The sequence below is a fragment of the Ursus maritimus genome, unplaced genomic scaffold (assembly GCF_017311325.1).
Source record: "Ursus maritimus isolate PB19 unplaced genomic scaffold, ASM1731132v1 scaffold_2, whole genome shotgun sequence".
In the NCBI taxonomy this organism is placed as follows: domain Eukaryota; kingdom Metazoa; phylum Chordata; class Mammalia; order Carnivora; family Ursidae; genus Ursus; species Ursus maritimus.
Window position 1 is genome coordinate 87924973 of NW_024424452.1, and position 144179 is coordinate 88069151.

At 44.1% G+C, this 144179-nt stretch overlaps 1 protein-coding gene across 1 annotated transcript; it reads right to left on the reverse strand.

Annotated features, from left to right (window-relative positions):
* Positions 1–13350: 13350 nt before the first annotated feature.
* On the reverse strand, positions 13351–78989 carry LOC121104018 (voltage-dependent R-type calcium channel subunit alpha-1E-like). The gene is made up of 3 exons (XM_040636315.1): positions 78706–78989; positions 77727–77866; positions 13351–13667 (listed from the first exon to the last, which is right to left on the reverse strand). The coding sequence occupies exons 1-3, from the start codon at positions 78796–78798 to the stop codon at positions 13451–13453; spliced, it is 450 nt and encodes a 149-aa protein (XP_040492249.1). The 5' UTR covers positions 78799–78989; the 3' UTR covers positions 13351–13450.
* Between the last annotated feature and the right edge of the window lie 65190 nt (positions 78990–144179).

Here is a 144179-nt window from a genome sequence, read left to right on the forward strand (position 1 = left end):
CTTCTTGTCTTGCTCTACGTCCTAAGAACGTGGTTTGGCTTTCTTCCTGCTGCGGACATGCAGGTTATCAGTTCCTTCCTTTGGCTATCTTTGGGAGTAGCTCTAAATCTTGTGAAGATAACATCTTTTGCACCCTCTTTGAGGACACCCCTTAGGTCCATGAGGTTTTTTAATACTGCCAGACGTATTTACTGTTTGCTGAAACCCGATTAGATATTTGAAAGGAATTAATAACCCTATGATCAGAAATTTTGCAAAATTAGAAGCTGATACTCAGAGCCTGCCTAATAGCAGTATTTTTTAGGCCCTCTCCCCTAAACTAATTGTATGTAGAGGGAAAGAAAAACATTCCAACATAGGCGAGTGGGTGTGTCAGTCCTTTCATAAGCAACTAATCGCATCTATTCATCTCAAAAGGCTTGTAGATATTATAAAAATTCTGGCCTCAGGGAACAAAAGTCCTTGGTGCATTCCTTCCCTATACCTTTGAGGTGCAAATGTCCTTCCTACCTGGTCTTCTTCAAGAACTCTTATCTAGGCCATCTCTTTGAAATGCAAACTTCAGGGAGGAAATTCTTACCAAAAAAAGAACAGAAAGGGGAAAGGTTATTTTAAAATTTAGCCAAATAAAAATCTTAAGTGTGTTCTCCACAAATATTAATAAAAAGCATTAGCCACCTGAGCAAGTAATCTTAAATTATTCCACCTGCCAGAAAGGTATTTTGGATCCAACCTCTTTTATAACTACTTGATTCATGGCTAATATTTTTATTTTATTTATTTATTTTTAAAGATTTTATTTATTTATTCGACAGAGATAGAGACAGCCAGCGAGAGAGGGAACACAAGCAGGGGGAGTGGGAGAGGAAGAAGCAGGCTCATAGCAGAGGAGCCTGATGTGGGGCTCGATCCCAGAACGCCAGGATCACACCCTGAGCCGAAGGCAGACGCTCAACCCCTGTGCCGCCCAGGCGCCCCCATGGCTAATATCTTTAAATGGAAGGCATAAGGTTTTTTTGTGTCTATGTGTATCTACATATATGTGTTGCACATGTATGATAATGTTCTATCTCTGGATATTGGTGTTTGACTTGGTATTACCAAAATCAATTTGTAAAAGAACTCTATTTAATTGGCCTAAAGATAATTAAGTGCTTTATGAATCATGTATTCATAAAATTCTTAGAATTATAATGAAAACTAACCCAAATGCCTTTCAGGTTCCCATGATCTCAGATAATCTTTAGTAATCAAACATTAGTTTATTAGTTTAATTAAAATAGACATTATCTTTAAAAAGTTATCAAAATTAAAAATAATGCCGACATACAACTTTTATTCTACCTGGGTTAACTAGTCAAACATATTCATACTGTCTCTGTTACAAAGCTCGTCACAAGAAAAAAATAACTTCGTATTGATGAAGGAATAGAAGGCTGGCTGAAGACAAAGCAGAAGCTGACACCCTGCAAACCGCCCCCCCCCCCATGTATGCAACATTCCTAGGCACTCCTGGCTGCCCTAAAACTAAGGAAAGGACCTGCAGCTCATTGATAGGGACACAGTGATAGTGTAAACAGCCTTGGCTTGACAATAGCGGGGCCTCCAATATCCTGTGAGTCTTCTTTGACATATGAAGGTATCTGCAGCTCATTGATAAGGGCACAGTGATAGTGTGGACAGCCTTGGCTTGACGATGGTGGGGCCTCCAGTGTCCTGCGAGTCTTCTTTGACATATGAAAGTGCTTTCTCAGCCTCCCTTTCTCCTCACCTCCCCCAACCCCATGGTATATAATCAGCCACCTCTCACAACCCAGGGCAGCAGCTTTCTGCCCACGGATCCTGTCCCCATGCTTTAATAAACCACCAATTTTGCACCAAAGACACCTCAAGAATTCTTTCTTGGTCGTCGGCTCCGGACTCCACCCCACTGAACCTCACCTATATTCTACGACTTCATCAGTAGGATGAAATTTTCTAAGTGCTCTAAACATGATTGCTGAGAACAAGTGAATTAAATAGATGTAAGTGGGGTAAAAAGTCTTAAGATGTTCTTAATAGTTTCTCCAAATCTTTTGGGTAACCTGAAACCTTAAGGTTTTGCCAAGTTAAATTAAATGATGGATACTCAGTATATATCTGGATCATTACAAATAAGATAAAATACTGAAACATTAATTACTGAATATAAGTTTATTCACTTTGGCTTCCTTTTACAGAGGAACTAAAGATATTTGGGTCTGTTAGTTTTGTGCTATGCTGAAAAATTTACTATGAGAAAGTGTGTGTTTCTAGAAATTATAAAAAGTCTGCCAAACCACAGAATGCTAGTGTAGGAGACAGCTCATAATTGTTTATTCTTACTAAAAGGTAAGATTTTTGAGGGTTAAAAATTCTAACATATGTAATTAAAGTCACTAAGGTTTGTAGAATAGGAATCTTTGGAAAGGAATTTTATGCATGGTCAGGACTTGCTAAGATTGGAATGAATTTAATTAAGTGAATGTGTTTTAATATCAAAAGTAAGCTGGTGCGAAATTAGAATTTGGTTTTCTCTCTGTTAAAAGAACAAAGTTTTATTGGACTATTGGTCTGCTCTTGATAAAACACTGTGAAAAGTTTTCTTTACTTTTTAAGTAATCTGCCTGAACAGCAAAGATTTTGTGTCTTACCAAAACAATTTGCCATGCTTCATGTTATCTTTATAACATGTCAGGTCATTGATTACTTAAAGAAAATTGAGTGTTCTCTATTTAAAAAGCTAAGTTCTTTTTTTAAACTTTCTGTATTTGCCTATGAAGTCTCTAATTGTCACTATTGTTAAATATATAACTAAGTATTGTTTCACAATGACTTATAATCTAACTTGACTCTTTTAAAACCTTTGATATTTTTTACAAACTTCCCAAATTAAACCCTAAATAAAGCCTTTTTGCCTGAGAACTATTTTTGAGATTTTTCAGAGGGTCCCTGGAACATCTCAAAAGACTGATTTCTTTCCTTATGAAAAGTGAGATGTTACACTAATTAGGCTTATTGGATATGTTAAATTACATAGGGCATTGTCAAATAAGAAGTAATACTAAGTCTTGGGGTGCCTGGGTGACTCAGTCGGTTAAGTGTCTGCCTTCGGCTCAGATTGTGATCCCAGGGTCCTGGGATTGAGCCCCCACATTAGGCTCCCTGCTGAGTGGGAAGCCTGCTTCTCCCTCTCCCGTTCCCCCTGCTTGTGCTCTCTCCCTTTGTCAAATAAATAAATAAAATCTTTAAAAAAAAAAAAAAAAGTAATACTAAGTCTTTATGTTGTATTTGTATAGGAAAATCTTATTAATGTTCTAGAAATTGAATGAAATTCCTAGAAATCTGATACGTCCTGATATATAATGCTATCAGTCATAATTTTATAATGCTATGTGTCACAGAAATAACCAAATTTCTTTGTCAATTCCATTATGACAAACTCTTATCAGATCTTTAACAATGAGCACTGCTTAAGTCTTTTGTCATTTACAGGCAATTATTGTTTTACTCAGATGCTTTTGCAAAAATGTTCCACAAAGTGTTTCATCTTCAAGGAGATTCATAGGAAGGACTTTGGCAAGCAAAGGTTCTGAAAACTTTAAGATAATAAAACTGAACTGGGTAAGACTTTCCAAGACTAATGAAAAAACTGGATTCAAGCAGAACAAGTATTAACTACATGGGACTGAATAAACCAAGGGGGATAATTACAATGCTTTATGACTTTTTGTTTGAAACATTGCTGGTTCTTTAATGTTTTGTTTTTCTAGATATAAGAAACCTTTTCTTAAGCTATCCATGACTTATAGCAGTTTGGTAAAGTACATCTTTGTAAACAAAGATGAAACATTTACTTTTTCTCCCTACCAAATTCTTCCAGAAATCAGAAACTCTTTAGTATTCTTTCCATGGCGATAGAATTAGTTATGTGCAAAAGCTTAACAAGAATCCATTCTCCCTGTAATAGAGCACAATGGAAACATTGGCAGTATTACCAAAGCTTTGACTGGAATATCATATTTGAGAAAAATGTGTATAGACTCAGGTATGACCAGAAGTTTAAGTAACTACTTGGAAAGATTATCCTGATATCTTTATAAGGTTCCTGGCAGCCTTACCAAGTAAGGAAGGAAGGTCACTGCCTAGTAGACCCAGAAACATCAAGATATTTTGAGGGACCTTGAGAAGAGAGGAATTCAGCCAGATTATAGGTATTACAGGCAAAATCTACGGCAAGCCCTTGCCTTAGCTTCCTGGCCTCAAAGAATTTTAAGAGTTCCGCCTGGGATTCCCTAAGAAAAGTTCCAGCAAAGCCGTCTTTAAAAAGAACTTACGTAGTCAATCACTATTTTTGCTGCATTTATGTAAATAATCAGGCCATGTTTAATGCAAATAAGTGAGTATTATTATGATTATCTTGGTTAAAAGAATGAGACTGATTGTAGAGAGAAAAATTATGTTTGCACCTTTGTAGGTATTAATTTCTAGTCCTGTTAATTGTCTTTGAGGCTTTGTTCTATACCTATAAACTGGACTGGATCCTGAATTGTTCCAGTTTCCTCAAATATCTGGCTACAGCTCTCCAAACTAATGTTTCCAATTAGTTCCTTTTTGATTCAGAATCACTAAGAACAGAGACTGCCCTTGCATGTTCTTGGAAGGCATTATATCAGGTCCTCCTCACCACCCAAACTTCAGAGATTTGAATTTTAGGTATATATTTCACAACTAAAGAAGGCTCCACTCAACATAGGGTCCCATACACCAGCTGGAGACCTCAAAATCAAATTGACGAGGAAGAAAAGTAGCTGATATTGAAGTAGACTGCTTCCACCCAAGATGCTGGATCAAGGCTTCATATTTTAATTAAGCATAAAATTCTTCTTTTCTTTCTTTCCTTTGCTCTGGCATTGGTCTGGAAAGATAATGCCATCATCTGTATCTCCCAGGCCATTGCTAAGACCTTTCAGACTGCTAGATTTGTCATAAAAAACTCTGATCTGTCCATTAACAGTGCCTCCTTAGTGGGGGTGATTTGTGCCCCAACAGAATTTGTCTTTATCTATAGCGGTTATCATTCTTGGGCCTATGAATCTCCAAATGGCTGGCATATAACTGAGGAACACCTCTTAAGCTAACTGCACCCCTACCTTTTCACAAATAGATTGTGCTACTTCATTGGTCAATTCCCCTGAATATACAACATTGAGTTAGAAAAGATCTACCAGGAAGTGTTTCATGATTCAGGATTTGCTTCCTTTGTCAGTTTTCTACTTCCCTGGTCAGGAGTGAATACAAATGAGGCTCTGATCCAGAAACTCTCCTTAACTCTTGAAAGCATTGCAGAATCTTATGGTAAAACAATAGCTACCCAACAAAGGTCTTTAGACTCTCTGGCCAAAGTTCTTCTTGATAATAGGACAGGCCTCAATTGTCTTAGCTGAGCAAGTAGCCAGCACCACCTGCTGTACCTGAATTAACACTTCCAGGAAAGTTGAAACTCAGCTACATAAGGTCACCGAATTGGCTTAAGAAAGTGACTCCAAAAACAGGGTCTTTGATTTATTGGATTTTGATTGGTTTGGGTCTTGGGGACCATGGCTCTGAAATATACTCTAGATACTGGGAATTATCCTACTTCTAATAATAATAGTAGTAGTCTCCCTGGCACACTATATTCTCTCAAAAGCTTTAAATGCATGTTCACAGCCACTAATCACCAACCAAATAATCTCCCTAAGACTCGAATGCCAGAAAAGAAGTGAAGAAAATGACTGACTAAAAAATTGTGGGCTTGAAGTTTTGACCTGTGAATACTAGAGATTCAGAAACAAACAAATGAACAAACAAAAAAACACCCTATCATGACCTGTGAGTATCACACAGAGGATCAATAAAAGCTGTAAGAACTTCAGAGCAGTAGCTGCAAGAGGCACTAATGCCTTAAATTTTGATCACATCTTTCGGTTAAGCTGAGATTCTGATAAAAAAGGGGAAATTGTTTTTTTAAAAAAAAAAAAGAAGAAGAAGAAAAGAAAGAAAGAAACAACAGGCCTCAAATAGAGTCACTTGTGCTGACCCCACATCAGGAAACAAGACTTAACATCTAATTGTAGTTTCAGCGTCTCCCAGGAAGGTAACCTTTAACCAGTACATCGGGAATTACCTGATCAGCATTAGTGAAGTAATCTTCCTGAAAGAGCCCTGCCTTTCACCCAGAGGAAGGTGACCTTGCCTGAAACAATCCACTCTTTGTTAGAAACTTCCTTTTTCCACTCCTGTCTGCCTATAAAAGCCTTCCATTTTGTACAGCTCCTGGGAGCTCCTTTCTTTTGCTAGATGGGATACTGCCCAATTCATGAATCACTGAAAAAGCCAACTTGATCTTCAGATTTACTCAGTTGAATTTTATTTTTTTAACATTGGGCATAACACACTTGAGCAAAATCTTAAAGCAAAAAGTGAATAACTGTCAACTATTTAACAAATATTGACTATATGCATCTGAGAGAAGGCAACTTAAAACAGAGCCACAGGCACTGGTACAGACCAAAGAACCGAGAAGTGAGGAAGACTCAGAAAGCATCCAGACTACAAGCTGCCTCACACAAAAAGCCAGTAAAGTCTGTAAACATCTCTTCCTCCACAGTAGCACAGAACATCCTTGTCAACCAGCTGTGTCTGTACCAGGAGAGAGGGCACCCCTCTGAGAAACTTGCACACCCGCATGACTTTATTAATACCCAGGGAGAAGAGAAATGGCTCAAGCCTCAGAAATACAGATGAAAAATGATGGACTTTAAGAGCAAAGGTTTGAGTAACTGCAGACAGAGACTGGGAACCTCTGCAAGCTGCATGTGAGTCCTGATAACAGGAACAGCAGATAACCCCAAACCGGAATAACAGGGAAATACGACAGACCCAAAGCAGGAGGAGCCAGTTCTCAGAGACATAGGCAGTCCAGGTGACCAGGGCTGGAAGTTAATACGGGAGCCAGGATAACTAACATCTGTGATCACAGGCAGAATGTAGCGGACTGAAGGGACACCTGCCCAGGGTAGGAGAAATAATATGAATTAAACTAGCAAGAATAGGGGAGGATTTGCAAGTTGAGGAGACCTTCAGAGAGACAGTCAAAACAGGAAGAAGCAGCCAGCAGAACTGTAGACTGCTTTGCATTCTTTCTACCACAAGAGGGAGGGAAGCCAAGAATACAGTTGGAGTTTGACCAAGCAGAACTGAAATTTGGGTAGAGACTAAATTGAGCAAGCATGACTGCAGGTCGCCCCCACAAGGAGAACCCCCTCCCTGCCCCTTACAATAATGCATTCTAATGAGAAAAGCCACGTGCAAATAAAGTTAAAAGTAACCCAGAGCATGTTACACTCAGTTGATGAATTGTTGAACTCTACACCTGAAACTAATGATGTACTATTTGTTGGCTAATTGAATTTAAATTTAAAAAAAGGAAAAAGTAACCCATAGCAGAGCAAACAAAGTCATAGGAGGAATTCAGGGAGCATCTGCATAGCAGAAAAGGGATGCAAACAGGAGGGAAGCATTTAAATTGCATAGAGAAAGGTTAAAACCAAGGCCACATGCTTGAGAGAGCTTCTGTGTACTGTGTAAACCTGAAGGTTCTCCTCCCGGTTCGAGCACAACTGGCGCCAGTATATCCTACATACTTGTTGCCACCAGCAAACAGAAAACGCACTGGACTGAGAAATGGGAGCTCTCCCATCCCTTGTGGCCAGGGTGAGGAAATACAGCAGCTGGGTGGATTGAGCCTTCCCAGGAGACTCGGTAGGAAGGGAAACCGACAGTTATATTTGCATCTTATTGGGACGGTGGTGATAATGGCAGAGTGAGAGATTTTCTATATGCAGAAACATCCACATATGTGTACTTGAATTTATGATACTGAATGTATTAGTTATTAATGGTTAATTGCATGGTGTGCAACCAGTTCTAATATATATGTAAAATTTTGTCATTACCAAGTCCTGACTTAAAAGAAAAAGAAGAAAAATACTCAGGAATTGTTGAATTGGCTATAAGAATCCTCAATTTCTCAGCCATTACCTTTCTTAGGCATCTCTCATCTCACACTTTCAATGGGTATAGCAACAGTGAAAGGAATGATACATGAATTAGCCTGTACTGTATACATTATTTTCCTCTCTCCCTGACCCCCTCTTCCTTTCCAAAGCTGAATGGCTGAAGTTGGGTAATTGAAAGCATTTATGATGTAACCCCACCATATATTGCAAGCCTTATCCCCAGCAGTATAAAGAATCGGCCTGTCTGAACCTGCTCTTCCAGAAACAGACAACCCTAACTCCAGGACGTGCATCCAGCTTCTGTAACAGAGTCTGCCTGGGTCATGCTTCACGCCCCAGTTCCCTGCACAGCTGAAGCCCAGCCCTGGCTGGCTCTTTCTTCCTAGGGAGCCACACTTTGTCCTTGTTCCACCGGCTGGAAAATGAGCATCTTTTTCATCCAACTTCTCCTATATCAAGGTGTAGTTATCCACCTATAACTATCACCTCTACCTGTGGATTCCTGGCTCCCTGCCCCTAGATCCAATGTTGTGTAAAGTGACATCATTTCAAAGCAGACAGAAGTTCATTCTTTCCCATGAGCAGCCAGCTACATTTTAGAAACCAGCCCTACAGCTCAACTAATTCCCTCAACCCTAGATTCAGCCATGACAGTAGCAGGAGGCCTTCAGTAAACTGAAGTTCGATAGCAACAGACTACAAGTCAGAGAGAGTATGAGTTTGTGGCCTTGGGGGCCCATGCAATGAAAGGTTTCAGAGGATCAGCAGCTTGACCTCTTCTCCTCCCTGCTTCCTCACTGGAGCAAAAGTAGAGAAGAGGGCAAGATCACTGTCTCTGTGTGAGCTCTATACCTAGGTCAGATAGATAACTGGAGAGAAATAGAAATTTAAAAAGAGCACTGTGAGCGCAAGCGCCTTTTTCCCTCCATGTTTCCCTAGTACCTAGCTGAGTGTGTGGCCTATAGCAGATGCTCACTTAATATTTGTTGAATGAATGAACGAACACAGAAACTAATGCAAATGCTGGGTGATTTTTCAGCTGCGTTCCTACTTGTCTCAGCACCATCAGAGCCCTGGCTCAGGAGGACCAACAGATCACGTCTGTATGTTCAAATGCAACACTTCTCCTTTCAGGCTTTCAATGCATTTATCACATCACTTAGGTGAGTCTACACATAAAATTGCAATACATCACTCCCAGGCCCCACAAATGACACCAGCCACTGGGGGACCAGTGCTATAATTTCCAGAGACGCCTGGCTAATGTGAGTGACACGGCCTCAAGACATTTCAAATAAGGAGCAACTACACTCATCAATCTTGCCTCCCTCCCCTCCTTCCTGCTATCCCCCCACAACCGGTGAGAATCTCAGAATGTCCTCAAGGTGTTTCTAGGTCACAAGTAACCCTTGGGCTTGCTGCGCGTAAACTGGTCCTTGGGATTTCTTCATTGCCCTTTAGAGATTTAGCACAGGAGCCTGTGGCTCTTTTCCACAAAGCTCAAGCCTGACTCGCTCACCCGTAGGGAAATGAATCCAGATTAGTAATGGACAATTACTGAACACCTACTTGTGCCAGCCTTACACAAATCCTGGCTCTTCGGGCATTACAGTCTGGTTGAGTCTCTCCTGAGACACAGCATTTCCTTTCCCTCCAGTGTCGATTATATCCAGAGCTCCTTCTGGAGAGTGCTTTGTGTAAGCTACCCCATGCCCCACGCATTAAGTTTTCTACAGATAGAACCAGATTTAAAGGAAACAGAGGGCACCTTAGGGTAAAGGCAGTCTGTGAAAGCAAAGATAAGAGGCACAATCATTCCAAAGTATCTGCTTCAGGGTGGGCTGTTTAGACTCACAGGAGAGTGCAGACCTTTCTAAGCACCTACACAAAGGCAACCTACACAAACTGCTTTGCCCACTCAGGTTCCCTCTGCATCAAAGCACACACCTCCCCGACCCCTGTCATTTTAGAACTTGGACTCTGCCGATGCCTTTCCGCAGCTTGTTAAAATCAGACTCTGGGAGGCAGAAGATCCTTCAGTGGTCAGCCTGTCTAACTTGTGTCGCCATAGCGGAATCCCCTAACATCCCTGACAGGCAGCCAGACAGCCTTGGCTCGTGCACCAACTCAAAACCTTCCAAATGTGCCTGATCATATGAACCACCGGAAGCACCTGTAAAAAGTATATAGCCCACGAACTATTCAAAGCTACACAAAATCAAAACCTGCACAGAAGGGGCCTGTGAACCCGAATTTTAACAAGCATCCCTAGTGAGTCCTACAATTAAGCATGTTTCTTTTGTGCATGTAATGCAGTGGGGTTCTTGACAGTAGCTGCGTATTAGAATCAGCTAGGAAGCTTTAAAAAAATCAATGACAGGCCTTTACCTTTAGCTATTCCTACTTAATTTGTCTGGAGTGGAGCCCAGGAGGTGTAAATTTTTAAAGCTACTAGCTGATTCTAATCTGCAGCCACAGTTGAGAATAACCGTAATATCTTCCCAACCCAATGGTAAGCTCTTTGAAGCCAGCAACCAAGGAATCTCTTCCTTTTAATACTCCTTACTGAACCCCACCACCGTGTTGAACCTGCCATAAGACATACTCTTATCACTACGAAGTTGATCTCATTTAATGAGCTTTGTTCACCCATCCAATGGGATCCAATTTCCTAACTCTGCTAAAAAAGCTGTGAGCCTCCACTCAGCAAGAGGCCAGATGATAGGAGGATATGAAGTGCTACGACTTCTCACATTTGAATCTGCCCCCCGCAACACACACACACACACACACACACACACACACACACACAGCCCCCCCTTGTCCGAGTTTAACCAGCCCAAACAATGCCAGAAGGCTCATTCCAGGGTTCTTCCCTCTTGCTCCAGGCCCCTGCCAGCTCTACTCACATTGTACAGCACGGTGGTCCACCCTTCCATGGTGATGCATTGGAAGACGGTCAGCACAGCAAAAAGGATGTTATCAAACTGGGTGATCCCATCATTGGGGCCAATCCAGTCCCGGCATTCATAACCAGCTGGGCAGCCCTGCACACCACATGGGTGAGGGGGGTCAAATCCTTCCAGAATACCTGCAGACACATTTGGAGGGCAGGGAATAAACCACATGGTGTTTAGCATGAGCTGGAAAGAACTCCAGGAAGCCACAAACACTCAATTCTATTTCCCACATAACGGTGTGTCCTTCTTTCTCTCTGGATTCCTCCCACCTCTGGCCTCTCCTCATCTCACGGCTCATATACCACATGTTCATCCCAGTGTTTCCCAATCTTTTCTGAATATGGAGCCTCTCCTCCACATGGCCTTCATTTCCTGCAGGCCACATTCTCTACCCTCTCCTGAGTTCCACAAGAAATGACAGACTGGATCACACAGAACAATCTGAGGTGAAGGCAGAATCTTACTGAGTTTCTAAGTTCAGACTGTAGTATAGACCCTGAGTTCTTCCTGAGTTTCCTGGGGGTAATTATAAACTACAGTCCCTTCACAGTGGGTCTCAACTCCTTATTCTTCTGGCCTAAATTCCTAGTCTTGAATAAGACAATCAATCAATCAATCAATAAAACTCCAAGGTAGAAGGTGTCCTTTGAAGATTCTTTTTAAAAAACATAAACATTATACTAAATTGGACTTCTTCAACCTCTACCCAACCCCCTTTCCTGCTAGGGTATTCTATTCAACTTGAAAAGAACAAATAAGATACAAAGAGATAAGAATCTGGGGTCTGTGAACAACACAAATCTCCCAAGCGCCCCTGGCAAGCCAAGCTCAGAGCTTCCTCATCTCTTCTATACTGTCTGTGGGACGTAGCAGAGAAGGAGGAAGGTCATGAGATGGATCATGGAGGGAAAATGTCTGCACATATCTAGAGAGACCCAAATCTGACTCTGGACTCCTGGATCTCCCTGGCCTGTGGGCCCAAGAGGACACTGTACAGAGTATTTCTTCAGACAGGTGGTTTTTGACATGCATTCTGACAACCTTCTACCATGGGACAGGGGATCTGAGACCTCCTGTTTGAAATCCTGATTGCAAACGTAAGAGGTCATTTGCTTTGCAATATCAGTAGCCAATGGGGATCTTTAGTCTAGGCTGCTTGTGCCTCAAAAAGCTAAGCAGAAGTTTCTGATTCTAATTCTTGGGTTGGAACAGAATATTCTCTTCCAACCAGTCTCCCAGTGACCTGAAATTACTCCAATGACTAGAGGGGAGAGGAAGGGAAGAAGTAGAAGGCAAGAACAATGACCCTACCTGAATTGTTCGTGAAACACGCGCGGTGCAACTTCCCACTGTAGAACTCCAAGCCAATGATAGCAAACATCAGGATGGCAAAGAAGAGCAGAAGGCCAATTTGCAGAAGAGGCACCATGGCCTTCATGATGGACTTCAACACAATCTGCAGGCCTAGAAGGAAAGAAAGACAAATTGAGCCTCCCTGAGCACCATTTGATACAGCAGGCTCCCTTTACCTTCTCCTAAGAGGAGAAGGACAAGTCCTTGAGGGAAAAGAACCACTGGTCCTGAGATGATGAAGACAATTTGCAAAGAGACAACCAGAACAGTCAAGTCAAAGACTACCATCACTCCTACTCCTGGAATCAATCTCATGCTCCTTCTCATAATTCTCTGATCATTTACATGCCTATTACTTCTCCCTTCTTTGTTTCACCCATGTTGCCTTCTGCTTATCTTTTACAAACTTATTACAATGTGCTTCTTTCCTAAATGAAATTAAGCCTGGCCCTGTTAGGCTCTAAGTCCTATGAGAGCAAGGACAAAGTTTACCCCCCCCCCACTACTCTGAGAACTGGCTTCTCCTCCACAGTGGTGGAATCACAATTAGTACAATCACTATTCATAAAATACATATACCTTGACCCAGAAATTGTAATTCTAGGATTCTAGCCTAAGAAAATAAGCAGAGATTTGAATAAGACTTAAGTAAAAAGATGTATGTGGTGGCCCTATTTCTAGTTGGAAAAAAATGAAAATAATCTAATGTCCAGCAACGTAGAAATAAATAAATAAGTCATCCTGTATATGATAGGTTATAATATCAGACTTTTTGAATCATATTTTTGAAGAATTTTTAATGTCAGGAAAATCAAATGCTTCTATGACAGGATCCAAAAGTATACACACAGTATGATCAAATTATATTAAAATGCACAGGAAAAAATGCATAAAAATATAGGATAATGAGTGCTTTTCCTTTTCATTTTATAACTTTTTTTTTTTTACTTTGCAAATATTCTACAAGGATTTTCACTATCTTTAAAATCTGGGGGGAAAAAATTGCTAGATTTTAAAGTAAAATGTTATGCCAGATTTCTGCCTCCCCACTCTTTATTACCACTGGAGAAATCGTTTCTTGTTTATCCCAAATTCCTTTGGCCCCAGACCCAGTGGGGACACATGAGTAAAGCTACAGCAGAGGAGAAAGAAGAAACACAAGTGCTCACTAGGTATCCCTGACACGAGCTTCAGGGGCCTCAGGACGCGCACAGCCCGGAGGGTCCTCAGGTCCACGTGTGTGTTGAAGTGGGTTCCTGCCGTGGCCAGGATGCTGCAGATAGAGACACAGAAGGTCAAGGTTACCACCGTCTGGCTTTCTTGCCCTGTTCCACGGGGGAAGACAGGCTGAAGAAGGATCAGCCTGGAGAGCACACAGAGCTGATGCCAGCTGCATGTGGGCGCACCTGAGCTTGGGTGAATCATTGGTGGTTCTGCCTGGAATTATATTTAGCCACATCTGGGTTTTACTTTGCAAAGAAGGAAAACTTCTCATCACACCAGAATCCTAGTTCCAAATCATGAGTAGAAGACCAGCTCCCTAGCATCTGTCCCATTCCTGCCTCCAAACCTTGTCCCCTACTCTCCTCTCTATTCCTCACCAACCTCCAAACTACCAAGACCCCTGGATTTTGTATTTCAGAATTTTCTTCAATTCCCCTGTCTCCTAACTCCTTCGGGGAATTTCTCTGGATCAGCTGCAGTAAAGGAGTAACTCGTTCTTCTCCACCTTGGCACTTACGAGTTTTTACCAAACAAATCAATCACACTGATACTTATAAATTAGGGAATAACTTCACTGGTCCTCATACAGCACTTTTATAATTGATCCAAATCATTGTATAACTCAGATTTGGTTTCTTTGCTTCCATTTTTCCACTTCCACAGCCAGATACACACACACACACACACACACACACACACACCCCAAATCCATAACAATCCTATTAGATTGTATACACCAAGTACCTTGTCTTGAGGAGACAATTTATTTCATATAATCCCATGACATTGCAGGTACTGTGGACAGTCAATGACACTTAAGTATTAATGAAAGACACAGCAGATGACCAAGAGCCAGCAGAACTGGGTTTCAGTCATGACTCCAGCACTTGAGAACTGGGTGATTTGAGGCAAGTTACACACTCCAGCAGCCTCACTACCCTCATCTACAAAATGGGGGGAGTACCAGGACCTTGCTACAAAAATAAAATGACATGGTACTGAATATTAAGAGTGTTCTAGAAGTTATAATGTACAAACTAGATATTACGTCCAACACAAATATTAATAGTACTGTCTAATTTTAGTCTTCTTTCTGTGGAATAGTACTTGTCCTCCCTCATAACCTCTCCATGACAGTTTCAGCTATCTGGAGCCACTGGCGAATGAGTCATTAAAAAAACCGAGTTTTCTATATAGTCAAAGGGTGGCGGGAATAGTTTATGTCATTTAATTATTTTGGAGGAAACATTTCCTTCAATACTTGAAATAGAACTTGAATGAAAGGTCTGTGCTGTATACCTCTAAAAGAAGATATAGGATCAATAGGTACAAATTACACAGATCTGGGACATGAGAATCACAAGGAGTGCTGGCCAAGAATCAAGTGGACTGTTTCATGACGTCAGTCCACTCCCCAACATTAAACATACTCAGCCACAGACTGTAGGACTATCTATTAGGAAGCTGAAAGTGTTCCAACATGAGTTGAAGGTTATCTAATTAACTAGTAGAGATTTCTCTCAACTTTAAGGCTCTATAATTCTATGTTAACCCAACCTCAAAATAAGAACCAGAAAGAAACAAGATGGTTCTCAGGTCTCCTCTACCTCTCCTGACCCAAATTTCCACACTGTCTCTGAAAAGGAGGGATATTGTCGACAAGGGTCTCTAATGCTGGTTTTGATTCTATCTGCCAAAACCAAAGAGAGAAATTAAGGAGGGGAGTGGTATCATTTCCAATAAGTAAGGAAAACCTGACAAGAAAACAGAGCAAGGAGAAATGTGGAAAATAGGACTGAAAAATAAAACAGACATAGAAACAAATAAAGGAGAGCAGAGAAAGAGAAACCTGAAGGATAGTGTAGTGACAGAGAACCAGAACCCTAGGAAGATGGGGTCGCTGGTCTGATGGATCTGCTAACAGGGGAAGAAGCACTGTACTCAGAGTCTTCCGAGGCGTGGTGCCCACGGGAGATGCCTCTCCCTCCGGTTCGCGCTGTCTCAAACACACACGGTGGGGAGAATCTGCCCTGTTCAGAAACCAGAATTCTGTTTCCTAGGATACCCAGATACACACGAGATGCTCTTTCAAGTCATAAGAAAGAGCTATTGAAAAGGAAATTTTCCTTCCCAATCCTGAGTTGAAGGAGGGATATTTCAGAACATGGAGGTAGGGGCCAAAAGACAAAATTAAAAGGCAAGAAGGCACAAGTGTAGAGAGAAAGAAAAATGGTTGCGAGGAAAGAGAATGAGAGGACAGGGTAGCGAATGGTGAAAGGAAACACGGAGGTGAAAACAGGAAAGAAATAAGAAGAAATAAGAGCCGGTGGAGAAGCAAATGTGAGAGAATTAAGAATTCTTATGTGGGAAAGAGAACAAAAGTGAAGCTAATTTGAAGGAGAGATGCAAAAATATGGCACTTGTGGCCAGGGCCTCGCATAGCGAGCCACAAGACACACCCATGCTCTTTTCACCAGCATGTCCCCCAAGTTATCCAAGCAGCCCCAAACTTCAGCCAGGACCATGCCACCTGGGGCCCCACGGTCCCCTAGCCTTCAGAACTTTCTTTTCCTTCACCCCATGTAGAATAGCTCATGCACATTGGCCACTGGCTGCTCCCTAGTGTTCACATCATGTTTGAGGGCAGGAGGTCCCACCCACTTGCTAGAAGCAGGGGCAGCGGAATTCTTCAGGGGGGAGGATAATTGAGGGAAAGAGCCCCCATAAAATTCTGTGCCACTGCCATCCTGCCCTCCCCACATCTTAGAGGAACTCTCTGTTTTCTCTGGTTTCTCCTCTGTCTCTCCCACAAGATCCAGAACACCTCAAGCGGAGACACTGTCTTCCCCAACTCTACATCCCCCACACTTAGCCCAGGCTCTGGCAAGTAAAAAGTGCTCGATAAATGCTTGATGCATCAAACTGCACTGATTAAAGTAGTCAATGTGTTGAAGCAGAAACCAAATGGGCAGAAACATCACAGAAACTCTAGAATTTACCAATGGAAAGGGCAGGTGGCACAGCCGGGATGCTACTCAAACCCACGCCTTTTGGAGCGCATGGGAGCATACTAGAAATCTGTCTTCAAACATTTTAGAATCTAATGAAGAGCTTCCAATATTGTTCAGAACTCCTGCTCTCAAGCAGATCCCATAGGACAGGATCTGCTCTGTCTTCAGCAGGACAGTTAGAGAAAGGGAGGGAAGGAAGAAGACTCAAAATGTGAAGACTTGCCCTTTAGCAAAGCCTCAGCGCTGAAGTCTGTACAGCTTGGCAAAACTCTGGGCCTCACACAGAGCAGACCTGACGCAGGAGGCTCAAGGCAAGTGCACAGCAGGAGAAGGCCCAGGCCCTCAGTCTAGCAGAAGCAGAGAGACAGAGAAATGAAAGAATTATACTTCACGATGAGGAGTGGTCCTAACAGGGATGCTTACGATGCGCTCCAAGAATGGGAAACGCTGCAGGATCACCTACAGGGCTTACTATCTGTTAGCATTTTCACCTAAGTTATTTCATTAAATCCTTAAACATATCCTGATATCACGACTGTTTCCGTTTCATAGGAGAGGAAATCGGGACTTAGAAACAATTAAATTGCTAATACATGGCAAGAGCAGGCATTAAAGTCCTTCCTCTTCTGGTTTCGAAGTGCAGCCTTTCCCCGCTCTGCCAGCACGCCATGCCACGTCTTTTTCAGCACCGCACAGCTCCACTGGTCCTCAGTCCAGTGTGCTGCTAAAAATACCAAGGTCACAGTGTTTAGTCTCCCAACAAGCCAGTGAGCTTGGTTCCCTTGATCCTCAAGCCACAAATCACTAAGTCCCACAGACTTGCCACTGACAGCTCTCTGGACCAGCAGGTCAGAGGCTCCTTGCACCTGAGGTGACGGCTGCTGTAATATCTACACACACACACACACACACACACACACGAAGAGACACGCGTGCCACAAGATCAGAGTGAGGCCACTGTGCAAAATTCCAATTCTGAGTTAATAAAAGCCTGAGTTCTGCGTCATCCCGTGCCGCATACACGTGAGCTCTTCAGAAACAGGGGCTGTGTTTTCTAGTTCTTTTGTCCCCAAGAGCACAGGGCCTGGGTGGGGAGCTCTGGACACAGAGGGGTGCTTAATTACTACTTGACCCCCAAAGCAGAGGATAGACACAAACCTCTGAGCACCACCAGCAGAGACAGAGGGGTCGGTGCACTGTAAATGTTCAAAACCTGCTTCCTGTTGGCTGTCATGGCTCAGCCCTATCTCTAATGCCTCTGCCCTGAGCTGTCAAGCAGGTAAGAAGAGCCTAGAAGCTGATATGATCCTGAGGCTGTGGTGTGACCATCATGGCAGTGGCAGGAGATGGAAAGGATGCTCTGAGCCATCATAACCAAATGGTCTCTCCCCAAGTCAATCACCCAAAGAATTCTCCCACCAGAAGAATTCCTTCTGACCTTGGGGTTCTGTCTTAGCCTCTTTGTCAACCCAAGTCTAACAGTCTCTTTTCACACTTCCATGGCTAAAAATTCCCTAAAGCATTATGTAAATATTACACCAAAAAATTATCTGTTGCTAATCTGCAATTCAAATTTAACTGGGCATTCTGTATTTTTATTTGCTAAATCTGGCAACTCTATTCAAGGGATGACCAGGTAAATAGCTTCCCTCCCAGTTGTTGCCCTAGCCCTAAGCAGATGTGTAAGTTCTCTTTTGAAGAAGAGACACAAACCAGGGGGTCTCCTGCCCTTAGGCCCAGGAGTCCCTCCTGAACTTCAAAAGTACCTCTTTACTTCTGCCCATATAAATCCCAAGGGAGAAGCTCATTAGCATTTGAAAGGCAAGTTATTCATTAGCACATGTGTAAAAAGGCTGGTTAATAGGAGCAAAGGGTGTTAGGTGTTTAACCAGCCCATTTCATAGGAGACCAAGACAAGACAGGGAGGGACCTAATTCAAGTTGGATTTGAGCCAGGATATCATGTCCATGGGCAATCCACCAAATTGAGGTGCTGTGCCCACTCAGAAGTTTGATTTCAAAGGTGGCTGGTTCCTTCTTCTCTTCTACTATTTTACCTCCAACAAGGCACCAAAGTCTAACATTTCCTTCCTTCAACACATCTCTTGGATTCACCTCTTATTCTCCAGCTTCCTTCTTGCCTGGAATGCCCACCCCCTTGCCTTCTCTCCCTGACTGAATAATATGATCCAGACTTCAGAGCCAGATGGCATCCTACCTCCTCCGTGGAAAAGATCTACAGTCAAAAGAGACTTGAACTAGGATTATGAGGAAGTGGTAAAGCACATACTCTCCCATCATACTGGCTGGTTTCAAATGCCAGTTCCCTCACTCACACTAGCTATCTGGCCTTACGCAATTGCCTCCCTGAGCTACAGTGTTCTTATCTGTAAAATGGGGACAATGTCTTCCTAAGAGGGTCGATGTGAGGGTTTAAACAGATAAGACACTTATAAACTTCTGCACATAGTGCTGACTTGAAAAGATATCAAGAGCTCACAAAATTAAAGGGATATTGGAAGACCAGGCTGGAAAAACAGGAAAGTAGGAATCTTGGTGTGGTAGGCTGAATAATAGATTCAAAGAGATCCAGATCCTAATCCTTGGAACCTGTGAATGTTACCTGATATGGCAAAATTGACTTCGCAGATGTGATTAAGGATCTTGAGATGGGGAGATTTTTCTGGATTATCTGCGTGGGCCCTGAATGCAATCACAAGTGTCTCATAAGAGGGAGGCTCAGGAAGATTTGGCTAGAAAGAAGGCAATGTGATGACTGAAGCAAGGTGCTGTGCTGCTGGCTTTGAAGATGGAGGAAAGAGGCAAGGAATACAGCTCTAGAAGTGGGGAAAAAGCAAAGAAATGCCTTTCCTGTCCTAAAGCCTCAGGTGAGAGCACAGACCTGCTGATAGCCGATGTAGCACAGGGAAACTAATTTTTGGTATTTTGACCTCTAGAACCGTAAGAGAAGAAATTTGCTTTAAGCCACCAAGTTTGTAGAAATTTGTTACAGCAGGAATAGGAAACGAATACACTTGGCAAAGGTCAGAGATTCCAGGAAATGTGATTCTTAGGCCACTATAGCTATCACTAGATGTATCATCACTAACTGTACTAACATCGTAGGATTGATAGCTTAAAAGTCATGGTGGAAAAAGCATGCGGTGGAACTCAAGTCACATGTCCCCTTACACTTCATCTGGCTGCACTGGGACAGTCCTCTAGCACTTCCAAAGTGGACAAGATGCCCACCAAGTGCACACACAGTAAAAGAGTCTGCCAAATGGGAGATTGGAGGCCACTGGGGAAATTGGACATGGAATAGCTAAAAACACAACAATGTCTACTAAGCCTGACTCCTAGAAAGTACTTAGGAAATAGGTATCATGGAGGAAGTTGAGAAAGAACATTTCTGGGTTTTTGTTTGTTTTAGTCTCTAAACTAAAGGGATCAGACAGAGGGACTTCTCAGATCCCTCCTGGCTCTAAGACTCTGAGCCAAAACCTGTCCAAACGGTGCTACACTTCTCCAGCTCACGCCATTCTCCCCTTTCTCTGAACATCTTGAAAGCTGCACAACATTTACCACCTGAATGAATACCGTTCTTATGTCTCAGAACTGAAGTCCGACTGTTAATGATAATTAGCTGGATCCTCATAACTTAGTTCAAAGCCAGCTCCTCATGGCAGAAAGTGCCTTTCACATTTCCATCGATGGTCCCTTCCCTAACAATATGCAACAGTAATGCCCAAGAAATACCCTTGACTCAGGGATAAAGGGGTGTTAATAGATCCCCACTGGGGCAGATCTGATGACTTGTCCATGGAGCTGTGAATGAGCCCATCGGCACCTATATAATTAGATATTCAAACTGAAGGGGATTTAACCACATGTGCAAATAATGATGATCTCTCAAAAATCTACTAAATTACACCTAACGTTTGGCTCTCCATTTCTTTTAAATAAATTACTGAAAGCATAATTTGATTTGGGAATCAATTTCTAGAGATTTTACTTCATTTTATCAGAAACAAAAACAGTCCCTGTATATTAAATTGTTCAATGGAGACAAGCTCCCCTCAAAATTCAATTTGACCAAAATACATCTGAGGGAAAAGGATGAGGCTGAGAGAGGGAAAACAGGTGTTAGGTCTGGCCCAGTACCCAGTCTTTGCAAGCTCCCCCTCTTCCTTCCCAGACCCTATGTTAGGGCCCTTTGATCCCATTCAGGCTTAGTGCAATCCCAGAACCCAGAACCCATCTACGATGTGCTGATAATTAATGAATGTATGCTATGCCGTAGGCACTGGCATTACAAGGAGAATGAGATGGTGGCTGTCCTCATGAAATTTCATGAAAAAGACATTACACAGATCACAATTATAGTAAGTAGAAGGTCAGGAAAGGAAGGCTTTTCTATGGAAATGGCATATGAGCTCAAAGTAGGCCAGAGAAAACAACGTGGGAAGAGCATCCCAGATGCAGGAAAAGGCATGCATAGAAGGGACAGAGGCAGAAAGGAGACTGATATACTTGAACAATTCAAACAAGGTCTGGTGTGTCTGGAACTTAGTGAAATCCAGAGAAGTATAGAAAGCAGAGAGGCTGGAGAGTGTGGAAAATATCAAATAAAGAAAACTTCACAGGCTATGTTACAGATTGGACCAAGCCTGGCAGTGCTCAAAATCCAGGGTTACGCTTGGTAATGGGACATCAGGTTACCCACACTGCTATTGTGAGCTCCAAAGAAGTTCCCTGATTGAGAACCATTGGTCTCTTATCTCCTCCCTAAGCCCCAGTCCCAGCTGCTTTAAATATATGTCTACCTTGGTCACTATACCTAAATTGGTGCCGACTTCTATTCCTACAGGCCTGTCCTGGGACAGCTGCTGCCACCTGTCACCTCCACAGTAATCTTTCCTGATAACAGAAATATCCCATAGTCATGCCAACCAGGAAGGTTGGGTCCCTCTCCAGCCCAGAGACTGAATCTAGATTATCCCAAGCAAATCATCTATTGTCCTATTCTGAATAGTGAGTGGTTTAGGAATGAACAGCTCATAGAACTCAGGCCTTTGAGTTTAAAGGAAAATATGCTGTGTTGCTTCAATTCACACATGTTCTTAGAAGAAAAGTAAAAGCATATAAAGCAATGATTTTCAAACTGTTTTTGAACATAGCCTGCAGTACAAAATATATTTTACATCACAAGCCAGGATGAATATACGTACGTACGTATGTATGTATATGTGTATGTGTGTGTGTGTGTGTGTAAAAATACATAGTGCCTCATAAAATAATACTCTATGTGTGATATATTTTCTCTTCAATTCTTCCTTGCTATCTTTTGTTTCACACTGGTCGCAACCAATTAAGTTGATGTCATGACTCTCTAATGGGGATGACCTACAGTTTGAAAAACCCAGACGTAGAGACTAGCTACTACACATGCTCATTCTAAGAAGACTGTTCTAAAGAGGACAAGACAGACCAACATGAACTGCTGCTTTAATAGCACCATGTGGTTTCTTGGTGTTTTCCCAAAATGATGAAATGGTTTGCCTTGAAAAATTTTACTGTGTTTTTCTAAGAACTGCTGACATGGCAGTCTAGGAGACCCCCGTTCCCTCCTCTGTTACCAGAAATAGCAACAGCATCTTGCTGCCTTTCAGAATGGGTAGTCTTATAGAAAGACCACTATCTTCAAAACTGTCACAAGGCAGCTATTTCTGGGGTTTGGTTGGTTGGTTAGTTGGCTGGCTGTTATTTATTTATTTAGGCTTGGGTCCAAGTTGATTTATGACCAAAGTGGAGCACGGACTTTCTTCTAAGCTTCTGCTTAGCAAGAAGCCATAATATTTCTTGGGAGAATGAGGACGGTAGGGTCAAATTGTCCCTTTCCAAAAGAGAAGGTCTGTGCCATTTCCAGAAGGGACAAGTGGTTCTGTATTTAACAAAGATAAGGCTACCCGTTCTGGAATTTAAAATGGGGCTCCTAATTAAATTTCATAAGAATCTCTGTGGCTATGAAGTGGTCCCAAAATATGCTTTTTGATGAGCAGAAAAATCATGGCCTAAAAATCCTCTCTTTCCTTTCCCACCAAAAGAAATTTCAACAACCAAACCATGTCACGCCAAGGAGAGGAGTTTGTATTAACATTTGAGACCAGATAATTCTTTGTCTTAGGGAGCTGTTCTGTGCATTGTAGGATGTTTAAGGGCATCCCCCACCTCTACCCACTAGGTGCCAGTAGCAACACCTCCTTCAATCCCCACCCCCCACCGCCCTGCTTGTGACAACCAAAAATGTTTCTAGACATTGTGATGTGTCCTCTTGGGGGAGGGAGGACACACACCCCTGGCTGGGAACCACTACTGATGGAGAACCTCTCAGATAGTGATTCCTTCAAACTGAGCAGGAGCCTGATTAAAGGCAATGCTTGTGTTTCACTACTAGTCCTCATCCACTCTGGGAGAAGCACACACAGCCCTTCTCAGGCAGACATGAAGATGTTGCCAGGGTGACCCTCAGCCACAAGTCATAATTTTGACGAAAATGCACTGATGCCAGCATTGATAAAAATGTCCTCTGCCTTCTTCTTTAAACATCTCCTAGTGGCTACATGAAGCTTAACCCCAGTGGTCTACAAAGGAAGCTTTAATCCAAAAGTTTCCCCAAATCATGCAAGGTAAAGAACACAGTAATGTACAAAGGAAGGTTTTATTTACTTTACCTCAGTGTAATGGAGACAAAGGTCAAGGGTCCTACCAATGGTCCTGGGTTTCTTCCTTGTTTTATAAGAAAGCCCCTGATGATTCACTCAGGCACAGCAAGGAGAAATGCCAAGCAATGGGTAGAAACTCTATGAGGGTCATTCAGCTCCAGGTGATGATGATGATGAAGAAAAAAATGCCTCGTTGTTTCCCACTTTACATAACCCCGTCCCATAAAGATATCATTATTCTCCATTTCGTCAGTTTGAGAATTAAGGCTCAGAGAGAGAAACTGGCTAGCCCAAGATCATGGAGATAGTAAATGGTCAAACTGAGACCCAAACCCTGAAATTTCAATTCCAAATTTGGAGTGATTTCAGTAGCTACAAAAGATAATGTCTAATAGCTAGAAATATATCCCAAAGGCACATACGTTCAACAAATGTCTTCTCTAGGACAACCACAGAGCCGCCTCTCTGCAGAGCCTTATGGTGTCCTGTGATTGCAGGATCATATGAATGTTACCGAAACTGTACTTCAGAGAGCTGACAAAGACAGAGAATTGCTGGAGAGGGAAATCCCACATTATAAGAACTTGCTAACATAAATACATGTTCTTTCAGTTGTTTTTCTAGTAGTGGTGAGGGATTTCTGTTGATCTACCACCCACACACTTTCTCTTACCAGGTCTCCCTTAGGTCCAGGGACAAGCACTTGTGAGATGGCTAGCCTGGGATCGAGCAGAAGCCAGCCGAGCAACAGAATGCAGGTAATTATCCACGTAGGGGCCAAGACCCTAATGCTGGCCTCATGAGAAGGCTGCACTAGTGACCTCTAATATCACATTACAGAGACCAGCTGTATAATCCCCCACTGCCCACATACAGTGGCCTCTTATTGTTTGTACAGCTAGGACCTCCACTTCCTCCAACAACACTGCTCTACCTTACTGTTCTTTTCAAAAACTGCAATGCTCTTACATGCCATTGCTCACCAGTTAAGTTTCTCCGCAGGGATGTTTGGACTTAGGACCAGAGTTTGGTTGCTCTCTCCTGAAGCAGCTAAAAGCCTAAAATGAAAGGCTTCAGGAGCTGTCATTGTTCTCACAGAAAAAAGCCAGCTGTAAGAGCGACAAATAAAGCTGACCCTGGAGGTAAGAGGAATGAAAAAAGGAAGGAATTCCTCTGGAGCTGGCACACTGATCCTGCGGTTCCTGAGGCCCAACTACTTCCTGACATTTCTGCAACTTGGTGGTTCCACGAGACACATCTTCCTTGAAAAGCCCTTCTTGCTTAAATGACTCCAAGTTTGATATCTATCACTCACAATGACCCATTTATCTATTCTGTCCAGATAATACCATCTAGATAAGAAACCAAAGTGAAAGTTGATATAACTGGCCTGGCCAGACAAGAGCTAAGTAAGATACATGAAAAACAAGGAAAAACTCAGAACCATGCCTCTGGCATGGAGCCAATACACCAATTAGAGAATGTGCAAGCTTTTTTCTTGATGTCACCTTAGCAAGTGGCTTAATTCCTAAGATACTGAAACACTGATCCATCTTCAGCTTCAGAAAGACTGAAAAATTATATGTATTCCAGATCCTGGAGAGAACCAGAGTCCTCTTGTCAAGACGTCAAATGTGGATGAGTGCAGGTTTAACACTAGATGGTGGGTTGACTGAAGGGATACTTCAAAGTAGGAGGAAAAGAAAAACCTAAGTAATAAAACTCTACATTCTCATAGTGTATTGGGGTAGAAGACTTTTTCTTCTTTTCTTCTTCTTTTTTTTTTTTTTTGGATGTCTGAGGAATATCTAATTAAAAGAATCTGAGTTTATAAAACCTTTCAAATCAATGCCTCCTTCAGAAAAATCATGGAGCCATAAATTTTAGAGAAAACATATTTGTCCATTGTTCCACTTTCCTAGTTCAGCTTACAATGCCTACGAGATTGATTTGCGTGACAGGCATATGCCATCTGTCTTCTAGGATGACAACTATTAAAAAAAAAAAAACAGATAATTTCCCATACTTGCAGAGCAGACAAACCTACAATTACAGTGCATGATGAAGAGGCAGCCATAAAGTTGTTATAAAATATCAACTGTCTGTAGAGGCCCCAAATGAACTAGAGCTACTTGTCAGAGAAAACAAAGTTCTTTTTACTTTTTATAATCATTAAACCAAAATTCCTTCTAGTACTTCTGAGTCATATCATATCCCATACCGCCTATTTGGAATACAATAAAATACTAGCAATTTTAATAATTAAAAAGAATTGTGCCTATATACAGGAACTCTTTAATTGTTACCCAAATCTATTTGATAGAGATATGTAAGAACAAAGTAAGTGGTTTTAATTGTACTTTTATTGTGAATAAATAAAATGCTGAATTGTTGGAAGAATCAAGAGGTTACTCTCCCAGCATAAGAACTAAAAGGCATGGCCATTTTCTCAGAAAGGAATTTAAAAGAGCACCTTTTTTCTATTTATAAGGAACAATGGAGTGTGTTTATTAATAATGGAGTCTAGACCAAGGGACTGCTGCCCCCTGTAGAAGTGCTGGCACCCAGGGTCCAAGTTTAACTCAATGGCAATGATCTTTCTTTTCAGCTCTGAAGTTATTTTTACCTTGCCAGCTATGCAAATTAGCTCATGGTCTTGGAGCATGAAAGAAACCAGGCTGAGACCAGGTTAATATTTTATGAAAAAATGAAAATACTCTAAACCCCTGATCCTGGCACTAATCTTCACATACTCTATAACTTCCCTGTATAGATATTGCCATGGCAAATTTCTGTGCCAATCTAGAGCAAAAAAGGCAAGCTATAAGCAAATCACAAAAGAAGAAACATAGACTATTTAGGGATTATATGAAAAAGTTCCACATCATTATAGTCAAAGAAATTCAAAATAAACACAATAGCCTGTTCCACTGTCAAGCTGCCACCACTCGAAAGAAAGCATATTGGTACTTTGCAAAGCCATTGGACGTTTCATATATAAGGTCATTGAAGATGTTCACTCTCTTTGATACAGTAGGTTTAGGAAATTATTTTAAGTCCATACTCCAAAATTAGGGCAAAGTTTTACATACAATGTTGTTCAATGAAGGATTTTTTTATGATAGTAAAAAAATTTTAAACCACCCACAACTGAATAGGAAAACAAACAACCCAATTTAAAACATGAACAAAAGATGTGAACAGACACTTCACCAAAGAGAGATGTGGACGACAAATAAGCACCATTATTAATCACTAAGGAAATGCAAATTAAAATTACGATAGTTATCACTACACACCTACCAGAAAGCTAAAACAGAAATGGAACTAAACAATAAAAGCCTGACCATACCATATGCTGGTAAGAATGTGGAGCAACTGGAACGCTCATGTATCGCTAGTGGGAATACAAAACAGTACAACCATTTTGGAAAACAGCTTTGCAGCAGCTACTTAGAGCTAAACATACACCTGCTATATTACCCACCCATGAACAGTTATTTATCACAGGTAGATTCATAATTGCCCCAAACTGGGAACAATCTGAGTATCCCTCAAATGGTAAATAAACAAGTTGTGATACACCCATCCAACTGCTAGGCAGCAACAAAAAGAAATGAACTATTGATCCATGCAACAACATAGGTGGCTCTCAAAGGTACTATGTTACATGCAAGAAGCCAGAATCAAAAGACTACATCCAATCTGATTCCATGTATATGATATTCTGCAAAAGGCAAAACTGTAAGGATAAAACAGATCAGCAACTTAAAAAAGAAAACCTGGGGAGTGGGAGAGGAGACTGGATAGAAAGGGACCTGAGGGAACTTTGAGAATGAAAGAAATATTCTTGTCTTGATTATGGTGGTGGTTGGCCAGCTGTATACATTTGTCGGGGTCCTTAGTGTTTTTTTTCTCACTGTGGTAAAATATACATAAAATTTACCACCATAACCATTTTTAAGCATACAGTTCAGTGGCATTAAGTACATTCCCCCTGTTGTGCAACCACCACCACCACCCATCCCTGTAACTTTTTTCATCTTGTAAAAGTGAAACTCTGTACCCATTAAATACTAACTCCCTAATCCCTCCTTCCCCCAGCCCCTGGTAAGCACCAATCTATTTTCTGTCTCTGTGAATTTAACTATTCTAGGTAACTTATATAAGTGAAATCACGATATTTGTCTCTTATGACTGGCTTATTTCATTCAGTATAATGTCTTCAAGGTTCACCCATGTTGTAGCATGTGTTAGGATTTCCTCCCCTTTTAGGGATGAATAATACTGCATTGTACATATATGCCATGTTTTGTTTATCCGTTCATCCACCAATGGACACTTGGAGTGCTTCTACCTTTTGGCTACCATGAATAATGCTGCTATAAACACTGGCGTACAAATATCTGTCTGAGTTCCTGCTTTCAGTTATTTGGGGTATATATACAGAAGTGTCATTGTTGATAATATGTTTATTCTATGTTTAATTTTTTGAGGAACCGCCATACCATTTTCCACAAAGAGTTTTAGTGTTTTAACCAGAGGGAAATGGGTTGAGTATAGTGCAATCAATGAAATACTATATAGCCTTTAAAATGTTATTCCTACATTAGTTTTAATAACATGGAAAAAGTCATCATATAGTTTGAAGGGGAAAAATATAATTTAAAGGGAAATTATTTTATGTACAACTAAATTCAACAATATGAAATGTGTAAAAGAAGACAAAAGCCTGGAAGGAAAAATACCCAAAGGGTAACAGTGATCATCTTTAGGTGGTAGAATTACAGATTATCTGTATTTTCTTTATATTCTTCTGTACTTTTCAAATTCCCTTGAATTAGAATGAATTCCTTCTATAAACAGAAAAACACAACTATAAGAAGAGAGTGAGAGAGAGAGAGAGAGAGAGAGAGGGTTGATTGGAATATCTCCCTAATCTAAAGGCAGCACTACAGAGAGCAACTCCTCTGCTTTTCACAAAACCACTCTTCATGGCCCTGTCCAGGAGGGCCACCGAACTGGATGGTGAGTTTTACATTCATATTAAGAACCAAAGACATGTTTTGATTGATGAACTTCAAATATGACTAAAATTCAACAAATGTAGAAAAAAATTTCCAATAATTATTAGATCCTTTCTTAAAACAAGCAAAACCTTCTAATACCAATGTGGACTGGACAGAGGTAAGGTTCCTCATGTTGCAGACCAACCTTCATCTGATGCCCTCCCTGCACCCCACGTCCTTAGGCGCTCTGTGCTCTGAGCCCCTCTCTCTTGTTTCCTCAATTCCTTACTCTCTACCTATTGACATAACGTTTTCCCGGATGTGTGAGGTGTCCCTCTTCACCATCTTCATGCCGCTGTCCAGCTGCTGAAGCTGGTGTGCACTTGTAACTAACTTCACCTCCTCAGCCCACCATCATCTGGCTTCTGCCTGTTGCCACTCTAACCCTAACCCTAACCCACTCCACAGAAATTACTTCCACTAAAGGTCATCAATGACCATCAGGTCCCCAAATCCACCATGCATTTGTTGGTATTTGTGTTGTAGTATTTTATAATTCTGCAGTATTTGGTTTCCTTGTTTTGAAACTCCTCCCTTTCATTCTGAGTTACTATTCTTCCCTCTGGCCACTCCTCTTCCTCTACCCTCCTTTAAAAACAAGGTTTCCTACAGTTTCATACTTGCACCCTTCCCCTTTCCCTTTTTTCCAATGCACAAATTCTCCCTAAGGGGCCTCCCTGAAACCAAGCTTCCAACTATCACTTGAATGCAAATGACTCCGCAGCCTTTATCTCTAGGGCAGACCTCCTCCTTGCAATATCCAGTACCCTGTTGAGCATTTCCACTCTGTGGTCCAAGTGCCTCCCCACAGGGCTTCTGGCCCGCATGAACCTTCTACTGTGTATTCTTCACACAGCAGAATGAACTCTCAAAAGTGTAAGTCAGGTCAACTTGTTTAAAATGCTCTAGCTTCTCATCACACTTATAACAACATCCCAAACCTTTCCCACAAACAAGGTCTTGCATGATCTGGGTCCAGCCTCCCCCTTTCACCTCATCTTCCTCACCATCTTCACTGCTCTCTGTCATCCAGCCATACAGTCTCCTCTCTGTTTCTTGAACATTGTAGATTTATTTCTGTTTTCTGGGCTTTGCTGGTCCTTTGGTTTGTAACTCTGTCTTACCTCTTCACATGACTGTTTTCTTCTCATCACTCAGGTTTCAACTCAAACATCACCTCTTCTTTCTCCAGAGATTTTTATAGCAACTCCTGTGGCTTCATCTCGTTAATATCTCTGTCCCTCTATCTCCACTACCAGCATCCTCATCATGTTTCACATGACTGCCTACTGGTTTCTCTCTGACTTCCTATTCCCTTCTTCCACAATCTTATCTCCAGACCATTACTAGAATGATCTTTCTAAAATTCAGGCCTGATATGTAGTAGCATCCTGGGTCAAATCCTCTAATACCTCCATGTGGACTTTAGAATCATGCCATGATCTAGCCTAGCCTCTCACCACAGTGCCCCCGGACAGCCCTGCAATCACCTAGAGTTTCCTACAGGTGCCAGGATCTCACACATCACATCCGTGCTTCTGTACGTACTTTACCTTAAGTATAGCCTGCTCCTCCAAAACACTCCCCTCCAAGCACTCGTCAGTGTGAGTTCCTTTAGGAAGCCTTTCCAAATCAGCCTTCCCCCAACATTCTATCTTATAATTCATTTTTCTTATCTGTCTCTCCTACTAGGCTCAATTCTCTGTATTCCATTGCTGTATTTCCAGTACAATATAGAAGAAGGTCTGTCCTAGTCCATGCTATAACAAAATGCTACAGACTGCGTGGCTAACAAAACAAATTTATTTTCTGCCATTCTGGAGGCTGGGAAGTCTAAGATCAAGGTGCCAACAGATTGGTGTCTGGTGAGAACCTGATTTCTGGTTCACAGACAACCAACTTCCCACTGTGTCTGCACATGGACAAAAGAGTGAGGGAACTCTCTGGGGCCTCTTCTTATAGGGCATTAATCCCATGAACTAATCACATCCCAATGGCTCACCTCTAAACTTCATCACACTGGGGATTAGGTTTCAACATATGAGTTCTTGGTGGGTTGGGGGGGGGCACATGAACTATGACAAGTTGTCTATGACAAAGTACTTGGCACATAGTAAGTAGTCAATAGATGGATGTTGCAGGACAGAGTGACTAGATAAACCTCAAACTGGAAATGATCTTAGAAAACACTGAGCCCAAGCTCCACACATCTATATAGTGCTCCTGGGCCAGTCCAGCACCTGTGTTGTCCCTTACAGGGATGGGTAGCTCCCATTCTTCCAAGGCAGCCCATCCCTGACCTCAAAGTTATACAAAGTAACCCCCTCTTAACATAGCTGGAAGATGAACTTTTACACGTTCAAAGATAAGCATCATATGGCCCTGGAATTATTCTCTTCCCCAGGCTCACATCCTTATTTCTTCTCCCATCTCCCTGTAATGTTTCTTTAAGCCCAACCCTAGCTATTCTGGACAATTTTATCTGGAACCACTCCTGCCTGCCTCTTCAAAGGTAGCACCCATTTCAAAAATGAGGACTGAGTTTAAAAGCGGGACCAGTGTGAATCTTGTCTGGGAACCCTAAACTCTGCTAACAGCAGGTCCAGACAGCATCATCCCTTTCAGAAGCCATTCTGTTTTCTTAACGTACTATGAATCCTTTCCTCACAAAAGGCTGCTAAGCCAGCTCTGCTTCCTCCTCTCTTGAATATGGGGAGCCATGGATGGTTCTGGACCAGGAGGACAACAGGAGGAAGACAATGCTTTAGAAGGTTGTCCAGTGATGGCTGACAGAGGGGCCAGAAGGAGGGGCACTGCTGGGGAGAAGGCTCTGCCACAGCACTGTTGCGAGGCTCTGAACTTGGGGCGGTGACCGGGATGAAAAGGAAGTCCACTATCCCTGTCTTCTCAGAATACTCAGCATGCGGACAGGAAGTGCGTGCTCCCCGTGGTTGTCAGCAGCAGGACTATTAAAATGTCTGAATCTGTCAAAAAGAATCAAGGCAGCCACTATATGGCAAAGGGTGGCCGCAGTAGGGTTAGAGTTGCTGGTGTAATTTTCCAGAGGGGAAAACGAAGGCTAGACAGACTATTCGGGCAGTGCTCTGGAGCCTCTCAAGCAGTGCCCTCCACGGATCCCACCACATCTGCTATTTGCTGCTCTCAGAGCCTCGTAACTAGGGTACCCAGGATGGCACTAATGGAAAAGTTGTGCTGCGGGCCCACAGGCCGGGCCTTCCACAAGGCAGCAACTGGGCACAGCGAGGAGAGCTGAGGGAACAGCCACACCACCCTGAGCAGATTCCCAAACACTCTGCCAGCCCTCACCAATGCCTGTTCTCCCAGAGCCAAGGAGGGGTGCACCCAGCACCCCGTTTTTGCCTCAGGAGGCTGCGTGCCTGCTCATCTCACCAGTTCTCACATATTTGAAAGAAATGGGTGGGGCGCTAACCATTCTGTGGGAACCATGAGAAGAGTCATGAACTAGCAGATTCTCTGGTTTTCCACCTCTCTGTGGCAGTGGCCGTGGGGCCACACACACTGGCCTCTGCTCAGGGAATTAGGGACCTGCGCCCCACAGAACGGGAAGCTTTAGCATTTCATTATTTCAATAGGACCACAGTGCATCCTCGCGCCCCCTCAAATTCTTCCCACCGGCTCCAAAATGTGGCCTGAGGCCATGCACCTGTTATTGCAGTGGGAAGGGGTGCACTTAAAGGACCAGTGCCCACAGGGCTTCTCTGGGGCTGAGCTGTCCAGCGGTGATAAGCCAGCTTATTCCAACTTCTCCCCTCCACCACCCACATGTGCCCCTCTGTCCCTCCCTGCAGTTCAGACCTACTGTGATCATGAAGAGAGCCTGAACTTTTGCTTTGTATTTATCTTCTTGCTTTAGAGGTGGCTACTATGGGGACATGAAGAGACAAGAGCATCTCTCAAGGGTATTGTGAAATGAAAATGTATGAGAATTCACTCTCCTGGGATCAGCAGTATTTAGTGCAAACCTGCAGGAAGGTATACGGCACCCCTTCCATCCCAGAGGAGTGCCCTGCTGCAAGACCAGTAAGAAGATGCCTGCATGACTCTAGTATAGAACCAGATTTGAAGCAGACAGCCCATCCTCCATCCTTACTTCTGCAGCGTACTTCACTGCTGACAGCAGCTGGACAACCAAGCATACCTGCCTCACTCCAAAATCATTTGCTAGTCTAGGCCCACGTTTCCAACAACCTCAGAACATTTCCACTCTTTCTGACAGGGTCTAAGAAATAAAGATCGGTAGAGACCTTCTGGTGAACTTCTTTCTGCGCTTCCTCTTCACAAAGCTGAAGGGCTGCATGTTGCTTAGACTGGCAGCAGCCATGGTTCCCACAGAAAAGAACTCTCCCCTCACGTATTCATCCCTTCATTCTTACAAGCCCATATGCTTACGTTTCACATGCATGAGGTACCAGACCATGTGAGGAGCTAGCATGTAATGGCAAGGTAGTCATGGTCCTGCCCTCTTAGAGTTTATAATGCAGAGGACCAAGACTAAGGACAGAATAGAGCAGCTCCTGATTCTGCTGGTCCCACGACATCATGGAGGTCCCTGATCATTCTTTTGTGCCTTAGTTTTCCCAACGAGAAAATGAGGCTGCGGGTGCCAGCAGGGTAAAAAGCTGGTTGTTTCTATGTGCAGCCATCCCTACCACAGTAACACCAGAAGAAGGGCCGGGGGAACCAGATTATCCTGTGGACACTGGGGGAGGGTGTAAGGAAAAATAAGAAAATGAACATCAGCGCATATGGCGCCCTTCCTCCAGGATCAATGTGGCTTGCTTCTCTGAGAACTTCTGCTGTTTAGTGGCGGAAAGGGAAGCTTTTTTCTGGACAAAAGAATTCTAAAAAGATACCCTCTTCTTCCTTGAGTCTACAACCCCATTTCTTCCACTTCAAGCACAAATCAGTGGGGAAAGGGCTGGTGGGTATCTTTCTATGCCCGGTGACCAATGTTCAGCCATATACTTCTATGTGTCTTATAAATATATAAAATAATTTTTAAAAGACAAAGTCTGTTAAGAGAAAAGTGAAAAACAAATAGGAGATAACATAAGAGGGTCTCCCTAACCATTTTAAATAATAACAATGGTTCAAATACTATGTCTGAAACTTGAAAACTTGAGAAGTGCTTTTACATAAATATTCTCCCACAAGAGCATCTCAACATCCCTAGAAATATGCTTTGCAGGAATTATTGCCCATTTAAAAAATGAGAAGACCAAAACTCAAGAAGGTTGAGTGATTTGCTGTTAGTCCCATAGATAAAAAGCTATAGTAGAACTGGACTTGAACCCAGTCTCCAGCTCCCAAGTTCAATGTTCCTTTAGACTCAGCACTGAAAACAAAACAAAATAAAACACCCAAATTGAGAGAACTTGTGAGAAACTGAGGATAAAATCAAGGGCCTTAGCCGGTGATGGGTATTAAGGAGGGCGCATATTGCATGGAGCACTGGGTGTTATACGCAAATAATGAATCATGGAACATTACATCAAAAACTAAGGATGTCCTGTATGGTGACTAACATAACATAATAAAAAATTATTATAAAAACAAAATCAAGGGCCTTAGAAACCCAAAGTAACCTAAACCCAAACAAATATCTTAATTAAAAAAAAAATCTAGAATAATAACCAGTGAGCTCATTGTCAATCCCAGAAGAATTCTGCAATACCTGGCTAGTTTGTGAGCAATTTTGAGAAAGCAAGTTGGTCAAACACTGACTGGGAAAGCTTAGCTCAGTGCCTGGCACAGGGGAGGGCTCCGTAAATGTGACGACTGTTACTATCACTATTATCACTGTTTCTTATTATCTGGAATTGGCAAGAGATTGCTTGGAACAAACCCATCCAAGCTAACCTTGTTTCTTTTTTTTTTAATAGGGTTATTGGAAGAACAGATCAGGCCAATGCTGAAGATTTTGTGTTGCTGTGTTTCAGCAGCCCTTGACAAAATCTCTTACATTTTCAGAATGGTGGAGAGTACCACTGGATCAGAGTTGTTGACATTTGAAAAATCTTGCTCAAATTATACTGATCAGTGAATAAAAGATGGAATTCAAATACTGAGCTTGCTATCTAGAGCCTGTGAGAGCTTGGGCAACTTACCTAACCTCTCTGTGGTTTCACTTCCTCCTCGTTAATAATAATAATAGTAGTAGTAACCATCTCAAAAGGCCAGTGATTAGACAGATTAGACAGATACACCAAAATGTTAGCTGTGAATGTAATTATGTTCTTTAGGGAGGTTCCTAGAGGTATGCCACTGAGTTTTATCACCATTTCTGTCCATTTCAACATATTTATCAACAGCTTAAATGAAAACAGCAAAAATGTAGAGAACGAAGGGGCAGTGACAACTGTATACAAAAGATGTGAGACTGACAATCACAAGTTTCCTATCGGCCAACGGTGTGATGAAGGAGATAAGCCATAAGCTCAGACTGTGTTCGCAGATGTGTGGTATCATCCAAAAGTACTCTCCATAACTCTGACCATTGGAGTACTATGTTCAGTTCTAGGTGTCATATTTTAAGAACCGCAGTGAGAAATTTGGGGAATGGGGTGAGCACAGTGGGTTTTGAGGTGATGTCAGGTGAGAAATAGTTGACAATGATACTACTGTTTTGTTTGGCAGCAAGTGGTTCTCATTTGCAGGAAGATTTACACTGCTTTTCTTCTGGCATAACTTAAGCCAGTAGATCGAATTAGAAGGGGCCAGATTTTGCAAAGAAAGACCAAAAGACAGACAGGGAGGGAGGGAAGGAAGAAAACCTAGGAGCTATCCAACAACAGAATGGTGGGCCTTGCCCAGTAGTGAGCTCTCCAGCATAGGAAGAGTCCAAGCAGGGGCATGGTGACCAGTTGCCAGGAATATTGTTGAAGAGATTGATGAACTAGATGATCTTAAAGGCCATTTTCAATTCTCAGAGGCTATGATCCCCACCCCCTGCCCTGCTCAGAACTTTCTTCCACATACCCTCTTCCCCCATCAAGGTCACTGTGGAGCTCCCAATCCCATGAACACCTGCCAAAATTTGGCCTGTGAGATGCATATTCAACAGTGAAGGATTCAGCTGGACAAACTGGCTGGCCTGTCTGAAGATTTCAACACTGCAGCAAGTGACCCTCTGGAATCCCAAATGAATTGCCGAGAGAGCATCAGCAGCCTTGGCTCCAAGCAGCCTGCATTGGGGACCTCAGCCACACAGGCCAAATGCTGCATCACCAGCTCCCCCCAACCGCCCACCATCACCATAGCAACCACTGGGGCTGACTACCTCGCAAGGCATTTCAATTCAGGCAGAGGGAGGCCCAGATTTTCCTGCAATTTCCCAAAGTAGTGAGCCCTAAGGGGATGCAGGTAGGAGGACTGGAGAGGGAGATTTCCTCCTCTCCTTCCCCAACAGGCTGCCCTGAGGCCACCTCGAGACATAGCCTGTCATCCATGAATCCATAGCTTGACCTTCATATTCTCTTACCCTAACCAAAAAAACCAACAAAAAATAAAACAAAACAAAACAAAACAACAACAACAACAAAAAACAAACCAAACCAAAACAAAACAAAAAGAAAAAAACAGGAGAGAGAGCTGCTGGGGAATTTCGTTATTTTTAGAAGCAAAATCACTTAGCAACCTAAACGTCCCATCCTTCCCCACCCCTCCAAAAGCCCGGAGAAATAAATACAGTATTAAGGACTCCAGTGTCTGGCTCTGATACAGTGTGAGGATATAATAATAATAATACTTTCTATTTACGTAGAAATAAAGCTTGCCTTCCAAGGAGCCCAGACAGTCTTGCTAAAATTGAGGAGCTCATCCTTCACACCCAGCCCCCTTCCCTCTCACTGCAAACTGCAGGAGTTCTCTGCTCTTTGACAAAAGCTTAGAAGCAGAACAGATTTTTATGTATGGAATCGAAGACCCCAAGCAATAATAATTCCACCCCATAGGGGCAGGGCCCCTGTATATCCCTGCCCGCCATAAAGAAAAAGCACTCATTTACAGCAAGGGAGCAGGAAAAAGTCAGAGTTTCTCAAACAAATGCCAGCAGTGGGCTCCTTCCTCAGATTTGACTCTGTTAACCACTCCCTTCTTCTAGAAACTCTTCCTTCATTTCCCTGCTAATGGTCTCCATCAATCTGCCTCCCCATCCCTTCCTGGTACACCTCAGGCTCCCTCTCAGGTTCCCCTGGAGTCTACCTTTGGCCTCCTCTCTCTCTGCCTTCCCCTCCCCTGGGGCGATCTGGCCCATGTCTTTGGTCTCAACTGCCAACCACACACTGATGAACCACAGATGTCCACACAGACCCCTGTCCTGAGCTCCACACCCAGGGGTCCAGAAAGCACACCCAACCCAACAAAGACAAACACCCTCACCCCTCCAGACTACTCCTCATCCAGTGTGTTATCTCTGAGGGAAGGGATTCCTTCCACCAAACCTGGGTTCATCTTTGATTTTTTGTTCCCTCTTCCTCAAATACAAATTTAAAGATCTCAATATTCTATCTGTCAACTTCAGTCTGGTCTCACTGACACAATCCAGGTTCATACCTTTGTTTTTCCTCTAGACAGTAAAGCATGTAAAGGACAGCCTCTTAACTGGTCCTTGGGACTCCAGTCTGACCCCTTCCTCATCATCACCACCGCACACATGCGCCACGAGAATTCCCAGACTCTGAAGGCTGGAAGGCCCGCCCATCCAGGGATTCTACCACTCTCTTGCATTAAACCCTTTAATGACCCTGTATTGCCTTCATAATAAAATCTGAACATGTTATCCTGGTACACAAGACCCCACCGTGCCTGCCTGGCTTCTCAGCTGCCTTTGGAATCACCCTCCCTCATGCTCCTGACGTTCTAAGCCCTGCACACTGCACACGTGCCATTCTCCAGAGCGGCACGTCCACTCTCACCTCTGTGCCTCTGCCTGTGTTCCCTCTCTGTGGCTTTATTCCCCAGTCCCACTATTGAGGAACCCCTTCTGAATAAGGCTCCACTCCAGCAACAGCTCCTCTGCACGGTTTCTTTCCCCGACTCCTCCCACCAGACCTGGATGCTTCCTCCTTCACGCTCCCTGAGAACGCTGGACTTTCCTTTCGTACAGCCCCATCACCCTTATTGCCATAGTTGGATTCTAGTCCAATTGCCCAAGACAGTCTGAATCCTGTAGGAAGGGTTTATTGCGTGCTAAGCACTTACAATCATCAAAAAGTGCTCCAGTTCCCAGAGCCCCACACTGTCCCACCACCCTCCTCGGAGGGCATCCCAGATGGTCAGCATCCCTTATACAGCGTGACCCTTGAATTAGCACATCATTTCCATGGGAGTGAGGTCAAGAGAACACATGTATTACCACTATCTTTTATCTGGATCCAGTATTTCTACCAATAGAAATTAAGACATTAGTTAATAAATAAAAGTATCCACTCCCCCCCACCAGAAAACACATATCCAGCTTCATGGGGCTCCACTTGTCAAAGCTCCTCAGCAAGTATGTTGGGACCCCCAAAGGCAACTGCCCTCCTCCATCCTTCTCCTTTGGACAGATTCACTCCCCAGAAGTTTTCAAAAAGTTCTAAAATTGAGGCAATATAATTCGAAGGGAAAGAGATCAATGAATCTGGAAGCAGCCTGGAGGCAAACTGTTATATCTCACCTCCCTACACCTGACAATTTGTGACATGACCATGGCCTTCTATTATTCTCTTACTCATTCCTCTTTTTAGAGAAGGGAATCATGCTGAATTAATAGCAAATACTGCTGGCCCCTCTCTTTTCATCCCTTCTTCCCCACTTCTCTCTCTAGCCCCTCAATCATCCCCCGCACTCCTCTCCTAATCCATTCACTTCTGTCCCTTTCTTACTGCCCTTAAACTATGGCCTGACTGTCCAGTCATGTGACATTTCTACTAACCACCTGATGGAGCTATGGGGGTTAAGGAAACCAAAACCAGGCAACCAGGCCAGTGGCTCGGAAGTCCCCACTCCTCCTGCTAGTCCTGACCCCACACCTTCACTGGCCGGTGACTTTAGGCTGGCTTTCCTTCTTTGGACCTCCATTTCTTTATGCGCAAAATGAGGTCACACTTTCCATCTCTCAGAGTTGGAATCAATGAAGAATGACTCTTTTGTCTGTCTAGCTTTTCCTTTCTGTGTCCCCCAGACATACCTTTCCTTCCCAGACCATATCAGTTGAGGTGCTTGGAAAATGCTGCCTGTGTCAGGTTACCTGGGAACTTGCTTTATTCTCTGTGCCATGGAGTAAACAATAAAAATGTCATCTCTTCATTATCTGGGCTGATAAAGGGAGGAAGAGACCTAGCCAACTAACCATAATGGATAAAACCAAAGTAATTTATCGTATATTTGACTTTGAGAGGCAGTTAGAGACATACTCAGAGACATACAACTATCTCTGCCCATCTGGAAAGCATCCCAAACCCTCCCAGCCTGGCCCTCATCCCAGCCTGGGGTTTGGCCACAGTGTGGAAAGAGGCCCTGGGCTGTGCAAATAGACCACATGTGGATATGATGGTGTTGACTATGTCATTACTCATAATATTCAATTTAACAACCATGTATGCAGCGCAACCATGTGCAAAAAACTGTGGCCAAAGAAATCTATAGGCCATGCAGAGAAAGACTTCTTATTGTCCCTGGAAACTCAGAATCCAGAAAGACACAGGGGTTTGTTCCTAATTATCCACATGATCTGAGCAACAAGCAAGGTGCTAATAAAGTGCTATGAGAAGAGAGAGGAGGAGAGGTGTCTAATTCCAACCAGGTGGTTCTGAGAAGTCTCAGAGCCAACACCAGTGTGGGTAGGCAGGTCCCCATCACAGCGAATAGTTTAAATATGAGCCTTGCCTGGAATTGTCCTTGAAACCCAGTGTATCAACAAATAGATGGTGAGTTCTATTCTCTGCCTGCAACTGTGGGAGATCCTTTGGGCTACAAAGGATATTTAAGACAGTTTTGTCTTCTGTGCATAAAGTAATTAGTGAACAAGGCAGTGTTATATACTGATATAAAGGGGCTCAATGTGTGGAACTGACAATAAGAATGAGATCAGGCTATAATAAGACGCTAATTGCATGGCAAAGGCAATGAATAAGAAATCCTCCACAAATATTGTTATTTACTTCCACTGCATCTCCGTTGCTGCTGATGGCAATGTCCCAGCTAGCTGTGGGCGAGAACACTTCCTCTACAGCTCCAAGTAGCATATAATGAAAGCAGCGCTGGGCTGGGGCTGAGGGGCCTGGTCCAGGAATCACCTGGTATGGACTCACAGGCAGGTTACTGTCTCTGTTGAGGCCTCTAGAGGACCCAAGGATCTCTGAGATCCCTTCCAATTCAAATGTGGTTCCGAATGCAGAAGAACCAGCTGACTTCATGGTGCGAGGCTTTAGAGGGGGACAAAGGATGGACAGGAGGAGGAAGGAGGGATGACAGAAGGGACTCCAGATGAGGGCGGACCCTGAGCAGGGATGGGAAAGTCAGAATGGAGGCATGTTTAAGAGAACAGAGCCAAGCTGCTGGAAGGGTGGAGACAGCATCACCAACTGAGAAAGGCTTCAGAGACCATGCAGAAGAGGCCAGACCTGAGGCAACAGGAAATAGGCAGCCATTCTAGGTTCCCACTAAGGGTCATGCCTTGCTGCAGAAGGGGCATTAAGGAGATATGACAGTCAACAGACTGAAACTGGGGAGGAAATGAAGGCCAGAAGCCAACCAATGAGCCATTAAATCATCTCTATTACGAGGTGATGAGGACGCAGGCTGGTGGCTGGGAGGAGGACGTTGAAGGGACGCACTAAGGGCTTATTCTAAAAGGACAGACATGACTTGGAAAACACAGATGTGAAAAATGTACAAAAGTCATGAGACCAGCACTTATCTCATCACTTCCAAGCCCAGGCTAACTCCCGGCTCCAAATCCCCAGAGGCTGAAATAGCCCAACGCCAACATCTCCTGCTCTTCGAGATGGGCAGCTGCCATAAAGAGGCAAAAGAGTAATTGATGAGTGTGCACTGGCCCCACAGACTCTTCTCTATGGAGAAGGGGGCCTATTTAACATTGTGCCTCTGACAGCAGCAAGCACAGTGCTTGACACAGAATGGACGGTCAGCAGTTGTCTTCATTGAGAGCTCTCCTACACCAAACCTTAAATAATCCCTCGTGTAACTTTAGAAACCTTAAGAGGCATCACACATAGAAGAGGGAGGTCGGGGAAAGGAAAGGGGACAATGTGAGATATAAAACAGAGGGCACAGCATCAGCAGGGCTCTTGTGGAGAGACCAAGGGCAGCAGGAAGTGGTGGTGGGGGAGTTGGAAGAGGCAAGGCCTTGCAGCAACAACAGGGTCATAGATCAGCAGGCTAACAAACGCCCTACCGTAGCGTCATCACCTCCACAAGGCAGACGGAGGGCTCTGCCTGCTCTCAGATGGGAGGGCAGAGGTTCAGGGAAAGAAGCAGCTGGCAAGGGCCCGAGTCTCAGTATGCAGGCCAGGGCGCTCTCGGCCAGGCCTCCCCCCTCCTCAGGGATGGCACATGCTGGCCGGCTTCCCAACTGGCCTGAGACTGCTTCAGAACTTGATGGCTTGCTATACCTCTGCCTTCCAGCCAAGCTTTGCGTCTGCTGGCTGTGAACTCTCCAGTTACCAAAGTGTCCAGGCCAGCCTGCTGCCTCCCCGCCACCTGCACGGGCTTTCCGGCTAGCCCAGAGCTCTGAAGCCTCTTCCAGCCCTCCCCCTGCTCCCCAAGGTGACTGTGTGGGGTTCAGAGCCCCACCCCCGACAAGGCAGCCACCCTGGAGTAGCATTTGGTCACCTCATCTGCACATCACGGCATGGCCACGTCAAAGGCGACCAAGGAAAGACTATACCTAAGGAAAACAGTCAAGAAAGAGATTGGACTGGAGGTGGGAAGGGGGGGGGTCCCTGTGAGAGCCTTTGACCAAGAAATAAAAACTTCTCTCTCCTAGAGATGGGGAGAAAGGCAGGGGTCTTAAAACACATGAGGGAAAAGGGAGGAAAGTGTGACAACCATGATGACCTGTAAATGGAATCCTCCTGAACTCCAGCAACAAACTGCTCCTGGGACCAACAAGGCAGGCTGTGGTTTCCTGGTTCCTCCTCCCTTTCCTGTTCTGTCAGGAGAAATTCTATCCTCAGGCTTCTAGAGTTCCTGCGTCCTGCCCTGATGGAGGCTGTCTGGAGCCAGGAGTAGTCACAAGGGTGCCCACCATGCAGAAAGCAGAGGTGGGACGAGAGGTGTGGGGCCAGGCCCACCAGAGGGCTTTCCAGCTGAGAGCCACCATCACCTACAGCCCTACCGGAAACACAGAGCCCAAGGTGAGAGTCCCGAAAAGGGCCCTAAAACCTAAAATCCCAAAGATGATAAAATACTATATTTCTTAGGAGACAGTTTGGAAATTCAGAAAATAAAACATAAGACACAATGTACAACACAGTTGTACACAGTCCCGTATTTATTGGGGGTTTAACATTTTCTGATATTTGCTTCAAATCATATTTAAAAGCTATGGACATGCCAAGTACAGCTAAGACTCCACCCCAACCTGTTTTCTCCCGTCCTTCTCAGAGCAATCACTGTCTTGGAATGGTTTGTATGGGCTGTATACAGATTTAGGTACTTTCCCAATAGAGCTGGGTGTTCTCCAGCTCAAATGTTTTCCACAGAGTCCACGAAACACGTGCATCAGAGTTATCTGGGCGCTTGCTTCGCATGCAGATTCCTGACCCTCTTGGAGTAAGGCCAAAATTCCGCTTTTTAAATAAGAACTCCAAATGTTTTTAACGCACACTAAAGCTTCAAGAGCCACTGTTCTTGCTTAGGACTTAAAAGCCTCTTTTTTCTGAGAGAGAGAGACCTCACAAGCAAGTGGGGGCAGGGGTAGGGGAGGGCAGAGGGAGAGGAAGAGAGAGAGAGAGACTCTTAAGCAGGCTCCACGCCCAGCACAGAGCCCAACGTGGGGCTCCATCTCAGGACCCTGAGATCATGACCTGAGCTGAAATCAAGAGTTGATGCTTAACTGACTGAGCCCCCCCAGACGCCCCAGGACTTTAAGTTCTCTTAGAATGCAAAACAAACAACAAAGACCAAAACGAACCAACTAACCCTGGGAAGGGTTACCCTTTTGACTGCTGTCATTTACTGCTCCATGTAAATGACAGATCAGAGGTAGGTTTTGTACTCTGTCCAGTGACCACACTGTCCAGGGTCAGCCTGCTGCTTCCCCATAACTTCCACAGCTCACTAAGAGCCACCATAAAACAACAATAAACCTCTATGATCTCCAGAGAGGGACACAAGGAGAGAACAGAGCTAAAAGGTCCCCCATATCTAAGTGTCCTGTTCGCATCAGCCCACTACTGCCACCGTGCGTAGCACATCTCCGGTACCTGATGGTTTGTAACAGAGTAACAATGGATGTTGTAATTGGATATTTGTATTTTTGTTGCTTTCTTAATTTAGAAGCTAATCATGTTCTTTTTTATAGCCGTTTTATTAAGTCTGTTTACAACCACAAAATTCTCCTGTTTAAAGTGGTTTTCTCCCATGGGGCTCCTGGGTGGCTCAGCTGGTTGAACATCTGACTTGATTTCAGCTCAGATCATGATCTCAGGGTCATGGGATTGAGCCCCACATCTGGATCTGCGGTAAGTGTGGAGCCTGCTTAAGATTCTCTCTGTCCCTCTCCCCCTGCTCCTCCCCGCTCCTCATTCCCATTCTCTCTCTCTCTCAAATAATAATAACAACAACAACAAAGTGGTTTTCTCCCATCCAGTGGTTTTTAATATATTCAAACAGTTATCCAATCACCACTGCTATATAATTTCAGGACATTTTCATCACTCCAAAAAGAAACCCCATACCCATAATCAGTCACTCCCCACCCAGCCTCCCCCCAGCCTTTGATAACCACTATTCTACTTTCTGTTTCTACAGATTTGCCTATCCTGAACTTTTCATATAAATGGAATCATGAAGTATGTAGCCTTTTGTGAAGGACTTCTTCCACTCAGCACAGTTTTCAAGGTTCATTCATTTTGTAGCATGAATCAGTATTTCCTTCCTTTTCATCATCAAATAGTATTCCACTATAATATAATAAATCATAGTTTGTTTATCCATTCATCAGCTAATGCACACCTGGGTGCTTAGCAACTTTTTGCTATTATGAATAATGCTGTGAAGGGCATTTGGGTACAAGTTTTTGGGTGGGTACATATTTTCATTTCTCTTAAGAACATACCTAAAAGTGAAGTAGCTGGGGCATATGGTAACTCTCTGGTTAACAATTTGAGAAACTGACAAACTGTTCTGCAAAGTGGCTGCACCATTTTACACTTCCACCAGCAATGGTTAAGGTGCTAATTTCTCCACATTCCTGCCCAACACTTGCTATTGTATGTTTGTTTGTTTTTATTATAATCATTCTAGTGGGTGTGAAGAAGTATCCTTTTGTGGTTTTGATTTGCATTTCTTTAATGGCTAATAATGTTGAGCATCCTTTCCTGGGCTTACTGGCCATTTGCATACACACTCTTTAAAGCTTTTACCAAAGAACCTGGAATCTTATTAAACAGTGGTTCTCAAAGTGGGGTCCACTCCCCTCACACAGGTGCATGCACCAGTAGCATCACTAGAGTCCTTATTAGAAATGCAAATTCCCAGGCCCTACCCCAAATCTCCTGAATCAGAAATCCTGGGAGTGGGGCCCAGCAATGTGAGTTTAAAAGCTCTCCAAGTGATTCTGATGGAGGCTTAAGTCTGAAAATCAGTGCTATAGAATAATGTTTGTTAACCAGTGCGCCACAGTATTTTATCAGGTGAATTTGATAAAGAAATTTCTTAGTGATATAAGTTTGAGAAACCGTGGGCTAATCAAAAAATCCTTTACTCCTGGGGCGCCTGGGTGGCACAGCGGTTAAGCGTCTGCCTTCGGCTCAGGGCGTGATCCCAGCGTTGTGGGATCGAGCCCCACATCACGCTCTTCCACTATGAGCCTGCTTCTTCCTCTCCCACTCCCCCTGCTTGTGTTCCCTCTCTCGCTGGCTGTCTCTATCTCTGTCGAATAAATAAATAAAATCTTTAAAAAAAAAATCCTTTACTCAGGACTTCTCAGATTCTTTAATATGTTTATGAGCATGTGGATCTCCAAGAAGGAGATCTAACGTACAGCATTTCTCAGTGTAATATAAGCATGAATCCCCTTTAACATGGAGCAGCTTATGGGACTAGTGTTCCATATAAGTTACTTTCAGAAACTTAAAAATATTCTGTAAAAGAAATTAAAAATATTCTGTAAAAGAAATTAAATATTTATCAAATCAAGTCTATTATTTACAAACATCCTTTAAACTAGTTCATTACAAAGCGTTTTGCTTACGTTGTCTGTTGTGGCAGAACAAAATGCAGTGTGTAGTGGCCTAAAAGAGCAATATGCATTTATGATCTCACATAGCAGGACAGGAATCTGACAGGGGCTTAGCTACATGGTTCTTGCTCAGGATGTCTCATGATCTGGCAGTCAAGAGACCACCAGGGGCTGCCATTATCTGAAGGCATGACCCTGATTCTGGATTTCCAAGATGGCTCACTCACATGGCATTGGCAGGAGTACCCAGTTCCTCACTATGCGACCTTCTGTAGAGCTCACTGAGTGTCCTCATGACATGGCAGTTGGCTTCCTCCCCAGCAAGTGATCCAAGAGAGCAAGGCAGAAGTGGCAAGGTATTTTATGACCGAGCCTCAAAAGTCACACCCTCACTTCCGCCATGTTCTCTTGGTCACACAAGTGAGCCCTGACACAATGCGGGAGAGAACGTTGCAAGGTCATGAGGACCAGGGGGTAAACATCGCTCTGCTAGTAAGCGACAGGGCTGTGACGTGACCCCAGGCAGTCTGGCAGGCAGTCCAGGCTACGGAGTCCTGTGTCTCTTATTCTTACTAACCACGCTTTCTGATATTCCTCCTAATGCAAAAAGAACAACCTTTGCAGGTCGGAACTCAGCATGTGTTCCTCTGCTTGGTGTTAGCATGTCCACACATTTTGCAGCTGCTGCTAAGCACTGCAGCTTGCCCAGAAACCACGCTTTTCAGAACATAGGACTGGAACTGTTCATTAGCTAATTAGACTGTTCTTAACTAATCTGGGAGATGAGTATCAATTCACTTCTGTTTGTGCTCTCAACAATCCGGCTACTGCTAAATCACACCCCTGTCTTTTTTTTTTTTTTTCTTTCATTGTCCACCTATCTAATTGGGAAACTCATAATTCCCAGCATTACTAGCTCCTAAAATCCCATTCCTTAGAAATTACCTCCATCCTTTTTTGGGTGAATGTTTGACTGCTTTTATCATGGCAGTAGACTGTTGAGTATAAAACCTCAGTTTCTTTCCAAATGTAAAGTACAACACATTTTGCCTAAAACCATGTTAAATCCTAGGACTGTTAGGACTTTATTTATTATTTTTAAAGATTTATTTATTTGAGAGAGAGAGAGAAGGGGGGAAAGGCAGAAGGAGAGAGAACTTCAAAAAGACTACCCACTGAGCACGGAGCCTGCTGCAGGGCTCAATGCGGGGCTGGATCTCAGCACCCTGAGATCATGACCTGAGCCAAAATCAAGTCAGACGCTCAAACAACTGAGCCACACAGGTGCCCAAGGACTCCTAGAACTTTAAAAACACTCTTAAAACACTTGCCTGCCTTCGTAAATTCTCCTCCTTCTCATATCTGCCATTCATTCGTTAGTTTGTTCAACATTCATCAAATATTGCTGAATGACTACTAAGTGCTAGGTACCCAGGAATAAAAATAACCATATATAAATGCATATCATACACCATTTACCTTGGAGTATGGAGACTATGGCAGTGAGCCTAAGAGAAATCAGATGAGGATACAGGAAATCTCTGATGATAAGACACCTAATCAAAGACCTCTGACGTTTCTTATCTATGAATGCACAAAATTAAGATTGACTTAACAAAGTACATTGGAAACACGGTTACATTAATGTGGGTTTTGTGAAGATTTCTGTCTGCCTCATTACGAATGAGCTCTACCTGTGCATTGCATCACCAGCACCCAATGGCACATCATACACAAACAGTAAGTGTTTGTTGGAAATGAGGAGGATAGAAACCAAAGAAGGACAAATAGGAGACATCTTTTGTAGGGAACATTTGTTATCAGACTGGGGACCTGAAATCAGATGTCCTGGTGTCTGATTTTGCAGCCTTCTGTTTTAACTTAAGACCTCCTAGTCAAATAATACAGTTTCACTGTACACCATTTCATATACATTGAGACTGAGAGAAAAACCTAGACTCTGTCTTCTATAGAGAAAAGGTGAATTTTAACAGGAGTTTTATCCATTAAATACTGTAATGGCTTTATAGCTAATATTCAGAGGTTATTGCTCTGAGGAAGAATTTCTATGAACTAAGAAAAAAGCTTATCAGTTTTTTCAAGTTGCTTTTACTCAGCTCAAGGAAGACTCTACTAAGACTCAGACAGTGTAGAACATGTGGGATTGAAAGGCTCATATGCAGCATTAGTAATGTTAAAAAGGACCATGAGAGAAGGGGGAAGGAGGAGAAGACTAGGAATGATGTGTTCTTCCTCTCATGAAGGTAAATTCTTGGACTTCGATTGGATCAACCTGGCATTTCTTTGGCCTTAAGAATGTCCTTGAAACATTTTGCCTGTCTTCTTGAATTCTTCTCCCTTTCACATCTGCCATTCCTTAATTTATTCATTAGCTTGTTCATTCATCTATTTTTCAGTAGTATTTGCTGAAAGATTACTAAATGACAGGCATACAAGGAATTCAAATAAGAGTAAACTATAACCCTGCCCTCGAGCCCCCAGCAAGCAACCCAGCTAGCAGAGGAGACACCAATGTCAACCATAGGAGTAAAGTTCAGAGAGAACCTGGCCAGGAAGGGAGGGAAGGTGGAGGGAAATGAGGAATTAGTTAAAGGGATGGCAAGGATGGTGTAACAGCAGACAAAAGAGCGTATTCAAAAGGAAAGAGCCATAAAATAGCATAAAATTCAAGGAAACAAGTAATCCAGTGTAGCTAAAGGGCAGGCTGCATGTGGTCAGGTCAGGAAGGATCTTGAATGGTTCTTATACTTTGCCACTGACAACAGTGAACCACTGAAGGCCTTTAGGCAAAGAACTGCATAATCATATTTCATTTTCATTCTGAAAACCTATGGTTATCTTAAGCATGATTTTTTTCAAAATTCAGCAGAAGCCTTTTTAGATTAACGTGATATCTACATGTAGATATTAATCTCCTATGTGTAGATTAACATGATATTAACATGTAGATTCTCCGCATTTTGCGATTCACTTTGCTTTATATTAGGTGATATCCTCCCCTTGCCTGATTGAATGCCCTTCACCACATTCCTCCTAGCAACCCCTTATCCATCCTCAAAACGCAGCTAAAACAAACATCAACTCCTCTGTGATTTTTTTTCCCCTCAAACATAGTCACCTTCTTCTTCCTCCAAGTTCCCAGGATACATTCTACAGAACATTACTATGGTGATGCATTCTAATTACTTTCTACAAGTCTCTCTCTTCTGTTATACTATGGATCCCATGAAGGCAGAGACTTGCATTCTAATTTACATATACATGCTCATTTACTCAGCAGTGCTTTATCGAACACCTGCTCTCTTCCAGACATTGTGCTAGACACTGATTTTCAATATGATACTACTAAAAGAAAGAAACTATTCTCGTGTGGTATATGTAAATGTATATATAATAAATGTGTATATGGAAATTGGAGTGTAAGTCCCCTTAAAGCAAAAGTTAACATTTTTTCCAGTACTCTGAATATGAGAAATGAAAAGTAACTGACTTTTTAGAGCTACCCTATGACCCAGCAACTGCACTACTAAGTATCTACCCCAAAGATAACAAATGTAGTGATCTGAAGGGGCACCTGCACCCCAATGTTTATAGCAGCGATGTCCAGAATAGCCAAATTATGGAAAGAGCCCAGATGTCCATTGACAGATGAATGGATAAAGAAGATACAGTACATATATATATATACAATGGAATATTATTCAGCCATCAAAAAAATGAAATCTTGCCCTTTGCAATGACGTGGATGGAACTAGGGGCTATTATGCTAAGCAAAATAAATCAGAGAAAGACAATTATCATATGATCTCACTCATATGTGAAATTTAAGAAACAAAACAGGATCATAGGGGAAGGGAGGGAAAATAAGACAAAAACAGAAAGGGAGACAAACCATAAGAAACTCTTAACTACAGGAAACAAACTGAGGGTTGCTGGAGGTGTAGGGGGATGGGGTAACTGGGTGATGGGCATTAAGGAGGGCATGTAATGAAATGAGCACTGGATGTTATATACAACTGATGAATCACTGAAGGCTATCTCTAAAACTAATAATACACTATATGTTAATTAATTGAATTTAAATTAAAAAATACTTTATTGTTAAAAAATAAAAATTAAATTAAAAAGGAAGGAAGGAAGGAAGGAAGGAAGGAAGGAAAGAAGGAAGGAAGGAAGAAGAGCAACTGATTTTTAAAAATTTACTAATTAAATTATACATTAGGTCATACACATGACAAAAACAGAAAAAGTTAAAATGGTTCTAAGAACTAAGAACTCAATACCTAAAAATCTAAACTCTTAAGCTGGTAGAGTGGGAACCAAGTGGCCAATGTCCAGAACCCAGTTTATTTTTATTACTTAAGAAAACAGTTGGACATGGTTTACTGTCCAACTTCCACATGACCTTTGGCAGACCAAGTAGACTACCACTTTTTGGTGTCTTTTCATTCACCATGTATTTTATTAGTGTCTGTTTTCAGCCAGCTCTGTCTTCAACCAGCTCAGGTTGGTGCTGAGAAAAATAACAGCCATCTTTGTAGTTTTAATATGTTTCAAGCACCATGGTAAGTGCTTCATATGTATTAATTCAATAATCCTCAAAGAAACCCTATGAAATAGGTAGCCACTTCTTTGGGTAAAGCACTTAACCTCCCTGTGCCTCAGTTTCTTCATCTATAACATGACAATAATATATAACACAGGGTTGCTGAGGAATTAGATGAGTTCACACATGTAAAGTGGGAACTCACAATGATGCCTGACACATACAACGCTTTTCAATGTTAGCTGAGTATCAGCACCACCACTACCACCACCAACACTTAATTTTGAACACAAGAAAACTGAGGTTCAGTGAGCTTAGAAGTTGTTCCAACTTCTCTCAGACAGGCAGCATGAGCACACACTGTGGCCTCATCATCCCCCAAATTCCTAGAAATCATTTTTCAAATACAAACAATAATCACACTGAAAAGCAAGAAGGGAAACACAGCCTTGATAGACTAATGATTGTGATGAATGCCCTTAGGACAGAAATTAGATGCAATCTAATGTCTGAAAGGAAACCACAGTCCCAAGCCTCCAGACGAGGATGCAACTGGCACAAATACGGGCTGGTTTCATGAGCGCTCCCGCCCGCACACGGTTAACACTGGGGTCTGGAGGGATCCAGGCACAATCAGTGCGGTGACAGTCCAGGTACAGTAGCAGGAAGATCAAGCAAGCACTCTACTCTCTCCTCCTTACCCTCTTTAGAGTATCTGCCCATAAGCCAAGGCAATGCACATGGAAGTTGGGTGAGAAGTAGGGCAGTACTCTTTGTCCCTTATGCCTAAGAGGAACAGGTGACTAGCTGCCACAGTGAGGTCCCACCTCACCCATTCTCTCACTAGACTGACTAAGCTCGGAGCCTAAAGTCCCTTTAAGCAGTTTGCACAAACAGATATGACAGATGACTTTACAATCAGAATCACTCAGTGCTTGAAGAAATTCAATACCACCAAGAGAGGAAACAAACTGAACAATCAAAGAACTTATAATCATCAAGAATGAATACATATAATTACTAGCTTAGGGGAAAGTGTGAAAATATTGCAAGCATTTTTAAAATTAGCTATAGATAGTGCAAATGAAAATTTGGATAACTGAAAATTTTTTAAATGACTAAATATTGAATGGCCAAAGAGACGGCTGAATTAGAGACCCAGAAAATGAAACTGAGCAATGTTCCCAGAAATCAACACAGAGCAATCAAAAGCTGAAAAAAGCAGAGTTAAAAGACAGAGGATATATAGAAATGACCCAGCATCACATATAATGAATGCTAGAGATAAAGAATAGATAAAAGGGAAAGAAAGCAATATTTAAAAAAAGAAAGGAGGGAGCCATTTGAGGGACAGAAAAACAATTCAAAAAGCGCTTCCCAGAATTGAACTGAATAAAGATATGACTCTTCGGATTGAAAGGGCCCCCCAAAGTGGCATGAAAAATTAAAAAAAAAAAAAGACATATTAGTGAAATTTTGCAACTCCAAAGATTAGGGGGAATGTCAATTTTCCATAAAGAAATAATCAGGTGAATATTAGAATTGCCATCAACTGCAAAAGATAAAATTAAGTACAGTAAGTAGTAAAGGTAATTGTGTGTGTGTGTGTGTATTGAAATGGTATTAAAGTTTCTATAAAGAAGAAATTTTGGTTGCATTTTGTTCAAAACCAGTTGGAAACCTCGTTAGTAGTTACCCTTCAATATTTAACAGACATTTATACTGACAACGCGCAAAAACATAACTTTTACATCTTCTTGAATCATTTTCTTTTTTTAAAGAATTATTTTCTTTTTATCAGAATAGAATAAAATGTCATCAGTGTCCCCTTTAATGCTTTCACCTTAGGGTTTTTAGCACCTGTCACGTCCACTTTCTTTTGTTGGCATGGGTCTAGTGCATCTTTTATCATCTCTTCTATTTTCAATTTTCTAGTATCATTTTTAGTTTATTTAGTAAAACTAAATAAAATCCCAGGGTCTCTATTTTTTTAAATGTTTAATCTATTTACATTTGTTCCAATTGCTATTAAATTAGGACATTTCTTTTTTTTTTTTAAAGATTTTATTTATTTATTTAACAGAGACAGAGAAAGCTAGCAAGAGAGGGAACACAGGCAGAGGGAGTGGGAGAGGAAGAAGCAGGCTCCCAGCAGAGGAGCCTGATGTTGGGCTTGATCCCAGGACTTTGGGATCACACCCTGAGCCGAAGGCAGACACTTAAAGACTGAGCCACCCAGGCGCCCCCTAGGACTTATTTCTACATTCATATTTTCTGGTTGTCTTACCTATTGATTCTCTTCTCTTGTTTTTTACTTTTTGATGGACTTTCTGAATTTTGTTACCTTTTTTCTTTACTGGTTCCATTTGTCTACAGCTCCTTTCTCAACGTGTAGAATACCAGACCTTGTTGGCTATAAATTGTGTTCCCATCACTACCCCATCGATTTCCATTCCATACGTTTCTCAACTTAGTAAAAACTTTGTTTATACAATAATACCACATTGCATCAAAATTGTATACATATTATCACTCCAAAAATAAATTAGTTTATTGTTCATGTTAAACTTCTAAACTGAATTTTCTATAACATTCACAATAATTTCAATGTTTTACATTCCACAGAATGAACTTCCAAAAACTTTGAATTTATAAGACAAATAAAAATATTAAGCTATTCATAAAATCAATTTAATCCTTACACTTTAGTTACTTTAGAAGAGGTATCTACCATAACATTATCTTAATGCAGAAGATTTAAAAATATTTTCTTTAATATCAAAAACAAGATATAAAAGCCTTCTACTACTGCTATTACTCAACACTGCCCTAGGAATTCTAGTTAGTACAATAAGAAAAGAATATATATAGTGGGTGAATTAGAAGGGAAGAAATTCAGTAACAGTTATTTTGAGGTGATGTAATTTTCTACATAGATAACCTTAAAAAATCTACAAATAAATGATTTCAATTAATGAAAAGGTTTGACATGATTACTGGATATAACATCAACAAACAAAAACAGTAACATTCTTACACATTAGCAATGTTTAATTAGAAGTACAAAAAAATACTAATTCCTTTGCAAGAGCAATAAAATAATAAAGGTACATAGAAATAACGCTAATGAAAGATGTGCAACTCCTAAGTGAAGAAATCTCCCAAATTCTTATAAGACCTAAAATATATCCCAAATAAATGAAGAGATATTTGTAAGACTTAGCCTTATAAAAATGTCAATTCTCCCCAAGTTAGTCAGTAAACATACTGCATATCCATTTGGGGTTTATTTCTGTGTCTGTCGAAGAAGGTGGTAAAATTTCATTCTTTTGCATGTAGCTGTCCAATTTCCCAGCACCATTTGTTGAAGAGATGGTCTTTTCCCCATTATATATTCTTGCCTCCTTTGTTGCAAACTAACTGACCATAAAAGTGTGGGTTTATTTCTGGATTCTTTATTCTGTTCCACTGATCCATGTGTCTATTTTTATGCCAGTACCATACATTTTGATTATTACAGCTTTATAGTATACCCTGAAATCTGGGGTGTGATACGTCCAGCTTTATTCTATCTCAAGATTGCTTAAGCTATGGGGGTTCTTTCTGGTTCCGTTCAAATTCTAGGATTATTTTCTCTAATTATGTGAAAAATGTTGTTGGTATTTTGATAGGGATTGCATTAAATCTATAGATTGCTTTGAGCAGTATGAGCATTTTAACAATAGTGGTTCTTCCCACCCATAAGCATGGAATATCTTTCCATTTATTTGTGTCATCTTCAATTTACTTCGTCAGTGTTTTATAGTTTTTAGAGTACAGATTTTTCATTTTGTTAGTTAAGTTTATTCCTGGGTTTTTATTATTTTTGGTGCAATTGCAAATGAGGTTGTCTTCTTAATTTCTCTTTCTGTGATTTCATCTTTAGTGTATTTCTTTTTTTTTTTTTTTAAAGATTTTATTTATTTATGTGACAGAGAGACAGCCAGCGAGAGAGGGAACACAGCAGGGGGAGTGGGAGAGGAAGAAGCAGGCTCACAGCAGAGGAGCCCGATGTGGGACTCGATCCCGAAACGCCGGGATCACGCCCTGAGCCGAAGGCAGACGCCTTAACGACTGCGCTACCCAGGCGCCCCATCTTTAGTGTATTTCTTAAGAAAATCCTAAGATTCTGACAAATTCATTCTAAATTCATATGACACTATAATGTGCAAGGTTAGCCAATTTTAAAGACAAATGGAGAGGTGATGATTAGCACTATCGGTTATCAAAAACCATTATAAAAATAAAGTCATTAATAGGATAGATAAATAATAGTGGGATAGAACAGGGAGCCTAAAAACAAACCATTCACATATGGAAACTCTGTATATGAACAGAAGTAGCATTACAAGTCAGTGGACAAAAGATGTACTATTCATTAAATGGAGTTGAGAACTTAAAGAGAAATATATAGGCATATTCATTCATACCTCACATAACACACAAAAATAAATTTGAAAGGATTAGGACCTAAATAGGAAAAGCATAATTTTTAAATTGTACTAGAAAATATAAAATAAGCATTGTAGCCTTCCTGGAAAAAAGAAAAGAAAAGAAAAGAAAAAAACAGAGTGACCAATAAACATGTTGTCATATCTTCATCATAGTCTTGCTTTTTACTCCTGTACTGCATCTGTCTCAACTTCTATAACAAAATGTGGAGTCTGACTGCCTAAGAGACAATAAACTCTGTTCAGGTGGCTTCCAAAGACCCGGGCATGTTTAGGAGTCCCAATTTTTCCCCACAAAATGATTAAAGCTGAAAAGGTTTGTAGAGAGGGAATGTCACTCTGTCACAATATAAGATAGGCATCAGTTCCATTTTTTCCATGCAAACAAGTATTTCCTAACAGTTTTTAAGGATGAGAAAAAGCTATAAAATGAATGGTAAACAGATGTTCTCCATCTCTAATGAAGGAGATACACAAGGAAACCAAATTAACGTAGTAGCAGGGAGTATCTAGGTTAAGGTTCTGGGTTAAGAAAAAAAAATGTCCCCTAACTAAGAAGGTTTGAAATATTGTAATGCCAAGGAAAAAAGGCAATATATCCCCTTTCCTCAATTGCTTTGAAAATCAAATTAGTCATTCATCTTGGGGAGGGTGAAGAGCTAGTTTAAAGGGGATAAACTCTAATTCATTCATTGATTAATTGAACCAAAAACAGAACCACTGATGAAGAAGAACTGATATGCATACAGTCATGGAGAATCCTGCTTTCCTAGAAGCTCCAAGCCTCTTACCTTTGATAGAGTACAGACAGAAAGACCATGTGCGACCTTCTCTGGCCCTGGGGAGTGGTCTGCACCAGCCTTCCACTGAGCAAGGAAGAAGCCTCCAACCTTTTGTATAAGGTGCTGGCCACACACACACACACACACACACATCCTGTTGTCCTACCATATGGGCCATGAATCATTCACAAAGCTTCTGAATCAATTATTCATCCAAACCAAAGACCAAATGATTTGCTAATTGTCCAGGAAGGAGGGGTGAAGGGGGAAAAGAGGTTGATGGAAGGAAAAGGCATTGTGCCAATTTGACAATTGGCAGTGTTAATACTCCATTTATTTTAAACAAACAACAACAAAAAACACAAAGAAAGAAAATAGCCACTTCTAAGTTAATTGGATAACTAATATGGGATATGGGCTGCCTCTGACGCAGGAGGGGAGAAACACACTGCCTTCCCCCAGAGTCCTAATCAAAGCATTCCATCCCGTGGCACCCCATTCTCTACCTGTAGCCTCACCACCCTCAGCTGGACTGGGAGGTCGATACCCACACACACTCTGCTACTGGGCCTAAGGTTGGGTCATGGTCCACATTTTTATTCCTGCTATGCTATGCGGGCTCATAGCTGGGAAACACACCTGGACAGATTCTAAGTGCAACTGGAGTACAAGGCTTAAGCTGGGTCCGTGATTCCCTCTCCCTCCTCAGTTCCATGGGCAGGTATGCACTGACCCTTGCTGTTCACCTCCTCATTCATTCCACATTTGTTGAGCAATAATTAGAGTTCTGAGAAAAGCCCAAGCTACCCTAGAGAAGAGAGAAAGGAAACATGATGCTCAATCTCAATGTAGAGACACGAGGGTCACAAGAATGACCAGAGAAGAGGCACAGTGCTTGCTAATAAAGGGCAAACACAGATAAGTGTGGAGGGCATCCAGAGAAGGAAGGCACCTTTCTGGGGGTTTGGGTCTTGAACTGGTTCCCACAGACAGATCATCATGGCAGGGATTGGTAAAAGGCAGGCAGGATATAAACAAGGTCGTGTGACAGTGAGTGAGAGAACATGGGGAGAAGCTTCGAGATGAGAAAGGCACCGAGTCTGGCCCTGCTGGGGCAAAGAAACCATCTGCGGCAACAACACAAGTCAGGCAATGGACATGAGGACAAGGAGCGGAAGATTCAGTGGACACACATGGGGGGTTGCACGCTACAGTTTCTTTTCCACATCAAAGAAGAAAGGAACACTTGTCCACAGGTCCTGATCATAACAGAGATATGAAGAAAGAAATGATTCAGTTGCGCACATGACGACAGACCAGGGCAGAGGCGAACCTGAGGCTGGAAGTCAAGTTATGAGGCTCTGGTAGGGAACAGATCCACTGATGACAATCCCCACGAGGGGAGAGAAGGAAAGAGCCAGAGAGAAAAATAAGGTCTTGGATTGATGAAGACATCAAACATAACAAAAAGTCTACATGACAGGAAGGGTAATAAAACCCACATAAATTCTCAAGCTTGTAGGTTCCTTAGAGATCATTTAACAGAATAGTCCTGAAATGTGGGTCACAGGCTCCTTTAGTAAAATCTATGGACCCTTTCCCTGGGGGAAAATGCTCATATGTACCAACTTTTAATAGCATTTCAAACAGTTCAAGACTCCCTCAAGTCCATCCATCCAAAGCTTCCAGGCTGCAGGTGAGTAAATGGCAGCCCGGGCTGTGCCTCAGAAGGGCCTGGCAGTGCCTGGGACAGATCCCAGAATTTCGGACACACCTAAATGTCTCTTCCTCATAACCACACCGACTGGTAAAACCACTGATAGAAACAGTGATGTTGGAAAGCATGTCATTTTGTAGGAAAAGACCTCCTGTTCAAAGAAAAATGGAGGAGATAGCAAAAAATAAAATAAAAAAATATAGTGAGAGAAGTCACCCTTCCTGGAATGTCTGTATGTGCTTACTAAAAAAATAAGACAAGACAAGACAAGAAAAGAAAAGACAAAAGTGACCCTTTTATAATCCCTTGGCTTTTTGTTTTTGCTTTTGTTTTTAATGTACAATTAATTTTGGAAGGGGATTGCCTTTCAAAAACCATCAAGCAAGTTTTCTGTCCTCCCACCCTTCAGACAAAGTACAGAGAAGACAATCTCAGTGTGCCCTGTTGGGAAATGGGTCTGCCTTCAAACAGCAGGCCAGGATCATGAGTAAAATTAGGGCTGAGTGGCTGTCCTTGCTGTGGTAAATTCATTTCCAAATGTCCATCCAGGCCAAGGATTTGCATTCCAGAACTGGTGACCTGGGAGAGTTCATCTGCAGTAAATTCTTAAGGTTGGGTCCGGGCAAAGACAAGACCAAACCATGGTCAGGGTCAGGGGCTGGAAGTGCTAAGGTGAGGCGAAGAAAAGAGATTCCCTTGGAGCAGTTCACAGAAAGGCAGGGAAATACAGCCCTAGATCAGTTCGTAGAAACAAGCTATGGTCTCTCCAAAGGAAAGAAACGGCTTTTAAATCCTTTTAACAAAACCACTGATAAAGAAAGCAAGCCACTAAAGGAACGACACACTGCTGTGCGGTTTGCATTTAAGAGTTCTGCTTACCATAATGTTTGGGGTGGAGGATGCAGGTGAAAGTCCAGATGCAGATGCACCTCGTTGCAGCGTCAGGCAAGAATATATATGACCCATCAGCATGCACACATATGCACAGATCATAAACTATAAGCCTGTCCCTATCTTCTTTAAGAGCCTCGGCATTTCTTATTCTCATTTGTACTTCTTATTCTTTCTCTTCTCTATCTCACCTCTCCAGGCTGGCAGCTGCCGGGGGCACCATCAAACTTTCATGGTCTCCCTTCTCTGCAGCACCATTGCCTGAATACAGATATCTGCATCAGGTGCCTCTACGACTCCTACTGATGGGTGAAAGGCATGGGAGAAGGCAGCAGTACGGCAGGTACCAGACACTCTCGGATATGCCACGCCTTGTAATCTCTACTCTTCCAGAAGACTAGTGTTTCCGTCTCTTTTGGTAGAGCAGAAAATTAAGACTCAGGAAGGGGAAGCAACAAGCCTACAGTCACATCACCAGTAAGGACCAGTACCAGTACTTGATCTGTTCTGACCTTGAAGGGCGTTCTATGACAACACACAATATCTCACTGGAATTGACTGAGCCTGACCGCCAAACTGTCAGTTATGCAATAAGTATTAAAAACTCACTACAAATTCAGGATTAAGCTCAGTGCTGTACGTGTATGCATGCTTACAGCCTGCAAAGGAGTGGGGAAGGGGATGGAAGCTAAAACAAATAGATAAAAAGTAGATTCTCCATCGTAAGAATTTAATAATTTAATAATCCTGATAATTACAAGCAACTGATCTATAACATGCTAAGCAATGCAGGGAAAAATAAGAAAAAGAAAAATGGAAAAATTCTAATGAATAGCAAGCATATAAATGAAAGAAATGAAAACTAATAAATCCTCTATTACAATAAATATTAATCTGTATATTCTCTCAGAAGAGGAAGACAGGTGTGTAACTGGAAAACAACACAAAAAAACTATCATGGGATTTTGATTATTGAAGTATGAAGGGATGGGAAGCAAACAAGGAACTAGAGAAGAAATAAAATGGACCCATTTCTTGGAGTAAATAAATTTAAAACCAGAACTGGAAAGAGAATTTTTTTGAAAAGGGTAAGGGTGCTCAGCACCTGGGTGGCTCAGTCAGTTAAGCATCTGCCTTCGGCTCAGGTCATGATCTCAGGGTCCTGGGATCGAGTTCCGCATCAGGCTCCCTGCTCAGCGGGGAGTCTGCTGCTCCCTCTCCCTCTCCCCACTGCTCATGCTCTCTCTCTTAAATAAATAAATAAAATCTTAAAGAAAGAAAGAAAGAAAGAAAGAAAGAAAGAAAGAAAGAAAGAAAGAAAGAAAGGAAAAAAAGAAAGAAAAAGAAAAAGGGTAAGGAGAAGAAAAGACCACACGCATCAGCCTAGCATGGTTATTGTTCATAGCCAACTGACAGTGTGCCTTGTTTGATACAGACCTGTTTAATTACCATTGGGTGAATACAGTTATCTTTTACAACTTGAAACCGCCATCCTAGGTAAACAAAAAGTTGTGAATACAGATCAAATACGAAGTGATTCTAGGACCCTAAAGTCCACCAAAGTTTCAGTACATTGTAGAAGCTAGTATGACCTAGGGCAAGTAACAACAGACTAGAAATACAGGGACATCAACTTCCTCTCAGCTACACCAAGCATTTCTCTGGGGCTTAGAGTAACTCAAGGAATATATTTGCTCCTTTTGTGCCTCCCTTTCTTCATCATTTAAACTAGGGAATAGTAATAGATACTATTTATTAAAAACCTAGTATGTGCAAAGCACTGTGCCAAGTCCTTTACATACATCATATCAGGATGCTCTTAAAATACTCAGAACTACCCTGAATCCTTAATTTCCCAATGAGGAAACTAAAGCTAACACTAACTGGCCCAGTCACAGAGCCAGGTTCAGACTTCAGATGCAGAACTGTGTAATTCCATAGCCGTTGCTCTTCCCATCCTACCAGGCTGTCCTGCATTGCAACACCCACCTATTTTAAAGAACTAAATGGAAACCTTGTCTAAAACAATTTTAAGATCAATGTGATATCAAAAATCCAAGAATCAGTTGCTCTTTTAATCCCTTTTAACAAAAGACGTTTTCCCAGTAACCAAAACCAAGTAGTGAGTTTCATATTCCCCTGGATAGGTTCTGACACACCAATAGATACATCCCTTTACCTTTGTTAGGTACGATGCATCAAGAGTAAAAAATCCAGAGGAGGCAGCCCCCACAATATATGTGTTAGGAAGACAGAACAGCACCATGGCTAATGATACGGGCTCTGGAATCAGACTACCTCATTTAAATCCTGATTCCACCAACTAGTAGCAGTGGGATAAAAGGGAAATTATAGAACCCCGTGAAGGGGCGCCTGGGTGGCACAGCGGTTAAGCGTCTGCCTTCGGCTCAGGGCGTGATCCCAGCGTTGTGGGATCGAGCCCCACATCAGGCTCCTCAGCTGTGAGCCTGCTTCTTCCTCTCCCACTCCCCCTGCTTGTGTTCCCTCTCTCGCTGGCTGTCTCTATCTCTGTCAAATAAATAAATAAAATCTTTAAAAAAAAAAAAAAAGAACCCAGTGAAGCTCTGGTTTCCTTATCCAATAGTGGTAATAATAGTATCTACCCCATACCATAGGGTGACTGTAAGAATTAAATGAGAAAATGCTTTAAAACGTTTAATGCAGTGCTTAGCACGGACCATTGGCTGTTAACTAAGTCAGCAGTCTTGGGTGACTGGGTAATCCCAGCTCTCTACCTATTCTTCTCCTCCCTGCCTCCTGACCTGGCATCACTATGGCAAGGGCCAACTGGTGAATGAAAAAGCCTTCTTCCAGAGTTAGAAATATCAAGGAGACTGAATTATCTGGGCAATTCCTTTCTGAAGCTCCTTTCCTTAAGGTCATGAACTTGGAACCAAACCAGCCTCTTCCCTTTGAAAGAGACAGCTCTCCTAGATTCAGTTACAGAACCCCCTTACAGAAGGAGTGTTACACGTTGCAGCAAGGAGCAACATAATTAACATCCCCAGGGACCGTTCCGATCCTCACCACAATAATAAATCCTTCTCCAAAGACCCTCCACAACCATTTACTTGATACCAACTCCCCAATTTATTTGTTGTAGATGTACATGGACTGAACCTCTGACTTGTCAACGTTGTTTGTGCAAACTAAGAATAGAAAAGATATTAGTGAACTGAAAAGCTGGTCTTTCCTCCAAAACTAGCTTCTGATCTTCTGTCCTATTGGCTACGTGGTTTAGAGTTTGACAGATGGTAACCAGCAGCAATATCCAAGCCAACGTGGATATTTTATAAACCGCTCACCTGACTACTTCTGGGCTTTGTCATCTTAAACAGGAAAGCAACAATACAAAAATTACATGAAATAAAATAAACTGCTTGCTTCTAATCTTATCTTCAAACACTGATCAGAAGAGGTGGCAAAAGGCGTTCAGGGGCTGCTTCTTTTTTTTTTTTTTTTTTTAATGATTTTTTATTATATTATGTTAGTCACCATACAGTACATCCCCGGTTTCCGATGTAAAGTTCGATGATTCATTAGTTGTGTATAACACCCAGTGCACCATGCAATACGTGCCCTCCTTACTACCCATCACCAGCCTATCCCATTCCCCCACCCCCCTCCCCTCTGAAGTCCTCAGTTTGTTTCTCATAGTCCATAGTCTCTCATGTTTCATTCCCCCTTCTGATTACCCCCCTTTCTTTATCCCTTTCTTCCCCTACTGATCATCCTAGTTCTTATGTTCCATAGATGAGAGAAATCATATGATAGTTGTCTTTCTCTGCTTGACTTATTTCACTTAGCATTATCTCCTCCAGTGCCGTCCATGTTGCAGCAAATGTTGAGAACTCGTTCTTTCTGATAGCTGAGTAATATTCCATTGTATATATGGACCACAACTTCTTAATCCAGTCATCTGTTGAAGGGCATCTCGGCTCCTTCCACGATTTAGCTATTGTGGACATTGCTGCTATGAACATTGGCGTGCATATGGCCCTTCTCTTCACTACGTCTGTATCTTTGGGGTAAATATCAGGGGCTGCTTCTAGTGTAAGTGTCAATAGAGCAAAATGAAACCCAATTCCTACTGACCTCCCATCTCCTTCTCAGTCAACTCCACTGCTATGCCTCTTACTACTCACAACTACGTCTTGTACACATTAAACTTAATAAAGGTGGATAAATGGATAGATAGAAAGCCAAATGGACAGAACAAATTTATTGTCACAGTCTTTCCTCCTAATCAAGTGGTATTAAGTTCAAATTACAATTATCTATTTACATACAGCATCTCTATATCAGGCCAAAAGCTCTTTGAGGGTAGATATCTTATTATTGATCTTTTTAGCCCCAATATATAGCAAAATGTTCTGTACACACGTGGTGAATATTCCTTGAATCAGTAAGTATTTTTAGGAATTAGAAGAAGACATTTACTGTATATCTGCTATACATCAGACAATACATACATTTCTTATTTAACCCTCATATAGACAATGAAGAGGTCACTACTTGTCCTCTAAAATTGATGGTCTCCTTTCCACAGTGTGGGGTGTTTCTGGGAAGCAGCCACACGATTTAAGAGATGAGATCTCCCAGTCTCCTTTGCATCTATATTGAGTCATGAGGCTGGTCCTTGCCAATGGGATGTTAGTAGAAATTATTGTGTCACTTCTATGCCAAAAAATGTAAAAAATAAGCATGCCTTCTTCATACTCTCTCTTTCTACTCCCATCGAGGAGATGTAAACCATGGGAACCTAGAAGATGGCAGAGGCACCAGATAGAAGGGGACAGAAAGCAGAGGAAAGACAAGAACACACTGGCCTGTTCAAGGGCAAAGACATAAACCTAACCCACTGCAATCTGGGGGGTTGTTTCTGAGAGCTTCAAGTGCTACTCAATCTAGTACATAAAATGTTGCAAATGGGGTAGTTTAGATTTAAAAAACAACGTTCAGATAGATTAAATAACTTACCCAGAGCAACATCTCAATGGCAAAGCTGAAGTTCAAGCTCAGGTCCACCTAACACAAAAGTCCTTAGTCTTTCCACTATGTACTATTGGGGTGATTTGATGTTGGTAATGCATAGATACACACCTATGAAACCACTACTTCCCCCACTGCCAAGTGCAGTCCAGGCAATATCAGACTAAGCTTTCTTACTCCTCCCTAAGCCTCAACTGATAGTGGAGCTCCATGTGGGCAGGGACTATGACAGCTACATTACTGATATATTCAGCATCCAGTATAGTGCCTGGAATGCCATACACACTTAAATAACACATGCTGGTTTTTTAGATGGATGGATGGGTAGTTGGATAGATGAATAGATGGATGGGTGTGTGAGGGTAAGAGTTGTCACTAGGATAAATATGATGAAAAAGGACCAACCACTTCATCCCCTATCCCACATTCTCCTACAGCAAGGAACAAGGATGCTGAGAGTCTTTGCAGACTATCATAACTTCTTGCCCTGCATTTCAGGGAAAAGAGCTCTATCTGTAAAGATCTAACATTGCTCTCCTCTACCAAGCAGTAATCAAATCAAGGTCTATATTCAAGCTGAAAAATCTTGAGAAAAATAGATATTTCCTTTTAGGATAGTAAGACGAGATACATATACACACAGGGTGAAGGAAAGATAGGCATGCAACCGCTAAAAGAGAGTTAACCATCCAAGAAGGCATTTGTAATCAGTGGTAAAAGAACAAAGGATCCAAAGGCTGACCATGGGATACCTAACCCTAGACAGAGATCTGGGTGTCTCTGGCCTAACTTACATCCTTCCCATCTAGTCACTGCTAGAGACTGGACCGCCCAGCCTAGAACTAGACTATGTCCTCATCACATTGTACCTAGCTGCCCTATGTCTATATATATATATATATATATATATATATGTCTATATATATTCTACTCCAACCAGACAGTTCCATTCATGAGTGCAATCCATTCGCTGTGTCTAACGTCTACTTCTACTCTCCCCACCACACCTCCATCAGACTGAACGCCAAAACTCTATCAGCTTGACTAAAACCAGGCTTTAGCTTCAGACAAGTAATTTCCAATCAGAGACAAGAGTACCAGGCATACACTCTCTGGGCCTCAACGCCTTCATCTGTAACAATGGGTCACACTAGATCAGTTCTTATCCTTTGAAGCCTGAGGCTCTCTTTTTTCATGTCAAAATGTCAGACCCACTTTGCCCCCTGGAGGCGTTATTTCATTAGCATAGCCCCATAACAACTATCAAATAGATGTCATCTATTTCACATGCCAGCACTACTACCACCCTCTGTTTTATAGAGATCCTCTATAGCATGTCATCCAGACACTGAGGCTTTCAGAAGCTGGGTCACTTGCCTACAACCACTCAGCTACTAAACAGTAGAGCAGAAATATGAATTCAGCTTTGCTTGTCTACAGAGCCCAAATTGTTAACACTATGCTATCGACTGAACGGAAAAAAAAAAAAGCCACTATTTATTCAACAATGCTTTTAAATACATTTATATTTTATAAATCACAATGGCACCCACACACTTTAGACAACTGATACTGTGGTACATATTTGTGGGAGACGTTGCTCAGAAAACAGCCAATGCTGGGTGTGGCCATGGATCTGCACACTCCCGTCATAATTCCAGGGCCCTCCAGAGTCCCAGAGCCCACAGACTGAAAACCACTGGAAGAGCTAGGTGACACTTTAGNTCCTGCTTTCACTTTCTATCTGTGGTCCTAAAGTTTGAACTTCCGGTGACTTCTTAGTGCATAGCTTCAGTCTGACTTCTGGTCAGGTACAGCTCAGGGGAGTTGAAGTCAGGGAAGTCTTTCTCCCTCATTTGCAGTAGTACCCGGTCAAACCTCTGAGTTATCATATTCCCAAAGACAGAACCTACCCCAAACTTGGATTTGTTTGTTGGAGAAGAGAGGCTGATGTCAAAGTTACTCTAGTAGAACTTTAAGGAGTCAGTCAGAATTATCATCCCCACACACACACACACACACACCCCACTCTCCATGGCACCTGCCTCCACCTTACCCAATCTTTTATTTTGAACGAATGTGAGAAATGAAAACAGAGAAGGGCTAGGGAGAGTCAGGAGAGGACAAAGAATGAACAGAGAGGAGGAAGCCGGAACACGAAGAAGTTGGCGGCACTCATCTGAAGGGAGGATGTGGAATTTAAGTAGTAATTAGGAAAGACTGGGATAAGCAGTGAGCACCTCCCCATCTCCAGCACCAGAGCCTAGCTGTGAAGCATCCATCTGGGCGACCTGTCTCTAGAACAGAGAATACAACACTTACCCAGAAAGGGAATCAGGAGGAGGCCTGTATTTCCCTTTTCCAAATGAGGACTGAGTAGAGGGTGAACTACAGAGCACTGTGAGCTCTTGCCCGATGGGGCCCCTAAATCACAAAATGTTGTGTTTACGGTGGTTATTAACCAGAGTTCAATTGGGATCCAGATCCAGCATCATGATGTGTCACAGGCTTAGAGAGCAGGAAAAAAAAGAAACATCCCATAAACAAGCATGTGGGTTGGCTTGATCTTTTGACTATTGTTCTATCAGAAAAATAAAAATCATAATAATCATATAGCAATGTTCTTGCAAAAGCATTTTTAAAATAATTTCTCTGCTGAATATCAAAAATAAAAGCCCACACACTCATCAATTCTTACCCATTATTTGAATCAGTAGGAGATGCTCAGACTATGAACCCAGAAGGCAGGACTATGTCTCTGCTCTGGGCAAGATTAACAGATCTTTAGCATATAATGGGCTAGATTATAAGGTCTTGAGACTGGGTTTTGGTACAACTCCAAAAGGTTAAACAAAATTATAGTTGAGGGCCAGTGTTGGAAGGAGGAGGCAAGACAGAAGAGAGGGACTCTTGGAGGACACTAATTCTATGTACCTAATTTTGAGCAGACACAGAGTCATTCGGGGAAGTTGTTCTATCTTCTCGGCAAGCATTGTCCCATTGCCATTCATTTTCTGCAAACTTGTCCACTTCCCGACTTCAAACCATGCAGTGGCATCCCATGGAACATCCCTGATAATGCCAACATGGCCCTGAATGACACGGCCCCGTTCCCCTCTCCAGCCTCCCTCAGCTTACCCTCACCTCAGTCACAACGCAACAGGCCTGTTGGTCTTCTGTTTCCCAGACCTGATAGGCTCTCTCCCACCTCTAGCCCTTCGCATCTGCCCTACTCTCTGCCTGTACTCTCTTCATCCCACCCCCTTCCCTCTTGTCTTTTTTTCCTAGCCAAATGCTACCTAGTCTCCAACAACAGCAACTCTTTGAACATCCTCCCTCAGATTAGGTTAGGCTCCCAATTTAAAACCCTTCTAACCTCCTAACAGGTCTCCTTTGCAGCACTTTAAATACCATTAAATTTAAGTTTATTTAACATCTGTCTTTTCTGCTGGGCATCAAGCTCTAAGACAATAGAAAGGACATCTCTGTCCATGGCCGTATCCCTCGGAGTCAGCACAATGTTCGGAACATGGAAGGTGCTCAACGAACACTGGCTGCCTCCATCCTTCCTTCTTCCGGTGTCTTCCCTACCCTGCAATTCAGAGTTCCAGATGTGGGTGCTAGGCATGCTCAGCCCTGAGTGGGCCAGGCTGGGAGAGACATCATCCTGGTCATTCCTTTTCACCCAGACTTTTGATTCAGACCCAACAGCAAAGAAACGCCAGACCACCCCATTTCATTTCGGCTCCCCCATGGCCAGTTATGTGGCCCTGAGCTAAGGACCAACTCCGTAAGCCCAGCTTGTCTCCACAGGGGTGGGAGGAGGAGGTGAGATGCATGGGACACCCACAGTGACGTAAATCATGAGACTTCAATGCAAATGCCATCTCAAGTGTGAAGCAGCCACACCTGTCTCTCAGCCTTCCAGTCACTGTCCCAGAGTTAGAAGCCAGAGAGAAAAGCCATGGCCTTGAGCTCCTCTCCTAACCACTGTGTCACCACGGCCCAGGCTCCTAACAGAAGACTGGCAGCCGAGACAGAAGGAAATGAAAGACAAGGGTTGGAGGACATCGGAGCTCGGCCTCCCCTGTCAGCTCTCCTCAGAGCAATAACTAGAGCTCTCTGATGGGACATTCCTGCTGAGGGAAGAGGGGCACTCTCTTCAGCCTTCCTTTGTGACAACCAGACCCCTCTGACCTGTGTATATCTGTATGAAGTAGGGAGGAGAATGGCGGGCCAGAAGACGAAGCCAAGAAAAAATAAAATAAAGGTAGGGGAGCAGGGGAGCAGGGGGGCAGGGGAGTCTGGGTAAGGTAGTACTTTCATTATTGATAAAGATTAAAAATGAAGGCCTTTGTTTCAACTGTTACTCTTGGAATTTCTTTGTTGTCGTTGATAATCACTGTAGAAGGATTTGACTAGTTTTTTTATTTTTGGGTTTTTTTTTTTTAAGATTTTATTTATTTGACAGAAAGAGAGAGAGAGATAGCCAGCGAGAGAGGGAACACAAGCAGGGGGAACGGGAGAGGAAGAAACAGGCTTCCCAGCGGAGCAGGGAGCCCGATACGGAGCTCGATTCCAGGACCCTGGGATCACGCCCTGAGCCGAACGCAGACGCCCAACGACTGAGCCACCCAGGCGCCCCGGATTTGACTAGTTCTGATGAGATTAGATACCCTACCAAAAGGAAATGAGAGATATCCTATGTTCGAGTTGTAGTAAACTTCTGTCTTGAAATAAAATGACAACTAATGGAAATTTTTTAATTAGCCACAGTTCTGGAACTTGCAACAGAGTATAGTGAAACTTGTCTCTGTGGCTGCAATTTTATGGAGATAAATGACTATTCTGAATGAGTGCTACCGAACCAGAGTATGTTGAACACTTTCACTGTTTATACACCTTTTGTTCAAAGGTACTCAAGGTGCTTTAGGTGTATTTTAACATTTATCTTCATAATACCACTGTCCTGAGGGAAGGTATTTCTGCTCACTGATTTGGTATTTTGCTCCATTATCTTTCAAAGCACTTTTGCTGAGGCAGCTGTGCGAACAGTGGATACAGCATGGGCTTTGGGAATTGTTGGTAACAGAATTAAAATGGAATTCCCTCCCCTTAGTAGCTATTTGGCCGTGAGCACGTGACTTAGACTCTTTGAGTGTTGGTTTCCTCATCTGCAAAATGAAGACAGTTATCTGCCTTGCCATGTTTCTATATTTAAAACGATCTGTGCCAGGGCTGAGATGGTGCGTGAAGGCTTTCCCATTTAAAATAAGCCATGTGAGCTCCTGGTGAAACGCGAGCCCTCACCATCAACATCAGCATCGTCATTATTTTATTTGCTTGTCCCAAGATATGGTGAAGAAGCTAGGGCCGGTGTTGTCTTCACTTCCTAAAAGAAACGGAGGCTGGGATCATTGATGTGTCACCTGGCATCACGGACAGAACGCATTTTAGGGTCAGGACCAGAGCCCAGGACCCCCAAAACATTCAGTCCACTAGATTAAACTGGTTCCATATAAGTTCTACATATATATGTTCCAGGTAACTGATAAAACATTATCTTTGTTTCCTACCACCCCAGCTTGATGCCTGAGCACAATCAAGCAGCAGCAGCCTCTCACAGGGATAGTGCAGCACAACCACAGACCAGGGCCTGTGGCCCCGGGTCCCTGCTCACCACGTTCCAGCTACCAGACCCTTGACAAGTCGCTTGGCCACCGGGGCCTCGGTTTGCTCTTCTGTGACAAACAGTAAATAAGGGAAAGCCAGGGCAATTTAGCATCCTCCTACATCTAAAATTCAGTAATTAAGTTTCGGTAACTACAGACTTCACTTTCCTTTATATGCTCTCTTTGAATACCAGTGCACCTTCTTTTTCCTCTCAACATCTGCACCGTTCCCCCTCACCCCCCTCCTGTGGGCAACCACTCTGCCCTCACCACCTCCGCTAGTTCCTGACTTCAGTGGTAAATACATTTCGTAGTGCTGACGAATCGCACCTTTCACAGGGATGCGTTTGTGCTTAACTGTGGACTCCGTGTGCAACACAGACACCAGCGCACACATCTCCGCCCAAGTGGGGAGACGGGCATCATCGACAGACGCAAATGCAAACACCCCCTGTACTTCCGAAGTCTACTTTATAAATCTATAGAATGCACATTGGTGCTCCATCCAACTCTGCTTCGCAAACTTCCTTGGAACTCTCCGGCTGCCTCGCTCTCCCACTCACACTCACGCACACATGGAAGAGTAGACACACTCAAGTGCTCTAGGATGGACACGGGGGTCTGACTTAGAAGGCGACTTGCCATCACGTTTTCCCTGTGCTACTGTGAATGGATGTAAGGCCAGACAAATAGCCCCAAACTGATCTCCCCATGGATTCTGAAGCCTCCCCCACTCCCTCTCCCAATTCCTCCTTATTTCCAACAAGGTCAATTCAGGCCTCACTCAGTTCTCTCCAGTTCGAGCTTCCGTCAGTCAGTGGGGGAGGCAAGCAGCAGCCTTCAGGAAGGAGAAACCATGCCAATACCAGAACACAGTAGCTACTCAATAAATATCTTCTGAGTGAATCAAAGATGATTCTCAATATAAAAAGAAGGCAGACTTCATATCCGAGAAGACAATTACCTACACCCAAGGAATAATCCCAGCTCACCCACCTGTCAACTACTTGAAGGAACTGGGCTTCTCATTGGCACAGAGCCGAGAGGAGACCTCTAAGCTCCACGTTTTGCCTTTCGCCCCCCTCTCCCCTGAACCAAAATTCCTTATTCTAACTCCATTGTTCCCATCATTGACCCATCTAGAGGAAAACGCATTAAAAACATAATAATAATCCTCTGATGAAAGGAGATGCTGCAAGCAGCAGCTGTTTCCCCGGTGTGCAGCTAGAGATGGAAAAGGAGCCACCGAGGAGGTGGAGGGCTCTGGGTGAGCAGCGGCCAACTTTGCCAGGAGCAAGACCCTGAGAAGCAGTCCAGCAGGGGGGCTAGTGGAGCACCCCACCATCAGCATTAAGGCAGCAGACACCACAACCCCTTCTCCTGACTCAGCTCCTCTAGAGCCAAGCCCCTCACATCGCCCCACTCAGCCTCAGTTTCCCCATCTCCCACATGACAAGCTCCAATGCCGCCTCCCTCTACCCAGCCCTTACTTGCTCCCCAACTCCCTGCTTCGCCCACTCAGAGCAGAGACGATGAGTACAAGACAGGTCTGTAAAATCCTGCCAGGCTCACTGGCATGAAGATGTTATATAAATACCAAGTGTTATCGTACTATTACCAAAGAGGTTTAAATTGGGCTGGGGGCCCCGGGACTGCGTTCGCAACACCTCCCCCACATTCTCAGCACAGGAGAGACGGTGCTCCAACGGGGAAACTGTGCTTTCCTCGATCTTTACTGCTCAGGAAACTCGTGTATTAGGGCGGCCTCCTTACAGAAGCCCTCTAAAAATACCTATCAATGTATATTTAGCTCCAGATACCGTCCTCCTACCAACAGGCTGAACCAGTGTGCGTGTGTCGCTGGTGAGAAGCTGGGGACCTGCGCTGGCAGCCCCCAGCATTTCCTCAGGCTTTTCTCTTTCCTGCTCCCTCTTCCTTTGTCTTTCCTCTCTCTGCTTGGTTATGCACATCCTCCCAAAGAGCAGCCAAAGACACGGCGATGGCCCACTTACCCCTCCACGCCAACTCCTCAGAGTGGATGCGTCCGGGATAGAGAAGTCCTGTGCAGCATCCAGAGCAGAGTTAGAATGAGTCATCCCAGCCCTGCTCAAAGCCTCCAGGGGTTCCCCACTGCCCTCCAGCTAAAGCTCAAGCTCCTGAGCCAGGCCAGTGCAGGCCCCTGCTGAACCCCCAGGCTCAGCTCTCAAACGCCACTGGCCAACACCCCAGAACTGTCCTGCTTGTTCTCACTCTCTCACCTGCAAGGATTTGGACGTAGCATTCCTTCCCCAGAAGACCTCTTCTTCCTTGTCTGAGTCCCGCCTGCCCATCTTCAATCCCAATTTAAATGTTACTTCCTTCAGGAAGTCTGCCCCAACACCACATAGCTAGGTTGGGTGTCTTTCTTCTGGGTTTTCAGGACACATGGTTCCCGGCAGCGGACACTCACCCCCAGGCCACCACACGGAGCACAGTGCCTGGTACATTGTGGGTATTCAACCACATCTCTTAAAGGAAGACAGTAGGGTGGGGACAGGCAATCGCTTGGGCCCTGGAGTGAGGTCCTTAGTAGAATAAAAGAGGAAAAGCCCCAGGCTCAGAAACACCTTCCCATTCTCCAGAGCTGCACCCATGTAATCACAGTTAAGGGAATAGTCAAAACAGGTCATCTCCCACAACAAGGCTGGCAAATCTGTTGGCCCAGCACTTTCTGAGCAGTAACACACACACATACGTGCACATGTGTGTATACGTATTACAGTCTTTGGCATATATAGCTTAACAAAGGGCAGCTTTCAATGAACAGCAAACGTCAGGTGATCTGATCCTGCTGCTTTCTCCTTACCACCCCCTATAGCTACCTCTAGAAGCCCTGCCCCACCCCCATCACCCAGGGAGCAATCCCCAAAAGGTAACACTGAGAACCCTGTAAATAGGCCCAAATGACTGGAACTCTGTACCTTTTAATAACCCAGAGATTGAATTCCCGGCTCTCTTTTCTCTAACAGAGTGATCAGAATGGGACGAGTCATAGCTACATGAGAGAGATGCTGTAGACCAAGGGGAAGGACTGGGAATAGACAACCCTTCCCTACGGGCTCCGGGCTTCCCTCAGCACTCTCTTTTGTATCTTCTAGGTGGCAAGAGATTCTGAGATGAAGCAAGTGATTCGATTCAATTAGCATTTACTAAACCCCTACTACAATGCAGGCCCTGGGGCTACAGAGATGAATAGGGTTGAAAGACAGTCCTCGCCCTTCTCTGTTCTTAGCCATGGTTTAGGAGCACCTTTGAGTTCCCATCCTCCTCCATCACTTGCCCATCTATTCCAGGTACTACGATTTATTATAAAGACCAAAAGAGAATAATGACTTCAAAACATTTAGAATTTTCCTGGTGGCCTAACAAATGTTTAGAAACAGCATGTCCTGAATTGTTACATACAAGAGATCCCAAGTTATGTAAGGTAATAGTTTGTTAAAGGGATGGCAAATTCCACTGTCTTTTAGGAGAAATGAGAATATATTAACTTTGGTGTTTCTCAGTCCCAGCATTTGCTTGAGTATTCCACAATACAAGTCTTCTCAAAAAATGAATAAATGAGTGAATGAATGAATAAGCCTGTGAACAAACTCATGATTCAGTTTTTATACATTAACCCCATGAGAGCTAAATCACATGCCTTCTTAACCACAGAGCAGGGAGTTTTATTCCAAACCCACAGAGAGAAGTCTTAGGATGGACAGATGGGACTCTGGTCCTCCTCAGGTCACATGGGAAGCCGCAGCTCCAGGTCGGGGACATTTGCCCAATTATGCCCCTCCCTGCCCATCCCACATTGCATCAAGGGACCTGAAGGAACATGCAATGACACAGACTGCATAGAGAAACCCGGAGCCCGTGAGGTTGGCAGGTGGCTGACAGTGTGGGGAAACGAGTGTGAAGAAGGACCTTGGTGCCAGAGGATGTGGGCTCAAGTCCTAGATCAAGTAACTCCTAGTAAGTCACGTACCCTCTCTCTGAACCTGTTTCTTCATCTATAAAATGAGGACAACTAGATCTCATTCGGGGGAATCTGAGCATTAGATGAATAAAGCACATATATTAACTTCCTAAACCATGAACTCTCCCAACTTACAGACCTAGGAATACCAGAGGTTGGAAGGTCAGAGGTGCAGGCAAAACGGAGTGGGGCCCAGGCCCCAGCTACCCCTCCCTTAGCAAAGGTCACTGATAGGACTTCCACCGAACCAGCTGTCTGACACCTCAGCACCCCCTCCCTCACTCCCTCCCCTCCAGTCACACACTGAGAGTTGAGAAGTTGCGCAGCCTCAGCCCGAGGCGCTGTGTCACGCTCCGGCACCTGTCATTCCCTCTGTACACAGGAGGAGAACGCGAGGTGACACCTGGAGCTGAGGTGGGAAGTAGGAGCTGCCAGCAGGGACGGCTGCAGAGGCGGATGTCAGGAAGCCTGGAGAGGGGGTTGTCCCAGGCAAAGCATCAGCCCTGGGTCAAAGGGCATGGTGCCAACTCCTGGAACTGCGGTCAAGGAGCAGTTGATCTTGGCCGAGCACTTCACCGGAGTATGAGATGATTCACAACAAAAGCCTGATCTGCCTGCCTCCCCGGGTTGGCATTATAACATATTTCACTGCTTCTAAGACCCCAAGAGTTGTAAGATGCCCCATGATTTCCTTCTTGCCAAAGACAGAAAGAAAAATGCTGTCAGTGAAACTACATCACGTCATTATTGTAAGACCCAGGCTGATGTTGACGGCGCTCCAGCTTGAGAAATATGCATTGGAGAAACGCTGCAATGTGCTACGTGAGCGCACTGTGTGATGTTAAGACTAAATCTGAGTAGCCGTTTCTGGGGAACCCGCAGCACAAATTTCAAGAGTGCCAAGCCCTTTCCCTGGAGCACATTCATGTGGGAATTAGGAGAGAGAAAGAAATCAGTAGGTGCAGGAAGAACAGGGACAAAGTCCTATTGGTTCAGATGGACAGCAGTGGCCTTTCGGCAAAGTCTGAAGAGCCACTAAGAATGGGAGGCTGGAGGGCTGAGTGGGGAGAGAACAAAGAGGACAAGTGACTTGGCCTAGGGGTCACCGCCTGTGCCCACTAGTTTGCACCCCGATACATGCAGGCAAGGACACGGAGGACCTTCCTGGACATGCTAATGGAAAGACCCAGTGACTCCCACAAAGCTGCTTCTCAAGCACATGGCAACCCTTATGGGAAGCCAGTGTATACAGTTGCCATCAGTCTTCTCTCATCCTGTCAGAGGGCCCAGTTCCTCCACCTTCCCTCGCACATCCTAGCTCCCAGACCACACACCAGAACGGCAGAGTCGCCTTTAGAAGCACTTCAACCTGTCACAATGCCTCTTAAAAGGCGATATCCTAAAGATGTACATTGGAACACTTCAAATAATTAACTATAATTAATTATTATTAACTATAATTAACTAATCTAGATGTCAAATAATTGTAAAAATGGAGAAGTACACATCCTCCATGTACATCCATTTAATAAACTGCTGGTCAAGCATTACAGATTTTTACCAAAATATGAAGCAATATGTACTACGCCCATACGATATTGAGAAAAGGCAGCAAAATTATAAGCATTTGAAAGAAAGCTTCCTTAGCCCTAAAAGGGCTGGAAGGAAATACCACCAAATAGTTACGAATTCTTCTTCATCAGTAAACTATTTTTCTCTTTTAACTTTCCTATATTTTCTTTAATGGACACATAATAATTTAAAATAAAAATAAATGGATGAGGGGCACCTGGGTGGCTCAGTTGGTTAAGCGTCCAACTCTTGATTTCAGCTCAGCTCATGAGCTCAGGGTTGTGAGATCAAGCACCATATCAGGCTCCATGCCGGGCGTGGAGCCTGCTTAAGAGTCTCTCTCTCCCCTCTTCTTTGCCCCTCTGCCCAACTCTCTAAATAAATAAATAAATGGCGAGATGAGAAATTTCAAATGGGCTCTGACACATATAGAACTCAGCAGGACCAAGATGCATACAATCTTGACATATAATACGCATGCATTATAGTACTTAGTGCTTTTCTCCCAGATAGAATCACAATATTTCTAAATGGCTCGGATTCTCATCCAGACCTTTCACTATATAGTAGATATTACTTATTTTTGGGACATTTAAAACATCACCAAACTGGCACAAAAACAGACACATAGACCAATGGAACAGAATAGAGAGCCCAGAAATGGACCCTCAGCTCTTTGGGCAACTAATATTTGATAAAGCAGGAAAAAACATCCGGTGGGAAAAAGACAGTCTCTTCAATAAAGCGGGCAAAATTGAACAGCCACACTCATGCAAAAGAATGATGAACACAATTCTATTACTTGTCAGGCCCTGAGCTAGGAGTTGAGCTCCCCAGCTCTCCAGCTTAAAAGAGATGACAGACTAACGTCAATGTGGCAAGCGCTCTTCGTTGACTTGCCTACCTACGAGATGCGATGCGAGCACAGGAGCAGTACCTAATTGCATAAGGGATTGAGAGCGCTTCCCTTAAAGGGTTGACATGAGCAACATTGTGGAAAATGACACCATATTGAGAAGATTGAAGAAATTGAACTCCAGATACAGCCACCAACATGGATGAATTTCAGTCATAATTTTGAGTAGATTAAAAAATCAGATACAAAAGAGGACATCTGAAGATTCTATGGGCATCCTTAAAACACAGGCACTTGATGCCCAACTAGGGAGGACCGTATCCAACACGTCATCGTTTGGTGTGGTGTTGGCAGTGATTACCTAATGGACATACAACACCTGAAGAATGTCATTTGTCTTCTTTATATGACAAAATTCTTTTCAACAACAATAATGCAGTAAGTAGCAAAACTAATTATTTTCTTGATTTGTTCTTTAGGTTCAAAAACAATGAAGAATTTAAAAAGAACACATTTCAGCTCTCTTAAAAACTAGTGAAACATTTCATTTATGAACTAAAATTCACCCTTCAAAAAAATTGTATTTCACGGTTTCCACTGTTCCACTGTGTTAAATTTTAAACGCATATAAAAGCTCCAAATGGTCACGTAGAATGACAGAATTGAAGTAACTTGAGTTCTGTTCGTCTTTATCCTGATCACTGCTCTATCGTGTTCTTTTGAATCCACTGTTCAAACGTAGGAATATGTGTTTCCACAGAGGTGGAGACAAGAACTCTGCGTGAAGCCAGCTCGAATGATTCTGAATTAACAACTTACTCTCTGGGACTATGGACTATGAGAAACAAACTGAGGACTTCAGAGGGGAGGGTGTGGGGGAATGGGATAGGCCGGTGATGGGTAGTGAGGAGGGCACATATTGCATGGTGCACTGGGTGTTATACACAACTAATGAATCATCGAGCCTTACATCGAAAACCGGGGATGTACTGTATGGTGACTAACATAATATAATAAAAAATCATTATAAAAATAAATAAATAAAAAAATAAAAATAAATAAAACATCACCAAGCTATTATCAAAAAGTCAAAAGATAACAACCCTTAGGGAAGATGTAAAGAAAAGGGAACCCCCATGCACTGTTAGTGGGAATGTAAATTGGCACAGCCACCATGAAAAATGGTATAGAGGTTCGTCAAAAAATTAAAAATAGAAATACCATAAATCCAGCCATCCCACTTCTGAGTATATGTCCAAAGGAAATAAAATCACTAACTTGAAGAGGTACTTACACCCCCATGTTCACTGTACCATTATTCACAATAGCCAAGATAGGAGAACAACCTAAATGTCCATCAGTGGGTGAATGGATAAAGAAACACACACACACACACACACACACACTGGAATGTTATTTAGCCTTAAAAAAAAGAATGATGCCATTTGCAATGGTATGGATGAACTTGGAGGGCAGTATGCTAAATGAAATAACCCGAGCACTGAAAAGAAAGACAAATACTACATGATCTCATTTATATGCAGAGTCTTAAAAAAAAATTGAACTCACAGTAACAGAGAAATGAATGGTAGTTACTAGGTGTTAGAGTTGGGGGAGAAACTGGACAAAGAGTACAAACTATCAGCTACAGAAGAATAAGTCCTGGAGACCAGCAGGTGACTATAGTTAATAATAATGTACCATGCACTTGAAATTTGCTGAGAGTGGAGCTCAAGTGTTCTTACCACACACACAAAACAGGTAACTACGTGAGATGATGGATATGTTAATTAGCTTGATTGTGGTAATCATTCTGCAATGTGTATCTAAACATCGCATCGCACACCTTAAATATATACAATTTCTAACTGTCAATCATACCTCAATAAAGCTGAAAAAAATAAAACATGAGAAAACATTGCCCAGGTGTGCTGCATTGTCTATGGCCATGCACTTCTGAAACACTACGTACAAATTATCTTCCTAGACTCAACCATGTTTAAAATTCAGTAGCATTTTCTTTTACAAGAGTAACCTTCAGAAAATCCTTTTGTAAGGCAACAGATGTTTTTAAACATTGTCGTCTCTATCTATTTATCTGTTCCCTATATTGAGCTCCATTTGAACACTGCAGTCCTTTACATCTTCAACTTTTTCTCTCTCACTTACTCACAATTGCAGTGAAGGCTAAAAGTATGAGTATTGTGTGTGTTCCACAAGACAGGGAGTAGATGCGAACATTCCCAAGCTCTTATTTTTCTCAGACTTTATCTACCTCCACCCCTCTGTTCCCTGGAAAATATTTCCTCTTTTTCCCCTCTCCTTGCGGTCAATCATCATGGTGGCTCCTAGATCCCCCTCCTCACTTTTCTACTGCATTCTCTTCTTTTCCACACAGGTCTGGCAGGCAGCTGGATATGGGAATTTCCACGTCACACCCCTTGCGCTGCCATAGCCATACCCACACGGGACGGGGCTCCCCCACGAGGCCTGGGCCACTACCCTCCCATGCAGGCACCAAAAGCCACCTGACACAAACAACAACGAGAAACCACAAAAGCCCAGAGAGACACGCCCATTATCACCAGTCCCAAGGCCCATCACATATGCTGCTAATGGCACTGGATAGGCCCCAGTACAAGCCATACTACATTCATTCTCAAAAAACTGATCTATCAAATATTAAAAGAAATCTACTGCCATGAAACATATGCTGCTTATGACACTGTGTCAGCAACAATTCAGTATTACTTATCAAACATTTCAATGTGACTCAATTTTATACCCCCTCATATTAATAAATCTGCAAGTCATAAAAAATTCTGTGGTCAGGACACGAGTCTCAATTACCAGTTAAGAAAATATCCCGGGGCGGGGGGGGGGTCTTCTTCAACGTTCAAAGAAACACTGCACCTCATGGCATTTGGGCCCATCTTTTGCGGGGGCCCCTCAGGCTAGGTAAGCTGCTTGCTGTAGTGAAAAGACTCACTGGGGTATGTGTGTCCAGCACCAGGCAAACAGAATGGAAAACCAGAAGCAGTAGCAGCCACCCCCTGGTTCTGCAACCTCTACGGAATGCCACATGCATCTCCACAGAGTACCCATACCCCCTGCATGTGAGTCACCTAGGGTCTGGCCCCGAGGCTCATCTGGTCCTTGAACTTTTTTCCTCTGTCTCTACTCCACGGACTGCTGCCTTCCCACCCCTGGGTTCCTTGTACCATCCACTTCATGACCACACAGGCACATCCCCTCACACCAAAAAGGAGAGACAGGAAAAGGACTCACCCACTGAGGACTACGATGAAGTCCATGACATTCCAGCCATTGCGGAGGTACGAGCCCTTATGGAAGATGAACCCCAGGGCCACAATTTTGATACCAGCTTCAAAGCAAAAGATCCCAATGAAGTACGGTTCTGTCTTCTCCTGCAGGATGAGGAGCACAGGTGCCGGTAAGGGGGGGATATACTTCATCAGATGCAGACAAAGTCACGCCCCAGCCACCCCGTCCACTCTGACCACTCCTCTCTCCCATATGACAGCGGGGCATCGGTGCTGGGCCAACCCCAGGTACAGGTGGGAATTGAGTGCATCACTGAAGGAGAGCGCAGAGCAAGGGAAGCCTCGGGGGAGCCAGCTACAGAAATGGATGGGTGTGGGGGTCACACTCAAGCCAGACTTCTTCCCAGGAGGATGGCTGATGGCTTTGCCTTGGAAGAGTTGGCTTTTCCACAGCTGACCTTCACTTACCCTAGACGTTTAAGGGTTCTCATCTGCAGGTAATCAGACTGAAGCCACTTATCTACACATTTGGATTTTAAGCAATTAGTTTGCCCTCTCTTAGGGGAATACACTAGACACGTGACTCATTGCTTTAAGGAGAATATGGACATAACATCTAGGAAGTTGATCACATAGGCTTTGAGCATCCTTCTCCCTCTCACTTCCCAAGTCCCTTAGGAAGGGCAGCAAAGTTAACGGCCCTTGCACCTGCCCTTTCTTCTTGTCTGGCTGCCATGCAGTGTATACACAAGTGTTTGTGATGCCCTCAGAACTTCCTGCAAGCAGGAGTTAAAAAGGTCAGTCCTCTCGTCCTTCTGCATCCCAGTGGGGTTTGTCACCAGCTTGTCCCTCAGCAAAGAAAAAACTCCTCACCGAACTGTAGGGGAGGGAAGCTGGGAGGGGGCCAGGTGATAAAGCAAAAGAGAAGGAAACCAGGAAAGAGAAAGGACTGGGGGAAAGACGAGAAGGAAGGAGGCACATACCAGTCTGCGGGACATCGGGGTCTTGTCATCCTCAGGAAGATGCTGTTCCAGGGCCAAGACAATGCAGTTGGCAATGATGGTGGCCAAAATCATGTACTCAAATGGCGTAGGAAAGAGGAAGTTAAGGAACGTATTCACCGAAGCGAGAGGGATGAGGCCTCCATGAGGGCTGTGCACACAAATACACAAACTTTATCAAAACCATATGACGTCCGTGCAGTCTGCATGATCTCCGAGCAAGCAGGCAGTGGGCAGTGGATGGTCCTTAGCATGGGAAACTACAACCATTTCTGATTGGGCTCTAAACACAAAGCACCTTCTCCACAAGAAGGACTAATATAGCCAATAAATAATATAGTTAGACATCTGGCTGACACTCCAGATACTTAGGGAGTTCAGAGGCATAGCCGGGGATTAAGCAGGGCCTTAAATGGAAACAGAAAGGAGACAGACACTGATGCGGGAGCAGGCTCCCGCCCTGCCCCACTTCTACCGCGGCGCTGGACGACGATGCTTCAGCAAGGATCCAGCTGTGGCTGTCTGCTGTTGCCTCTGCGAGTCGCATCTGGGAACTCCTCCTCTGGAACCTCTGCTCAACTGAGTAGAAGAGCCCATGGAAAAAGAACAATTCTCTCCATGTGAGCTCTCTTCCATTTCAAGATCCAACTCAGAAAAATATTTAATGTGGTCAGGTGAAGCTCTCCTTGGCCCACCTTATTTTCTCCTAAGCTTCTCCACAGATAGCAAACAGAGACGCATCATGAGTTTGAGTCCAGGACAGTCAGATGCCCCTAAGAACCAAACTACAGATGAATGGATAATGAATTCAGGCTTTTTTCTGTTGCGTTTTTCTGCAGACAGATGAAGGAGCTCCCTGAGCCTTTCAGAACCACAGGACTATAATTCAAGGGCCTGCATAGGGACTCCTGCAGAAAGGGTGTGCCACAAGCCCAGGAGGAGCTGGAGGGGGGATTGTACACACAGAGACAGGGAATCACCAGTTTCCAGAGTCAAGTCATCCTGCCTGCTGGATTTCATTCCGTGACTATTGTTGTGACAAACACAAGTGAGCTGTCGCCACGGGTCTTGCCAAGCAACCTATGCTCTGGCAGATGCTGGCATCTGGGCAGGAGAAAAGAGCAGATCTGGCCAAGTGGACAGAAGGCAAGGGACCATCCTCCTCGACCCTCCCCCCACATATCCAGGCCTGCTGTGTAGCACAAAGGGCCTAGAGCTTTACCCAGGGAGTACAGATCAGCATCAGGCCCCTGATGTTTCCCCATCCCAGTGGCCATCAGTGGCCAGTGGGCCTTCAGGGCATCCATGAGGAAGGGCAGGGCACAGACCACCTCCCACCAGAGGTGACTTGTGGCAGGAGATGCGAGCTGGCCCCTGTGGCTCAGGCCCGGGTGCTGGAACAGGAGGCTGCAGCGGGTGAGGTGGGAGGCTGCAGCGGGTGAGGTGGGAGGCTGCCTCTGAGTCTCCGGAGCTCTTACTGGCACTCAGCAATGCTCAAGGCCATCTCCTCCCCACCACCATGCCCCCGAGTCACCACCCGCTCTCTCGCAGCTGGCCACCCTTCCTTCCCACACAGCCCCAGTGTTCACCCAGGACCCGCACTCTAGGGACAGTTCTGCCACCGGATCTGAAAGCTGGATGCGCTCAGAGAACTTCAGAGCCAGTCCCTTGCCTTCACACCCCACTGTGCTTGTCTGAACGCACCCAGTCCGAGGAGACTCTAATCGCACGCCCAGCCATTCCTCCTCCCACAGTCTCTCTCAGTACCAAACTAGGCCCCTGAGAGCTAAACACGCCAGCGGACATGCTCCACAGATGCCCACCTAGCGTGCATGCCCACTTTCTTGGGACAAGCCCCACCCACAACCCACCCAGGGCGACCAGCAACCCACTGATCACAGGAGGTATTCTCCTCCCTCCCATCATGGGCTCTGACCCAGAGCTCTGACCAAGTGTGGAGGGACCAGGGACCACAGCAGGACCTGGTGTCCCATAAGCCTTCTGAAAAGGCTAGCTGGTCCTGAGCCGGGTTCAGACACCCATAACCCCCCAGACCCAAATGGTAACATGAAGATGGGAGCATGGCCAAAGAGGTAGCCCAGGCATGCAGGCCTTTTCCTGACAACATGCCGACCAGCCACTGACAAATATCAACAGAAGTTGCAGGCATCTAGGGCAGTGTTCCTAAAATGCAGGCCACGGGATACTAGTGCTATAGGAATTTGCAATCAAATCCATGAGGGAAAGCAGGAATTCAGGAAAGTGAGCAGGTTTCCCCCCAGCAGGACTTCTTGGAGGCTTTGGTACTATGGTCAACAGCTTCCACCGCCTCCCCCAAAGGGGGTGGGAATGGTACACAGCTTTCCCTAACTTGCTTCACCACACCATCCTCTTACCGGAACACCTCTCCTGAGAATGGTGTCAGAGGAACGGATTTGGGAAGCTCTGGTCCAAAGGGCAGCTGTCACTGCTGGCCCCCAGGTGTGAGGAGGAGGGCTGCTGCCCTGCCAGGAGGGAAACTAGTGCCTCTGCCACCTCCGGCCTCACCCTTATTCCCACGAAACCATTCACGAAATGTGGGGCTCAGATGCCCTTGGCCCTGGCTGGCAATGCCCCGAGCAAGTTCAGAGAAGCTGCTTAGCAGGTCCAAGGAGACTTGGCAGGTGACCTGGGAAGCAGGACTCGGGGGTGGCAGACATCATGAGCTCTCATGGGTCTGCCTCGGTTGTAGGATTGCTTTCTGGGGTTCAGGCTTCTTTCCCTGAAAACCTTCAAGTGACAGTCACAGACTTCAAAGTTAATGAGCTCTCAGTTGCTGACTTGCAGACATGGCGGGTCGTGGCGTCCATATGCCCCCCAGGCCTCTCTACCCTACCACACCTGCTTGGACTGCGGCAGCCCCTCTGCAGCCCCACTCCTTGCTCCCAATTCCACACCTGCATTTCCCTAGCCAGATCACCTAAGCATATAACTCCCCGTGAGGACCTGTCAGCTCACCTACTCAAGAATGTCCAGGTGCAGATACATGAGGCTTCTCTGTGACCACAGGGCTAGCTGGCTTCAGGAAGGTGTGGCCATCTCCAGGTGCTAATGACCCAAACTTGCTGTGACTGGCCAGATACCTGGACGGCTGAGAATTCATGAGGCCTTAGTGAACGGCACTGCCTAAAGCCTAGGAGGCTACGATCGAAAAGTGAGGGTTTGGTAATTCATAGGTTCTGAGAAGACCCCATTGCCATTCTCTCCCCAACCCAAATCCTCTGCCTATGGTCTGATGTCTAAGGACCCACACAGAGCAACAATCCTCTGGCTTGAAATGTGGAAACTGTTTAAATGCACATGTCCTTGGGAGGGATGTCCCTTTAGACTTTATGGCTCATCTCAACCTCAGGATGAATTCATGTTTGGGGCAATTAAGAACCTGAGGTGAGATTTTGCTGCAGAAGCAGAGGTGAGACTATGGGAATCCCATTCATCTGTGGATGAGGCGACAGAAAGGACGGTGACTGGGAAATCTTGGCAGAGAACATCCAGCTCTGTCTGGGGCCCAGCCACTCTCCCTTCCAGCCCTTTCCTGTCCCCTCTTGCCCCCTCTTCTTTCTGAAGCAAGCATGAAGGATGCGTACCTACATCTTGGCCCTTTGGCCTCCACCTGCAATGGGCTTTCTCCTCCTTTCTGGTCCCATGTTCAGAGCACCCTAAAATATCACCTCGTCCATGAAGGTTTCTCCCTGTGCCCCACAGCTCTTTATATTGTACAATTTTATCATTTCTCCTCCTATCTGTCTCCCCCCAAGAAACTACAGCTTGAAAGCAAGGATGTGCTCTTGTTCATCTCTCCAATAGCAGTGCTTATCAGAGCCCCTGGTACACAGTAGGAGCTGACTCAATGCTCAAGGCAGGCATGAATGAATGGGAGACACCCCCCAGAGCAGCAGCTCCATTGAGAAGCCGTCACAAAGACCGCATGGTAGTCACTCACACTGGCTCAGGCCCGGGGTTCCTGCTCACCCCCACCCTTGGGAGCTGACTCAGAGGCACCACTCCCGTTTCTTCTCATCTACCCTCATAACTTCAAGCCAAATAAGCGTGGCTCTAAGGCTTGGGGCTCTGCTACATTTCCCAAGGCAAGAGCCTGGAGTGCAAATAATGGCCCATGGCCTAAGGGAATACGCCTCAGGCTAGACAAAGATGTGACCTGGAAAGGTCAAAGGAAGCTCCATGTTGCCAAGACCTCAAAGAACAAAGCCCTTCATGAGACGGTAATGGAAGACTGTCCAGGACTCTGATTCCTTCCACCCAGGAATTCAGTGGCTCTCATTACATTCTGTGCTTGACACCAAAAGCATTTTGGAGAACTGTATCTCTCCTATCCAGACTGTAGTCAGAGATCTTGAATAAATATAGCTAGCAGAGGGCAGGAGCTCTGCCGGTCATATTCACCTCTGGACCCCTTGTGTCCATCACATGGTAGGCCCCAATAATTGTCTTTTAATCAACTAATTAATGAATCAATTGATAAGTGAATTGCATAGAGAAGCCACAGTCAGAGGTATCCTTGCAAAGGTATCTCCTACTTTTTCCACACTGTGTACCCACTTGAACCTTTTGTACTATAGTCTGTGTATACACATTAGCTATTCAAAAATAGAAACCAGCATGCATAGAAGATCCCTTTAATGTAAAAAAGATTTTTGAAAAAGGAGCAAAGAAAGAAAAAAATCCGTCGTGCTAGAAGGATAGTGAGTTTTCTTGGGGTAGTAGGGTTACTTCCACTTTTTTCTCTACTTTTTTTTTTTTTTAAGATTTTATTTATTTATGTGACAGAGAGACAGCTAGCGAGAGAGGGAACACAGCAGGGGAGTGGGAGAGGAAGAAGCAGGCTCCCAGCGGAGGGGCCCGATGTGGGACTCAATCCCGGAACGCCGGGATCATGCCCTGAGCTGAAGGCAGACGCTTAACGACTGCGCTACCCAGGCACCCCTTTTCTCTACTTCTTTATGCATTGTCTTGAGCGTTATAATGAGTACATATTAATTTATAATTGTAAAATCAATTAAAGCTATATGTATTTTGAAAAAACACAAACCAACACAATAAAACCATCTCAACCTGAGGGTCATGGAAATCAAAACAAGGTTTCTGAGAGGATCTAATGCAGGAGAACAAAGGGACCGGACCCAAGGAGGAAATGGACATGAACGTGCTTTGAAACCTGCCAAGACGCCTCCTCTCCCGTATCTGTCTCACTATCTGTTCACCAGGAGCCTCATTTCATACACTTTCCTGGCAATCTCCCCAAACACCCCTTCACTCCTCTCTCCCTCTGAGCCCGTTAATGAGGACCTGTGTCGCTCCATCTCTCCCCTTCCCGTCTAGCAGCTTCAAGACAATCATTAGGGAAATGACAAAAATAGGTTCGCTTATTGATTTATCTCCTTTACCCGATGCTCCTTCCTTCCAACGGTTGACTTGTTTCCTTAGCAACACAGCTAATTTGAGCAGCACTACTTGGCCTGCACACCTGCCATTTGTTCATTTCCTTCCTGAAGCGCAGAAAGCCAGGGCAAGGAAGAGGGCTGCCCTATAGGCCACAGTTGTGGTGTTGGCTTTGCTTGAAGAGGAGAGGAGCCCTCCTTCTGCCTGGACCAGCAGAGCCTCACTGCCAACACCTCTCAGGGGTAGATCTGCAGGCACAGGAGTTGGATAGACTTAGGCCTCGAGCAACACACTTGGGGTCGTCCAGGGGAAACCTGCATCTTCACCACCACTGGGATGCTGATCCTAGACCCCTTCCACTCTCAGCTGTGTCCTCTCAGAGCTGTGACATCAGAGCGCACTAAGGAGTCTGAATGTACTCAGAGAGGCTGAGAGGCTACCAGGGACAGAATGCTGTGCTCTCTCCCTGACTCCAGGCCTAATGGAGAATGCACTTTTGTGGGGAGCAGCCTGTGGCCACACATGCACTTCCTGAAAACTCCGGGGGGAGTCAAGAATAGTCCACAGTCTCAGGGAAGGCTTGTCTCAGCCTCCTTTACCCATTTCCACCCCTCACTCCTGGTCCAGACCACTCTCCCTGCAAGATCTAACTCCCTTCCCTCCCTTCCATCCCAGCTGCCTATTTTGGGGATGAAAGAGTCCTCAGAAGATGGCCTGGGCCATTCTAACAAGTGGGATGTTAACTCAAAGGCAGTCAGAGGGAAGGGGCCCTACCTAATCTGTGATTCCTTCAAGCACTACACCAGAGAGACATTTTAAATATGAATGATAATGAATTACAGCTATCCAAGTCTTTCACACTAACTTTTTTTCTATGAGAAGAATCAGAATCTTCCTGGAAACCTGCAATGCAATGGAGAAATGTAGATTGGTAATGGGAAACCAGAGCCAGGGTTCTCACTGCAAAATCTGTCCCAACAAGGTACTCGAGGCTGGGAAAAGCACGCCATCCATTCCTGCAGAACCAAACATGAAATACAGGAGGATCAAAGTTTAAAATGACCCATGAATATAAAGTCCTTTGAAAGCCGTTAAGGTGCTACACAAACGCACAGTCATTTTTATTATCTTACTAAATCACGCTTTAAGCATCTGCTCTGACTCTAAGCTTCGGGATAAGCAACAGTTAGTGGTCATAGCCTCTGGGAGTGGGCTGGCTGGCTGCAGCTGGGAGCTAACACTGAAAAGACCCACCACAATAAAGGATTAAAAAAAAAATTATGGTAATGGGCCTCCGGGAAGAGAGCAAAGACATTTGGCCCAGAAGCTCCTGGGAATATGGAAAGCACATCCAAACACCAGTCCCCAGAGGAGGATTTATGAAGCTGATGGCTCTGATGCAATCTCTCCCGATGATTAGAAGGGGCATTAATCACACCCAAGGCCAGAGCTAAGAACAGGAGGGATTGAACCATCACAGAAGTCCGGCTCCAGCTCCTACCGACCCTGATGGAAATGCAGTGAGATCATGCTGCTGAGATCACATCCCCCTCGCCTGGGCTGCTGAGAACGATGCATCTGTCCTGGACGGACCGGTAACATTGAAGAGACAGACCGTGTGCCTCAAACCCAGACGCAGCCAGAGCCACCACTCTCATTTCCACAGAGTGTGACTTCACCCCTCCTCAGCTCCCTCACCCTCCCTAGCGGCTGATATTCTCACAGGAATAGCTGCCTCCTAGCCTGTCCACACACGCCACACACGTAGGCCTTCAACCCTTCAGACTGAAAAGAAAATTAAACCCCACTCTGGTAAAACAGGCCTGAGGCTCGCTCTCCTTCCTGGAAAGATGCCTCACTTTTTGCCCAGATCGTGGTATGAAGTGAGAGCAAGTATGAGGTAAAAAGATGGAGATCCAAGACGGCCGCCTAATGCCTCTCGGCCAGCCTTCTCCACCTCACTCCAACATGCCCAGGTGAAAGGCCAGGTTAAGAGCTAAGCTGAGGCCTGAGGACCCTGGCTCAGAGGCTAACGTGCTCCTCTATAGGCTCCTTCCAGACTTCTTTGCACTTGCTCCCGTGGCTGACCCAGCAAGACGGTGTAGCCCAAAGACCAATCCAGAAAATGGAAGAGACAGAAGGATCGTATTCCTTGGGGTTCTGAGGGACTACAGATGAATTTTTCCATTTCCTGAAAAACAATGCTAATCATCTAAACTTATCAATCTATGAACCACACTCCTGTCTGGAGCAAGTCACACCCTCGATTCCATTTCCTTCTCTTGTCTCAGTCCTTAATTTTAGGCTTCCGGCCTCTGTCCGGGGCTGATCAATAGAGCATGGACCATACATCGCCACCAAAACGCAGGAGGGCTCCTAGCCTGTGCTTCTCCATGTGACAGTGAACAGCGCAAAGAATGCAAATCTGGAAATTCACACAGTATCTCCTCCTCCCTTTCTGCCCTCATGATAGGAGAAATGCACTGTTAACAATGAGAAGAACGCGGTGGAAGGCTCTGCACACTTCCTGATGTCCCACTTCACTGGCTCATCGTTTCCTCATCACATTTTTTCTCGCCACCCAACTTCGTCTTAAAAAAAACAGATCAGATTGAAAAGCCAAACCCCTTTTCTTTTTTTAAAACAAAACAAAACAAAAATGTATCATGTGACTTCCAGCCTTAACATCAGTTTTTTAACTTTGGTTTCCATGGTGGTGGGATGCAACCTGCCATCACCATGACAACAGCTGCTTCTGTTCAAATTCACCATCTGACAGGCAGTCCTGAACACACATACACACCTCTCCCATTCTCTCTCTCTCGCTCTCTGTCAAGAAGATGGAAATGCCATTACACCTACTCCTGAAGACTTAAATTCTAATGAATGAAAGACAAAGAAAGCAATATTGAGAATACAGCAAAGAGGCGGAGACCCTCCCTTCCCCCAAAAGGCTCTCTGTTGCTGGCACAGTCCCACTGCTTTCCTATGGAGGTCAATGGACTCAGTTACTCAACAAAAAAGATCCCTAGCATCACCCTTTTAATGTTGGCCACATTCAGCCCTCCATTGCTTTTAGACCAAAAAACTCTCATCCGACTCCCATATCCCTGACTCTATATAAAATAACTGAAAGGCAGTTCGCAGTAGTGCTAATTTTGTTCACTAATACTGAGCTCAGCTCCAGACTCATCTGGGCCCCAATTCCAAGAGAAAGGGGAGTGACAGTTCTGAGGAATTAAGACAGCACCGCCTTTCCTCCTTCTTTTGCCTCAGTTTCAGTCAGGTGGATACGTCTTAACAAATTCACTTTGTATGTGTCTGACTAAAGCCTGGACTCAAAACGCTGTCATTCAATACCCAGTTTTGGTGATCAGGGGACAGATGATTGAACGCTACAGAAAAGGGAAGAAAGGAGTGGGGAATATTAAAAGCCTCTGGAAGAAAACAAAACAGCGGTGGGAAAATTACCTGTTTCAGAAACCAGAATCTGTGTTTTGATGATACTCTGACAAATTCAGCCCATCAATAGTTCTGGCAGCAGCATACATCCTAGGGGAAGAAGAATGTGGGCTGCAACCAGCAACCACACCCAAAACTATCCCCTAACTTCACATCCACACTTGCTTCATGGGGTGACAGACAGTAGCTGAATGTACAAAGAAAATGAAAAGCTTTTATGAAAGAGTCCACAGATCATCTGTGAGAGAATTTTTGTTTTCCTCTGAAAACCCAGTGTACCCCAGTGTTCAAAGACACCCACTGAGCCTCCAAACCACATGAGAAAATGTTAAGGGCACTAAGGATGTACAGCTTGGGAAGCGAAGATTGGAGAGAGACATCATAGCTGTTTTCAAATATCTGAAGGACTAGCTTATAATGGGGGCTTAGACATGGTCTACGTTATTCTGGAGGGTAAGACCAAGACCAAAGGGTAGAATACCCACCCAAAGGCAGATCTGAGGGAATACAGAGAAGCAGCATCACTCTTCCATAAGTGAGTGGACAATTCCATTACATAGTAAACTGAATGTTGTACTAACAAATGTTTAACAACCAGTCTCTCTAAAGGATGAAAAGCCCTGGTGTATAGCATATGCCAATTTTTGGAGTGTAAATACTCTCTCCATAACTAATTTCAAGCTCCCAACTTGACATCATTGCACATGGAGTTGCAAAGATACACACAATGAGCGCTCAAGGGCTAGGTCTGGCCAGTTCCCACGCACCACTTACTGTAAAGTCAAAAAAAAAAAAAAAAAAAAAATTGAGGCAGAAATTCCTGTATTTGATAGTAGTTGAGCTGGACCAACCCTTGTTGCTAATAAGTGGCTAACAAATGGGTAGGAAACAAGGTCAGTTAACCTTCAGTCACTTGCTCCAGGGCCTCCTGGGTCAACATAATTCACTCTGTTCCTAAGCCTCAAGTTGCCTACTTAGCTAGACCTGCGTTCATGAAGTCTGGAGCACCACCCTTATCTCAGAAGGCTGGTACCTGTGCAGCTGGATGTGGGCCAGAAGCAGCACAGGTGAATGGTTTGCCAGTGCCATGAATCATAATAATTAATTAATCACCCCATTCTGAAGTCTGGGAATACCCAGGGGTTCCTGCTATTTCACCATGGCCTGCAAAAGAACTGAGAGGAGTCAGCCAGCACACACGATGAAAGCACAATCCCAAGAGATGGAAACACATCAGGTAAAAGGCTCACCTCTCATTCTAGAAGATCAGCGGATCTCAGCCTTAGCCGTGCACAGAATGACATGGGAACCTTTAAAAAATTTAAGGATATGGGTATCCTAACTCTAGAAATTGTGATTTGTCTCAGGTGCCCTCTGGGCATCAGCGTTTCTGGACGCTCCCATGCTGACTCTAATGTGCAACCAGGGTAAAGAACACTGCTGTAGATGCCGGAGGCCATGAAACCTAGTGGTACCCTCACCTCAGGTGAGATAACAACAGGAGAAACTAGACTCCCAAGAGCACAAAGGTAAGAACTGAAGGTGCCTTAGAGTTCTATTAACTGTTCCATTACATTCATTTTACAGATGGAGAGACTGAGATCCGAGGTGCAAGGAGAATTTTCTAGAGTCAGGAGTAGAAACCTCTCTGGATTCATAGCCCCACCCCCTGAAAAGCTTAGGAATCTACTGTCAGTACAATCAAGTAAAACTTCCTGGTCTCTTGACTTGAACTGAGGGTTCTAAAAGAAAGGGATCCTTTTATTTGAGTTTACTTCCTCCATCTGCAGACTACTCAATTGTTCCCAAGAGCATATTTCTTAAGGTAGAGTCTGGATAGTTTACCTTTCCTAAGAATACTTAAGAGTCCAGAAAACATTCTGTGATAAGCGCTTGCCAGAGCTCCCATATGCTGAGACACGGTCTTGGTTTTACACTGGGGAGAGGCCCATTGCCTACTGAGTACAGTACCATCAAGTCATAAAGTTCTCCAGCAAGTCATAAAGGATTCTCTCTAGCAACATTTTTAGGAAAGGAGAACATTAACCATTGCTCTGAATCACTGCTTCCCGTTCTCATTGGATCAGTGTTGGTCGGCCTCTCTTGAATTAACCTTCTCTTAACCATTCCTACTCCTTAATTCCTTTCTTATTCATCACAATCCCTATATCTAGCCTCCTATGCCCCAACCCAAGACAAACACTAAAACACATACTTACTAATAAAAGGATAAGAAGGCCCCAGAAAAGGATGAAGGATCTCGAAGGAAGAGGGAAGAGGACTGAGCAGAGAAAGGGTACCGAGGAAAGAAAAGAAGAAATGTGATCAAAGGATCCCTAGACTTAAGGGTCAGGAGCCCTGGGTTCTAACCCCGCACAGTCACTTGCTAAGAGTCTCTCTTAGGTCACTGTTACTCCAATAAACAATTATTCTGTGGTGCTAATAGGCAACATGATGGGAAAAGAGTAAAGGATAAAGGAGGAGTATCTATTACCACAACTGACAGAAGTCATTTTTGATGGAGCTACTAATGAAGACATCCAACAATAACATCCAAAATGGAAATCCTGGCACACCTAGGAATACCCTGAAAGTGTCCAAAGCCAATGGAAATGTTTCTAAATTTTCAAGAATAGGAGTTCCATGATAAGCTGAAGTTTTTGGCCAAAAATTTCACTAAAAGATAGTTAATAAAAAGTTAGAATCCTCATAATGGTGGCCTAGGGGTGAACATAAAGCTGCTTTTCTATAAACCTACACTCTCCATAAGAGTCTAAGAGTCTTTTCCACAGCCTCCCTGCCCCCCAACTCCCATTTCCTTAAAAATCTGCAAAGGCAGAAGCATTCAATAGATGAAAGTTCAAGAAAGAGCCGTTAAAGTTGACTCCTCCACACGATAACTTACAACTCTGGGCATCCCAGAAAACAGTAGACTTCTCTGAGGGCTGGAAAAAAGAAAACAGACTTTATATGCTAATATTGAAAGGAGAGGAAGAATTGGCATTTCCAAAGCAAAGGTCCCCTGCAGAGTGATGAAGAAGTATGGCAGCGGAGCTTTTGGTGAAGGGAAAACAAAACAGCAAAGTGCCCCAATTCCAATCCAAGCTCGCATTCCAGTGATCTAGGACTAGATGTCTCAGGTCCATTTAATGATGACCATGATGATGGGTAAGAGATCTCTGCTCTTCTCCCATCTACTGATCTTTTATTCTTCCATGGGTTTAGCGTCATCATACCCAGTGCATGCTACAGATACAGGCAAGCAGTTCACAGTCACCCTAAGAAGATGCTCTGGTAGGGAAGTGCACCTGCCAGTCTCTGGTCTGAACTGAGGCAGTGTGCTACAATGGAAGGAGAGCAGTCAATGGAATCAGAGAGATCACATCTACCTGTGACCTTGGGCTAATCACCTGTAATATGAGAACAACAATGTCCACTTCACCTGGAACTAAATGATATAGTCTCTAAAACACACACAGAGTGTCACACAACAGGCATTTAATAAAGGCATATTGAGGAATGGATGACTCTCTAGGCCTGGAACATGGTCCCCATGTAATGTTGGTAAGACATATAAAACATTATATGACAAAAATATAGGAAGGTAAGAGAAAAGGAAAGATGATAAGCATTATAACTGTGCAGGATTGTTCTGAACCCAGCCTCTTTCACAGTGGAAGTATGGATAGCTGTTGGGACAGTTCTCATTTTCCACAATCTATTCCTTTGCTTTGCTCTTTTGAACCTGTCTACTGGTATTTGTAACAGAAATGAGCTCAGGCTTTATGAGCCTTTGCATTCAGGGGTGGGCATCTGTTACTCTCTAATCATCTCCAGGGAAAAAGGTTACCCAGAAAATATTTAACATCCTCATCTTGGGTGGGGGGTAATGGTGATCCCCAAAACAAATAAATATATACATACATAACTCTCTCTGAGAAGGGAGTGTTATTTTGCCAAAAGGATCAGATCCTCCGAATTTACGTGGGCCCTTATTCCCCAGACCCACCCGCCCTTGTGTTACCACATCCACCCACCCATCCCACCTCCAGACAAGCCCACACCCTTCAACTGCTCCTCATATCAACAGATCAGGAGAACACATGCATCCTTGTACATCCATATGGCTCAGTTATTTCATAAACACAAACTCCCATGCAAATACAATCCAAAGTTAACAGAAAGAAGAGGCAATTCCTTTAATATTTTTTAGGTCCACTCTTTAATTTCTTTTAAATCCTCCAACTGGTTTCCAGAAGCCCAGTGGCATCCTAGTGTTCCATTCACATCCACACCAGTATCCAGTGCCCTCAAGGAAAATGTTCTCCAGGATCCTGGTCAGGTGACCTTCATCAAGTTCATTAGGCAAACGTGCAAGGGCTCAAACACATAGAGGTTCCCCCTCCCCTCAGCCCCCTTACCCTTTCAGAAGCTTCTTCCACACTCAATGGAGTCCAATCCCAACTCCCTTCTCTGACAGAACAGAGATGGAGACCCAGAAAACCTAGAAACCCAAAAGATAAGGAGTGATTCACCAAAAGGCCAACAACCGCTGAGAAGGAAATCCACTCAGAGGCCAAGCTTGTACTCTAGGACGGATCCTTCCACATGCCATCAATCAAGCCATCTGAAACCTGTGGCTACCATTTTTGTACAAACAAAAACAAAATCTATTGTGTTCGTTTAAGCCTGAGGGTTCTGAGTATCTGATCTGCTTTTATGAAAAGCTTGCTGGGAGAATTCCACATCTTATTGCTCCTGAAGATATCTTTTCTGGGTTATAAATCCAGATGTGTCCTTAGGGATAATATCAGTGTAAATTGGTATTAGAAACACGTAAAGAAAGACAGGTTTTGATGTAGGTATTTTAAAAACCTATCTTAAAAAAAAGTAAACTCAGTAACTTTGAGACGGAAAAAAAGGCTCCTGGGAAGACCATCTAGCTGCATTGGTTGAGAACCTGGGCTCTGAGCCAGGCTTCCAGCTCTCACTTGCTGTGTAAGTAGGCAAGTGAGTTAACCTCTCCACACCTTAATCCCCCAACTGTGGGGTGTGGAAAACAAGAATGCCACAAAGAATCAATGCAATAATCTGTGGGATAAATTTAGCACAGTAATCCGGCACCTCGTAAATACTCAACAAGTGTCAGATATACCCACGTCAATGCTAGTACTGACACATATCATGTTTACAAAGTGCTTTCATACACATTAGTCTTGCAAGAGAGGCAAGTAAAGAATGTGACTTCCCCCTCACACCCGAAATCCCTGAGGCTCACAGAGGTTGCAAAACCAACTCCAGGTCACATAATGTTACTTGCAGTGCCCAGGCTAAAACCTGACAAGAGTCAGAAGAAAGGGGATGGTATTATTAGAAGGAAACTTAACTGCAGAGGTTTAATGTTGACTCACCCAGAGTTAACCAGATACTAATAACTAAGCTGTAGTCACAGCTTACCACATGCCAAACACTGTCCTAACATTTTACATGCACTAGCCCACCTGATCTTCTCAAAAATCCTATATGATACACCCTACAGGTAAAACTCCTATTTCATTTTATGTTTTGAGGAATCTGAAGCACAGCCAGGTTAAGTCGCTTCCCCAACGCACACAGCTAGGAAGTTGTGGAAATGGTACCAAGATCAGAATCCAGAGGCCAGTTTTTTTTTAATAATAATATTTTTTTATTATATTATGTTAGTCATCATACAGTACATCCCTAGTTTTTGATGTAAAGTTCCATGGTTCATTACTTGCGTATAACACCCAGTGCACCATGCAATACATGCCCTTCTTAATACCCATCACCAGCCTATCCCAGAGGCCAGTTCTTAACCTTGACACTCTAATGCTTCCAAGCAGAGACTGTACCTCCGAACAGTAAGACGAAGCTTTCACCAGCTGGGCGCTGGACTAGGTGATGTCTAATATCCCTTCAACTCCCGAGATTCTAGGCTTTGACACTTCTATTTTCTAGTAAAGAAATAAAATAGTGTCTAAGTGAATCTCTGAAAATGATATTTAGTGTGGACTTTGGAGAAAGTAGAACACTATATCTTAGCCTAAAATAGACATGAAATAGTCATAAAAGCATGTATTGATTCAGCAAAGCATGTGACAAGGATATCCTGCACAGGATTCTTACTGAATAAAGAAATATAAGCTGGCTAAAGAATAATGCAGAAAATTCGAGAAAAGCTGAACAGTCAATGAGCACTGACCAATGCACTACTGATAAGCAGAAGGGAGGTCCCCAATTCTAACCATATTTTAATCAGTTACTCAAATGAAAGTAGAAAGCGTATGTTTATCCAGTTGGCAGATGATGTAAAGCTCCAGGAAGAGAGCAGAGTCTGAAGATAATGTGCAGTAGAAATCACTTAAATTTTGGAGTTGGACCACTGGGGCTCAAGTTCACTAGTGGTGACCTTGGGCAAGGGATTTAATCTTCTATAGTCTCAGTTTTTCTGTATTTAAAATGTGGATAATAGTTATCTCCCTGGATTGTTGTTTTGTTTAAATGCAGAGAGTCTTGGGGCGCTTGGGTGGCTCAGTTGGCTGGGCGTCTGACTCTTGTTTTTCTTTCAGGTCATGATCTCAGGGTTGTGAGACAGAGCTTGGTGTTGGGCTCTGCGCTGAGCGTGCCGCCTGCTTGGTATTCTTTCTCTCCCTCTCCCTTACCCCCTCCCCGCTCTTGCACAAGTATGGACACTCACTCTCAGATAGATAGATGGATGGATAGATAGATAGATACACAGACAGACAGACAAATGCAGAGTCTGAAGTTTGGTGAATACTCACTGAATGTTAGTTCCCTGTCCCCACTTACAAAGGATCTCTATAAGAAGGACTGTTGCACCAAAAGAAGATAAAATGTACTTGAAATAAACATGAAGTCCTGAATTTAGATTCAGAAATTAAATTGAGAACAGAGTGAGAGAAAACTAATTCTGTCATCAATTCATATAAAAGACCCAGGGTTTATTGCTGGCTGCAAGCGACCTGAAGTCAAGTCAGAAGCACAATGCCATTTCTTTAAAAAGAGAAAAACAATTTAAAAAATTTGTTTTAATTTAAACAAATGTGCCAATGTTAATAAGCACTGATCTATATTCCAGTAATTTAAAAACTAATAGATACTGTCCACTCCCTTGGGATTTTAAACCAATACTAAAGCTATGTGGTAAATGTTACAATAAAGTGATAAACCAGGTGTCATATGGGAGCCCAGAGGACGGAGGTGGTCTTACTCTGCCAAGAGAAATCAAGGAAGTCTTCATGGGAAGTGACTACTGAGTATAGTCTTAAAGCCAGGAAGCCAGGGAGAGAGAGAAGACGTTCCAGGCACAACAGTAAGTGCACAGGCCTGGAGGCCTAGGAGAAGCTGGTGCCTTCAGACATTAGCAGCCCATTGGAACAGTTGAAAAGGTGATTACAGTTGCCACCATGTGTAGAGTAGAGCATAGGAAGCCCTGCCCGCCAAAACCTTGCCCAATCACAAAGCAAACAAATAACAGAACCCAGACAGGAACTTAGGCTTCCTGAATCATTACCTATGCTCTCTACCCCTGTTGTCCTATACCATAGCCACTAACCATACATAGCTATTTAATCTAAATTAATGAAAATGAAATGCAATTTAAAATTTAGTACTCAGTCACAATAGCCACCTGTCAAGTGCTCAAGAGCCACATGTGGCTACTGGCTACTATATTAGACAGCACAGATAAAAATATATATCCATCAGCACAGAGAGTTCTGATCTACAGCACTACTCAGTGCCATAGGACCTTAAGTGAATGACAAGTAGACTGGGTTTATATTGCTTTATAGAACAGAAAGGAAAAATAAAAACAAGCAGGTGGAAGCGCTAAGGAAGAATATTTCAATGTCCTACACCTTAATGACAAGATCACCCCATCACAGGAAGCTTAATGGCCACCCATCAGGGGGACATAGAAAAGAGGTCCTCTATTGACGTAATGCTCTTTGGTTAGAATGTTTGTATTTTACCATCCAGTCTGGCTGATGCACTAATGCAAACATATCTCTGTAGCTCCTCCCCATGGAGTTCCTGTCCTACTTGTAGCTAAGGGATATGATGCTGGATTGGAAGTCACTATGACTGCTGGTTCAGCATCCCAACATCTCAGAATGTGAGAATTTTCTAACATAGCTAGCATTGCAATCCATGGACCACCTGAAATTGAATGCAAATTGTATGTGTATTTTTTTCAGGAAAGAGGGGTGCCTAGCACCAATCAGATTTCAATAAGATTTGTGATCCCAATATAGAAAGCAAATAAACACTGTACTGGAGGGACCAGGCAGTCCCAATCCTCCAAAAAGAGTCATCTGGATGTCATCAAGATGGCCACTAGGGTCATTCCCGACTGTAAGGTTCCATAGTGGGAGCATCTAAAGACATTCACCCTGCAATTGAAGAGTTGCAAGTCAAGCATCCCTTGACCTTGATCAAGGAGAAAAGAGATGGGACAAATATAAAAGGACATGGAAATAACCCAAGGCACTAAAGTTGGATAATTCAGTCAGGTCAGGGAAGGAAGAAGAGAATCTGTCAACCTCGTCCTGAGATGCCCATTGGAAACTCTCTTGTAAATCTTGATGGCTCATTTTCAGTGAAAGCCTACGGACACAAGCACACCCAGTCAGATGTAACACCAGCTTACTAGCTGGAGAACTTGCCCAGGGAATCCAAAGTCTCCTGAGCTATCAATTCATTTAAAAAAATATGACTTTGTTCTAATCACCACCTGACAGTATGACAATTGTCCAGAATTCACCTCCAGGTCCTAGAGTATCTCTAGACCTGAAAGAACTGATTTCTAGAACAATGCAGTGAGTCTTCTGTTATCTGGTATAGCTACAGAAGAACGCTTTGGTTAATTTAACAACAAAAAAAAGTGATAAAGAGCTACTTTAATCAATAAAGATTATAATTTGCAAAAGCTCTGAACACAATAAAGCACACACACCATTCAAACCATGTTGAACATGATGTAATGAATGCTTCATTGGCGATATTCAGAAAGCACTATGGCATTTTGTGGTGCCTGGGGGCCATCGGAACAAATCTCAATTGTTATTACACTATAGATGTCTGGGCGCCAATTAATAAAGAGTTCTGTATAATAAAATGCCAGATAACAAATACTGTGTGCTTTTTTCACCGTCCATATTGGGTAATACAGAAACTGGAGTGATCCTTAGATAGATCTTGAAGTAGATAAACCTTGTCTTTTACAACCTCCGAATTTGCATGTGCCCTCACTACCTCCTAGCAACTTCCTCTTCCCATGCTCGGGCCACCCATGATCCTACAGGTCCAGCTCAGTGCAACACTAGGCACGTAAGAGATACTTCAGTGATGCTTTCTGTTGACCAACAGTAACCACCTAATGAAATCATCTAACAAAATTGTACCGGATGCTCGGTGCGAGCCAGAGTTGCGCCAGGTGCAGAAATTAATTAGGGGCGTGTCCTGTACCAGTCTCAGAAGAGCCTGCTTTCAGTTATACGGTGTTAATGCCATGTAGCAGCTACTATATCCCGGCTCCCAAGATCATTTGCATTTTGACAGCGAAGTTTGGAAGCCTCACTACCTGAACCCAGAGGTCCCAGCAAGGCTTCAGGTGACAGATGAGAGAAATTTGGGATGGGGACTCTCCTCTGCGATTTGCAAAACTGGCCTTCTCTGAAGGCCCTGCCAGGCAGACAACAGAACCACGTCAAACAGTGGTTCTCAGAGTACGGTTCCGAGACCAGCAGCATTAGCGTCACCTGGGAACTTGCAACAAATGCAAATTCCCAGGCCCTACTTCAGACTTACTGAATCTGCAAGTCTGGCAGTAGGGTCCAGAAATCTGTATCTTAATAAGCCCTTCAGTAGATTCTGAGACCCACGGAACTTCAGAACCAGTGACGCAGATGAAATGGGCAGTGCATATGTATGACTTCCGCACACAGAAACTAACTGAGGCATTAGCTCTGATGCTGATGGAAGTCACTGTTGGAAGGAACAGTCGTTGACAAAACAGTGGCAAAACAGTTCCCAACAGCACACAGCTGGAAATTGCCAGGATGCTGGTGAGTGACTGTTGAAAATCTATTTCATGCTTTTTGACTCTGACCAGCCCCATGAGATGATGGTGTGGAAATTGAGAAAGAGGCACCGAAAGTTTGAAACACTTCAAACATACAGCCACGTCGCAGGTGGAGAAAAGCTTGTGAGGGCTAATTTTCATCCCCGTCCTGGTTTTCAGAGCCTCTCCTCTGGGTCAATGAGGCACACACGGTGCCTTGCATCTCAGCCACAGAAATGATGCCAGAGTCTGATTACCACAGTCCTCAGTTCCTGACATTAGTCAGAGCATTTCTTCCTTTCCCCTTAATCTGTGACCCACTGGGCAGCCACATCCTCTTCATCCCTTCTCTGAAGGGGAGGGGATTTTATAGACACCCCAGTCCCGCCTTTAATGGCAGAAGCCTTCAGAAATCGAAGGCACACATGTGACCCAGGCTTTCCAAATTCTCTAGGGATGGGAGGAACAGATGCAGTGCAAATGCAGCACGACCAAATACAGCAAAAAATACAGCCTCGAAATTATGCAGAGTCGCCACAGCAATTCCAATCAACCACCTGCAGGCAAAGACCACACCTGGCATAGGCGCCACACACGGCCTCTCCTGGACGCCCTTCACTGGGTGGACCGCGGGATCCTGTAGCTGGAGCCCAGCCTGGAGTCAGTCGCATTCCCAAGCTCTGCCTACCTGCCTCGGGAATGAGCTACCACTTTAAAACTGTCTTTTTTTTTTCTTTTAAATATTCAAGAGGACTAAGAGTGGAACTGCTTAGTCCTACAAATTTGGAACCCAAAATACAATAAAAAAAAGACACTCCTAAGAAGTACCCACTGCTCTGCCAGTGTCTTGGATAACTGACACTTTTTAGTCATTCAGCGCCGCTCTCCTTAGTCTGGCCCATTTCTCCCTCTTAAGGACACACCTCCTGGCTGCCCCTTGCTTTCCAGAAATGGTGACATGGGGGTGGCTCATCAGAGTTTATAGCCAAGACTGGCCACCCAGGGAATGGAAAATTAAGTAAACATACCTGGGCAATTCAGTGAGCAAAAATACACCACAGACATCTCCCTAAAGTAGAATTGACACATAAGAGACCAACCACTAGGTTGGAGAAGCCTAAAAACTCAGTGCTGTCCTTACTGTCCTTAAATACGAGTGATGGTGGAAACACACTGGTAAGCCGCCACGCAAGCCCTTCCCGCATGGGTTCAGAATGCTTGGGAGGGGAAGTACTAGCACAGGTCACTGGTGGTTTTATCCCTCCTTGAAAGGGATTGCTCTAAAAGCTACCTTGTGTTGATGATGGCAGAGGTGATGGGGAGTAGTATACATTAATTTCAGTGGCTGCTCACCCCTTCAAATTCCTATGTGAATTCCCACTGAAGTTTGAAAAGAAACAATTACAGAAGCCTTCTTAGCTCTGTGGCTCAGCATTTATTAGCATGAAGACCTGGGATGACAAGAACATTCTGAGCGACAAGGACTGGGGACACAAATATCTTCTAGTTAACCATGTTCTCTGAATAGAGGAGGGGCGTAGCTGCATATTTATGGGGCACTCAAATGTAACAGGACTGGTGGGAGGCAGTCATTATAAAAGCAGCAGGAAAAAGCATGTAAGAAGAGAGCTTCCCCCCGCTCCCCTGCTACCTTTCTCTTGCGTCCCAGTCCCACTGCAACAAACAGCAGACATAGAGGGAAAAGGCAATCTGTGAAGCTGGTCCTCGGCAAGAGACCTTGCTTGTATCCAAAGGAAGACAAATAACCTTCCTTTTTCTGAAAATCCTAAGGAAAACCCACACATATAATGAATTATTCACAAAGGCGGAACCTAAAAATGAGAGAGGGAGAAATACAGAGAGATGGAAAAGGGACAGAAGACTGCAGAAAGAGAAAGTCTCTCTCCTTGAACAAAAGGGTATTCATTACAGTCACATCCAGGTTCCCTCTTTCACGTGTGTGTGGTCACTGATTGAAAAAAAAAAAAAGATCAGTAGAGTGGCTTCTGATGGCTGGCTTCCATGGCTGGGCATTGGAGAACCGCAGCTTCCCAGGCAGCCCTGCAAACAACATAAGGGAGGCTACAGGGCTGCTGGTGGGACCCAAGGAGTCAAGGGTTTGCAGGAGTTCTGACAGCTTAGCAAATCTTGGCTCTGTTCTATTTTAACGAAGAACATGAAGATGGCCGAAAACCAGATGTTCCTATAAAGAGGGGAAAAGCAGCAGAGCTGCAGGGGGAAGAAACCCGACATTTTACGCAGCAGCAGCTAAAAAGAGATCAGCAATTCTGGATGGAGTTAATAATTCCAAAGTCTGGATCTCTTGGAAGATAAAAAAACCTGTTCTCATTATTGTCCCTCTCCTCCTTTAATTCATAGTGTGCGTTCCACCTATAACAGGGAAAGCAAGTGGAGGGAAGTGGAGAAATGGTGACATGCGAACCAAGAGACAACACTATCACATCCAAGATATTTTCGTCTCCATCCTCCAGTCATTTCATTTCTGTCAAACTCCTTCACTCCAGCTTGCTTTCCAGGCTGCATCCCAATTACAACTGGTCCCCACAACAAGTCAAAGCCTGGTTTCCGGAGGAAACGTTACCCACACCTCATTTCAAAGACAAAGCCAGTGGACATTGTGGAAACTGTCCTTCGGTAGGCTCAGAAAATGAAGACCGTTCTCCAGCAGCCGCAGGGCCAGTTACAGTCACTATCTGCTTCACTGTCTGCATCTGTGCCCAGGTACACAGAAGATGTGAAGTCTTTCTGCATTATGTGATCATAGGATATAATTACAGACTTTGTCCTTGTTAGCTGCCACCCTCTGCCCTAATCAAGGCACTCTGACTCATGATCCATTAGCGTTACATCAAACCTGAAATTCTTGCCAAGATTACAGTCTACTACCCTGCAAGGTGCTCTATATTTATAGGCCACCAGACCAGGAGAAAAGTTTACGTCAAAATGGGAGAAGTAGGAACTGAAGCTTTCAGTAATCCTCACCAAAACCCTCCAAAATACATAGGCAATTTACAATGGGAAATTCACCACAATAAAGCACATATCCTCTGACCCAGAACCGGAGTCTCTTGAGACTACAGTGAAATTCTCTGCAACAAGAAATCATGGATGAATAGCTACAAGTTCATTATAATGAGCTTTCAACTCTCAGTGGCAGCAAACACATTTGATCTTCCTACTTTAGACCCTGTACATTTCTGCATGAAACATGTGATCCCCTGCTGAGATGACCTACATCATCGGTGGGGAAAAAAATTCTCCCACTGCCCATCAATGGCACAGAGTCCCCAAATCAGATATCTCACTTCTTCCCTTCATCCTCTGACCCAAAATAGTGCAAACACGTGTGGGGCATCTCACAAACCATGAGGGAGACCTTGTGTGTGTCCACAGAGTAACTAAGCCTGGGCATGGAAGGGTGAGCGCTGGTAAACATATGGCACAGTGAACGTGGGATGACATTCAGAGCAGCCAATTCCCTGAGAAAAAGAGAATCCTTTTGTTACATCTATTAGATGAGCAAGAAAGAGATGGAGACATCATATAAAATGTAATATCACATTTTAAATCAGATTAGCATTTTCAAAAAGGTTATGGTATCCACTGCAGAAAAGAGTGCCATAAGAAAATAAAATTATCTCCCTATGCAGATGTAGCTTCCAAGAAAAATGAAACACATTCAGAGTGGGCTGTAACTTACCACCATCTTTCATGCCAAATCTGGGTTATCTTGGGCATTTCTTTCCATAGGAACTAGACTTTCCCTATTAAATAACTGGAAAAGATTATCCCAACCACCCACCTAAGCTGAGGGTCCCACGAGTATAAATTATTTTTTTTAAAGATTTTATTTATTTATTTGACAGAGAGAGAGACAGCCAGCGAGAGAGGGAACACAGGCAGGGGGAGTGGGAGAGGAAGAAGCAGGCTCATAGCGGAGGAGCCTGATGTGGGGCTCGATCCCAGAACGCCGGGATCACGCCCTGAGCCGGAGGCAGACGCTTAACCGCTGTGCCACCCAGGCGCCCCCCACGAGTATAAATTGAATAATTCCTTTCCGTTAACTGATCTTTTCAGGCCAATATGTTAAAGACCAGTCACATGCAGTGTAAAGAGAAGATAACATAGTTCGAAGAAGTGCTCATTTCCTCCAAGCTCCACAGTGACTTTCTACAGCCCGTAAAAGATGTATAATAAGCCTCAAAGCCATACTGTACAGATAAAGTCCGCAAGCATGTTACATGTTCCTATGTCAGTTCGAAGCAGGCGATCTTAACCCATTTTCTGAACAATCGTCCTTTTTTTCAAATATCTGGCTCTTACGAACTATAGAGAAGTATTTCCCAGACTTAAATGTGCATACTAACCACCTGGGGATCTTATTAAAATGCAGATTCTGATTCAGTAAATCTGAAGTGGGGTTCAGGGTTCTGAATTTTTAACAGGTCCCCAGGTGATGGGGATGTTGCTCTTTGCTCTCTTTGAGAGGCAAAAACCTAGAAGACTTAGTTCACCTAGAACTAAGACCCCTCCCTTCAGGCATGCTGATATTTGTGAAAGACCCCATTAAAATAATACCTAGTGTTTACTGGGTAATCAGGCAATGTTATAGGAACTGGACATCATGTTACATCATTTAATTATCCTACTAACTCATGATTATCACCCTCATTTTACAGATAAGGAAACTGAGTTGGAAAGTAAGGAAGTAACTTTTCAAGGTCACAGAAATGGTGAAGGAACGAGGATGTGCATGCAGACCGCCTGGCTCCCCAGTTTTCTGGTAACCACTGCTCACACTGCCTCCCAGTAAGAAAAAGGGAGAGATTTCTGGAAGCTGGATGTCTAGGTGGGAAGGAAAGTGAGACTAGGATCTCAGATGCAGTGCTGGAGAAAGGGCAGAACCCACAGAAGCACAATGTTTCCACATGGTCACCACCAGAGGCAATATATATATATATATATATTTGTCAGTCAGTCACGTTGCACAGCGAAGAGAAAAAAAGCAAACATGGTGTATTTTAAATTTTCCAACCAGGCTCCTCTACACACCTTAACAGATGTTCTCCGAACACTGTTAGAACAGCCTACATGCTGTAGAACCACTGTGAAACTTCCAACTACGGGGACAGAAGAGACCCCTGGGACCCGGCTCTCAGAGCCCAGGCACTGGGTACGATGCAGAAATCAACTCCCTATTCTCTGCTTTGACTCTCGTTGGTTCATCCTGGCCAGAGACAAGGAAAGGGCGGGGTAAAAACCACTGTCGCACCTTGCGCTCGCAACACCCCGGTAGAAAGGCGGTGTCTTTGCAGCGGAAGCGAAAACGTGAAAAGCGCTGACCGCGTGGTCTAGGAACCGTGCTTCATTACCCAGCCCCAGAGCCTGGGCCCAGCCGGAAGTGCCCGAGGTGCCGAACCCGCTGATCGCAGAGCCGCGGACGCCTGGGGAGTTTCGGTGGCGCTGTCCTAGGTGCCAACGATGGCTGCTGGCACACTTTGCCACCCGCGGGGCGGCTGGGCGGCTTTGTCTACCGCAAGGAAACCGAAGGGCACCTGAGTAAACATGCCTCTAAGAGAGGGGCACACTAAAGCAGCACCTGGAGGGTGGGGAATTTTAGAGAATTGTACACGGTGGATGGGGGAGCGGGGCCCCGCTGGAGAATCAGTAGAGATCTGACTAGAAGAGCAGCCCAGCCGCAGCAGGCAACATAATGAGATCTGTCCGCTTTGTGCAGCGCACCGGCAGGCGGGACTGCAGGGACCGGACCCTTCCTCCTCCCCAGTACCCCCACCCTAGATACGTTTAACTCGGGCATGGAATGACCTCGAATCACTCTGTGGGGGTGGGAGGAGGAGGGGAGTACAGAGAGGAGAGAGGAAGCCCAGCCAGGGGTGGTTGTGGGAGGATTTGAGCAGCAGCAGAAAGAATATCTGCTTAGAGATGCTCCTTCGTTTCTAATGAGGGGTGCTGCCTAGAAGCACCAAGCGCCAGCCAATGGCAGTGCTGCTGAGGCAGGGAACTAGGGAGGAAGGAGGGGAAGGCCAGAGACTGGGGTGGGGGTAGTAGGGAGATGCCCAGGCCCTGGGGGAAGCGAGCCACGTGCCTCACTGATACTAGAGACCCAATACAGCTCCAGCTGCCTCACTGCTGCACACCTGGAGGGTGGGGGTGGGGAAAAAGGAGGATAGAGAAGAAGAGGAGGGGCCTCCTTTGCAGGTGCATCCTTCCTAAGAAATGTCTTTCCACAAGCGTCAAAGTCCCATGCCTCCAAGCCTACCCCCATATTTAACACCACCCCCTGGCTTGCTTCCTACCAAGCACATTCCCCACCCCCACCAACCCGCAATTCCTAAAGACCTTGCCAGATGCCCAAATTCTTAGTGAAGAACAAGGCAGCAAGATGCCTAATCAGCAGCCTGCATTTGGTGCACTTGATTAAACCTGCAAAGAAGCTCCTTCGATGCCTGTTCACCCTGACACCGCCACCATCAGAGACGCCCCCACCAGCTCTTTGTGGAGAACAGTTCCTTTGGAGGTAGGGAGAGACAGATTGCTTGCACACCTCTGGGCTCAGCTGATGCAGCCCTCAGCTGAAGAATTCAGGCCCAGCACTCAGCTGGGTCAAGCATTCAGAGGCAAGAGTACCCAACCCCGGACTAAGAAAACGATGGATGGGCTCTGATGAGCTGTTCTTCTTTGGCTGAGAAGAGAACTCCAACTCTGAGCTGTCTGGGCTGTATCATTAGAGATTGCCTCCGCTGACACATTCATTCACTCCACTCTCAGTGGAACTTAAACTCAGTCCCCAGAGTTAGCTGGATCCCCAGCCAAATGGCTGTTTTATTTATCCATTTGCCTATTTGTCTACAGGGTTTTGGCCCAGACTCTTGAAGCTTCTGCACTGATAAATCCCCCAGGGAGCCTTGACTTCCCCATAGGCAGATAGTGCGGGTGTCTCCCCAGCTGGTGGGGATGGGGGCAGAGGGGGTGGCTTTGAGGGAGGAAAAGGGGGAGTGAGTATGAAAAAAAACCGAGAGATTAGGGGCAACCCATTCTATGTGAAGGGCCTTGGGGGCCTGGGAATCAGACAAAGCCCAGCCCAGAAAGGGGCAGACACAGCAACACCATGCACCCAGGGACGCTAGAGATTTCCACATAGGAAAAATCAAAAACCAAGTCTTACCTTGAAATTCACTAGTGCCCACACTGGCCTCTACAGCACCAAGCTTGCCCCTTAGGGACACCGAAGTAAAGAGTGCACTTCAGCAAAGGGGCAAATTGGCACCAGGAAGGGGATGGGGGATAAATTCCATGCTAGATTTCCCCCCTTACCCAAAGAAATGCAAAGGGGAAGAGGGGAGTTATGGTGGGCAAGAAAGGATATGGCCAATCGATGAGCTTCTTGGCGTATTTCCTGACAATGTTATCTTCTCCGAAGATGAACAGGGATCTGTTGACGGTGAAACAGTTCTGCCGGACGGGAATGGGGTTGTACAAAGCCATAGTCCGCGCCCTCTGCGCTTTCGACTGCTTGTAGGCGGCCGCCGGCCCCGAGGCCGCCGGTTCCTGCTCTGGTCCGAGTCTCCATCGCCCGACCCTGGCCTGCCGACCACCGCCTCCCCGAAGCGAGCCATCCTGAAGTTTAAACAGACAGAAGACACACAAAGGTGATCGCGGTCGAACACCCGCACACAGCAACAAGCAGAAAGACACACGGAGACTCAGAGCCGCATCCAGACGAGCCCGGGGACCACCGCCTCCGGGGAGCCTCGCGAGCTCTTGGAAGAGGCGGCAGCAGCAGCCCCGCCGCTCTGAACTGTTGAATCTAAATACAACCTCTGCGAAGCTCCATTCCTCAAGGAAAAAAAAAAAAAAAACGGGGGGAGGGCTTGGGGGTGCTCAGTTTCTGGAGGCAATTTTTTTTTTTCAAAATGCCAGTGTGTGGTGGCATTCAGGGACTGAAGAGGGGTGGAGTAGGCTGCTCTTCAAACATAGCTCCTCTTCTGGCAGACGCACCACCTAGTTCTGGAAGAAAGGCTGGCACCGACCCGCTAGGTAACAGTTTGGTGATTTATTGGGGGTGGGGGTTGGGGAGAAAGGGAAAAATGAAAACAAAAGAACAAAAAAAAAAAAAAAGATAAGAACGGGGTTATCGTGACATGCTTTATAACGCCAGCCCCAGCAAGTCCATCTAAGAAATTCCACAGCCAAGACTTGGGTCTTTAAATCTGCCAGCACAGACGCATCCAAAGGTTGACAGAGAGGGAGGGGGGAGAGCGGTATTGAGGTTCCTGCGCAAACTGCAACGCCCAAAATATCAAAATCAGAAGTCAATCCAACCGGAGAGGGACAAACGACTTCAAAGCTCCTGCGCTTGGGATGGAAGTTGAGCAGCATCCAGAGAGCAGCGAAGCCCGAGTGCCAGCATCCTGCCGGAGCGCTCGCCGCCGCCACCGCCGCCGCCTCCCCGGATCAGCATGCAACAGCGATCCGCGGCTGCGCCGGGGCGAGGGCGGGAGCGGGAGCTGGCGGGCGGGCGAGCACTTGGGCGAGGGAGGAACAGGTTGCAGGCGAGCCTAGCGGTGGCCTGGCACGGGAGTTGTCCAAGGACCGAACTTCCTCCTGAACGACTCGGTTTCTTCTGCCACCCGGACAGCCCCACTCCGAGGAAGCAGAGGAGAATGTGGGGAAGGAAAGGGAAAGGCGAAGAGGGGAGAGCGAGCGGAGCGCACAGGCGCAGCGAGGCGCGCGCCGGAGCGCCAGGAGAAGCGGGGGCGGGGCCGGCGAGGACAGGAGGGGCGGGGATGGAGCCGGAAGGACCCCGGCCACCGCGGCTGCCGGGGCCTGGGAAGCGAGGCTGGTGTGGCTTATTGATTTATTTAGCCAGAGAGTAGGGGGCCACCGCTGCGAGGTCCAGCAAGGGTCACCTCTCCCCAAGTAACGCCGAGAGGAAAGAGGCGGGCGCAGCTGGCGGCGCGGCACAGTCCCCGCAAGAGAGCCGAGCCCAGGCCCGGCGGGGGCGCACACGCACGCGCGCACGCACTCGCGCCTTCCGTCCCCGCCGAGGCGCCCGCCGGTGCTGTGCCCCACGCAGTGCCTGCCCTGGAGGGTAGTCGAAGCCTTTGCGCCCTGCGCGCCGCGCACCGAGGGCCCGTCGCTGCTCCTCCTCACCTCACAGTCTCCAAGGAACGCTGCCCAGGGATTTCCGCGGAGAAGGCGGCACCCTCTCCCCATCTCCCCACTTAGCAACCCGCAGGCCCCGTGAGGCACGCTAGGACCTCTGGGGGCTCCGCACTCCGGTGTTGGTGCCAGCTCCGCGTGGGAGCTTCTGCCCTCCCCCTGCAAATGCGATCTGGGGCGGTCTCTTGGGTTCAGCTCTCGCGGAGCTCTGCGCATCCATTTCTGGAAGTGTGGTCCAGATACAGGGGCCGTAGATGGTGAGTTTGGGGCTAACACTACCTTTCTCAAAGTCTTAATCAGGGGGGTCCTCCCACCCCTCTTTTACCCACAGATCGGCTCCACTGACTTCCTCAAATCCACCCCATAAGTGAAGAAAAAAACTATTAGTATCTGAGCTACGTAGTGGGAAAGGTGGACTCCAAGACCCCGGAAAGAGTCCCCAGGTTTAGCAACTAAGCCCTTCTCCACAGGTGACTCAGTGGTTTGAGCACAGGACCAGCTGCCCCTTTCCATTTCTACACTAGCTGGCGCACACTTTCCTCTCCTTTTTCTCATTGTAGCCTCAACACACAGCTCTATCCAAATCCTCCCCACCTGAGCAATGTTAGAGAAGGGGAAGGGGGCGGCTGAGGAAGGAAACAAAGAGACTGACCAAAACCCGGAGGCTGGAAACCATGGGTGAGTGTGGCTGCACGTGTGTCAAAGGCAGTGTCTCTGTGTGCTGTGTGCGAGATTAACTGATGGGAAGGGTGATGACATCCGAGTGTGGCACATGTGTTCCTAAGCGTATGTGTCTGTGTGGGCAAGGCCACGTGAGCACTGGCACAGGTCTGTGAGAGAAGGTATGTGAGCATATGTGTGAAGGGAAATCCTCTGGGTACTGGAAATCCAAAGGAATGGTGTCCGTGCTGCCTTTGGAACAGCGTGTTGACCTTTTGATTCAGGGTAGCCCATTTCAGGCCAGCTTACTATTCAAGGTGTGTCCGCTCCAATTAGTATTTTGATTTCACATTACTGCCTTACTCTGTCATTCTACCTTCCTTAACTGGAGGACCCTTTGCTGTCTGGACACCTAGTCAGAAGTGAAAGGGGAGGCAGTGCTATGAACCACGAAGTCCCATCAGCCTGTTTAGTCACAAAACTTGCAAGTGGCTGTCTCAGTAACCCTGTAAAGTTTAGATTAGAAAGGGCTTGCAGAAGTGATCAAACCCATGCTTTCGGGCAGGACCATAATCCATAGTACAAAATTCATTCAGATCAATCATCTGAAATATTTTGAGCACCAGGCACTGTTGGCGCTGAGGATGCCAAATGAACAAAACAGATGATCAAAAAAAAAAAAAAAAGTGTCCTCTTCTTGGATTAAATTAGGTTCTATAATCTTACCAGCCAGAATGCTTGATAGACCTCATTCTCACACTACAACTTCTTTTCTCTGGGTTCTAGCCTTAGCATGACTGTTGGTTCACGCTCAGAGGAAGCAGGGCTCTTTAAGCTTTACGTCCTGGAGGAGGTTCTTGGAAGATTTGAAACCTCCAGATCTGGGTCTTCAATGCCACCCACTCAGCAGAGAGGCAGTACTAATTCCCTTTCCTCTTTCTACAATGTCCTGTGTTCTCTGTGGCTGTTGTAATTCTTTAGAGACCTAGGTTCCACAAGGCAGAATATTATACTTGGAAATGTGAAGACCCAGTGGAGTTGAGGCTTGCCTCCCTGAGGAGACAGGAATCACAAATGCATGGGTTGGGAATAATGTAGACCATGCTGGAGAGTATGAGCACCTCTGTAGGGAAGTTATAAATGGGGAATTTGTAGCGGGCAGGGGGAAGCCCAAGAGGAAAGAAGCAAACATGATGGCATAAAAGTCTTTGGGAATGGACTTGATCTAAGGGCAGTAATGGTGGGAGGGAGGCGTACTCTCATATTCCTCCACCACCACCACCACCACGAACACCACCCCCCACCCCATAGTCACAGCTCGTCTCACCTTTGAGATCTACGAACATTTCTCATGCTCTCTAACGCCCACATTCTCCTAGCCCCCAGAGGGCTAGAATTTTAATGACTGAAAAATATTTCATGTGTGTTCAACAGTTTTCAACTTACATAAACCTCACAACAAATCTCTAAGATTGGCCTGGCAACCCATGTATTATGCCCTGATTTGATGGACAAATTACCAGAGTTTCAGAAGCCGTAAGTAATTTTCCCTGGGCTTCTAACAGATCTTCAGACTGCCACTTGATGGCTCTTTTTAATGCCCCGTCTAACCTCTTGTGGATGGTAATAATGTAATTCTAAATTGTTCATTGTCAAGAGAAGAAACTATATAATCACGCTAAGCCTATGGGAATTCTATGCTTACCATCCTCAAATTGAATTTGATCAGTAGCCACACGCTCCTAGGACCATTGCTGGGAAGACACTAAACTAGGGACACATGTACGGCCCTCAAGATCCAGGAGGATCCTTAGAAAAAACCTGAGGTGAGGTCATTGCCATAATGCTCTTCGTAAGGGAACTTGGTGGGCATTCTCCTTACAGTGTCCCTCCTTCCAATGTCTTCTTAAAGACCCACATATGGAAATGTGGAAATCAGCATTTGGTCATAACTCTGATTGGAAACCGGTTTCCTAAAATCCCTTTCCACCCATGAGGGACAGTAGCCATATTTCCCTGTTGTCAGAGCACCATCTACTGGTCACTTGTGAGCACGTCGCTGTGAGCCCAGTACCTGGCAGCCCAGCACCCCCAGCACACCTCACAACCTAGGCATGCCTAAAGAGGTGACTTCTTGTCACCAGCTCTTTACTCCCCTGTGGGAATTTGTTGAGGTCCAAGCCCCAAATTTCACCACAATGCAACCATCCCATCTCACAGTACTTGGAAAGTACAGCCCCACACACTGGGCCTAAGGTCAACATGCTGCATGCACACACACAGTTAATATGGTGCTGCTAAATGTTTTTCTGAGTGCATGCTTTTCTGCAAGCAGTGACCTGCAAACTAGAAACCCAAAAGGACTGACGAAGCAAGTGAAAAACCTGCCTAGATTAATCCCATCTAGATGGTTTAATGTCAAAGCTTTCACCCTGTAGCCCCTCAACTCCAGTGTACCATCCAAAATGTAAGCAGGAGGGAAGGTGACTGGTACAGGGTATCTCCAGTCTCCTTTGGAAAAGGAATGAAACCAGTTGGCTGAACTCCCCCAGACCAGGAAGGCGATGGGAGTTTGTACTAAGCTGGATAGACAGGAGCGGCATGAGTGGAGAAGTATTTATCCTATTCCCCTCATTCATAAAGCTCTTCCCAGATCTGTCAGGCCTTGGGCCATCTCTGCGTGAGATTTCAGCCCATCACTGCAGAGTCTGCAAACCTAGCCTCATCGAAAAAGCATGTGCCCCTCCCACCAGCCCAGCTTCCTCATTCCTCCCTCCCCCACTGCCAGTTACACTCAGATAGTTTATGGTTAAGCTATCAGAGCCCCTTTTGTTCTATTTTCCCCCGTTGAGCTTTTCCAAGAAATAGACTCTTATGCAAAGCAGTACTCTAAGGAACATAATGCAGAGAGGATTTGGGAGTGGGTTCTTAAGAAAAAAGTTGGCAGGAGACCATGTGCAAATTCACTGCAGAGCAGAGGAGCATTATGGCGATGCAGACATCTTAAGAATCTGGTGGCTTCCACAATACCTTACAGCCCTTACTTGGGTGAAAACATAACTTTACATCCTTATGTAATGTCCATCCCTAGAAGCAGCATTTCTCAAACCTATGCCTGAGAAACCCCACAGCTCTAACACTCTACCAGCTAACTATAGATGTGCAAATTTTGCTTAAAAAATGTTTTTAAAACCATTCATTTATGACAACTCAATATTTCCTGGGTGCCAACTGTGATAATGTTATCTCACTGCATCTTTGCTGCAGGACTGTGAGGCACATTCTATTAGCTGAGGTGCAAAGGGTCAGGGACTTGTCCAAGTGCACAGAGGTAGGAAATAGCAGACCTGGATCTCCTGATAATAAGGTCAGGACTCTAGACAATCTGTGGCCATTATTAGCATGCTGCTTGTCAAAATAATGTTTTCCTTGCCTAAGAGTCCAGTCATAGGCATGATCAGGCATGACCCTGAGCCAGAAAGCCTCCCAAACGGTTAAATTTCTAAGAAAGCACACCACCTGTCTCTGGGCTCTTAGGAAGATTCAGTTAGTTAATATGTGTAAAGCTCTTAGAATAGTACCTGGCATATAACAAGCCCTACATACATGTTTGTTAAATACATTTCAGTAGTGGTAGCTGTGACCACAGTACCACGTAGCAAACCATGTATCTGGCAGCTTTCTGTTTCTGAAAGCAGAAGGCAAAAGTGCAGCCCAGAGATGACTTTGGTGTGTACGGTGTGGACAGAGAAGCAGAGAAATAGAAGTGTCTGAGACTTGGTCAGAAAGACAAATGGGGGAAAAGAGAAAAGAAAGAAAAACATTAGAGACTACAGTCCAAAGAGCCCAAAGACCTTGGTACCTGGGAGAGATGCATGTTTGTTTACTTATTCATTCATTCATAAGCCCATTTCATGAATACTCATTAAACCCTTTTAATGTGCCAGGCATTTTTCTCAAGATTCTGAGGCTCAAGGATAAATTAGACAAGGTCACAGCCTCTGAGAGCATAAACGTGAAGAGAGAAGAGGGGGAAAACATAGCCATAGAGGGCTCTGATACAACGCAGAAGGTAATGTGAGCCAGAACAGTGTGCACAGTAGGGGGGAGAACACAGAAGGGAGAGATCCCCTCTGGCTAAAAGCAGCCAGGAAAAGAAAAGAATTAGGGAGATCCTTTGGAAGAGAGGGCACCAGAGGTGGGGAGAAGCAGTGTGGAACAGCAGCATGGAACACGAATGCCCGGGCTGTGGAGGGAATGCCCGGACTGTGGAGGGAATGCCATGGGACTCACTAACCAGACAGCATGTTTATTGAGTTTCAGTGTATCTAGGATCATAAAAATTCTAGTATTACCACTTTTTTTTCCCTATAAGATAAGGTCACTCTTCAGCGTGGACAAAAGTCAAATATATTCAGCCTAACAAACATTAACCCTTATTAGGAAAGTCCTTTTGGAGCTTCAATGTTTAGCCCCAGACATCAAAGTATCCTTGCCCCATTACTGCAGCTCAACACCCATCCTCTGGGTCCAGCCTTGCTTCCTGGTCAAGGCCAAGTGCTGGGGGACGACTCCGCAGAGCTCCAGCTCTGACTGGTGGGGGGTGAGCAGAGGATGCCTCAATATCTAAGGGTGAGAACAACCGACAGAAGCACACCCATCCATCCGCCCCCTTGGCCTCTTGGCTCAGAAAACAAAATACAGCCCACACATTGTAAAGCTTGCTCAGCCTGGGTGGGTTCGGTCTGATTCATTCATTCAGCAAACATAAAATGAGCACCTTCCATGTGTCAGGCATGATGTTAGGTGCTAGAGCAAAGGAGGCATACCCAGGGTGAGAAGGTGCCTGAGCTATGACCTGAACTTGTGGGTCTTAATCCATTCCCCACACTTCACTCTTGAAGACAGTGTCCCAATAGCAGGAAAAGCAGCTCACAGCTGAAACAAAGCCTAGAGGATCCCTAAAGGCCCGGAGACGGGAACTCAATCCCACCACACCCACCAGTCTTGTCTCTTACAGGACTCTTTGGGTTGGAATCATCAGCAGATTAAGCCACCACCTGTCCATCACCACACCCTTTCTCTCCCACTCTCTCCTACACTGAGCAGCTGGTTACACCCACCTGGTATAAAATAATCAGAGTGAATAAGGCATTCCCATATGATATGGACTTAAGGCCAGTTTTGAAATGTGCACCTGGGCAGGCCATGTGCTGGTTCTGCCCCTTCCACTCTCCTAAAACTGCACTAAGACCTCCACTGACCTCCAGTGGTCCTTGTTCCCCCCCTCCTTTTTTTCCTAAACTACTCTGCAGCATCTGGCCCCACTGACCTCCCCTCCCTCTCAGAGTTCCCCTCTCTTAGCATCCCACCTCCCAGTTTCTCACTGTTTCCTTCTCTTGCTCCTTTTATTCCCCCTCTTTATTGTGGAAGTACATCATGGGGCTGTTCTGAAGCCCTGAATCTTCTCGGACATTTTTCCTTTCAGGGTCATATCCTTACCCACACTTTCAACTATCCCCCCCACCTCCACCGCCAGCTTCCACATCTAGTCTCAGCCTCACTTTTCCACCTCCTTTCCAGATCCAAATGCCCAACTAAACTCAAACTCAGCGTGCTTCTACTGAGGTGACATCATTCTCCCTTGTCAATCACTTAATTTCAGTGTTTCCTTGCTGCCTAAATAACGGCCAAACTCCTTAGCCTGACAATCTGAATTTCCAACACCATCTTCCCATGTACCATAGTATCAACAAAGTTATAACATGTCACACCCACTCCTGCCTCAGAACTCTTGCTCAGAGCACCTGATTCAGACTGACCCAAGAACATCCTTCCTCTTTTCTGCTTCTCTAACTCCTAGGTGTCCTTCAAGGTGTGGTTCAGTTCAATTCTGCCTCCTCCATGAAGCCTTCCATAACCTCTTCAATTCTATCTGTGATCTCTGCCTCCTATAAACCCACAGAACTTCGTGTCATTCATATAGCACCTTGTTTACTGTCATTGTTGTCATGGGTATAACTTCACCACTAAATTCCTATTTTCAATCATGTCTGCCTTGTCTTCTTCACAATGGTATAAACTTCTCAAGTGCAAAGGACATATCTTTCCCTTTGTTGTATTACCTAGAGTGCCTGCATTATGTTATAGCAGGCCTTTACTAAATACATCATCCATGAATGAAACATGGAGTCTCCTGCAACTTTTTATGGTGAAAAAGAGTTTTAGCATCAACTGGTTAGCTGGTTCCTGTCAGAGGGGCTGCCCTTCCCCTAACACATTCTAGAAGGCTCTAACTCTGAGTCTCTGCTCTGTTTTCAGCTGTTTCCAGCTGTTCTTTCTGGGTTGAATGTGTATCCTCCCCTTTATAGCAAGAAAGAATGCCTCCCTCTCCTGTAGGACATCAGGTGACTCTAACTCAGGAACTGTACCAGCACAATAACAACCTCACCCTCATTTTATCAATCATCAAATTATAGGGTTCATTCTCGTATGAGGAGTATCTTCTGCTCTTTAAAAATATAATTGAAATAAGATTTGGGAAATCACCTATTTAAAAAAAAAAAGACATTCAGACCCCCACATAAAGAATATTTTCAGATCTCTTTCCACAGAATATAAAACACAGAAGAATAAACTTCTACTTCAAAAAAAAAATCAACTATAGTCTTAAACTGGTTCTATAGCTTCTCTCTACAAAAGGCAAATGTTATCATCAAACTTCTTCCCTTTACAAAGAATTACATGGAGAAGAGACACACACACACACTTTTGCCTATGTGCAAAGACACACACTCAATTCTGATCTGATCTCAAGTTCTGCCAGCCAACTGTATAAACATATAAAGTAATCTTCCTATGCTGTTGGAAGCTTTCAGACAGGCCTAATACACTATATTTAAATGGGAAGAATTACAAGCTCTTTTGAAATTTATAAATATTCCTAATGTGCCATTTAAACATGGGAAAGGTAGAAATGTAATTCTCAATCAAAAGAGAGAATTTCTGAAATACTTCTAAGAAGCTCAACAAGCCAACTCCTTGGACGCACACACACACACATAAACGCACTCATAATACAGTCCTTTCCATTAGAGACTGGGTTCTGGGTTTGTTTGTTTGTTTGTTTGTTGTTTGTTTTTTACATAATCCTCCATCACTCAGTCACATTCTTCAAAAAACTTCTGCCAGATCTGAAGTAGTCAAGTATTATTAGTATAATAACCCAAAGCTTCCTATTATGCTATTTTTCCTTTGTTAAAATAATCTCTCTTCTCCAGTAGGTCATGGTTTGATATTGCAAATTCCAGGACTATAAAAAAAACAAGAGAAAAATGGATATGCATCAAACAAATAAAGAATAATTACCAAAAAAAGTATAGGCAATTTGGTTAATAATATTAATTGTAATGGGTATTAAATACTTATTATTTAATAATAAGGCACTGCACTAAGCCCTTTACTTTCCTTATTTCTGAGAATAATCTGTGTGGTAAGTACTATTATAATCAACATTTTACAGATAAGAAAAGCAAAATTAAAAGAAACTAAATAATTTCCGAAGGTCAGAGAGGTGGTAAATGACATAGCAAATGGTCAGCCCTAGGTCTGACTCCAAAATCCATTATCTTAACCATCACAGTGTAGAGCTTCTCACTGATACGATTAATAGAGATTTGGGCTAGTTACTTTATTTCCTGACCACCCTATGGTTCCAAGATGTAAGAAAATGTCCAGATACTACAGCAGGTGCCAGGGCGGGGGGACTCAAAATAAGCAAGTCAGGAGAGTGCGAGACAAGACTTACACCTCAGTCCTTTTGGGTTTATGATTGTGTGTGCAAAAATGACAACAATAATGCCTGCCCTCTACATCTCAGGAGAATATTGATACACCAACTGGGACGACAGATTCGCAAGTGCATCGTGCGCCAATATGGGCTGGTGTTACTAGTCTGACCTGCTGCTGCAGTCCCCCATTGCAGCATGGGCCATGCCAAGGAGAACTGAGTCTGACGTCGAAACTGTTTAAACTCTTCAAAACTTCTTAAAAATCCAAAAGGTATGTTATTGTGCACAATTTACTCACGATGAACATGGTTTTTACACACCATTTGCTTGTTTCTCAATGAATGGCCAAATCTACCCCAAAATGCCCCAGTCCCTGAGCTCCCTGGTGGGTCTGTCTCAGGCAACTATCTGGAAAAGCTGGAGGGGTCAGTAAGGGAGGAAAGAAAGGGAGGAAGAGATGGTGTTCAGCAGCAGAAAGGGAGGGTCTGCTTCACTGCAGACCCCAATATTAGCCAGGGTTCTGTGTTCAGTGAATCCAGGGGTGGCACGATACCTACCATTCAGGAATATCGATCCTGATTATTAGGTATGGTTTTCATTTTTTTATGAAAACTTCTGCTGCCAATGCATGCCACTAAAAGACTCAGCAAATTTAAATCCTCCTGCCTCTCAAACTTGTTTTCTTGCCTGCACTCCAGCAGGTAAGACACCCACAGACTCACAGTGCTCCGGGCTGTAGAATTCACAGGAGTCTATAATGTTCGGGTTATTTTTAAACTTTCAGGCCACTTTCCCTCTCCACGAACAGCAGGCCTGCCATTTAGAACAGTGTTTAACCCACACCCCACCTGCTTTGAAACTTTAGCTCTTTGTGTTAAAAGAAAAGAAGCAATCCTTCAAGCTTGTATGTGTGCACACGCGCGTTCACACACATGTGCCCCTAAAACCTGATGATAGTCAGCAGCTTGCTGGGCTGAAAGACCCAGCTTCCCAAATGATGTTGAGATGGTGAAGCGTCTGTGTGTGTGAAAATGCTTTGTAAACTTAGATTGTCACACCACTGTGGGTGGTGTCGTTGTTATATTTACAGGGACAGACAACAGGCATTACAGGGATGTCAAAAGACAGCTTCCTCCTTCCAAAAGGGAATTATACCAGAACAATCAAAGCATTCAAGGCCCTTCATAGGTATCCAGACAGGAGCTGGCTAATGGCAGTTAGGTACTGATTTTCTTCAAATTAAGTACTTTTTTAAAAGAGTGGAAAACACGGGGAGAAAGGGAAAGGAATTCTGAAAATTATTCAACAGAAAAACAAAAGAAAGTTTCAAAGCAGTGACAATAACTAACGATTGCGGGAGGCCTGGCAAAGCACTGTGTACATGCTACCCCACTTGATCATGCGAGAATCCTATGACTTAGGTATGTTTAGCTTCAACCACTTTTCAGATGAGGCAACTGAGATCCGAGAAGCCTGAAGTCTCTAAACCAGGATCACACAGCGAGTGAGTGGCAGAGCTAGACCTGGAACCTGGTTCTGCCTAACGCCGGATGTTACACCTTCCCACTACACCTCACGGGAAGAGACAAAGCTGAAGGAACCAGCATGGCCTGGCCCCTGAGGCTGGACAGGAATGGCTGCAAGGGCCCATAGTAAAGGAGTGTAGAGTCGCTCCGGAGTCAGTAAGGATCAAGCCCTGGGCACAGAGTCTCCTCCACAGCCAAACATAAAAGGATGAACAGTCCCTTTCCCTGGAAACCACAGGCTCTGCATGAGCTACAAACCCCAAAGCAGCCACTCGACCAACCAGGATGGCACAGATGACCTCAATCCCGACAGTCCCCCAAATACCTTCCCTTTGGTGGCATACCTCTCAGGAGCAAAGGCTGTAGCTTCTATAATCCTATTGTTGCCACAGTGCTCCAGGAACCTATTATAAAATAAGTCAAGCAGCTTTCCCTTGCAGCAAACCTTCTAACCAAAACTCCTAACACACAGGAGGGATGAGTCACTGGAGAGCCTCCCCCTCTCCCTCTCCCTCCTCACCCTCTGGCTGAGGCACCAAGAAGTGATACAATGATCAGGTGGCTCAACACTTTCACAGCTAAATGCATCCAAGGGATTTTTAAAACCCGAGTCTGTTTCCCTGGAGGCTATTAGGGTGTGCGCACAGTCTGCTGCATCCCGGACTCAGCAGGAACTGGCTTCTCTGCCTCCCTGCTTCCCCCTCAGGAGCACTTCCAATCTACTTTCCATTCCCACTTCCCTACCTGCCCCTCCCTCTTCTTCTTCACCTTTTCTTCTTCCACCTCCTAAATGTCTGCATTCCTCGGAGCCCGTTCCTACCTTTTCTCTCAGCATATACCCTCTCTCTTGGTGATCTCATCCATCTGCATGGCTGCCGCTAAAGCTAATATCTGAGAGATGCCCAAATCTTTATCTTTGGCCCTACTCTTTTTAAAGTCAGGCACCACATTCACCGCTGCTCAAATGGGCTCCCCCACCTAGATAACCTGATGACACCATGAATCAATCAACTGGTTTAAAAACACGTGCTCTTNCCCTCCAAACCAGCGCCCTCGCAGGTCTCATTCTGTTTGCAGCCTCACAGCCTCCGTAACACAGGAACAAAACTTTGCATGCATCTTTGATTCTTCCTCCTGCCCACTTCCCACAGCAACCATCCCCCACACCCCGTCACTTTTTTTTCTTTATTTCACTTTCATAATCTTCCTTTCTTTTCCCTTTGCACCACCACCTCTCAAGTTCAGGACTTCATACCTCCTCCTCAGAAGAGAAGAAGGGCCTCCTAAGCCTTCTTTCTCTTCCAGATTCTACCTGGTTCAACAGTTCATTGCACAGCCCACCTCTGACCCTGGTCCTAGCCTTCGGTGGAATAAAATTCGAGAGTGTGTTCACTGTTGTATCGCCTGTGTCTAGTACAGTGTCTGGTAAAAGGTCATTAAACAAATGTACTTATTAAATAAATAAATTAGTTTCCTAATGCCTATCAAATATCACCAGGGAATCATGAGATCTTATAATCTTAGGGTTAAAACCAAATTAAATGTCATCTAATCTAATTCCTTAAGGACCAGGACTGAACAAAATGTTCCACGCCCACCCTGTCTATGCTCCTAGCAATACCTCACCACTTTGCAGTACTCACTGACTGCTCCAGGGAGGCAGGACTGCTCACCATTCCACAAATGCACCTTTGACGTAATCCTTGTGAATTTTCTCTCTCATTCTTTCTCCCTTCCTTTCCCCTACTCCCATAATCACCTGTAACAAACTAGATAGACTTGGGGCGCCTGGGTGGCTCAGTCAGTTAAGCATCCAACTCTTGATTTCAACTCGGGTCATGATCTCAGGGTCATGAGATTGAGCCCTGCATCAGGCTCCACCCTGGGCCTCGAACCTGCTTAATATTCTCTCTCTCCCTCTTCCTCTGCCGCTCCCCCCCAAGCAAATGCGCACTCTCCCTCTCTCTAAAAAATAAAAAGAAGAAGAAAAGAAAAACAATTAGTGTTAAAAGCCCAGTTCATACAATATCTCCTCTATGAAACATTTTGTGATCATACAACAAACACGGTCTCTCTTTTAGAGAACCTATGGTACTTTATGTCCCTCTGCCTCAGAAACTGTGGTATACGGACCTCTCCCCCCCACTACAGTGTAAGGGGCTTGCGTTCCCCACAGCAACCAATGTCTGTGCATGGTGGGTAGTGAACGCATGTTTATGGAATGAATGAATAAATGAATGGAAACCATATGCAAAGCCAAATGGATACAAACAGGACATGGATGTCTTGGGACCTGCACCATGTCGGGAAGTCTGTGGGAAAAGCTAGAAGTGATAAACCTGTTCTCAAGACAAGTTCAGCTTAGGGAAGACGGCCCACAACCCTTACCTCACAAGTACAAGTGCAATTTGCAAACATAACATGATAAGAGGAATGACCCAGGGCATGCAGGCAAACACAGTGGTCACTGTGAACCTGCAAAGCTCACAGCATTTTGAGTACAAGATTTTGTTCTTTGGTAGAAAAGGGAGGGATTGTTTTTAACTCATTTCATTTGATTCATGTTTCTATGGATGTGATGTGGGCAGAAGTGTTCTGTGTTAGATAGACGGGTAATTTGAATACAGAGCTTACCTAATCTAGCTACACACATACCAACCTCCTCTTCTAACCCCACCATCTTCTAGGTAAGACATGTGAGCAGTGCTTCTCAACCTCAGCACTATTGGCATTTCTGAATCAGATCATTCTTTGCAAGGGTGGGCTGTCCTATGCATCACAGGACATTTAGCATTCCTGGCCTCTCACCACTAGATGCCACATGCACCCCCCACTTGTGACAATCAAAAATGTGTCCAGATTGCCAAATGACCTTCGGGGGAACAAAATGCCCCTGGTTAAGACCACTGGTGCAGAATAACTGAGTTGCTCAAGAGCATTTAAGAGCATACTAAGACAGGTGGCCACAGAATTTGGTGGTATCGCCCTGATGTGGAGAGGGGGCTGTACCATCAAGAGCGTGTTCCCAGGAAAGATAAAGGATGCATTTGATTGGAACCCACAACTTCAGAATCTACTACTAGGTGACTTTTTTAAGTCAGCTGTTGAGAACTGCCAGGGCTCGTGGTGGTGGGCAGTGAGCACCGGGGTCCAGGCGGGCATCCCCATGCCCTGCTTCAGCACCACAGCCCTTTCCTTCTATGACAGATGCAGAGGCGAGATCTACCAGCCAACCTCATCCAGGTTCAGCAGGATTATTCTGGAGCTCACACTTACGAACTCTCAGCCAAACCGGACAGTTTATCCAGACTAATTGGACAGGCCATGGTGGCAGCATGTTGTCCTCTTCATACAATGCCTGATCAGACCGGTCACCAGCCACAATTCCCCAGACTGGGACATTCCACTTGCCACATGACACTGCTTACACAGCCCTCTGCCCCACTCTCTGCTCAGACCTTTTAAAACAAAGTCTTGATTAGGAGACTCCTGAAAAAGTAAAAAAAAAAAAGTAATCTAACCTGGAAGGCAGTAACCCCCAGTGGAATGCTCTGGCCAAACCACATACTACTGTCTCTTCAATTCCTCATATCTGGTAAAACATGGAGTCTGGGAACTGGAGTGAACTCGGAGTGGCACCTCTGGTTTTCTAATGCCTCATAGTCCTACATGGGGAATCCACAGCTCAGTGTAAAAGAGACATATATTCTTAGCAGAGGCTGAGGGAAAAACTTAGGCCAAAAATACAAGAGTGATCCCAACCCAATATCACCTGCTTAAGGCTTAGCAACTGGATCTCAGACAAGTAGCATTTTTCCTGATACTCTGGAGATTAAGCAATGTGGTCACAAGGCCCCATTGAGAATAGGTTCTCCCCCTCAAATCAGCTTTGTCTTCAGGGAAAACTCCTACACTCATGTTTCAACTCAATCCTTTACACCCTCACCCCTGCTTCTCCTTCTGTTTGCTTCCTCTTCTATACTGTAAAGCATCTCCTTTCACTAACACCCTCTGTGGCCCCCCACTTCGCTTCTAGAATTTATCTTCACTAGAACTTGAGAACCATCTCCCTGCTTCCATATTCTGATCTTTCATTTCCTAAAAAGACTCAATCATTTCAGGCAAGCTATTTTTAGGATCTGTCGGTAAGGGCTAATCAATCATCACTCTTCTAATTGAACTGCTTAGCTAAGCACTCGTGTACCATCTGAGGGGGCAGAAAAAGCTGTCCGTTAATGTACTGTTCTTTCTCCCCAACTGCCTTCCTCAAACCTTCCCTTATGCTCAGTCCAGCACTTTGACTAACCTCTCCATTAAGTACATCGCACTTATAAGTTCTGGAGGACTCTGTGTATCCCTGAGGAAATACCTTACATTTTCCTATTTCAGAGTATTCTCTTTGTAAAAGACATTCAAGGATCTAGTACTAGCAAGACGGCAGAACAAGAGAAACCTCTTGCTACAAATTTCTAGAAAACTAGATAAAGTACAGGAATGCATTTTCAAATAGATTTTAAAATATACATTGCTAAACTTGCAAAATATGAAAGGAATCTCCCAGGAAGACATGAAAAACATAAAACCAAGCATGTGAGCCAAAACTGCAGCTATCCCATGGACAGTGATTAGTCCAGACAACCCAGAGGATTTAATGAATGGGTTTTAATGTCCATTCAAGAGCAAGAGATACAGTCTTAGGAGCATATGTGAACAGAAGTTGAAACTAAAACTCTGCATTAAGCTGGAACACTTGAAAGACTACACACCGTGAGTTAAACAATGAACTGCAGAAAAATCAACTCTGCAGCAAAAGGAGATAATGAGGAAACTTCTATCTGGGTGAATGAAAAGCAAAACCCTGAGAAATCAAAACCCAGGGTGGCGTATTACACGGATTTACAAGCTGAATTCCACACTACCTGTTCAGGAGGGTTCAGAAACCCTTAAGCCAAAAAAAAAATCAATGTGAAAACTAGTCCCAGTAACTTCCCTGGGTCAAGTAAGAGAACAAACAGAAACCCTCTATGAGGCACTCTCGTGACTCTGACTTCCCACATTCCCCTAGGAAAAAGAAGCATCACTAGACATGAGCTTGCAATCAGAGCTTTTTAATCAGGTAAGGAAACAATTCACTATATGGAAAAGTTAATTGATACAACAAACTGGAGAATTAGACCACTACAGCTTGAAGTAATAGAAAATGTATATAAAGAAAGAAATACGATACAATAAAAAAATATTAAGAGGCAAATATAATTTCTTGTAACAAAAAAATGAAATCATTAAAATTAAAGGCAACAGGCAAATTAACTACTAGGTTAGACATAACTAAGGGAAGCATTAGTGAACAGGTAGACATATATGAGGGAATCTCCCCAGTATACAGCCAGAGAGATAAAGAGATGGAAAATAGAAAGTTAAAAGACAGGTAAAACAGATTGCAAAATCCAAAATATATCTCATGGGAGTTCTAGAAAGAGAGAAAGGAGACAAAGTGGAGAGATGGTATTTTAAGAGCTAAAGGATAAATTTTCCAGTATTAATGAAAGGTATAAATCCTTCAATGACTCTGGGAAACAAACTGAGGGCTTTAGAGGGGAGGCGGGTGGGGGATCGGGATAGGCCGGTGATGGGTAGTAAGGAGGGCACATATTGCTGGCGCACTGGGTGTTATACGCAAGTAATGAATCATCGAACTTTACATCAAAAACTTGGGATGTACTGTATGGTGACTAACATAACATAATAAAAAATTACTATAAAAAAAAGAAATGCCAAAAAAAATAAAATAAAAATAAATCCTTCAATGAGTTCTAAGGATGAAAAAAATAAGCACAACCTATACACATTCCAGTGAAATATCAAAAGATGTAAAATTATGAAGAGAAATTCCTAAAAGTATCCTGAGAAAAAAGATTATCTACAAGAAACAACAATTTGATTACCAGCTATAATCACAGAGACCAGAAGATAATGGATTAATATCTTACAGTATTAAAAATACTCAGCTAAATTACTTCTCAAAATTGCAGTTAAAATAAAGGCTTTCTCAGAAAAATAAAGAAAAGTTTACTACTCAGGCTCAGGTGATATAAGTACTATACAGTATCCCTCAAGCAGGAAATTTAGATGGAAGAGAAGAAAGGCTTGCAAGAAAATGGCACAATGAGCAAAAGATAATGGTAAGTATGAGGACAAATCTACAATAAAGATAAATGATTAGGTAGATAGAAGATTAGATAGGTAGATAGATGGGTAGATAGGTAGATAGATTGTTTAATTTTGAATATGCACACACATGATAGAGCTAGAGCACTAGACAACAGGCCATGTAAGGTAGGAAGGGTGATCGGAGATAAGGTATCAGCAGAAGGAGGACAGCCTTGCAGATAAGCAAGTGAGGGAATGTATGTGACTAGATACTTACTAAAACTGTTTCTATTCAATATTGTAGCGAAGTACTAGTCAATGTAATCAACAAAGTAAAAAGAAGGAAAAGACATATAGACTGAAAAGGAAAAAGCAACGCTGTCATTATTCACTGTTGATACTGTTTACATACCAAATAGAAGAGAGCCAAGAGAAAAAAAAATCCAAAATAATAAAGAGTTCTACAAGGATGCTGGATATGAAATCAATATACAAACACACAAGTTCTCATACAATTACAGCAAAGAATCAGAAAATACAAGGATAGGTAGATACCATGCAATAGCATCAAAACTCCATAGTGTGTAAAACAAAATTTAATAAAAGACATGCAATAAAATATGTAGAGAAAAAATTTTAAACTCTCTTGAGGGATTTTAAGGAAGATCTAAGCATAGGAAGAAATACGTCATGTTGGGACATGGAAAAATGAAAGAGCTTAAAGATAGCATTTCTCTCCCAAAGTTCAGTTACAATCAAAATCCCATTTTTTAAATGAAATGTGGCAAGCTGATCCTAAAAGTTATATGGGTGAACAAAGGGCCAATACGCAAGATAATTTGGCAGAGGTGTGGGGGGAATTTACCCTAATGCATCAGAACTACACAGCTATAAAAACTATATTATTGAGACATGGCCATACAATTGGATCACTGGAATAAAATAAGGTGCCCAGAAACAGTGGAAACCTATTGACTATCTACTAAATGGTATTGTAGCAAAGGACTAATCATAGGGAGGATAAAAGATGAAATTAGGGCCTACCTCACACTATATAAAAAAATTAATTATGGATGGATTGAAAGAGCCAAATATGATAAGCAAAACTGAAAAAAGAAGTTTAATACAAATAAGTTCTTTTTTATCTCAGTATGTGGGAAGAATTTTTAAACAAGACAAAATCAGCTAAAATCATAAAAAAGAAGCAGATAAATTTTACCACACTAAAACTAATAACTGCATGACAAACAGCACCATAAACAAAGTGAAAAAGACAAGCCATTTGAGGGAGAAGATATTTACAACCCATAAATCATATCTAGAATACTCACAAGAACCCTAACAAATCAAACGAAGAAACACAAACTACCTAATAGAAATACAGGAAAAGATATGAAACTACAATTCACATAAGAAGAAATCCAAATGGCCAATAAACATATGTTACATGCTCAAATTCATTAGTAATAGGAAAATGCAGTTAATGCAATAATTGGATTTCATTTCACACACATCAGATAGTCAAACTTTACTAATTCTGATTGTCTGAAGTGTTGTGGAAGACATACAGAAATGGGGACTGCAAATGGCAGGTGTACAGATGGGAGTCACTTTGGAAAGCAGTGTGGTGATACCCAATAAAATTTGGAAACGTGCATTCCAAAACTCAATAATTCCACTTTAAGACATCTAGCCTAGAAGAATATATTTGCAAATGACACTACAGATAAAGGACTGGTATCCAAGATCTACAAAGAACTTCTCAAACTCAATACACGGGAAACAAATAAACAAATCAAAAAATGGGCAGAAGATATGAACAGACACTTTTCCAATGAAGACATACAAATGGCTAACAGACACATGAAAAAATGTTCAAAATCATTAGCCATCAGGGAAATTCAAATCAAAACCACACTGAGATACCACCTTACGCCAGTTAGAATGGCAAAAATAGACAAGGCAAGAAACAACAATTGTTGGAGAGGATGTGGAGAAAGGGGATCCCTCTTACATTGTTGGTGGGAATGCAAGTTGGTACAGCCACTCTGGAAAACAGTGTGGAGGTCCCTTAAAAAGTTAAAAATTGAGCTACCCTATGATCCAGCCATTGCACTACTGGGTGTTTACCCCAAAGATACAGACGTAGTGAAGAGAAGGGCCATATGCACCCCAATGTTCATAGCAGCAATGTCCATAATAGCTAAATCGTGGAAGGAGCCGAGATGCCCTTCAACAGATGACTGGATTAAGAAGTTGTGGTCCATATATACAATGGAATATTACTCAGCTATCAGAAAGAATGAATTCTCAACATTTGCTGCAACATGGACGGCACTGGAGGAGATAATGCTAAGTGAAATAAGTCAAGCAGAGAAAGACAACTATCATATGATTTCTCTCATCTATGGAACATAAGAACTAGGATGATCGGTAGGGGAAGAAAGGGATAAAGAAAGGGGGGGTAATCAGAAGGGGGAATGAAACATGAGAGACTATGGACTATGAGAAACAAACTGAGGGCCTCAGAGGGGAGGGGGGTGGGGGAATGGGATAGACCGGTGATGGGTAGTGAGGAGGGCACGTATTGCATGGTGCACTGGGTGTTATACGCAACTAATGAATCATCGAGCCTTACATCGGAAACCGGGGATGTACTGTATGGTGACTAACATAATATAATAAAAAATCATTAAAAAAAAAAAAGACATCTACCCTAGAGAAAATCTTACATCCTTGACCAAGGAGACATGGGCAATGATGATCATTTTAACATTACTTATAGTAGGCAAAAGAATTGGAGCAGCCTGGCTCCCTTCAGAAAGGGAGTAAGTGAACAACCTTCAATTTATTCATACGATGTAGTTCTATGCAGACAGTGAAATAATGAAATAAGTGTGCATGTAATAGCACTGGTTAATCTTAAAAATTAATGTTCATTTTGCTGCAAAAGGACACATTTCATGTATCATTTATGTAAAATTTTAAAACTCACAAAAAATCATATACATACTTTATTAATACATACATATGTAGTAAAATAACAAAAATGCACAAGGTAATGAAATTTTAATTTCAAAGGAGTGGTGACTTGTGGAGAGAGGGATAAGACAGATGAGGGTGCATAAATGCACCTGTAATATTTCATTCCTTTAAAAAATGGGAGCTAAATGAAACAAATAGGACAAATATTATGATCTATTTAATCTTAATGGTGGTATACAGGTGTTTCTTAATTGTTTTTTATACTAAATGTTTGATACATCATAATTCAAATAAATGTTTAAGAGAGATTCAGGAGATATTCTTACTAATTAAAGCACACGGAGCTGGCAAAGATGAGGGCAAAATCTCATCCACCACTGGCAAGGGATATAATTAGTACAAACTCTCCTGAGGGAGACCAGGCAATGCTTCTAAAGAGTCATAAATATATGCATAGCCTTTGCCCCAACAATTCCAATTCTAAAAATTTGTCCTTATGAGATCACTGAATTTGCACACAAAGATGCATTTGTAAAATTGCCTCTTGGACTGTTAATTTGAATATTAAAAACGACAATCCTAATAAATAATAATAAGGCACTGGTTAACATATTATAATGTAGTCATATAATGGAGTATTTTACAATTATTAAAAATCATATGCTAAAATAAATCATGTGGTAATATAATATTTATTTAATGTCAGGAAATTGTCCACAGCATACTATTAGCTAGTAAAGCAGGTTACAAAAGCAGTATGTGCAGACCATAATCCCCATTTAATGTAATAAAACTGTAGGTAGGTATATAGATGTAATTGTACACATGCACGTGTGGGAGGGGGTGAGAAACCCAGAAGAAATAGTTATCCAATGTTAGTGATTAATTTGACATGATGGAATTACAGATTAGATTTTCTTCTGTGTGCTTTTTCATATTTTATAAAATAAATATAAAATACTTCTATAATTTCAAAAACACACATTGTATCTAAGATGGGTCCAAGTTTCCTAACAATTGTTCACATCAGCCAGCGTTAACACCTGATCATTTATTCTGTAAGAGCTGGCGTATTTTTAGTTAAGTGAAGAAGACAGCAAGGGGAAAACAGCCTTAGCATTTGATTTTAAAGGCACAACTGCCGGAAGTATTAGAATCTTCCATCCATAAAATGGAGTGAACAACACTTGTCTCAAACTATCTCACAGGGGCACCATCCCAGTAATTCATAGATAGATACTGCTTTGAGCCTCTCAAAAGAAAGGGCTAGGTTCCAGCCTCCTGAATGTCTCCAGAATAGTTGGTAAGGATCTATTATCCCCCTTTAATGGCACAAACTCCAGAATCTCCAGGGTCAACCGTGGAAGGAGCTCTGCCTGATGAGGGCCAAGGCTGAACTGAATTTCATCTTTCACGGGGTTTATTTATCATGGGTGTTGGGTAGTCAGGGGATAGAGAGAGCATGTATCAAGAACTTTATACATCTAAATCATTTAATTCTCACAAGTCTGAGCAGTTGGCGTTATTAATCTTCACATTATAGATAAGAAACAAGGCATATAACTAGGAACTGCTCAGTCTGAAATTGAAACCCAGAGCTATCTGAATCCAAGATTCAGTCTGGTCTTATTGAGCTAAATTACTTTTCATTAATGGAAGCAGTATTTCCTTAAATTTTCAGCCACAGAGCTTTTTCTGCAAAAGAAATACTACTGTAAGTGTAAATTAATTAAACAGATAAAGGCAGAAGGCTACTCTGAGTCAGCTGAGGGTAGGAAACCCAAACTCTTTTCCCCTGAGCAAGGAACAGTTTGAATAATGCTGACCACACGTTATGGGAAAGGTCCTCAGTTCACCTTGACGGTGTTTAAGGGGAAGCCTCTCAATTTCAACGTGATGAAGGTCCGTGTCTGTCATCTTGCTGAACCAGGTATTTGAGTTCCAAGCATAAAGGCAGCTGTGCAGGGGTGAGACAATTACTGAGAGCAACTGGCCCACTACCCAGCACTGTGTCAGTGCTGCCTTGCCTTACGACTGCCCTTGTCACAGACGCACATGCTCATGACCTCCACTGCTCCCAGCTCATTTGGGCTATCACTCATCTCTCACCTGAACCATGGTAATAGCCTCCCTGCCGCACATCCTGCTTCCACTCCTGCCTCCCTTCAAACTATTCTCCCAGAGTCATCTTTTTAAAAAGTAAGTCAGATCAACAATCCCCTGTTTAATACTCTCTAACCACCTCCCCTAATTCTCAGAAAGAAATGAAAATGCCTTACCATGTCCTACAAAACTGACTTCACCTAATGCCTGCCTATTTGTCTTAGCCCGGCTTCCCAGGAAGCAGAGCCTGAGGCAGGGGTTTAGATGCCTTTATTACAGTGTGCAATCACATGAAAGCAGGAGTGGGGGGAAAGGGAAGTAAGGCTGGGGACAAGGGAGAGCCAATACAAGTATGTATTACCAAGCTGGCCCACGAAAAGCTCAAGTAACTGCATTTTGGGACAGTCCATCAGAGGGAAACAAAAAAATTTATCTGCTGACTCTCCTATTGGTCAAAAGTTCATCACTCAGGGAGTTAATTTCTTTCTCCAACTTGCAGCTGCCCAAGAGAGTCCTGAGTATCTCACGGATCAGTGCTAACAGGGAAGGAAGCTCCAGGGTAAAAGGTGGGAGATGCGAAGTATGAAGTGAGGGGCTGTCGGGTTTTACATGCATGGAATTGGTCAGTCACTGCAGTGGTGGCTGGGCTGGAACAAATGGCCAAAATTCCCAGAGACAGGTGAGGCCAAGAGGCTCTGATGTGGCCCATGTATGACCCAATGACCTTCTGATATGACCATACCTTCTACCTCCCTCTAACCCCATCATCCCACTCATACTGACATTGATATTTCTCAAACACACAAGCTAGCTTCTGCCTTAGGGCCTCTAAGCTCATTATTTCCTCTGCTAGAAATGTTCTTCCCACATCTTCACATTGTGGCTAATTCCCGGTGCCCTGATCTCAAGTTAACATGCTACCTTGTCAGAGGCCTTCCTGGGCCACCCATCCAGACACCCTCTATGACATCACCCTTTTTTAATCTTCCACTTTTCACTATCTGGCATGTTCTCATTTATTCATTGTTGCTCTGTCTCAAAAGAATGTAAACTACATGAGAGCAGAGACTGTCATTATCGTTCACTGCTATATCCCCATTGTTCAATCAGTACAAAGTGGTAGTAGGTTCTCAATTATTTCTTGAATATCTGTGGAATAAATGGATAGATGGATGGCTATAGATGGATAAATGGGTGGATGGACATGTAAATAAATTATTTGAAGAGCATCTCATCTTGTGAAAAGCCGCCAGGAAATTGAGAGAAAGTCAGGGTGCAAGCTAAAAAAGCTAACACGTGGTCATGCAAGGCACGGAAATCACAGGATCCTCAGAAGTGAAGTCAAGAGTCAATATGAAAATGTCTGTGTTCATGGGAGGGAACATCCCGGATGGGGTGCTTAGCTCAGAAGTCAAGGGCCCACGACACCTCAGATTACGCACGTTTCTTAGAAGTGGCTTTTCATAGGCTAAATCCTGGCTCTCTGTCTGCTGTCTCCTTTTCTCTTCCTAGCCATCGACGGGACAAATCACTTCTGGCTATTCCTAACAACAACAAATGTTACTATTGTTTCTTCCCCAGATTTTGCCTTTTGGTAGGCATAGCTTGTGGGCACTTTAGGGAGCCGGGAGCAAGGGTGGGGAGATAAGGAGGGGCCTCGGGGCACAAAAAGCTCCAGGAGCACCAGCCCAGGATCACCTGTGTCTTCTGCTCCCATGCTTTGCCAGCAGGACACCCCCAGCTATCTGGAGACCCCTAGCCAGCTACCATGGCAACGAGAGGACAAACTGAGGCTTGAGAGAATTATGACACATAGCTTAAAAGAGCAGTTTAAAGAACAGAAACAGGCTTTCTGGTAAATGGCTGAAAAGGCAGAGAAAGGCAGCTAGAGGAGTAAGTGGAGGAGGGCCTCTGGTCCCTTGTGGGGAGCCAGCTCACAGGCCCAGATGGACACACACCACGTCCAGAACCTACATGGGGTGTCATCCCTACCCAGTCCCAACTTTGAGATCCCTTTTTTCATCCCTAGCCCATCCCCCCTGCATGTCCCTTCCTCCAGCCTCCCTCGGAAACCTCTTTTCCCATTGCAGGAACATATCAAGTCTTAGCGTACCACCAGTTATTCATCTTTCTGTCATCCACAAACCATGTTGAGCTGAGGCATTTCTCCTATTCCTGGCCTCAGACATTTGTTCCACTTACTGTATATGCTTGATTCCTTATAGGTGAGCCATTGAATACTTGGGCTGAGTCAGCACCAGGCTGTGGGCTTGCAGGGAACATGCCCTTTGTGCATATTCCCTGGGGGGTAGGGAGCAGTGATATGCCTAGCCCTGTGAAGCCTGCTAGGCCTCCCCTGTAGAGGTTGCTTGTGCTGTTAGCACCAAGTGAGACCAGTTGCGGTAATACCTGTGACTCTCATCCATGCCCTCCAGTCCAATTCTGGAGTCCTTCACCTGGTAAGGAAGAGTGTCCCTTGGCTGGCAGCTACTCCCCATCCCGGGTTGCCTAGTAGCTCACCCAATCTCCAGGGCATCTCCCCAAAGCCCTCTACCCACCAAATTCATCTTCCTTCCCTGCCTTTTAGTAGACAAGCTAACTCAAGACCCTCTGACTCATCCCTGCCGTCTCTGAATTCTCCACCAGGCAGTCTTGAAGATTACAATTACAATTTTTCCGTTTTCAAACCTCTGGGGAAAGACAGGTGGAGGAGGAAGACAGAAAAAAGTCTCCACCTCCAGCTGTCACATCCCACGGCCCCACAGCTAATACTGCAGGTAAATATTAGCTCCCGTTGGAGTTGAAGAATACCAGAGAAAGTGTGAGAGAGAGGGAGAGGGGAGAGGGCGAATATGAATTTCTGCTGCTTAGCACCTTCCTGGCAGCGTGGGAAGCTGGTTGGATAAGCAAAACATGGGCTCTCAACTCCAGGCACATAAATAAGCTCAAACAGATCCACTGCTTTTAGCAGCCCATGAGGGAGCCCTAAAGAAGGATGGCCCCATTGGCTCCTACCCTCTCCGTGCCCTACGGCCACTCAGTTCCTAGAAACAAGGACCTCTCCACCTTGAGAAGGAGTAGGAGGCAGGGAAAGGTGTGAAGACACCAAGCAAAGGAGGTAGAGGTTTGTGCCAAGGGAATACCTCAGATCACACCCAGGCTTGTAAAACAAGCATGTCTCTCCCTCACCCTCCGGCTGCTCATCTCTAGCAAAACATGCCTTCCAGTCCAGAAAGTATTAGTCCTGCCAAGATCCAAGTGTATGGTCTCTAAGTTAGTGGTTTCCCTCATCTTGTCTCCCATGGGCTCCCCAGCCTCCTGCCATCTGCCCAGTCCCTCCTGCATTAATTTCAGGCCTTCATGTGAGGCTACACTCCTTTCCATTTCTTTCTCTCCTGTGTTCACTTGGACCTGCAGCAGCACTCCATTCCCTCGATAAAAGTTCTTGATCATGAATACTTCTTGGCTCCAAATGGAGCTGGTCTTTCTCCTCCAGCCTCCCTTTATCTCCCTTCCCATTCCTCAAGTCAACAACTCTGAAACCAAATATTTTCCCTCTCCTGAATAGGCTCTCTTCCCATTGTAGTCAATGGTGACCATTTCAGCCTCAGACTCCCAGGCTTACGCCACTGGTTCCTCCCTTTCCACCTAGACGCATGTCTTGTTGAGTTTTCTTCCGTTCTTTCCAGTCTCCCCCGCAATGCATCCTGCATGCCACTGCTCACTGGGCCCTCCTCAGGAGCTGGGACCAACTCATTTTGGGTGTTGTCCTCAAGGGCATGGCCTAGGTTGTACATCTCAGGACAAAGCCAGAATGAGCATCTGGCATGGGTTGATCTAACCCAAGGATGAGTCCACACTGTAGTCTAGGATAGAAGCAAAAGGTCGAAACTGAAAATGAGGTGTTGCTCACTACATGTGAATGTTCAAGCAAGGTCAAAAATTGGCATGTGAGAGAGCAGGCCGGAACTGGAACACAAGGTGGACTGGGTCACTGACTCATTGCCTGAGGCCAGTAGTTCAAGACACTGACTATGGTTATTTCAAGGGAGTCAGAGATCTGTTTTTATTGTGATAACAGCAGGGTGATTTTTTTTATAGGCACAGCAGATAAATGGATAAGGCTTCCAAACTTTTCTCCCTATGGCCCGAAATAAACCCTCCAATCTTATCCCCAAAGCTCTTCTCACATTATTCCAGAAGGGGAAGTCTCCCCATACCTCTCCACTGTAGCAAAGCCTTCCATCCTGCCAACTTGTTATCAGTGTTTATCCTTGTCCTGGGTGCTTTCCCTGAACACTCCACTACTCCATATTTGTTTTTCTCCTTGACTCTAGACATTTGTGCACACCAGTGGTTCCCTTGGTTTTGGGTTTCAAGGATGAGCAAAATTTCAAAGGGAACCAATATAATGTGGCTAACTTTTTATTTTCTAAGTATGGGCTTTCAAAAACAGCCACCACTATTTATACCCCATTATTAAAAAAAAAAGAAAGAAAGAAAGAAAAGAAAGGGCATTTTAGCACTGTAACACTGGAAGGATATAATCTCAGAAAATCCTATAAAACAAATAAATTTAGCCCTATGAGATAATCACTACTTGCCCTATTTTCCTCATTTCACAGCAAACTGATGAAAATGTTGTCATCAACAAGCACCAACCCATAAATTAGCATTCGGGAACCATAGATCTAGATGTCTCATTTGACAATTAATCATATAGTGCCTTGCATGTTTTGTTCACTTTTTTTTCCCTCTCATATTGTTTACCCAACTTTTCAACTGCACATGTCTTCCTTACGTGCTGGATAGTAAGACCCTTCAGGTCAAGGTCTGTCTTACATTTCTTTGCATCCCTCATTGTACACATTGTACATGGAATAAACACCAATAAGTGAATGCCAGGTCAGAGCAGGGAAATACTTAAGGAACCGAAGGTAAGGAGGGAGCTAAGGAATAAAAAAAAGATGGGGAGGACAGCACATTTCCACTACCACCTTATACTGCATTTATGCTTCGAATCCTTGAACGATGCTGATGAAAACAGATTTGTCTTGATAAATCTGACAGATTCGGGTGGTCCAGCCCAAGGGATCATTAGTTCATGATGCATGAACTAATCTTCCCAAACCCCTGAGCTGTCACCAGTTTTAGGGGCAACCATGTAGAGGAGAAACATTACGCTGGAAGTCAAGACAGGGCTACAGTCTTGCCTTGCCTTCAGGGTGTCATTTAATCTTTTCCAGCCTTAGGTGCCTCTCCTGTTAAATGCCCTTATTTTACATTTGTACCGGAAAATCCTTTCCAACTCAGAATGCTATGATTTTTTTTCACTCCCATTATCAGTATATGAACAAGAATAACATACAGAGAATGTTAACGGGCTTATCTAAGTTCCCCCCAGAGGCTCGGGAGAGGAGCCTGATCTCTAGACTCTCAATCTACCACACAGTATGGCTGTCCTGACCACTTGTAAGACTAAAGGCTAACACCTGAGCTAGGCCACCACAGCCTTGCGTGCCTTGTTTCCACTATGAAGCTGCTGGATTCATAGTAAAAGTAATGAGGCACTATTTACTGAGTGCCTCCTGTAAGCCAAGTACTTTCCCTGCACCATCTCCCATACTCTCAACAACCCAGAAAGGTAGGTATGAGTTCCTTTTTGCACAAAAAGAAAACTGGGGCAAGAGAAGTTAAGCAACCAACAGAGTGGAAAAGGACAGCAGGGACTTGAATCCGGGTATCTGATGCCAGAGCCTATGTTATCCCAGCAGCGGATCTGCTGGGTGAGCTGCCCCAGAGTGTGGTCCCTCCATAGCTTCAGTCTGTTACAGGCTAAGAAGTCAAAACTACTAGCGGTCATGTGAATTTTCAAAAACACAACAATTGAAATACCTTGAATTATGGGGCGCCTGGGTGGCTCAGTCATTAAGCATCGTCCTTCGGCTCAGGTCATGATCCCAGCGTTCTGGGATCGAGCCCTGCGTCAGGCTCCCTGCTCAGCGGGAAGCCTGCTTCTCCCTCTCCCACACCCCCTGCTTGTGTTCCCTCTCTCACTACCTATCTCTCTGTCAAATAAATAAATAAAATCTTAAAAAAAAAAAAACCTTGAATTTGCCCCAGTGTGAGAATTCCACTTGAGTCCAGATCCCCCCACCATCAAACCCACCAGCATTTGAAACTGATTTACCAGTGTCAGTCCCCTTTTGCAGGACCTTTCCTGCCCCCTGTCTCCAGTGGAACTCTGCCTTCAACCCCCACACTTCTGGAGTAGGATATAAAAAGGGTCACCTGTCATATCACCCACATTCAAATTGGGAACCTAGAAGTAGTCTGTTTCCTCCCATTTTCAGGCCATCCTCAGCACTTACCCCATCCACCCCTCCCTGCTTCTCCTTGTATTATTTAAGTGTATGCTGGGATCATAAACTCCTTTGAGGGCAGAAATCATTCCTTAAAACCTCTACAGAGACTACAACTAAGTTTTGCACCTACTCTATATGTGCTCAATATGTGTTGAGAAAAAGAAAAATGCGTAGGCCTGTATTTCACAAATTGTGAGTTAGAAAGTTGCCACTAAATTCTAGGCAGTTCTCAGAAAGGGAAACCAGAGAAATACTAACTCTTAATTTTGCTGTATGATTAGGAAGTAAAATGATTTTCTTTGCCTCTGGGCCCTTTCTCTCTACCCTCTAACTCATAACTACTGGAGCATCAAGGCAAAATGCAGCCTTTTAAAGAACATTTTAATGGAAACCAGCTTGTTTTAATGAAGATACAATTTCTGAGAACAAAGGAATTGGTACATTGAGATGCTTGAGATGCAATAGTTTCAGGAAAACACTGCCACAAAGGTCCAAATACAAGTCCATCAAGAGCTGAAGATACTAAAAGTGGCCGGCCGGTAGTCACAGGGTCAGCAACAATCCACATCCAGGAAAGAATCCAAATGGTAAATTTTTATATTCACTCTTACAGTGTCTGGACTGCCAGGAATCCACAGGAAGGGGGTGGAAGACAGCCATCCTGCTGAGAAGAACGGGCACCAGAGAGGACAGTCCAGACAGAAGAGGCTGGAGCTGGAGCTGAAGGGTTAGGGTTAAAACAAAAGGTGTGGCTTGCTAGGTCACGTGTGTGATCAATAAAAGAACCAACACCAACTCTGGAGGATGGTTTAGTCAGGCTAACTAGAAAAGTCTTGGAGACAGGATAGGTTTCCCCCACTGGGAAATGCTTTCCTGGGAGAAAATGTCCTAAGAAGGCTGATCAGGAAAACAGACAAAACTACCTGGCTGAGGTAGGCTAGGAGCCAAGTCCTGCTTTCTGGATGCTTCCCAACACGGGCGACCCAACGCAGTCCCTTAAGTGTGCCAAGGAATATGGTTTGCAGACCACTGGAGAAGCATTAAGCTACCAACTTTTGGATCTAAAGACCCAGATTTGAAGGCGGGTTCCAAAACACCTGAGTTAACTCCAAACTTTTCCGCGTCTCAGCTCCTTAGCAACATCCTCTCTATCTTACCTGCTGAAGGGATACAATGAGGAAACATATATCAAAGGGTCCTGTAAACTCCAAAGCGCCATAAAGAAGCATTTCCTTTTATGAAGAACTTTTCCCGCTTATTCAATTATCTAGACTCTGACAGGGAATTCAGAAGTCATCTAGTCCCAAGGAACAACCTTACCATTGAGGATTCCGACAAAGGCAAATTGATTGGCTAAGCCCTCAGCTGACCTTAACCATCAACAGACTGAGGAAGATCCTTCCCCACTGGGGTCTCTGGGTCACGTTGTGGGACAGAACTACTTACTGGGAGACAGAGCTGCTCATCAGCTCCTCAGTTCTCACATGTGGTGAGCAGGGTCCTTTCCAAAGGGCAGGGTTTATCTTGCCCACCCCAATCGGAGCAGCACTTCTCTAGGGCAGCAACCTTGTCAGACTTCTTTGGCATTCTTCTCAGTCCTAAGGGTTCTACTGGTTGCTTCATGCCCCTGCTTAAAATAGTTTATTGGCTCCTCACTTCCTATAGGGTCAAGTCCAAATTCCTTAGCCCTAGGCCCTCTCTTCTTATTCTGTACACTCTTCCTGAAGACTCGGCCACTCCAAGGCTTCAACTTTCAGGCTGATGACTTGAAATAGAGTATTCATAGCCACGACCTCTCTTTCTCCTGAGCTCTTAACTTTTTAAAATCAACTGCCTGCAGGACACCCAGCTGTCTCCAAGGAGAGATGTTTAAAAAGTTGAGCTGGGATGGCAAGGGCACTAACCAGTCAGAATAGGAGATGTCCTGCTATGCTGCACATTATCCACCTCTCCAGATCTCGGGAAGGCCTTAGTGACTGGGCAAGTTAGATCAAGCAAGACAGTGAAAGGAGAACACGAATGCGGGGCTTCTCAGCGCAGTGGTTCTTCATCAACAGTATAGAGGTATTATATTTCAATAATCAACCCAGCCACACGAATCAGGACCAATTCAAACTCAATCCTGGCTATCCCACAGCCCCTCACATTCAACATATCCCTGCTACATTCATCTTTCCCACCCTAGCCTCCCACACCTGCTCTGCCTTTTATGTCCCTGAAGCAATAAATGGCTCTACGATCCATCCAGTTGCCTGAGGCAGAAATCTGGGTATTCTCGCTGCCACCTCCTCTCCCTGAACCCCACTGAATCAATCAGCAAGTCCTATTCTTTGCAATTCCTAAATAGTTCTCAAATACACCCACTTTCTCCAGCCCAATCTTTAAATCTGGCCACTGCTTTTTTCACTTAAGACTGTTTCAGTGAGTCTCCCTGACTCTGATGCTGCCTCCTCCAAGCCACTCTCCACATCCCAGCTAAAATAATCTTCCTTAAGGCCAAATTTGTTCATGTAACTACTCTTCTATAATTATTCCATTTCTCTGAGGTTAAAGCACAAATATCTTCGTGTGGCCTATGTATCATTACATAGTGTTTCAGTTCCTGCTAATCCAATCTCTCTTTACCTCCCACCTGTTGTCCTACTGCACACTAGCGTCCCACCCCTAATCCCTGCTTCTAATTCTCACTCACCTACCTCTCTCTGGCCTCTGGGCTTTTGCTCATGGCACTATTCTGTTTAGAGCTCTTCTTAACTTCTTCTCGAAACCCCTACTTTCTCTCTCTCCCTCTCTCTCTCTTTCTCTCTCTCTCTCTCTCTCTCTCTCTCTCTCTCTGTGTGTGTGTGTCCTCCCTTATCTGAAGGTCTCCAATTTGTCTTCAGGTCTAGTGTGTACGTCAATTCCTTAAGAAAGCCTTTCCTGTCCACCCACTGCCAAGACTGGGTTGGGCGCTTTCCTATGTGCCCCCATAATACCCTCTACTTCCCTGGCTCCTATCACATTTATAATACTCTATTGTATTTGCCTTTTTAATTGAGGGAGAGGTTTGTCATGATTTATCTTTGAATATCCGAAGTAGAGGTTCAATCAGCATTTGTTGAAGTGAAACAAAGGAGCCCACAGCCCAGCACCTTCACCCCCAGGTGATTTGTGGGTAGGAATTGGTCACCAACAGAAAGAGGCCCCCAGTGTCTCCTCGCCCAGGCTTCTGCCCTCCTGGAGGCAAAAAGAAAGATGCTGACATGAGTTCATGCAAAACTCCCAACTCCCTGTACAGAAGCTGAGAGGGAGAAGAGATTTGGGGAGACATTATAAATTCCTCAGCAGCCAGGACCCAAAAGCAAGTTAGCAACTTGTAATCCTGATCTGTCAGAGTTGCTTTAATCAACATGCAAAGACAGAATCATGGTGCCCTGCCAGCCTGTCAGAGCAGCACCAAAATTGGAAGAGAAAAACAAGAAGACTGAGGCAGGACATAAGCTGATCACATTATTTAAAGTGTGTACGTGAGTGGACATATGTGTGTAATGGAGATGGAAATAGCTCTGGACCCCTGAGCTGTAACTGTGACAGGCATCTCAGGGGTGGGACCACGTCGCTCTGAGGATCTTACTAACTGATGCAGAAACCAAAGAGCTCGGACTTGAACTGTGAGCTTCCAAAATGCCACAGCACCAAGAGTCTACCCATATCCGAACCAAGTGCAGCTGCAGGACATCAACGATCACATAGCAGGAGGGGAGGGAGGTGTTTTACAGACCTGGAGGCCTCCAGATGTGACCCTGTCAACAGCCACCCCAGACCTGGAACGCCCTGCTGCCCCACCCTGTCTCCTTTGTTCCCGCAATTCCTGGAAGGTTCTCCCCTGCAGAGCTCCTGCAGCCCGGACACCTGTGGCAAGGCCACCCCAGGCTTTCGGTTCCGGTCCATTGAAAAAGCAGGTGCCTCTTGCCGGAGGCCAGCCTCCTGCAAGCCCCCAGGTGAGCTGAGATGAGCAGAACAGAGGAGGAGCTTCAAGCAGCTTTCCAACACCTAAGGTCGGGCACTACAGGGACAAGATACCACTCAACTAACTCTGAGCTTGTCCCAGCCAAAGGCCCTGACACAGAGTTTCCTCACTTCCTCCATTGCCTTTCTTGCCCAGCTCTGAGTAACATAGAATTGGTCCTGCTGTGTAGGAGAGACTGAAGTCGGTCTGCTCTCCACCTGAAGCTCAGGCCTCAAACATACTGAAGCTAACCCAGAGAAAACATTTATGCTTAAACAAGCCATCAGTTCTGAGGCTCTTAAAGTCCCAAGAGAAACGATATGATGGGGTAGAAAGGGCAGGATTCAGACCTTGGAGTCTTACCCTCATTTACCAACTTTTGGATCTGAGGCAAGTTACTTAATTTCTACAAACCTCAGTTAACTCAAAGGCATGATTAGGACAGTACTTACCTTATGTACATAATGCATGTGCAGGTCTAGCATGATGCTTGGCATACAGTAGGTGCTCAATAAACATCCTTTCCCCTCCTCCCTATCGTAACCCCTAGAATTTAAATTAAATGAATTGTGGAATTTGTCAAGAAACTGTATGTGGTAGGCAGGATAATACCCCTCCCAGAGATGTCCATGTCCTGATCCCCAGGACCTGTAGGTTGAGAGAATTAAGGTTGTGCATGGAATGAAAGTTGCTACTCAGCTGACCTTAAAATGGAGAGATTATCCTGGGTTATCACGATCTCATCTACCTACTTACATGATCTCTAATCTAATCACATGAGCTTTTAGAAGTAGAAGAGGAAGGCAAAAAAGTGGGCCAGCGATATACCATGAGAAAATTTCCCTCCACTCTTGCCAGCTTCGAAGACGGGGGAAGGAGGTCACAAGTCAGAGAATGCAGCAGCCTCTAGAAGGAGATGCTGCTCTGGTTACAAGCACTAAGAAAATGGAGACCACAACCCGACAGCTGCAAAGAAATGAATTCTGCCAACAACCAGAAAGACCAGGAAACAAATTCTCCCCTAGAGCCTCCAGAGGGAACATGCTGCTGACACCTTGATTTTAGTCTAGTGAGACCCATACCAAACTTCTGCTGCACAGGACTGGAGGATAATAAATCTGTGGGTTTTTTAAGGTATTAAACTCGCAGGAATTTGTCATTGCAGCAATAGAAAAATTGAAACACTATACTATGTATAGTTAGATCTAACGTTTTAATAGAGTTCTATTTTGATAGGGAAAAAAATCCCAAAATAAAATAACAACCAGGTTTGTTTGGTTTGGTTTTTTACTCGGTTAACCACTCCTAAAGAAGCCAGGATATTCTGGATATTTGAGCCCTGGGCCTCTAATACAGGCCACTTCCTCCTGGCATCCACTACGGAAATAAAGCACAACATCTGGTAAGAACTTGACAGCCTTGGGAGAAGAGCCTTCCCAAATCACCCATCAATGCAGGATAACATCACAAGCTTAAAAGGTAATGGACCAGATTCGTCCGGGATTAAGAAAGGCTCCAAAGGGTGCAGTTCCAAAGAACAACACTTTAGGAATGGTGTGATTTGGAGAGAGGAAATAAACTAGATGTCACATGGGTACCTGGAGATAAGAATGATCCAGTAGGTGTCACAGCCCCACCAGCCACCAGAGATTTCCTGGTAACATGTATGACACAAATGTCATGATATGTCCCACCATGTTAGAATGTGCTCTGCAACTAAATGACAGGACACAAGGTCTTTGAGGGACATGCTGCCAAAGAATGATGAGAGTGAGCAGAGAGAGCACCAGGACCCAGAAAAATTCTTCGTTGTCCGTCCTGAGTACCTCTAGATTTAGAGAGCCCAAGCCAAGAAGCTGTGAACATTAATTCAGCGTGGCATTGGATCATCTTATTAAATGCCTCTGCATCTCCATATAGTGCATTAGCCACCCGAACGCCAAGAACAAGACAGTGATGGCAGTAACTCCAAGCGTCGCGCGCGGACGGGAGTCTGCAGCCCCCGTAATAAAACAGCAGTCTGCTGTATTAATTAGATCGTTTATAATAGCTTTATCCATTAGGCCCACTGTATTCTGACATGCTCAGAATGCAATACTTGGCATCAAGCAATCCTGGGCCCTTTGGCTAAGACTCACTGCCTCCTCTATTGCAGGCTGAAGCAGGATCTAGGCTGTGCTCCACAGCCCGAGGCCCCTGTGTGGTCACCTCACAGAGGCTGGAAGACCCCAGACTGGCCTTTGCTACATGTCTCTCCCAGTCCTGGAAGTCCCCGCCAAAGAACACCACAGTTTAGTAAAGTAATTAAGACTGTCCCATGCCCCAGACTCTGAGATCAGACCTGCTGGTGGGCATATAAGGAGTCGGTCTAGAAACAGGGTACTACTTTACCTTGAGAACAAACTGCCAGAGGGCTCAGGGACAGTCATTTGCAGAAAGAAGATGCATGTCTCCTTAAAGTCTTCTTCCTCCATGAACGCTGGGGGGTGCTCAGTGTGGTGGGCTGCGACTGCAGTCACCTCAACAAAACTGGGGTGGCTGAGGATCCTCTTTGAGCCAGTGGGAATTCAAGAGCCACAGGCAAAGATATGAAGATGCCTTCCCTACTCTGATAGCTGCCTTTTTGAAACCTGAATGATCCTTGCTGCATAAACAACTAATTCAGCAAGTACAGTGAGGCTGAGACCAGATGTGTCAAATGCTATGATTTTTAACTCTCTAACTTGGAATGTTTGGAATGCTCTCCACTGCTACCTCTATGTCAGGCCTATCCCTTTGGCTCCAGGATGGCAGGGCCCCTGTATGGTGTATCACGTGTGGTACCAAACAACTCTGGTGTCTGTCAAGCCCCGGGCAGGTGTGAAACAGACATGAGGGTGGGCTGAGAAGAACTCACCCACCAGCCAGTCCCACAGTCCAGCCAGAGATCTGCTGCCATTCTTCATCCTCACTGCCATCCTTCATCCTGACCACCCATCCTTTATCCTTTATCCTCTCTAGCCCTGGAGTCTAGAAGCAGGAGCAGGTGAAATTGCTTCAAGGCTTTAAGTCCTCTGAAGTATTCATATCCTCCTCACATTGGGTTAAACTTGTGCTAAACACAGAAGAGGCACTCAGAAATTGTGTTGAATAGAAAATACAGGGGAAAAAACAAATCTTGGGTTGGAGATGATGTGTTATATTTTTATCTTTTTTTTTAAGTTTATAAAAGAAGTAAACATACAATCCCTAAAGACTATGTGCCCCAGTGCATATAAAAAAATGAATCAGTCAGTGCTTGGGAACAAAAGGATGAATAAGTCATTTTTCCTGCCCTCAAGGAATTCAAAGTCAGGAAAGGACTGAGCCAGGAAAACAACTGTAGGAGAGCTGATCAGGAGGATAGTCCAAGTGCATGTCTCCTTTTCTTTCCCTCCAGTCTGTTTGTCTTACCTTGTTTTGTTTAAGAATACACCTACAACTAGCAGTGGAAAACAAAAATGCCATCAGCAAGAAATTTCTAAAAGACCAAAAGCCAGTGGATACAAATTGACAGAGACCCCAGAGGTGGGAGCAGTTCCAGGGGCTCCAAGGAGAGTCGATGGTCTCAGGAGCACTCATGGCGGGGAACTATGGAATTACTTCTGAGCTCTTCAACCAGCCACTCCCATCTCCCCCACTGGGGCTGACCCCCCCAGCAGATGATCCAAGGCCAAAGCAAGGAGCACATCTGCTAGGGCCAGACAGGTGGGACAGCATCCCAAGTTGATAGCAAGGAAGCCCTACGTTCCGAACATAGAGCATTTTCCCTGAACCATTTTCCTCCCTCCCCATCTCAAATCTGTTTCTGTTCCAGAATTCTCCATCTCATTTTACCCTTTTGCTGTAGCCAAAATTCCTCTCTTTCCCTCTCTTTCCAGATAATCAACAAGTCCTAGAATTCTACCTTCCAGTGTCTCATAGAAGTCTCCTCCTCTCTTTCCCCACTGGCCTTCCTGGAGCATAAGCCTTCTCTTTGAACAGCCCCTTTCTTCATGCTCTCCCACATGAAACAACAGGGAAAAAAATCCTATATGTTTAACAGCATAGTCGTCCCTACAACCGGAGGACAGCAGCTCTGCTGGGTGAATACTTTGATAAGCCACTCGGGGACTTGCTGGAATAACTGCAGACGCTCACTGGATTGCTATCAAAGGAAGTCGGCTCAACTAACTGCACAGATTCATTCCACTTGGCTGGCCTGCTCAGGCCAGTCACGGTGGGCAATGAATTGCTTAGAGAAATGGAGGGAGGACCAAGGAGTCAAAGGAAAAGAGGGAGAGAAAACAGAAGAACCAACCCTAAAAGTGGAGCTGGGGGGAAAAGCATTAGGGAGAACAGAGATGTTAAAAATGAATTCCAGAAATTCCGGAACATTTTTCTAGATGATGTACAATATAAAATGTCTTCCTCATCTGGCCAAGAAAAACTTTAGTAAAAGCTCCACTCCTCATCAGTGTGCTTTGAAGCCAGATTGATTTTGCAGATTCATCAGAGTTCTAAGGCCTGCTTTGAGCTATTCTGGAGGAGCAGGAGGAGAGCTGTCGTATCTGGATCGTATGCACAGTCAGCATTATGCTGCAGTGCAAAGAGGGCGGATTCCGGGGTTTGACAGGCTTAGGATCAAATCCTATCTCACCACTTACCCTGGAGTGAGCTCTGGCTGCTCACAAAGGCTCGGTTTTCTTATCTATAAAAGAGGGACAAGAATCCCACCCTTACACAGTTTTCGTGGGACACCCCATCTCAGAACCTCTTGTCCTCATGACCGTGTAGAGATATGAAGAGACAGGTGGGCCTGCCTACAAAGGCTACCTGCCTCTTCCTAAACCCTCAGCAAACACCCCTAGTACTTTGCCTCAGCAACTGTCTTTGTTTGGAAGTACCAAGACTCAAAATATGTTTAAGTCATTTTCTCAATCAACTTCAATATCTTAGAGACAAGAAGAGCAAGCACATTTTCCAATCTCTCTCCTGTCAATGGGGAAAATCCAGAGAAGAGACAGCTATGAAGTGTGAGGTCAAGACTGGGGCAATGGGAAAGAGGTGAAAGGCCTGTACTCCAAAAACTATAGAACACTGATGAAAGAAATTGAAGATGATACAAAGAAATGGAAAGACATTTCACGCTCATGTATTGAAACCACAAATATTACTAAAATGTCTATACTACTCAAAGCACTCTACACACTTAATGCAATACCTATCAAAATACCAACAGTATTTTTCACAGAGCTATAACAAACAATCCTAAAATTTGTATGGAACCACAAAAGACCCCAAATAGCCAAAGTAATCTTGAAAAAGGAAAAACAAAGCTGGAGGCATCACAATTCTAGACTTCGAGTTATATTACAAAGTTGTAGTAATCAGAACAGTATGATACTGGCACAGAAAATAGACACACAGATCAATGCAACAGAACAGAAAACCCAGAAATGAATCCACAATTACATGGTCAGTTAATCTTCAGCAAGGCAGGAAAGAATATCCAATTGGAAAAAGAATGTTTCTTCAACAAATGGTGTTGGGAAAGCTGGATAGCAACATGCAAAAGAATGAAACTGGACCACTTTCTTACACCATATACAAAAATAAATTCGAAATGGATTAAAGACCGAAATGTGAGACCTGAAGCCATAAAAATCCTTGAAGAGACCC

Bases quoted from the DNA above. Each gene is read 5' to 3' on its own strand.
- LOC121104018 (XM_040636315.1), bottom strand. From the start codon at position 78,798: ATGATTTTGGCCACCATCATTGCCAACTGCATTGTCTTGGCCCTGGAA. The intron at 77,867-78,705 runs GTATGTGCCTCC...CTCATCCTGCAG, and splicing joins CCCCGATGTCCCGCAGACTG to GAGAAGACAGAACCGTACTT. The intron at 13,668-77,726 runs GTGAGTCCTTTT...CTCTATCTGCAG, and splicing joins TTCATCGTAGTCCTCAGTGG to CATCCTGGCCACGGCAGGAA.